General features: G+C 41.3%; 1 protein-coding gene, 2 long non-coding RNA genes and 1 pseudogene across 6 annotated transcripts; 2 read left to right on the top strand and 2 right to left on the bottom strand.

Moving 5' to 3' along the window:
- Positions 1 to 16,925: 16,925 nt before the first annotated feature.
- Positions 16,926 to 24,180, top strand: LOC309368258. Of its 2 annotated transcripts, none has more exons than XR_014167676.1 (4): positions 16,926 to 17,060; positions 19,138 to 19,208; positions 21,783 to 21,914; positions 24,106 to 24,180. It is a non-coding gene; the product is annotated as an uncharacterized lncRNA (long non-coding RNA). The 2 variants fall into 2 exon arrangements; XR_014167677.1 differs by having other exon boundaries at positions 21,779 to 21,914.
- A 27,238-nt stretch (positions 24,181 to 51,418) lies between these two features.
- Positions 51,419 to 84,709, top strand: CXADR (CXADR cell adhesion molecule). 2 transcript variants are annotated; one of them, XM_081908091.1, is made up of 8 exons: positions 51,420 to 51,731; positions 65,305 to 65,465; positions 66,516 to 66,714; positions 67,867 to 68,019; positions 70,254 to 70,376; positions 70,492 to 70,630; positions 72,629 to 72,815; positions 84,179 to 84,709. In XM_081908091.1, the coding sequence occupies exons 1-8, from the start codon at positions 51,677 to 51,679 to the stop codon at positions 84,218 to 84,220; spliced, it is 1,059 nt and encodes a 352-aa protein (XP_081764217.1). In that variant the 5' UTR covers positions 51,420 to 51,676; the 3' UTR covers positions 84,221 to 84,709. The 2 variants fall into 2 exon arrangements, with proteins under 2 accessions (XP_081764216.1, XP_081764217.1); XM_081908090.1 differs by lacking the exon at positions 84,179 to 84,709 and having other exon boundaries at positions 51,419 to 51,731; positions 72,629 to 76,789.
- On the bottom strand, positions 70,415 to 107,619 carry LOC309368256. Its single transcript, XR_014167674.1, has 2 exons — positions 107,511 to 107,619; positions 70,415 to 70,576 (listed from the first exon to the last, which is right to left on the bottom strand). It is a non-coding gene; the product is annotated as an uncharacterized lncRNA (long non-coding RNA).
- Positions 107,620 to 114,617: 6,998 nt separating this feature from the next.
- Positions 114,618 to 118,424, bottom strand: LOC309368527 (glutamate--cysteine ligase catalytic subunit pseudogene; annotated as a pseudogene). The gene has a single exon. The product of its transcript is annotated as a glutamate--cysteine ligase catalytic subunit pseudogene (transcript).
- Between the last annotated feature and the right edge of the window lie 25,755 nt (positions 118,425 to 144,179).

The raw sequence follows: 144,179 nt of genomic DNA, 5'->3' as shown, positions 1-144,179 counted from the left end.
TGGCGGTAGGTAGTAAGCCTGGCCAGGTGAATTGCATTGTTTGGATCCCAATTAGGATCTTCCAAGGGAAAGTTGTCCTGGAGATGATGGTCAATATTATAAATATTTCCCACTCTGGCCTGCTCACGCAAATATATCTGTGCCTTTTCAATTATGTCTCTCCTTTCCTCAGTGGTGAAAAGAGTATTCAGGAGCTGGCGACAATCTGTCCAAATAGGACTATTACTATTGAGGTCACCAAGTCCATCATAGCCTGAGGTTTTTCTGCGAAAGATGGGGTGTTTTCCAATTCATCAGATCTGTAGTTGTGAATGGAATACATTGCAGGGTCGAAGTTCGAGGTGGCCGTGGTCCAGGTTGCCCATTAACCAGCACAGGCTCCTCAAGTGCATCAAATACTCTTCTAAGAGGGGCTACTACGTGACCTTTTTCTTCACTTTGCTCTAGGGGCCTCAAATCATAGGGGATGGTATTTGTCCCAAGGCGTTCTTTTAGCAGCTTTATACGCCTGGCTGTATTGCTTGCTGACCGATTAAGGTCTCCCTGTAACTTCTGTAATAATTCTCTAGGACTTGGATGTACAGGGGTTTGGGGTAGGCAATCAGTTGTTCCACTAAAAGAGACTGTAGATGGAGTTCTACTGGGACTCACAGGTGGAATAACCACTTCTGCTTGGGCTTCATTATAGGACTCCAATGCCTCCTGAAGATATTTATCATAATCTATCAAGGAATCAAGCTCTGTGACTCCACCCCCATTATTCATTCCAGTTTCTTGCCTTGGGGTTACAACTGGTGGAGTGTTTGGATTAGGCTCCCTTCGATGTGGAGCATAGGGTGGAGGTGGAAGCACCTCTTCCTCTGGTCCCTCAAAAATGGGTTTGAGTTTATTTGGCAAGATTCCTTTCCTAGCTTCGGCTTTTACAGCCAATAATTTGCATCGTTGGACTTTGCATTCCCTTATCCATGGAGGATTTTTATATTTAATGTGCTCAGCCAGGAATCTATATATGAAAATTGTTCTGGGCACCCTCCAGTTTCTTTGGTGATGTTAGACCAAAGTTTGCTTACTAAATTTATATCAAAGGTTCCCTGGGATGGCCATCCAGTACTTTGTTTTGGCTACCCTAATTCACATAACGTTCTCAAGCGCTCTGGCGTCATTTTGACTCCATATGCCCCTGAGAAGGCTTTCTTAAAATTATTTAACATACATTCAAGAGGTGTATTTCCCCCTTTGAACCCCCAACTCCCATTGTATGGCCCTGTGAAGTATCCACTCAGTCACTCACACACACGCCTTACTGGGAAACGAAGTAGTACTCACTCCACACTTAGGTCAGCTACACATTGTACTTTCTCACACATGCAATGCACTAGATACTTCAACCACACTCTACCTCCCTATCTTCCCTTTGCCCTACACCAGATCACCATCTGATGTACCCAGCCACCTAGCGTACTCAGTTCCCCTTTACTGAGACGCAGAAGTTTGATCAGGACTTCTCTTCCTCCCAATTAATTGGAGGGCCAAAACCCCTTAGTGCACTTACCCTTAGCTGGTTGCCTGTTTATTTCTCTGGTCCCCCCCGGTCCGTCGCCGTCAGTGGGCAGGGTATCAGACAGACGAGACTTCTGCGTTCCCCCTGGAAAAATTTACCAGTGCGCGCTGGGAAGCAGTTTAGAGATCCTCTCTCTTGTACCCTGTCCAATAGGGCGAAGGGGCTGCGTTCCAGCAGACCACTTATCCGAGTCGCAGGCACCATAAAATGTAGCACCCTGCTTGTGGTTAACGCTTAGCTGGAATGAAATATTCAACGCAGCAACAGAGAAATTAAAATAATAATTTATTTGTCAGACAAATAAATGAGAGGCTCAGTGGTATATGGTTACCAAGCTCTGGCCTGCCTCCTGCCATTATGGCCAGCACTTATATTCCCTTAATCCAGCCCCCTTTGCTCCTCCTGGGGCTGCCTCTGTTCAATCAGCCTGGTTGGATTTCCTATTGGCTGATTGCTATAACTAATCACAAAAAGATACACCCATTTCCTTCTATCCTTATAAGGGAGACAAAGAGCTATATATATGACATATAAGTAATAATATATCTTACATGGAATCTTAATTACCAGCTCACCTCTTGCCCTATTGCCTTCTAAAACAAATGTTTAATCTTACATTTTTATGTTCAACAGATGTCAAGGATCTTGAGTTCACATCAACATTGAAAGATTTCCTTCATTTAAGGTTTCTAAACAAATGCCTGACAACTATATATCAAGAGTGCTTGGATGGCGTCTTCTGTCTGGCAGGGGGGCTAGGCTGGTGGCTGACTTAATTTCAGGATAAATACAACTCTTACAACCATATGAAATAAGAATCTAGCATTCCTTAAATCCTTTGCATAATTACATTTAAGCCAATATATTTAAGCTAATATATTTCATACATTATCATAGGTAGCCTTTTAAAAGAATAAAACCTTTGTAAAGTAAAAAGGAAGGAACTCAGTAAAAAACAGCTTTTAAAGATTTCCCAAAAATGCTCTCATTCTTCCTGTCAGCTAGATGTTTTTCCCCATTTTGTGACTTTGAGAATTGTTTTTCTACTATAAATCAATGGGGCCCTCTTGTCTTAGGAGAAAACCTCTTGCCAAGGTTTTTTCTGCCTGGCATGAAACCTTTGAAAATCTAAGCCCATTTAATTTAGGAACCTGATCAAGATATAAGCCAATATAAGTCTTGATTAAAAATGCAGTCTATATTCAGATGCCACACATGAAGTGTCTTCTCATGGCGTGCAGTGGCTGCAGGGGAGGAATCACTATGCAGATCAGCTCCCACTTCTCAGAAATGCCTCACAGACACTTCAGACAAGCAGCATTTTTTTCCTTCCTGGCCTCCCACTTCAGCTTGTCATTTGAGGTTTCATTCAGCCTGGTGTCAGGTGATTCATGTCCCTGAAACAGAGTGATGTATGTAGGTGGATGTCTGTGGAAAAAATAGAGGGAGAAAAGCACAGAGATAAAAATCCTGGAAAGCTACTGCACAGCCTGTGTTCTTCAAAGGGAAAGGGATACCTGACAGGCTCAGCTCTTAAGAATGGGGAACTCTAGCCCCAATGCTTGTCTTTTTAGCTCTCTTCCACTTGCATATTCTCATGGCCTATTCAACCTATGTGTAAATAGACTAGGAATATACTGAAGAACACAGCAGACCCTCCAAGTATCCCTTGGAACGTCCCTGATTTGGAGAAGCCGTCCCAGTTTCTGATTTGATCCTGGAATGTCCCACATTTCCTGGTGAAATGTTGGACGGTATGGAGTTATCTGACCCCCGAGCCATCTGAAAGCAATCCTGTAGAGGGAAGTCTTTTAAATGTTCGATTATGTTTATATATATGTTGGAAGCTGCCCAGAGTGGTTGGGGCAACCCAGTAAGATGTGTGGGGTGTAAATAGTAAAATTATCATTATGGAGTGGGATGTCCCTATTTTCATCGGAGAAATGTTGGAGAGTGTGCGATAGGCCAGGTTTGGAGATGGGAAAATGCAGATTAATACCCAGCATCTGTAATTCCCACTTTCTCTTTCTAGTTCATGAAATCAGTAGGGTCTACTTAGTACCCATTAGGATTTCATCCTAGAAGTCATTTCCCAGCCTGTGTAAAATATTTCATGTGCATCAGAAATGAAGAATGAACTAGGAGGTCTTCTGGCAGAAAAATGGTGTGCTGAGCATCTCTTTGGACCATCTGCCAATCTTAAATGCTTATCTTCATCAGTACCCATGGGCGTTATTGGATGAGCATTCAGGCAGATATAGTTGGCTGAATTCAGAACACGCCAGTAGATAACACTGCAGCTTCACTGGCTCGCTAAAGCTAACAACATTAGGCATGTTATTGCCACACCATTTGGCATTTTCTATTGCACATAAATGCTCTGACTGGTATGGAGACTGCAAGCAGCTATCTCCTACCATAATTCCTAAATGCTACAACTATTATTGTTGTTAGGATCAGAAAAGAAACCTATAAAAGAAAAAAAATAAACCTAAGCAATCTCCCCATCCCATCGCCTGACTTCCATTCCAGCAGATCCCCTGCCATGGCTTCCACTCATGGACATAGCTCTTGGACTCTTTGTGTGGTTATTCCTAAAGGTTTTATTCCAAAAATCAACACATGGCCTAAACCTAGATCAAGCTACAAGTTGCACAGTTCAAAAGTCTGATTGTTCCATGCCTTAGTCTGCCTTATTCTGCAGGCAGAACAAGTAGACCATTCACTTGTATTTTATCTTGGGTTTTGGTAAATCATCATGAAAACCACTAGGCAAGTGGGTCAATGATACGAGAGATGCACCATGTTTGGAAGATTCTGCCTCCTTGTTGTATAAAATTAACAGTGTAGTATAGCCTGGGGTAAGTCTTTATTTTATTTTATTTATTGCAGAATGAGCAACCAAACCCATCCAGGCCAGAAGCCCTGAAGTAATAGGCAAAGAAAGCTTTTGTAACCTGTTTTTGATCCTATGTTTATTGATATTGCTTTATTTTTTATTTTTAAAAAAATTCTCTAAATCCTGTATCTTTTTCAAAGCATTGGCCAGGAATTTTGAATTCTACTTACTCACCATAAAATCTTTGGTTAACGTATATTGAAGATTTAGCAACCTTAGGTGGATCTAGGGCCTGTTGGGTTCCTTCCCCCCCCCCCCAAAAAAGCTATATTGTTTCCATGGATGCTGCCGTATAATCTAATTATTCCTTGTCTATTGTAGCCTAGGATTCTTCAAAGGAAAGGGAAATAGCAAGGTAGATCATTTCAGCAAAATTCTTTTATTTGTTAGGGACAATGTGTCACAAAAGCTCTAGCTGGGAGGGGACAGAAATCTCTTCTGAGCCTTTTTTCTTTGAGAATCCAAGTTTCTATACTCATGCAAAGCAGCTCTGTGTACAGTATATTTTATTCCTTTCTTTTCCTGGTCGACAGAAGAGAGTCCTCTCTCACACCCTATGAAATATTTAGGCCCTTGTATTGTAAGATTTACTGTAGACCAGGAGGAGTTAACACAATCTCAGGCAATGCAGCCCAAGCCTTACACCTGCAGCTTGTGAAAGGGATAACGCCATTCATCTCAGTAGGGTATCTTTTCTTGAGAAAGACATGCAGTGGTTGCATGGGAAGGGATGTACACATCCACCTCATTAAAGTTAATCAGCTTTCTGTTATTAACACTGGGACCTCAAAGCCCTGATGGAAATCAGCGAGGAAATCTTCCTGATCTAAGAGTTACCCCACTGCTCTGTTGTTGACCTCGCCCATTGTCCTGGCCAGTCTTAATGCCAGCTGGATACATAAGGCAGTGTTCTTAAAAACACAAACTTATTCATTTAAAATATTTATTTGCCACCTTTTAAGGTAATCTCTCCCCCGTCCCCCAAAACCCCCAGCTTTTATATACAAGATAAAAATATGACATTATAATCTCCTACTTTATTAAAATAAAGTCACTGAAAGTAGCAGCAACAAATCATTTCATGATCCGGCCACAATTGAATAAAACTAGTTCAAACCATTTAAGACAAGTGGAAAGTATTAAAACCCAGAAATTCAGCTTGGCATCTTAACTAAAAGGAGCTAAGAATGTAAGTTTTTGACACCCAGTGAAAAGCTGATTCAGATGTAGCTACACATCTATTCCACAGATACAGAGCCACCATAAAAAAACGCATCTCTAATGGTTGTCCCTCTGATTCATTTTGAAGGTGGCCTATGAGAGGACTTCTGAAAATGATATCAAAGCCCAGGCTAGCAGTCACATAAGCACATTTTGAACTTTCGGTACCATGGCAGCATTAGTGAATATCTGTATTGTAGCTGAATAGCATATGTAAATGCTTTGTACTGTGGGTTTCATGTTGTTATTTATAATGTCGTCAGTGTAGTTGATATCATAAAGCTAATGAACATAGAAGAGACATTGAGGCTGCAATCCCGTACACATTTTCCTGAAAGAAGCCTCACGGGGACTTACTTCTAAGCCTGCCCTGTGTGGGATGTAAACAGATGTATTATACTGACAGAGTCTCTGATTTTAACAAAAGGACCAAATTGCCAAATAACCAAGTTGTTAATTGATTCCATTTGTTTGGCAGACTTTGAATCACAAACCCACAGAACAAAGAAAACTCTGAGAGAAACTATCTGATTAGCAGATTATATAGCTATATCTAAAATGATTACTTAATATGCATCCTAAGCTTTACATATATGAAGAACCATATCTGGAAACTTTCTAAACCATTCCTAGCAGTTATGGAAGTTTGTAATCATAAAGCTATACTTATTTTGATACTGTGCATCAAAATATTACATAATCCCCAGTATACACAAACCATTATCTAATAGGACACTTTTTTGTATAGATATCCATAGAGCCCTGTATTTTGTACACACATACATACTGTGCCCATCTTTCCATAGGCAGCACCTGTAAAAGAAGTTTCCATGAGTCACACTTTGCCAGGGCTGAAGGGCAGTGTCTTAAAATACTGTTTTATTCTCTTTTCTATAGGAATATGATAGCATTGAAATGCATGGGTGTAAGTTGTTCCTTGTGGGTTTGCAGTTATATTACATTCTTAATCCAAATTTCTCCTGTAACATTTGCATTGTAGTAGAAGTATCTGGTTGAAAATCCATAGATTCATAGCATTTGTGAAATGGACCAACATTTGGTGAACTTTTCTCTTGACATTTCATTTCCTGCCACTAGAGGGATCTTGCCTAGCTTATCAAACACAGAAGTTTCATTTTCTACTGAAAGAGAATGGTCATTTATTATTTTTTTTGTAAAAGTGTAAGATGCACAACAGAAATGAAACACAATATCAGATTGTTTTACATACAACAACACAGACACATGTTCAAATATTTTTAAAAATATTTTATACTCTGCTTTTCTAATGCACTTGGTGCTTCATGTCAATTAAAATCACAAAACAAAAATATAATCATTTTACATGATGTCATATAACTTTCCTGCAAGCAAATTCATGAAGAGGTTGTCTAGAAACAGCCTCTTTTTAAATAGTTCCTAGAAGTAGCTGGTGTACGGGCATCCCTGCACTTAGATGGGGATTGTGTTCTGGGGGCCTCACAGGCATAAGTGAAATTATGTAAAGTGGGGGGCACCCCACTTTAACAGGATGGGCGTGTGGGGAGGAGAGAGAGAGAGAGAAATTGTTAGGTTTCATTCCCCGTGCTGCACTCATGGGATTGTTTATATCACATGACGGTGTATGTTTTCATTCCACATTGTGGGAAGTGACAGAGACAGGATATTTGTATTACTGTGTTTCCGTGATGTGTGATTTTTGTCCTTTGTCCTTTCTCTTTCCTGTTTGATGCTGATGGAAGGAGCTGAGTTAGATTGCTCAGAGTGCATTATATGTAAATAAAGTAGTTTAGCCAAAATGCTGCACTAATAATAAATGATAATAAATTTTATTTATATCCCGCCCTCCCCAGCCAAAGCCGGGCTCAGGGCGGCTAACAAAAATAAAACAGTACAAAGTACAGTACATACAACACTCTAAAATCATTCATTGTAAAATTGATTCAAATCAAGCCACTGGCAACCATTGTGCCAGAGCTCCACGAAGATTGCCGAGGGAGGGAGTCAGGCTGTGCCCTGGCCAAAGGCCTGGTGGAACAGCTCTGTCTTGCAGGCCCTGCGGAAAGATGTCAAGTCCCGCAGGGCCCTAGTCTCTGGTGACAGAGTGTTCCACCAGATCGGAGCCACAGCCGAAAAAGCCCTGGCTCTAGTTGAGGCCAGCCTAACTTCTCTGTGGCCTGGGACCTTCAAGATGTTTTTATTTGAAGACCGTAAGTTTCTCTGTGGGGCATACCAGGAGAGGTGGTCCCGTAAGTACGAGGGTCCTAGGCCATATAGGGCTTTAAAGGTTAAAACCAGCACCTTAAACCTGATCCTGTACTCCACTGGGAGCCAGTGCAGCTGGTATAGCACCGGGTGAATGTGGTCTCGCAGCGAAGACCCCTTAAGGAGTCTCGCTGCAGCATTCTGCACCCGCTGGAGTTTCTGGGTCAGTCTCAAGGGCAGCCCCATGTAGAGCGAGTTACAATAATCCAGTCTGGAGGTGACCGTCGCATGGATCACAGTGGCTAGGTCAGGGCGAGAGAGGTAGGGAGCCAACTGCTTAGCTTGGCGGAGATGAAAAAATGCCGCCTTTGTTATAGCTGCAATCTGCGCCTCCATGGAAAGGGAGGTGTCGAAGATTACACCCAAACTCTTAACGGATGGTGCTGGCACTAATTGCACCCCCGCAAGAGATGGGAGTTGCCCCCCCGATCCCATATCGTCCCGTCCCAGCCACAGGACCTCTGTCTTCAAAGGATTTAGCTTCAACCGGCTCCCACGTAACCATCCAGCCACAGCTTCCAAACATCTGGTCAGTGTGTCTGGGGCCGAGTCAGGATGGCCATCCATCAACAGATAGAGTTGGGTGTCATCAGCATACTGATGGCAACCCAGCCTAAAACTACGGACAAGCTGGGCGAGGGGGCGCATAAAGATGTTGAAAAGCATCAGGGAGAGTATCGCACCCTGAGGTACTCCACACACCAAGGAGTGGCGCGATGACAATTCCCCCCCAAGCGCCACCCTCTGTCCCCGACCAGAGAGAAATGAGCGCAGCCATTGAAGGACTGTGCCCTGAATCCCCACGTCGGCAAGGCAGTGGTCCAGGAGTTCGTGATCAACCATGTCGAAAGCTGCTGACAGATCTAGAAGGATCAGCAGCCCCGACCCGCCTCGATCCAGCTGTCTACAAAGATCATCTGTTAGGGCAACCAGAGCCGTCTCGGTCCCATGACCCGCGCGGAAGCCGGACTGGAATGGATTCAGAGCCGATGTTTCATCCAGAAACCTACCAAGCTGTTCGGCAACCGCTCTCTCAATCACCTTACCCAGGAACGGAAGATTCGAAACTACTGAGACTATTACACTGACTGCCTCTACTCTGCTAATCCTGGTGTGCTGATGCCTCTTGGTATCAGTCGCTGTGATGTTTGGGCTGGAAAAAGCTTTTGAAGCTCCCGAACGACTGACTAGGAGGGAGAGAACACGCCAGTCGGGCATGTGTCTCTGCCGGACGCCACTCGTGTGTAGAACCTTCTGACAGTAATGGGCCTCCAAAAAGTGTTGGACACCAACTGTCATTGGACCCAACTAGTATGGCAAGTATTCAGGAATGATGAGAGCTGCAGTCCAACAATATTCAGAGGGTCATGGGTTCACCATTGTCAATATACATAGATGAAAAGGAAGGAGAGATATAAAAAGGTGTGTTTCAAATTGCTGTTATCTCATGCCTGTTATTAGGAATAGCATGCTTGTTTTTCTAGGATAGGAAAGGGTATGACTTAAAGTGTGGTTTATTTATTTTTATCTAAAATAGTATTCTTTACAGGTGCCAGAAACTGGCAATTGCTGTAAAGGCATACTCATTTTTCTAGGGTAGAAAAGGCTCTGAAATATTTATTTTTAGGCCTCTGAAAACCTTGTTCTTTACAGGTGCAAAAACTGACAGTTCTTGTAAAACAAATGGTACATTTTGTGCTGCTTACGAATATATTTTTGGTAGGCAGCTGATGCCAGGAGGCTGATAGAGATGTCCTGAGCTGCGTGAATGTAAGATACTTGAATACAGCATTCATGAAGCGCTTTATCAGTGACGCTACAGGCTTTGTGGCAGGGGCCCTTCTCTCTTCCTTTGTTCTGCTTGCTGAATAGAAGCCTCTGCTTAAATGTGACTGTCCATGAAGTGTCTTCCCATGGCGTGTAGTGGCTGTAGGGGAGGAATCACTATGCAGATCAGCTCCCACTTCTCAGAAATGCCTCCCAGACACTTCAGACAAGCAGCATTTTTTCCCTCCTGACCTCCCACTTCAGCTTGTCATTTGAGGTTTCATTCAGCCTGGTGTCAGGTGATTCATCTCCCTGAAACTATGGGTGTAAAGGTAGATGTCAGCGAAAAAGTGAACAGAGTGGGAAAAGCACAGAGATCAAAATCCTGGATAGTTACTACACAGCCTGTGTGCTTCCAAACCTGACTGGCTTGGCTTCTGAGAGTGGGGAGCTCTCGTCCCAATGCTTGCCTTCCTTCAATTTTTAGTTCCCTGTCAGTTGTGTTGCAGCAGATAGCTTGGCATGCAAAATGGATAAGATTTTAAGAATTAAAATGAAGCACCTCTCTACATCAGCTCTTCAAAAGCACTGGAAAAACAGATATCCCTTTTGAGATGTCTTCAGGTCCCTCATTCAGTCTTCACCTAGTAACCTACTCCAACCTGTACCTGCTGCAGTTTCTGAATAGTCTTCTAGGATCACCCAATATACAATGCAGAAAATACAGCAATTTGCCCCTCCTGAAGATGTTACCTATAAACACTATGTTTACTGACCTGGTTTTTTAATATCTTATTTTTCCACAGTAAAATTCACTGCTGCTTAAATAAATGTTTTGGGGGAGGGGGCGTTGCCCCTCATTCACTCCTGCCAGATTGCTGGGAAACAAAGCCATAGTCAAGTCATCTGAACTCCAAACAAACCATGAATACAAAGTGAACAACAAACCCTGGTTGCTTGTAGAGAAACATACTATGAAACTGGGTCTGTACAACATGACAAACCAGACCATAGTTTTTTTTCTTAGTAGCATGACGATAGAAGAGTTTATCTTATCTATGATTTAATAATGTGATGTGTGAACCAGGCCAGTTTGTGCATGCTTCATTTGCAGAGTACATGTCACGACTTTTTGCTTCTTTGGGGACCAAGCTTTGGAAAACCAATCTTTGGGATCAATCTCTGAAAAATGAGATATTTGGCATAAGTCACCCCAAGCACACTTAACCAATCTATTTGTCGTCCTTTGCCATCTGCAGTCATGCATCTTAGGTATGCTTTGAAATCCCTTGCACAATTTTCAGCCAAGAATTCTGAACAATTTGATCACAGGCAACATGCTATTGCTATCTTTGCCTTATAAAATACAGCCAGTAGGTGGCAATAGTATCCTAAACATTATTGTTAGAATGTGTTCACAAATGAAAATCGAAATAAATGCATGAGAATAAATACAATTGATGGTAATTTGCTACAGCAATCAGCATTAATACGTCCTTGTGCCTTTGTTTCACATTAAATGCCTCTAGCATTCAGCTTTTTATCTGGCTATTTCTATTTAAGGGTATGATAACAGCTGCATAACAACATACAAACATATAAAAATAGCTACATCAACAGTGCTGGTCTACAGATGTGTCCTCTTAAATGCACCAAAGGATGGGTGCAAGAGCCAATCACGGCACTGGTCATGTATCATTGTTAGCATTTCACTCAAGGGCAATGCTGCTCCATAATAACAATTTGTTCTCTGCGGTGTGAATGTACGTATATGTTTATTCACTCATAAACAAGTAGTGGCCATAATGTTGGACAAAAATCTCTTCTTTGTTGAGCATGGTGTCATGCACAATGGAGATAGTAGCTGGTCCCTTAACAATCAGCTGTAGAAAGAAACACTTTGCCTCTTTGTATGTGAAAGCTACCTGAAAGTCTAGTGTACTTTGTAAAGCGTATAAGCTGGCAAAGGTGTTTTGCAATAGAGTTGGAAGCCAACGACTCATCTTTGTTGTTTCTGAAAAGTAGTGTTATGAGTTTGGCAGGGAATAGGCTGTATGCTGAGGCCTAGGCCTCGCTTCTAATTCCAGGAATAGCCAAAATTGCTTCCTGGTAAGGTGATGGGTAATTCAGGGGACCAAAGAAGGAGCTCTGTGTGAGATGGCAAATGGGTGAGACCCCCTCCCCCAACTCATGGGAAGTTAGAAAGTCAAAACCAGAGTTGAGAGCAGAGAGGACAGTGATGTGAACTACAGTGGAACCTCAAGTTGCGGACGTAATCCATCCTGGAGGTACGTCTGCAACTCGAAGCATTCACATCCAGAAGCACTGCATCTGCGTACACATGTGGCGCAATTTAGCACTTCTGCACATGCACGAGTGGCGAAACCCAGAAGTAACTATTCTGGTACTTCTGGGTTGCCATGGGACGCAACTTGAAAAGATGTAACCTGAAGCGGACGCAACACGAGGTTGCAAAGCAGCAAGCTGGAGAGAAGGAGAGAGAACAATGCTTGATTTCTGTTTGAATCCAAGTCTGCAGCTATGGAAGAAGCAAGACCTTCTTGGGAGGTTAATGCTGTGACTCATCATAGGCACAGGTTGTATATATGTGTAAATAAACCATGTATCATAAAGACAGCATAGTCTCCACTATGCCTCATTCCAAAAGAAAACACAGAGCCTGGGTAAGTGCCTTGAACTCCTGGAATCTTGCACTGCTTGGAGATTGGGGTGGTGGGAAACAGGCTACAGACAGGGTGTACTGTATAACCAATACATTTGAAGTGCATGCACAGAGAGAAAAAGAAAGGGAGTGGGGAGAGAGGGTGGGGAGAGAGAGAATGCAAAGCATCCTGAGAACTGTAGCGTGTGAAGAGTGCTGAGAACTGCAGCTGCCAGGGAACCAGGCAGAAAGCCTTCTTGGTTGTCACACCCACCTTGTAGAACACACTTCCATCAGATGTCAAGGAAATAAACATCTATCTGACTTTTTAAAGACATCCAAAGGCAGCCCTGTACAGGAAGGTTTTTAATGTTTGAAGTTTGTTGTGTTTTCATATTTTGTTGGCAGCTACCCAGAGTCAGATGGCTGACATGTAAATGTTGTTGTTGTTATTGTTAACCACAGTTCCCAGGATCCTTACAGGCAGATGTGCTTTAAATGTGTAGTGGATACACCATGAAACACAACTTTAATGCTAAACCATTTATGAAGGGGAAAGCTATGCAGCAGGTTGCTGCTTGCAATGCAAAACTGAAACTAAAAACATGGTGTGTGACAGCTGACTAGGCCAGTTCCTGGTAAGGCAAGCCAAGAAGTCCAATACACTGTGGTTCCTAAGAGTGAAGAAGAATCTAACTTCAAAACATAATAAGGATACCTCTTTCTACCAATAAGTTCCTCTCTCTTCTCCCCCGCACTTGTTGCCTAGCCATTCCTCACCACCACCCCATTTCTCTTCAACTTGCGAAAATGGCCTGGTCTGGCAATCATATAGAATTCATGAAAGGAAAGAACTTGGATTTTACTAGGCACATAGTTAATAGGGAACTGATCTGCAAAAGGCAAATGAGCCGCAGATGCTTGAGAGCTAACTTTCCCCTGCCCCCACAAAGCATATAGCCACTGGGCTGGGATATTTGGGAACTGAAAATTGTCCAGCTGGGAGCCCCTTTCCTGCTGATACTGATCTGAGGAAAATGAAAAAGGCAAATGTCCGTTGCTGCATTTCAATCATTCAGTAAAAAAAGAAAGAAAAAATAAGTCAGAAGAAGCCATCATGGATATGCTGCATGAAGTTTAACCTCCTACACCAGAGCTTTCCAAACTGTGTGTTGTGACAAGTTAGTGTGTTGGTTGCAGTGTGTAGATGTGTTGTGTGAATGCTCCCCATGCTCCCACCCGGGCTGGAAAGAAGTTAGTTTAACCACTGGTTTACTTGTAAAACTGAATTACTGTATCACAAAATGATGCATGTCTAAAAAATGTGTCACCAGCATGAAAAGTTTGGAAAGCTCTGTCCTACACTAACAAATTTTGGTGTGGTTAAAGATGTTACCATACATATTTTGAATCTCTTGTTCTCGATATCAAGATAGCAATAGCTGCAGAAAATTACCTACATATTGATTTAAGAAGAACCTGCTTGATCAGGCCAGTGACTCATCTAGTCCAGCATGCTATTCTCTCAATGACCAACTGACAGCTTGTGGCAAACTGGCAAGCATGACGTGAGCACAGGATCCTCTATCCTCCAGTAGCTTCCAGCAACTGGTACTCAGAAGCATTACTGCCTCTGACCATAGAGGCAGAGCACAGTCATCATGGCTAGTAGCCTTTGACATCCTCCATGAATTTGTCCAATCCTCCAGTCATCCAAGTTGGTTGCCATCATTACAGAGGCAAGGGCCATATGTAGGTTATTATTCAGCACATGAAAATCCCAGGCTTTCTTTCTAGCTGATGGAATCAGCGGGGTCTACTCAATACACATTAGGATCTTGCCCTAGAAGTCATTTCCCAGTCCATCTTAAAAACATCTCATGAAAGATGAACCAGGATGTTTGCTGGCAGGAAAATGATGCACCGGATGACATCTCTTTGGACCATCTGTCAATCTTAATTGCTCATCTCCATCAGTACCCATGGGCATTATTGGAGAAGCATTCAGGCAGATAGAAATAGTTGGCTGCATTGAGAACACGCCAGCAGATAACACTGCAGCTTCACTGGCTCGCTAAAGCTAACGGCATTAGGCATGTTATTGCCACACCATTTGGCATTTTCTATTGCACATAAATGCTCTGACTGGTATGGAGACTGCAAGCAGCTACCTCCTACCGTAATTCCTAAATGCTGCTACTGTGTGCAGGGAGTGAATGAGACTAGACAATAATAGCTGATGTGACATATTATCTCATGTTTCCGTTGGGGGGGGACTCTGCTATTTAAAAGTCACACAATAAGGATGCCTTAAGCAAACGAGCTAATGTGCAAATTGTCGGAATTCAACATTTTGCACTTATTTATTTATTTATTTATTTCTAACATTTAAATCCTGCCCTTCAATGGTCGATCAGCATTCTTAGAGTGGCTTAAGAAAGATTAAAAAGAGGGAAATATTGCAAAACAAATGAAATAATAAAACAGGAGCACAACACAGGATGAAAATTCCAATCATTCCTATCACTGGCTGGCCTGAGATAAGGAGACCAATGATACTCGAACACATATCACTCTATTGCCATGAAATAAATGTTAATGATATTCAAATGTCCAAATGTAATAATATGTCACTGATTCATACCTTCATCACACTGAAACATGACTTTGAAAACTCCAGGTTGTGATGGTAACATACAGAAGCACAAAGTAGTCACATTGCATGCCAGCACTCCTGACAGAGATGCAACATACCAGTTAAGCTGCACAGTTACCTATGAATATGTTACTATTGTGATGTAGAGACATCACTATGGGTACATTTTTATTTGCAACCAATGGTATTGGGCTATGAGCAGGACTTGTTACCATGCTAAAGTCTCCATTACCAGAGAATCAAAAGATCCAAATTCTAAATCAGTAGCCAAATTAAAACACACAATTCTCTAACTCAGAATTACTGGATGACTATATGTCGTTTTCCAGATGTAGAATACTTTTCTAGCTGTTTCAGAGGAAGCCACTGTGTGCTCTATTATGGCTACAGTTAAAGATGTCCCCAAGGCAATATCTTCGTTACCATACTTTTAAAAAGTTCCCTTCATTCTGAGGCAGCCATATACTTAGTCAGAGCACTGGTCTATCCAGTCATTTACACTTAACTGGTGGGAGATATTCAGGGATTCAGACAGGAGTCAGTTGAACTTGGGATCTTCCACACGGAATGCGAGTACTCTTCCACTGAGCTATGGTGCTTCCAAGGTTTATTAATACAGATTATGTTGAGGAATGCAGTTACTTAAATAAAAGCAAATTCCACTGATTGGCTTATCATGAATGATAAATAACGAGGCATGCAAGGCCATTGTTCCTTTTCTGATTACTTCTCTAGATTTATTCTGTGTATTAGTTTCCAAGCAGGCTGGATTACTAGGATAATCCATGCAGGCCGTATGTTCTAAAATTTCAGCAGTTGTGCATTTTAATCCTCTACAAAGATCTAAGAGAAAGATAACATGCCTCCACTCTCCCTCTTTTATTGTATTGCTTCCTTTAAACCATGAAAATAAAGCCAAATATTTTCTGGCTGGTCCACATAGAATAATAGAGTACACATGTGTTATAATTAAGATAATATTTATTGGGTGTCAACAGTGTACTGTGCGTTATACCAAACATTAAAAACATTGTGATTTGTGCCACATTGGATTGTTGGCATCTGTCTCGAGAGACAATGGAGTGGAGGGTGAAGTCAAACTGCTGGGTAAGCAGCACTGAAGTGACCTCCCTGGGGAGCAAATCTAAGCAATGTGTATGGAGATCCTGGGCTGCCAGACAAGACCTCCCCCCCGTTTCACTGATGTGGTTGAAAGGAAAGCAGAACAATACATTTGGCACCAGCTTGACTGCAAAAATTGCTGGCAAATGAAGCACCATCCATCCGTTTTAGGGACTCCAGTCTGGATTATTGTTGGTTTTACTCCTTAGGCTTTTCTTCTCCCAAAGATGTCCCATAAGGGCTTAGGATCAGAGTTTTCCTTCCAGATGGGCTACCTTCCCAGGTTGACAAGCCCCACCTGCCCCTTACCTCCCTCTACAGCATGTGAAGGAACCACCTTCTTAACTGTTGGACCCACTATTGGTCTTGTCCGCTCAATCTGCCGGAGCCTATCTTCACATGCATGGGAAGTCCTTAACTCACTGAGGGTTTGAGACCCATGGGCTACCCTCACCTTGTTTAGCTGGCAGATGAAGCCATTCCTGAGGTGTGGTTCCTGTCACATGCTGATAGCTTCTAGGAGCCACAGATGGAAGCTGAAAAGTGCTGAAAGCCTACATCTCATCAAGAAGTGATCTGACCATAACAAGGGATTGATATCAACGTGCCCCGCTTCCAGATCCTCTTCCTGCCCAGTCAAGAAAACATGGTCCAGAATGTGGCCTGTCACATATGTTGGACTATTGGCATGTTGGGACAGCCCCATGTCATAATGACAGCCATGAAGTCCTGTGTCCACCTCAAAGCCAGTTGTTTCAGCATGGATGTTGATGTCTTGCAAAACCAGGAGTCTGGGAGTCCTCAACATAGCCTCCAAGACCAGCTCTGTCAGCTCACGTAGGTAGCAAGGAAAGTGGTGAACCAGCAGAATCCCTGACCTTCTGCCCTGATCTGCACCAAGTACCAGGTGGGCACAGCTAGGTCAGACCAATTCCACCCAGCTCATGCACCCAGGTTTCAGAGATGCAGACCAGATTGGCCTCCTCATACACAATCAGATGATCAATGTCTTATTCAGAGCTGACCTATCATTCAGCAGCAACAGCCACAGACCTGAGGGTGGCCTGATAGGACAACCACAATTCCTCAGGTTGGAGGAGGAGCTGGCACACAGCAGTCACTGCCTGCCTGTGCTGTATGCCTCTTACTTGGCCTGCCCCCCCGTCACACCATACCTCTCCTTACTTTGAACTATTGCAATTGCACGCCCTATTATCCCCAGCTTCTCTCCTCCCAGACAAATCTCTCTTTCCTCAGTAAAAACAACAACAATCCACACAAATGAAAAACAGTTAACCCACCAACAATACCTCAACCTAAGATTTTGAAGCTGGAGTCAGTCAGGACCCCATCCTTCAGCCAGATGGAAAAAGGCATGCAAGACAGGAAGGAGTTCCCTCAGGACTGATAGCCAAGATGATCTCCAACCTCTTTCCAGAAGGATAGTTTCCCAGCTTCCATTACAGTATCCTTTTTCAGCTCTCTGCTAATGAGCTGGTTTCATTATACAGTCATACCTCGGGATAAATATGCTTCAGGTTGAGCGCTTTCAGTTTGTGCTCCGTGGTGACCCGGAAGTAACGGAGCACATTACTGCTCGGTTTTGCCACTCGTGCATGCGCAGATGGTCAAAATGACGTCATGCGCATGCGTGGAAGCGGCAAAACGTGGCCCGTGCACGCACAGACGTGCTGTCGCATCTTACATTCTGTTCAGGATGCGAATGGGGCTCCAGAACGGATCCTGTTTGCATCCCGAGGTACCACTGTAGATGTCAAAACCACTGTTGTTAACAGTCAGAATCTTGATCTCTTCAAGTCAGACCTTTGCACAAACAAGTCCCATTAAATACAGTGGGGTTTACTTCCTGGCTGTCATATTTCACCAACAGTGCCCATGTAGAAAATGGGTTCATTTATTGTTAAATCAATATGCTTCCTAAGGGAATCTTTCAAATCATTTACAAATAATGGCGGCACACCTTCAATCAGAGATACTGCACACAAACTGAATTGACATTATTGATTTCAGAAGTCCTCCTCCAAATTTACTGAGAGACAGATTTGACCCTATTGCTCAGAAACTGCTTATGCTAGAGATTAATGCTTAGTACCTCTCGATAGGATGTTACTTTTTGCATATGCTTCAATGATCTGTTCCCTGGTTGTATTAGACTATAAAACCCACTGTATCTGAGCATTAAAAAGGAAATACCAAGGCAACTACGGTACATCTGAAAGATTTTATATGAAATAAAATACTGTCTCCAGGTTTTGCTAGTAGAAAACCTTGTTTGTGGTCACCAACCTGATACCCACTAACAGGAAGCACAAAGTAGGTTATTTGATACTGTTTAGAACCATCTGCCTAGTGTCAGTAGTTGATCCAATAGCAAAAATGATTTTGCTTATGTGTGTCTCTCCTGATGGCACTATATATCTCAAACTTCTGTTCCCATCTATTGCCTTGTGTCAGGGAACTGCCATCGCAACTAGCGGAGGAGGCGAGGCTCCACAGCGATGCTGGAGAGGGGCCAAGCAGGGAGAGAGGCAGGTCTCCGGCTGGGGAAGAAAATCAGCGCTACACCAGGGATAGAGGGGGGCCGATGGGGGAAGCAGAGAGGAGGCTCCAGGACTCTTCGCAGGAGACCAGCGAGGAGAGCACAGGTCCTCCGCTGCCCACACCCACCCTGCACAGAAGACTTCCGTGCAGGGAAAGTAGGCGGCGACTTGGCGTCAAAGAGCTTCTTTGCTGGAAGAGGTTCAAGAAATGCCCACTGATGGATTCTGCCAGCGACTGAACAGCCACGGAGTGGATGGCTGTCCAGCGAGAAACGGTTTAATCAGGCAACCTAGCCCAGAGAGGCCGTAACTTACGCACAAGCAACCCCTAAAGCCATTACACCTTGCTTTCCCATTCCCAAGATACAGCTACATATTTGTCTCATGGCCAGTTATATTCCAATCACTTCTCTTTTTCATTAGATTCTGGTGAACCCATGTAGGTCCAAAGAATGAGAGATAGACTGGATGGGAGCCAACAAACTACAGCTCAGGTGCGCAGAAATAATTGTAGAAGGCTTGCCTGTTCTGGGAGGTATCAACCAGAAATTCAGATCTGTAAAATCCTTTCCCCTATTTAGAGCCTAATGTAATACCATGTCGTAAAAGCTCGTTCCTGATTCTGCTAAATGTATACATTGATCCTGTCACTAAAGTTTCCTTTATATCCAGAAATTCACCACATGCTGTTTTGCACCGCTGTGTAAAATCCTGTTCTCGCTAACCATGTAGATTTAAATATCAACCAATGGAAAATTACACTTCATGTAGCTAATGGTGGACTGTAGTCCAAAAGGGGAAGGGCACAATAAATCTGTTAGTTTTCAAGGGAGCCCTTTATAATAACAGCCAACCCTTTGAAATAATAATGAAAAACACAAATCAGCTCTCAATGCCCCCCTTCACCATTATCCAACTGCAAGCAGTGATTTTCCACTGCTGTGGTGCATGATTAAATGTAAAGAATCCATTCAACACACTATACACCATTTCAGTCTCTCCAGAGAGAACGGAAAATCCCACCCCATTTGTTGTCTTGATACAGATATGAAATAGTAGGTTGACTGAAACTATAGAGCTTTCAAGTTACTGAATTCTACACTTATCTGAAACATTCTAGCTTTAATTACTTTGGACCTCACTGAAATTAGTTTGTGCAGATAAAAGAAACTGTAGAATTTTGCAGGGTGGTGAACTTGCTGCTTTTTTCATCTGTCTCACTGCTAACAGTACACTCAATAAACAGCTTGGTGACCCTTCAGCTCAATGCCCAAGGCTAGCACCCAGCTCTGCTACCACTGTTTCCTTCTCTCACTGTTCTGATGCAGAAGTACCGTGAATTATCCATCCTTCCTAACAGTACACATAACATGCAATATCAGTCTCCACCCCATTGTTCTGCCTGGACACTGAGGTCCAGCACCGAGAGCCTTCTGGCGGTTCCTTCACTGCGAGAAGCAAAGCTACAGGGAACCAGGCAGAGGGCCTTCTCGATAGTGGCGCCCACCCTGTGGAATGCCCTCCCATCAGATGTCAAAGAGATAAACAACTACCTGACATTTAGAAGACATCTGAAGGCAGCCCTGTTTAGGGAAGTTTTTAATGTATGACATTTTAATGTATTTTTAATCTTTGTTGGAAGCTGCTCAGAGTGGCTGGGGAAACCCAGCCAGATGGGTGGGCTACAAATAAAAAATTATTATTATTATAATTCGCATTTCAGAAAAAATCCAATTGCTTAGTAAGTGTGAACATTGTTGAATATGGCAACTGTCATTTCCTTAGCAGCACCAATTATTATACTTTAATTAGGCATTTAAATTGCATCACTTTAAATTAAGATGTGTCTTTCTGAGTTTAAGTCCCTATGAAAATTCTGTCATTTGCCTGATAATAAGTGTTGGAAATGCAAAGAAAATGAAGGTACATTTTTTTCACCTTTGGTGGACGTGCCCAAGGATTAAGGCTTTCTGGGAGATGATCTATAATGAAATGAAAAAGGTATTTAAATATACCTTCTTGAAGAAACTAGAGGCCTTTCTCCTGGGCATGGTCGGCCAATTGGTGCCAAAGAAGGATAGAACTTTCTTTATGTATGCAACAACAGCAGCAAGAATACTCATCGCAAAGTATTGGAAGACACAAGATCTACCCACCCGGGAAGAATGGCAGATGAAGGTGATGGACTACATGGAACTGGCGAAATGACTGGCAGAATCCGAGACCAGGGAGAAGAGTCAGTGGGAGAAGATTGGAAAAAATTTAAAGACTATTTACAGAAACACTGTAAAATTAATGAATGTTAGAGGATGCTGGAATGAATTTATGTGGTTTTAGCAATAATGTCATTGAGGGGTATGTAAAAATGGATTGTTAACAGGAGAAAATGCAAAATTATTATATATTAAGATAAAATATCAAGATAAAAGTAAAAAGGGTAAGGACTTGCTGAAACAACTTTTGAACTAGAATACAAAAAAGGGAGGTGTGAGGAGGTCAGGGAAACAAGCAAATGAAAGACTAGATATGGAAAGACTGATTTGTTTTTAACTGCTCTTTAATTTTCTGTGTTTTGTATTTTTTGTCTTTTTCTTCTTTTTTTCTTCTCTTTTCGTCATTTTATTTTTGTAATTCCTTTGAAACTTTAATAAATATTATTTTTAAAAAGAGAGAGAGACTGGAGCAGGGCAAATATACTGGTAAATCAATCCAGTCCTCCCAACTGCAAGTGCAATGGCACCATGCCAGACTTGTGCTACCTCACCCCTTCTTCTTCATCATCTGGTAAGCAGCAACAACACAATGACAGTCAAGTGAGCAGTGCTGCCTCATCACACCAACTGATTTCAAAACTGTCTGAGGAAAATCCTTGTTCCAAGAAAAGTATCTGGCATCATTCCCAGTACATGGATTTAGAAGAAGACAAAACTAACTTTTTCTTTTTTCAGCTCACACAAATTTGGTTTTCTTAGGACATTGAGTTGTTCATAAAAAATATCAGAGTATTGTTTGCAGTTCATGGGCTATTAACCTCACTGTTCACAATGTTTTCATTTGTACCCAGACAGCTGTGTTTGCAGATATGTGTATCTGCAAACTGAGGCTATCACCTCATGCATCTTGTCCATGAAAGCTTCTCTCACAATAAAGCTGTTTTTAAAGTTCCACAAGATGACTTCTTTGGAATTGTACAAAGAAAGGTACCTCTTTAGAACTAATCTAACATTATCTCAAATAACTCTCTGCTATTTTCTGCTAGCTTGATTCTTAATGCCATAATTATTATTTTTGAAGAGTTGTGGCTGATTCAAGAATACTGTGCATAATAATTTCTAATCTTATGGTTATGACTCATCAGAGCTGTACAGAAATACTCAGAATAACCCAAACGCTTTTTTTTCTCTGCAGTGGGAGCAGAAAACTATAATTATTATTTTCAGGAAAAACATGGTATAATTTTAAAGAAACCATCATACTATATTTTCCTTCCTGGTACACTTCTGTCATAGTCAGCACTTCTATGTGATAAGCCATGTGGTTCAATAGGGAGCCATTTGACATCTGATCTTGATCCATATGGAGAAGAAGTACTTGTAGCAATAGAATGGATTTCATGAAAAGCCACAATGACCCTGAACCAAAAACAAAACATTAATCATCACCCGTTTGTCTGTTCTACAGAAATGGATTAATATATATGATACTCACAAAGAACTTCACATTTTATTAGGCTTATGAAACAAAGACTAATTTGCCAGGGGCAAATTAGAAAGAAAATATAAGCTTCATTAAGGGAGATTAATTCAGAATAGACAAGCAGCAGCGCTGGAAACCTCTCAAAGTAGAGAATGAATTACTGTGTTGTCAGCAATAAGCCAGCTGTCAGATCTCCGTCATCCAGGTCAGTAAACAAATGAAAACATACATAAGGGCTTCCATCATCTAGCTGACACTGATGTCTGAGGCATGTCTCAACACACCTTAAATCCCTAAAGTTAGCATATGCAAATCCATAAAGAGTTGCTTAACATTCACATTCCTGAGCAAGGATATATTTAAAACCACCGCAAGGGAGGGGTAAAATGCCTTATTACCATAGAATCATCAGTGCACAGGGTTTATTACAGAGTAACATAAAGACCATGAAAGCTGATTCGTATAGTCAAATTTACAACCTAAGTGGGAGAAATATCAGAGGGAGAGACAAAGGATATAAGAGAAATGAATTGCCATGTCTAGAATTACACTCCCTTTGGTTTCATGTAAGGCTGCCTCATGGGATGAACATGGAACATTTTTCTGGAAGTGAAGCATTATTGGCCTCTGGACTGGCCCTGCCCATCCAGGCAGAGCACTGGCCCCTCAAGAACAGGAAGGGGATGGGTTGCAGCTCAATGGTACAGCACATGCTTTCAGGCAAGGTTGGGAAAGATCTGAAACCCTGGACACAGCCTACTTCCAATCAGTGCTGAACTAGATAGGCAAATTGTCTGACTTAGTATAAGGTTGCTTTCTACGTTTCTATGTAGGGGGAATAAATAGAAGAAGAAGAGTTTGGATTTGATATCCCGCTCTTCACTCCCTTTAAGGAGTCTCAAAGTGGCTAACATTCTCCTTTCCCTTCCTCCCCCACAACAAACACTCTGTGAGGTGAGTGGGGCTGAGAGACTTCAGAGAAGTGTGACTGGCCCAAGGTCACCCAGCAGCTGCATGTGGAGGAGCGGAGACGCGAACCCGGTTCCCCAGATTACGAGACTACCGCTCTTAACCACTACACCACACTGGCTCCCTTATGGACTGGGACAAGTTCTTTCCTAACAAGTTCTTACTTGGACTAACGCATTCCAGTGTGTTCCTCGGTGCTGAGCCTTGACGATGTGTAAAACAGGCTTTCTTTTTGTTTACAGTGATAATGCTTATAATCTTTTATTGTCATTTGTCCATGTCTTCCTAACTCTACAAATGACAATATCCTGGAGGAAATGTTGGAGAAAGATGCCTGCAACATCTATAACTGTGTTGCTTCTTGAAGCTGTAAAGTGTATAGAGATATACTTTAAAAAAACAGGTACCAACATGATCCTTTTGATCTTCATAAAATGAACCTGGCTTCCTTCCACTGTTGCTCTTTGAATGACACCTATAACTACCTTCAGGGGATGGCTTTCCTATTAGAATGAGGCATCTGCCTCAGTGGATGCTGAGGAGCAGCAGCAAAGTGTTGGAGGACAGAGCAGTGTGCTCTATGTGGACTGCCATTTGCCTCCTAAAGCTGTTGACCTTAGGTGCAATGAAGGATACTGTCCTGTCACCAATTTTGAAGTATGATTCAGCTGCCAGTCCAGTTAGTTTCTGAATATGAAAGGAGGACTATCTTCTCCTTCATTTCAGGCCACAAAATGCCTTGGGTTGGCCCCTGCCTACCTCTGCAGCACATGCTGATCATCTCATTGGTTTGGCCCTTCCGATGCTTCTGGTGAGTTGTGTGCCAATTGCTTGTCGGTTCGTTTATGTTCGTATGATTATACAAACATCTTCTGTATAATTAAGGGTTGTTTCTAATTCTGCCATTCTGCTTGTGGAATAGATTTGTGAGTGTGCAACAGAACTTCCCACTCCTTTCCTCCTTAACTCTGCTCCAGAGGGTTGGCGGACTCTCCAGAGCAGATTTGGGGGGCATCCAGGGAGAGGAGAGGAAGGGAAAGTTCTGTTACATGAATGGAACTTGGCGCATGCGCAGCATTGACTACAACTCTATGTATTTATATAAAAACATGGTGCCACGTGATCTCCTGACATTCAGTCTTTGTATGTGTGACAGTAACACAGTGAATGAGCTTTCCACAGATGACTGGCTCCTGTTTGTACATATGTTTACACCAGTGGTGCTGCTAGAACCATATGAATTTTATAATTCCCACATGCCCTGAATGTGATGTGCTGTCATATACAAATGATAGACTGGGAGATGTTATGGAAAACAGATCTGAAATTTACGACATGTTGTACACTGAAAGAAAATTATATGCAAATAATGTACCAGTGGTATTTGACTCCAGTTCAGTTAGCAAAAATGTACAAAATGAGTTTAAATACCTGCTGGAAATGTAAAGAAAAAGAAGGTACCTTTTATCATATGTGGTGAATGTGTAAAGTAATAAAAAAATTCTGGGAGATGATATATAATGAATTGGAAAAAATGTTTAAAGTAACTTTTGTTAAAAAATAGAAGCCTTTTTACTAGGAATTACAGAAAAGACTGTTTATGTACGCGGCAACAACCTCATAGATGCTATTAGCCCAGAGATGGAAGGAAGAAACAACCCCGACTAGAGAAGAATGGCAAACCAAGTTGATGGACTATGCCAAAATGGCAAAACTAACTGGGAAGCTCAGAAACCAAGAAGACAAGAACTTTTTAAAAGAATGGGGAAAGTTTATGATTAATTTAAGAGACCAGTGTAAGCAGAAAACATTGGCAGGATTTTAACCACACTTGTAAGGTAATGGAAAGTTTGGATAATTTGGAAGGACAAAAATTTGGACAAGTATTGATATACAGTTGCAAATATTATTATTTGGACCCATGGAAGGGATGGGGGGAAGTCAGGAGATTCAGAGTAGTATTTTTCGCTCCATAAGGCACACCAGACCATAAGGCGCACCTAGTTTTTAAAGGGGGAAATCAAGAAAAAAAATCTTATCCATCCCGCTCGCTGTCTTGGCTTCCACCATAGCCACGTGCAGCCTCTCCTGGCCAGAGGGGCTGTGCGCGGCTAAAGAAGCCAAGACAGCGAGCAGGATCCATCCCACTCGCTGTCTTGGCTTCCTCTTTAGCCCCACGCAACCTCTCCAGCCGGGAGAGGCTGCACGCGGCTAAAGAAGCCATAGCTGCGCGCAGCCTTTCCCGGCTGGAGGGGCTGCATGCGGCTATGGCAATACCCCTACCTCCCGCAAAAATCCACAGGAGCCGCGCACTCCTTAAAGGGCTTTTCTACGAGGAGGGAGAAGGGACTGACTGGCCGCATCAGTCCCTTCTCCCTCCTGGGGAAAAGCCCGCAAGAGCCGCGTGGAGCTTGTGTGCAACTCTTGGGGGCTTTTCCTGCCTGCCTCCCCCCTGCATTCGCTCCATAAGATGTACACACATTTCCTCTTACTTTTTAGGAGGGAACAAGAGCGAAAAATATGGTAATATCGAAATTTGGATTTTGAATTGTGGGTTTTTTTAATGTATGTTTATATTTTTAAAAAATCAAATGATAAAAATTATTTTTAAAAATGTGATGTTCTGTCTCTGTAATTTGTGTATGATAAAAAAAGTATACAAACCTATTTTTGCACCTGCATGGTTGGCATGACTAAGCATCCAATCCTGGGCAGTATCCACTATATTTCTGCATACTGAGAGGTTGCTAACTTTCATCATTTGGTTATCCCAGGCAGTGGCGTAGGGTGGGTTGTCAGCACCCGGGGCAAGGCAAGTAATTTGTGCCCCCTAACCCGTGGATTTGCGCACCCTAACCCTAACCCCCAGATGTTGCGCCCGGTGCGGCCGGCTCCCCCTGCACCCCCCACGCTATGCCACTGATCCCAGGCCTATCTAATCAGTTTGTAAGCAAAACAGATTAAAAAATGGTCAGTCAGAGAATGATGCATTGTGATAAATGATCCTGTGGGCACATGGACAGAAAAGGAATGTTGCACCAAAAAATAAATAAACGAAAGTTCCCCAGGTGCACTTCAGAAGCATGTACGTGCTAAAAAAAGGGACAATGATTTGAAAGCTTGGAATATAGGAGACCTATTTGGTCCCAAATTTTCATTCATAAATCTCACTCAGTTCCAAATTGCAGTGGGGCCGTGCCTCTCATCATTAATTTAGATTCTTCCGATGATAATTACCTCACATTAAATTATACTCACTATAATTGTCTGAGCAAAATTGGTAATTGGGAAACATGCTATACTGTAATTGTAATGCATCTCCCAAGGTATGTTAAAAGTATGCTTTAAGCTGTCACAAACAAGCAACACCTTTTCTTACCTTTCAATCTCTTTGATGTTTACATACCTGCTAGAACTTATGCAAATCTCTGTTTAAAGACACACATCCTGGCCACCCCCCCGAAAGCTGTTATTAGTTTTAAGCATCAATTTAGGAAATGACTTGAGACTTATTAATATGCTCAGTATTACACAGATAGTTCATGGCAGCAAAAGGAGTTCAGTTTAGTAATGTAATTTTGGGAAAAGAGATCTAGCTTTCGAGCTTTCACTTGTTTTGATCGTATCCATCTCTCTATTTAAGCCAATGTTTTTAGGCCAGCTAATCTAAAGTAGCAAATGTTTGAATGTGAAAAAAATGTCGAAAGGCCAATAAGTATTGTGGGGTGTAATGAATATACTCAATTATTTTAGATAGAGCTTTGACCAAAAATCCATATCAACTATTGGCTGTAAACAAAAAAGTTATCTGTTTTTCATCTTTTAACAATCCTGTTGTCTGCCAAAAAAGCTGAATGGTACAAGGACAGAAGTAGTCAGTGGGGGCTTCCTGTAATTGAATGGATAAGCAGAAATGGGATGCAGTCAGCATTTCCAAGCTATAAAACGTGTAATTCAGCAGGCAAAACTATGTAACTTCTGCAATGTGCTTCTAGCACTACTACTTGCCTGTATTTTGTTTCTTTTAATCATTTTAAAATATTTTTGTTTTGCAATTTTAGTATTTATAATTTGTTAGATGCTTTGAATATTTTACATGGAAAAGAGTGATGTAGTAGCAAATACCAAAAGCTATCCCAGAAACATTACACCAGCAGGTAGAAGAAAACACATAACTGGGAAACGTATCATCTGGCAGAACAGAAATATTTTTAATTTATGTCCAAAAGTGGCCAAAGAAAATGTCATTCATATTTTGCAGGGGCGGGGGCTAGTAACAAAATCATCCAAAGAAACTCGAATTATTCATAGGGGGTACTACTGGTGGACCTACATTTTGGGGGGCCTGAAAATTGAACTGCAACCAGCAATGAGTTCTGGGTAACCACTGTTATCTTCTTCAATGGAATTGTTCCATGACGGATCACCACACCTTTACAACATCTGTGCCACTGAATCTCAAGCTATGATATTGTTGAAATCTATACAACAAAAAATTGATCAATTTCAATCGTGCAACTCAAATTGGGTCTACTAGCCCCCATTTTGAATCTTAAGCTTCATTAGTTTCATAGTAGATATGCCCCCCCGGGGGGGGAGGGTACTTGACTACCAAAAAACTGATAAGTGAGAATAAATGAGATCACATAACTACCTACAAAACAAAACCTCTCTCCCTCTCCCCAGACAGCAGCCTCAAATTCTCCAGTATAGGTAAGGAAGGAGAGGAAGGATGAAATAAAATCACATTTGGCATTCCCACTCCAAAAACAGAATCTGTGAACAATACCCAGTATCAGAGACAGCAGTGATTCCTTTTTTTAGTACTTTTTTTTTAAAAAAAACCTCTGCCGATTACAGTTGTGTAATTACTCTCTGCAGCTCCCTGTTCCTGCAACTTGTAACAGAGTTCATGGTACAGTTCTGCTTCTGAACAGTGTGTGAATTGAGCATGTCAAAGTTCATTTTGATAAGGGTTTATCCTTTAACCACAAACCGCCCGTCAAGCAGCAGTTCTTTTAACAGTTTCGAGTTTCAGTGTTTTAGTTTCTTGGTGGCGTAAGAAGTACAGCTACAGTAGCAACACCCACAAATGTATTCATTTATCCTGTTCATTTGCATTCTTTATGGATTTTTATAATTTTGGAGTCCCTCCAATGATGTTCCCCTTTTCACATGTTCAAATTAGAGTCGACTGAATGCGCATAGACTGGGGTAGTGGTCTGCTGCTGTGATTCCACTCTTCCCTCACCTGCCTTTCCAAGAGTTCAAAATGGCTTGCATCCATTGGTAGAGGAAAGGGGGTGTGGTAGGTGCGGCTGGCCCAGGCGTCATCCCGGAGGGGGATGAGATCGCCGCCCCGCCCCCCTGGGATGTTCACCCTGCCCCTGCGGGTGGCTAGCCCCGCCTCCAGGTGCACAGCATGTGCGCCACTCCGGGTGCCGGAGCAGCTAGCTCCACCTCTGCTTATATCGCGCACACAAAATGTCAAAAAATAAATTAAAAATATGAGAAAATCATGGCATTTGTTCTCCTGGTAGCTGAATCCAGTACATACTCTTTCCACTTGATGGTTACGCCAGGTTGTCTGTGGATGTTGCATTAATGCTACTGGACTCAGTTAACTTTGAACTCCTTCCCACTCTATGATTAACATGAGCAACTTAAAATGCAGCTAGGTCATTCTTTTTCTCAGTTCACATCAAACCTGCTTTGGGGCAAAATGCGTCAAAATATAGTATTTCATAAAGAACCCCACAGAATAGATATTGATTGTGCGGCCGACTTCGTGTGTACACTACTTCCCAAACCAGTGTTGGGAACACTGTGGGTGCAGAGAAAAACAGGACTGTGTATACACCCCAGGCAAATGATTATCTTGATTAACCAGGTAAATGATTATGCTAATAGAATCAAGCAATTATAACTACCAGTGCTTCCAGAACACTTTAGTAACGATTGACGGAAATTTATAGTATAAATCAGAGTGCGTATGAAATCCTATTTTCACTGTCACTATAAGCATATTATGCAAACAAGTCTTTAGCATTCTGAATTTCAGTATGAGGCAGTAGTTTCGCTAGATAGTAGTATTTTGGAAGGCAATGACGTAGGTGTCTGTTCTTTTTTTGGCTTGATCAGCTTTATCACATGCCATTTATGGAGCTCTCCCGGAATTCCTCTGAAGGTTCTTTCTGAAGGCGTGTGGCGATACTCGTCAAGAACAGTTTGGGAAATGACTCAAAAGCGGCACACAACTTATGCCTTGTTTTAGCAACAGTGTTGGGACTCTCTTCGGAATCTCTCCAGAATTCTGCCTTGATTACTTGCTTAATTCCAGTTATTTAGTATGTGAGACGTGTATGACAAATACGTCACGGACAAAGTTCATTTTACTAATTGTTTGTCCTTTGACCAAACCACACACACAAGTGAAACTGCAAATCATTTGGCAGCGTCAGGTTTCTCTTTTATGGTATGTTTTCTTTGGATTTACGTTTCCTGGTGGAATAAGAAGTACAGCTACACAGAAGTAATCCTCCACCTTCCTTCTAGAGTCTGTAATAACTCCTTTGTCCCTTTGCTTTCATTCTTCCTGGGTTCTTTTTCAGCTATTGTTTGGCTAGCTAATTGACTAGACTAATTTCATTATTTTTTTTGCGGAAAATGGTAGTGGTGATGAGATCCATCAATGCCAATCTTTGATACGAATGATGTATTTTAAGAACGTATGTTGTGTGTGTGATCATAACACTAGATTTCCCTTCCTTTACCTAGCACCATCCAGATGTTTTGGGCTCCCATAAGATGTGTTGGCTGAGTGTGATGGAAGTTGGGAGTCCAAAACATCTGTATTGGACTGGGTTGGAGAAGGCTGCTGTAGATAGAACAAAACAGGGTCAGAGTTCCAGAATACAGGGGTGGGTTACAAACACCTCAGGTTACAAACACCTCAGGTTACAAACACCTCAGGTTACAAACACTTCAGGTTACAGACTCCGCTAACCTGGAAGTAGTACCTCGAGTTACCTCAGGATGAGAACAGAAATTGCGTGGTGGCGGCGTGGTGGCAGCGGGAGGCCCCATTAGCTAAAGTGGTGCTTCAGGTTAAGAACAGTTTCAGGTTAAGAATGGACCTCTGAAATGAATTAAGTTCGTAACCAGAGGTACCATTGTATCAGGTACTGTATTTTATTTTATTTTTTAATGTGTGCAAGGGCTCTAAGTAACCTTTATGCATACTCAAAAATACAATATTTACTGGTTGGTGGAATGACAGAATGGAAGGGGTGGGACTATAGGCACATAACTTTTCTCAATCTGAACACTTCATGTCATTGGCATGATGGGAAAAAGTGCAAACACTCTCTAAAAAACAGTAACATATGACTTGTTATGTGGACAGTCCTCTATAATTTCATTATAGCTTTTCATTTTACAAAAACATCATTGAAAATAGCACCTATAGCACTATAAATAGAAGGGTCCATGGTGACAGCACTAGAAGAATAGGGAAGAAAAGGGCAAAGTCAGTTCTGATGAGGTTTGATGCTGGACCTCACAGGGAGGTCTAGTGAGAGGCAAAGGGTAAACAATTGCTTGGCTCCATTCTGATTTGGATACTGTAGTTGATATAAATCTGGTGGATGCAACTTTGGCCTCTGCTTGTCCATGTTTAATGGATACTTTTCAATTTGTACAGTCTGAAGATGTGCATAAGATCCTTGGTAATGTGAGAGCTACCACGTGTGCTAGATCCTTGTCCTTCCTGGCTCATCGAAAGGGCCAGCGGAGGTGTGGCTGAGTGGGTGAAGGGGGTGGTCAATGACTCCTTACAACAAGGCAGGGCTGTGGTGAGCCTAAAGGTGGCAATTCTGTAATAGGGGCTGAGAACCCTTAACTGGGTGCTCTTAGTACTCATACCATTCTATATTTCCTAGGAGGCATTTAAGAAGCCCTTGCAGTTAAGCTGATAGAGTTCTTTATAGTAGACATACTCAATGTGGGAACCAGGACATCTTTGGAAGTAACTGCTAAGGGAAGTATATTCTTCTTCACCTATTTTACTTTGCAGAATAGTCTCTTCCATTGTTCCCAAAGCAAAATATTTGCATAAGCCAGAGTTCCCTAATGTGGTGCTCTTGCATACCCTCCAACATTTCTGCATTGCAGATAGGAAGTCCCATTCCATAATGATAATTTTACTATTTATACCTCACACATCTTATTGGGTTGCCCCAGCCACTCTTAGCAGCTTCAAACATATATAAAAACATAATAAAACATTAAACATTTTTTAAAAAAACTTCCGTATACAGGATTGCCTTCAGATGACTTGGAGGGGTTGAATAACTCCATACCCTCCAACATTTCTCCTTGAAAATAGGGACATCCTACCATACTCTCCAACATTTCTCCAATGCAAAAAGGGACATCCTTAGGAAAAGTGGGACATTCCAGGATCAAATCAGAAACCAGGATGGCTTCTCTAAATCAGGGACCTACCTGGAAAATAGGGACACTTGGAGAGTCTGCTCTTGAGGTTTTTGCCTGGTTCCTACAAAGCTCCCGAGCCCCCCACCCACTCACTGCCCCCTAAGCATAAGATGGTGAAGGTCATTATCTTCCTCTCCCTTGAGAAGCACATAGAGCTGAAGTAGGAAATGGGAAGACTGATACCTTTTCCCACTTCATTTTTCAACTCTGTTTGCTTTCTAAGGCTCAGATTACCGTAGTTCTTCTGGAGTGGACTTATATCAAGATTGCCTGGAAAAGCAAAGTACAGTATAATTGTGCATTTGCATAGGGGGCTGACCTAGTGATGGAGGACAGAAGTGACTAGAGAGGATGGTGCCCACAGCACTTGCTCAAAAATCCAAATCTGCCCATGGGCCTAAAAAAGGTTAGCCACCCCTGGTAAACTTTCAAATTGTATTGTACTCTTTAAAACCCCTGTTTTAGATTCAATGCAAGAAAACAGGGGACCTTCAAAGAAGGACATTCCTTAAATAAACCAATCTGAATATTTAAGAAGGAATCCTTATTGCTCAGCATCTCTGTGACTACTTAAAACAATTGAGCTGGCATCCATGTTGACTCGAATGCAAATAGTCCCTGCAGGCTATTTGAGTTAAAGAGCTGCTTGTTTTATTCAATTGCACTTTGGATTTTTATTTAGTTCCTCCCTAGGGGATACTGGGTTGATGTATGCTTGCTTTCTCAACTCATTATATTCAGCTATTATACATTCACTAATCCTTGTGTTTTAATTAGTAATTGCGGAACTCGGTGTAATTGGTTTTTATTGTATTTTTTAAATCATTGTAACTCTTCTATTTCACATTTTTATTTTGTGAAAATGGTTTTGAAACTAGGTGGGGCCTGACTTCTGACCCTAGAAACTCATCCACAGATAGCGTTCTTACACACAGGAATTAGCATGTTTGCTGGCTGTCATAATCCACCAGTGCTATGACAGTCCCAACACAGAAGAATCTGAAGAAGGGTATCTAAAGAAGGGTATCTGAAGAGGTGTGCATGCACACGGAAGCTTATACCAAGAACAAACTTAGTTGGTCCCTAAGGTGCTACGGAGAAATATATATATATATCAGCCCCAATGCAGTAAAACAGTATACTCTGATTGAGGCCTATTGCTCATGATGAACATTTTAAAACCAAGGATTCTGATTGAATTTCTTAAATATATGGTTATTTTAATAGACATTGCTTTTATTGTGCCTGGTAATGAATAAATATTCAAAATAATGTGCAAATTGAATTGGTTTGGAAGAGTCATTCATTTATTTCTTCACAAAGAGCTTTCTGACGATGAATGTCTTGAACACTCTTTCCAAATAAACTCTTCCACTAGTCATGAATTTTAGGGGCTGCTTATTTAGATTTGTAAGAGCTTTGATTTCAGCTTCAAGGCCCACGATCATGTGCATTCATATTCTTTCTGTGTTTTTCTTGGAATTGTGGGAATTGAGTATCCCTGAGCCACTTTTTTTCATTTTATCATTGAAGCATCACAGGGACAAAGCAAATGCGAAAGGCTTAGAGCAAATATCCTTCGACATATATTATCATTTTGTAGATTTTCCAAATAACCCTGTAGCATCTGATATGCCTTTGGTGTGGTAATGAGAATGGGTTTTTACATTAGATGTACAAAAAAAGTTGTGGGAATTTAGGACATACTATACAGTACAGCTTCTTGCTTAGGTTGGTAGAATTGGAGTAGTTTTACAAAAGCATTGTTGAATGTTTATTGCTTGCTTCCACACAAAAAAAGCACATGTGCAAAGCTAGCTTGCACAACTATTTTTATTGACTCAGTTCTTCATAATGCACTAGAAACAAACTGTCATTATCGACTGGAATTCTAAGATTAAGAAATCATATAAATCATAGAAGAATAGACTACTTACTGGAAGAGTACTGTAGTCTACTTCTCTAACATAAGCCATGGCACACAGCAATAAGGAACCATATTGTGCTGGATTCTTCAGAGGTGGTGCTAAAGAGCTTTTATCTTAACACATGCTTGTAGTTTCCCAGCTGTGCTGCTGTTATGAGGCAAGCCATTTTGAATCTGCATCCACTTCATTGTAAATGAACAACATGCTGCAGGAGATATGCTTGAGAAACCTTCTCACACAGTGCAAAACAATTCTGGAAAGTGTCCACAGTATTAACTGAACACCCAAAACATCACACATTTGATCTTCTTATGTGAACTACAAAGCTAAACATATATAAGGCTTGTCATTTTGAGGCATCTTGGAAAATAATTGATAACACTATTACTGATGAAGAAGAAGAAGAAGAGTTTGGATTTGATATCCCGCCTTTCACTCCCTTTAAGGAGTCTCAAAGCGGCTAACATTCTCCTTTCCCTTCCTCCCCCACAACAAACACTCTGTGAGGTGAGTGGGGCTGAGAGACCTCAAAGAAGTGTGACTGGCCCAAGGTCACCCAGCAGTTGCATGTGGAGGAGCGGAGACTCGAACCCAGTTCCCCAGATTATGAGACTACCACTCTTAACCACTACACCACACCGGCTCTGATTGTAAGGCTGTGAAAAATATGTGGGTAAATTTATTAATTTATTCATCATAATTTATAGGCTATTTAATAATATCTAAGAGCTTAACATAAAATAGCAAAAATACTATTTGTTAGAAAACAGAGAGGCATGCATGCCATTGTATTGGCTGGAGAAATCAGTATTCCCAACTCCAGTTTTCAGAGCAACTATGCTAAAGAGTGATTTTCCTTCATTTCTGATGCAATCAGGATTGTAGATGGAGCAGAGGATATGGGAGGAATCTGATAATTAGGTCTGACTTCCTGCCCTGAGGCATGATAACTTTGCCGAAAGAACTTGTTTTCCAAACTATTTTAGAATGTTTGTAGTTCTCTTCTGAATCTCTTCCACTATAGGCTCCATAGGTCAAAACCAGCACCTGAAATTGGGCCCAGAAAACAGCCAGCAGCCAGTGCAGTCAGGCCAGGATCAGGGCAACAATGCTCAAACTGCTTTGTCCTGGTTGCCAAATTCTGCACAAGCCAGTTTCTGAACTGTCTTTGGAGACAGCCCCCCACTCTTAATACTGTCATACTGTATCCTTTCATTTTAAAGCTAAGTGTCTGTAACCTGGCTAGACTGAAAATTTAGCATAATGAAACTTTGCAGCTCAATGTTGGAAATAGGATACATTTGGGTGTGTATGTTTGATTGGCTTTTGCTTACAGACACTGAGAGCACGGAAGTATAGAATCATGAGTACTGTAGAGTTGGAAGGGATCTTGAGGGTTATCTAGCCCTGCAATAAAGGAATCATGTCCTGGGTGGGCGTTTAAGCCAACCTTCTGGTTAACAGCCAGATGAACTGAGCCATTGTGCCACAGGAGTCTTAAGGTTGGTGGACATGAGCTTTGAAAATCAACCTGAGATTTTCTATATTAATATATGGAGACTCTGGGCCTACATATTGCATGTTCCCATGTTTGTGAAGTGGTCAATATTGAGACCTTTCCTGATAGCTAGAAAACAGATTTTGGCAATGCCATTCTCGATCCTGTTGGGTAGGATTTTGCATTCCAACCCATGTCCGTACAAAAGAAATTCTTTCTCTGTGCCAGTTCAGAGAAGTCTATGTGGTGAACTCCTAAAGAGGCAATGTGTCTGCAGTACTTCCTTTTCACACCTCACCCTTTTCCTATTTTTGCTTGCTACAAGGATTCCTGGCGAAGATAACTGGTGTGACCATCACTCCATCCTTGCTCTCTCTCTGTGTGGGGGTGGGGGGTGGGGTTAGGGTTCGTCTTCTTAGGTAGGATAAATCTTCTCTACAATTTCTATTCCCCTTTTCATAAATATAACTTTCTGTTAAAGAAAGGGCACCCTAGCTGTGTAAAACTTTGATTAGGAAATAAAACTTTTAAACTTTCATTTTTGGTCTGGTTGTTTGCCTATGTATTCCAGTGTGAAGAAGGACCTCAGGCTGTGGTTATTTGTAAATAAATCTACTGGGCTGTGTCTCAGGCCTGATCACTTTGGCACACACAGCAAGGCTATTGTTTAATAAATTAGCAATCCAATTCTGGCCCCAAACTGGATCCTAACAAGTAAACTGAAGGGTGGCATATATACTGTGATCTATTTTGGAACTCATTTGGGCCTTGAGAATTATGAAGGGAAGGAATGAAACATTTTTGCAGAATTGATGACACATTTATTTACCATTCGTTTTGAACTGTGGATTGGTTTCACTTCCTTATTACTAATCCACTAAAAATGATTCTTCCATGTGTCATTTCGGAAAATATAAAATTATTAGAACACACAAAGAAATCAGCAATGAGCTAAAGGTGGGATTCACAATTCAGTTTGTATAAAAAAAATTATCTCCCTTGCTTTCTCATTGCCTATCCTCAATAACTGCTTGAACAAAGGTTCACTGTAAAGGACTATGCAGCCCTTTAAAAGGAACCTTATCTGCCAAAATAAGGTATTGTTTAACCTTGCAGTAGGCTTTCCAGAGTTAGCATAATACAGCAGACTGTCGAAACCTGCCCAACCTGTTTTAAATGTTTTGAAAGCAGTTTGCATTGCTTGCTCTTTAAATACACATGTTGTAAAGGGTTTCAGAAGGTGTTATTTCAGAAGACAGGTGCAGCAGCTTAAAGAACAAGGTATCTTAGGCTATACAAACTTATCTGAAACTACCATTGAAGTTAATAGTATTTATTTCTGAGAAGATTTCTTAAGTAGACATGTATAAGATTGCACTTATAGTCTGTTTCAGATAAAGTAAAACAAGTGAAGTTACACTCTTGAAAGAAAATGGGTGATCACAAATTTTAAAAGTGTGTGTGACATTTAGATATAGCTAAACAGTTTTATTATTCACATACCCACTTATCTACAAATATGTACTATTGAACTCTGGTGCAAAAAACTACTCATTGTGGTTTATATGTTGTAACACAGGTTAACATTTAAATTATATAAAACAATTACAAAAAAGAGAAAGGGTCCACATTTTTTTAAAAAAGCATAAAACATTTGTCTGCCCCGTAAAATAAAAGCCTACTGTAATAAAAAGGGTTTTATGTAGCTAGCCAAAAATAGGGAAGGAGAGGGGAGCCAACCACACTTTATGGGGCAAGGTGTTTCGTAATCTTGATGCAGTCTTAGAAAGGGCACTGTATTGTCCCTCCCACCAGCTATACCTCCTCTCTAGCTCACAATCCAATTCTAGCTTGTTTCCTTGGCCTGAGACTTTAGTGAAACCTACTTCCTATTAAGTGCCCATAGGTTTTCTTCGCCTTGTGGTCTACAGTCTCACTTCTGAACCTATGATCCATGGACTATTGACTTGTTTATTTCTGCTTCTTTCAGCCACACTGTTTGACTGATACATGATCACTTCACTTTCTTATTACACCTTTGGCTTTTATTAAATTATGTAATTGGGGAGTCATTATCCCATTAATCTCACACTGAATTCTTGTAAAGTATTCATCAGATTCTAAAGATGTTTCATCATAATCAGACTTGAGCCAAGTATCATTTATTCTAACCACGTGACCCTTTCCTTGGAATAGATAAGTTGTGGTTTGCTTTCATGCCTATTCTTAGGTACGGAGTTTCGATAACTATAGTTCAACTGCAGAAACACTGTGGGGTTTATTTAATTAATGCTTGCTCCATGCTAATCACCAAGGTGCCTTACTGTGTATATCAGGCATAGGCAAACTCGGCCCTCCAGATGTTTTGAGACTGTAACTCCCATCATCCCTAGCTAACAGGACTAATGGTCAGAGATGATGGGAGTTGTAGTCCCAAAACATCTGGGGGACCGAGTTTGCCTATGCCTGGTGTGTAGTATTTCAGCCAATATTGTTGGAGCTGTGTTCTCCTGAGATATGATGCTGCTTGTTTCTCTCTTTTTCCCCCCCTTTCCCCTGGGAGAGTAAAGAAAGACTCTCCTCTTCAAAAGCCTGAAACTAAGTCATTCCATTTCTTCTTACCTCAGACTCTTACTTTCTTCTTTTGCTTTTTGGCAGTGCAGTGCTGGAGGGCACATCTCCCTCAATATGACAAGTACTTTTTCTCCACAGGACATTCCTACTTTCAGGGGATGGGGGCAGGATGGACACCTGTGTTTCCACTGCTGTTTCTCTCAACTGTATGACCAAGTATAAGCAACCTGTCTGTGAAGCAGAAGTTCATCAAATCCCCCAAATATGTACCATGCAGATGTGCCTTTATCCACTCATGGCTTCCCTTTAAAATTAGTCATTAAAAACCATTCAGACACCTTTCTCTTCTAGTAGTGTTCATCATTTAGCTAGTCAAAAAAGAGAGCAGGAGAGCCAATGCCTGTATCACACACAAGAGTAGACTGAATAGACATGAGAGTAGACTGAGTAGAATACAGGTGAGTAATCAGACCACAGGCTCCCAACTTCATTTTATGCAACCCACAAAGCTCCTATACCTTCATTTCCCCATTTTATTGACTTGTGTTTGTCCCTCGCTTTCTATGTAGAAGCTTGTTTTAACATGTTTCCCCTTGTTGTATGGCTTTAGGAATCAAAATTTTATTTTTATCCTTTTATTTTTCACACACACGCTGTGTGTGTGTGTGTGTGTGTGTGTGTGTGTGTGTGATATCGAAGTCAGAAAGGAATTACCTTCACTGACTTTCCAGAGCAATGGCTGTACTGGTTCGTCAGAGAACAGGGAAGCAATAGTATTTCCCCTTTTCTTGAACATGATGTATAAGTGACCATGATGGCTACAATAAGCAATTTAATGATGAACAATGATGTTGATGTTTAGGTTCACATAATTTTACAGATTTAAGCCCCCTAAAGATATCTTGTCTATACCGTTGTGTAAAGAAGAAAAGTCTGTACTAAATTCAATTAGCTTTCATCTTTTTTCCATAAAGCCTCTTAATTTTAGCGACTTGCTGAGATACAAAGATCTCATTTCAAGCCAACAGGAATATCATTTCCCATTCACTCATGGGAGCAGATCTGTGAAGTCTAAACACAAGAGTTTCAGTTTCCAAAATGCTGTATAGTATTACATAAAATTACTAGGTGTGTTATGTTGCATAAACATGAAGACCACCAATCTAACAAAGATAGCTTTTTATTTTTCTGTGCAGGGTATAATTACCTGATTAACTATTCCATCATGTACAATTTATGTCAACAGGCCACGCAACCAGGTTTTTCACTCATCTGGTCTATAAAAACAAATTTAGACTACTACTGTAGCACCCTGCTTGTGGTTAACGCTTAGCTGGAATGAAATATTCAACGCAGCAACAGAGAAATTAAAATAATAATTTATTTGTCAGACAAATAAATGAGAGGCTCAGTGGTATATGGTTACCAAGCTCTGGCCTGCCTCCTGCCATTATGGCCAGCACTTATATTCCCTTAATCCAGCCCCCTTTGCTCCTCCTTGGGCTGCCTCTGTTCAATCAGCCTGGTTGGATTTCCTATTGGCTGATTGCTATAACTAATCACAAAAAGATACACCCATTTCCTTCTATCCTTATAAGGGAGACAAAGAGCTATATATATGACATATAAGTAATAATATATCTTACATGGAATCTTAATTACCAGCTCACCTCTTGCCCTATTGCCTTCTAAAACAAATGGTTAATCTTACATTTTTATCTTCAAGGATCTTGAGTTAATCATCATTGAAAGATCTCCTTCATTTGAGGGTCTTTTAAACAAATGCCTGACAACTATATATCAGAAGTGTTCGATGGCGTCTCCTGTCTGGCAAGGGGGGGCTAGGCTCATTTGCCCCTCTGGTCTCCTATTGCAATATGACTCTATGAATCTAGCATTTCTTAAATCCTTTGCATAATTACATTTAAGCCAATATATTTAAGCTAATATATTTCATACATTATCATATATAGCTTTTTAGAAGGATAAATCTCCTCAAAGTAAAAGGAAGGAACAGTTTACAGCCTCAAAATAAAAAGTGAAGAAAAAGTCTCTTCCCCTGTTTACACTCCCCCCCTTCTCCAGCCAGTTGTTTTTCAAAACCATTTGCTCTTGGCCTTTCAACCTTAGGAAGAAGATATGGCTCATTTTACTGGGAGGCACATTGGTATTATTTTACTATTTACCCATTCTTAATTGTGTTTTTTCAGCCTTGGGGCAGCATATGTAATTTCCCATCAATGGGGCCCTCTTGTCTTAGGAGAAAACCTCTTGCCAAGGTTTTTTCTGCCTGGCATGAAACCTTTGAAAATCTAAGCCCATTTAATTTAGGAACCTGATCAAGATATAAGCCAATATAAGTCTTGATTAAAAATGCAGTCTATATTCAGATGCCACATTCCCCCCTTTCAAGCTCAAGGACCTTGCTTACCAAGCGTCCTTGATAGCTTGATCTTCATCATATTCCTGAGGTAAAGCTCTGTATAGGGCCATGATATGAGGTAGAGTTTCATTCGAAATCATCTTGCTAATTGTACTTCTAAAACATGAGATGATACATGGCACCATACATAAAACCATTATTACTACCGTCAAGAAAAACAAGCAAGACAATAATATCCCTTTGAGTCCCGCAACATTAGGTAACCAATTGGTGAGCCATCCCATATCCCATCCTTCCCATGTTTATACTTGGACATGTGCTATATTCTCCATCTTTGTAGCCAACACACGGATTGCCTCACCATTATCAGAAATGTTAAAGCAACAGGCATTCCCTGTCAAGTTCAAGACTCCACATAGGCCTCCCTGCCTGGCAAGTACATAATCCATTCCCATTTTCAGCTGCATAATGGCGGCTCTACTTTCATCCAACTGTTGTGCAATAAGTCTCAAACTCTGGGCCGTTGCATTGGTTACAAGTTCCACTACTGCTTGCAATCGAATTATTCTGTTTAGATTATAAATAGGATCCCGTGCCCCTTGTATGAGCTCACCAGGATTCCAGGAGGCAGGATCATAATAGGCTATAATGCGCTCTGGTGGCCAATCATCAGTACCGCTCCAACTTTGGGTACTTCCTCCTGCTATACGAGAAATATCAGCATTCCTTCGTGTTCGCTTAGCTGAACTAGTGGGCATAATCCACATTGGTGGTAATACCCATCCCAGGAAACAAGTCCCACTCCATTTGGAAGGGAGTTTCTTGTATGCCCATTCTCCACATATCCACCACAACCATCGGGTCTGAGGTTTTTGGTACGTGGAGTACAGAAGGCGAAAATATCAAAAGAGGTAGAGAGTTCACAGTGCAGTATGTTAGATTGCCTTTTTCTGTCACAGTTATGTTCCATACCACTTTCCATGCATAAATAAAAGGAGGTGCACAGGGCAAGGTATTCCGAGTTCGATACGTAGTACCGTTTGCCCAGGTTTGACTATTCTTAATATAATCCCAAGTATAGTGGCAATGAGAAGAGCCTATCATGGTAGGGTCAGCTGCATCTGATGATTTATGCACACAGATTTCCCCTTGCACAGGTATAACTCGTATTGGTTTAGTTGAGTTCCAACCGGGGAAATTCTGTACTTCTGTTTGGTGTGGCATTTCGCTTACCATACCAATGGCACTTAATGGTATTGGTAATAAGGGCATACCTCCCTCTGAATCATCTGGCCCAAGAGAGCAAACAAGGCAATTAGTCCTATTTGCAACATTGGCTATCATCTCAGCTAAGCCTACCCACATATTGTGGTCATGGCGGAATCCATATTTAGCAAATTTGGTCAGATTCATGGACCCTTCCCCTTCCCAAGGGATCAGGATTAATAATAAAATCATGTTGATGTCTAGCATATGCATTCCTTCCACAAAAGATTACCTTATTGTGATAGCAAATAATTATTAGTCCCAATATAATTCCCCCAGTGACAGAAATGGGGAACCACCAAGACCAAAACATATATCCCAAGGATCCCCAATGTGTAATATCACTTATAATTGTTCCACAAGGGGGCAGTCAATCAATTGTATAAGAGAATCTTCCCGTTCACAATTGCTGGTTTAGACGCTCCTCAAGCTTCAGGCGTGCGCAGGTCAGCCAGCTTCCAGGTTGTGGCTGCAGCAGGCCGGTCGTCAAATGTTGCCCGTGACCTAACCCGCTCCCGGTAGGGCTAGATACAGGGGTTTTTGGAGAGAGTCAGTTTTAAAGGATTAGAGGGGTCACCTTTGCATGTCCAACTGCCTTCAGACTTCTTTAAACGAGAGTGATGAATCCAGGGGGTCACCTCAGCTACCTTCACCGCTGTTAGAATAGAGAGCAGGACGGTGTAAGGTCCACGCCACTTAGGTGCAAGTGGATCACGTTTCCACTCTTTCACCCATATGCTATGCCAGTCTGGAGCTGATGAATCGGCTTGGCAATGCTGCACGGCGTGTGCTTGAGGGCCCACCTGTTAAGATAAAAAAAACAAACAAACACGGGAGAGAGACAAAAACACGGGAGAGATTGCACTTGTCCCTGTGTCACATGGTCTCCTATTTGTTTGAGGTCAGTTGGAATATCCTGAACAAAGGAGGGCGGCCTCCCATACAGGAGCTCAAAAGGTGACAACTTAAGTCTTTTGTGGGTGCGCACCGAACACGAAACAGTGTTATGGGTCAGCAAGCACATGGGGATATTAAAGCAGCCTGTGCTTTTCCTTTGCAGGCTTGGCACAGCCCGGCCTGGTCCCTGGGGTGCAGGGCCGTAAGAGATGGAGGCAGGCTGGGCCCTCTCCCTCCTGGGTGAAGCACCTGCCGGAAGCCTCGTGGCAATCATCCCCCCCCCCGGGGGCACACGCAACAGACACTGGGGCCAACGGAGCGTGGTGGGTTAGGGTGGCAAATGCCTCTCTGAGCTCCGCAGAAAAGCTGAACTTGCACCAGAGCCGCCTCTGACCCACATAATGGGCTATTGCCAGCTTGTATTTTAGGGAGCTGGTTTCTTGTTTTCAGCCTTGCAGCAGCAGTACCCGACTGCACACACTTAATGTGATCTCACAACAATCCTAGGAGGTAGGCCATGGTTATTCCCATTGTAGAAGAGAGGAGAAACGGAGTGATATAATGCCAGCAGTAGTATAAATATGTCCCCATACATGCACCATACAAATAAAGAGTGGACACATAGTCCTACAGATACAACCGGCCCTTTGAGGGTGACCAAACTGTTGATGCGGCCCCCGATGAATTTGAGTTTGACACCCCTGCTTTAGACATATTAGTGGGCTTCTGGCATGCCCTGCAGATGCCTTGCACAAGTGTCTGGCGGTAGGTAGTAAGCCTGGCCAGGTGAATTGCATTGTTTGGATCCCAATTAGGATCTTCCAAGGGAAAGTTGTCCTGGAGATGATGGTCAATATTATAAATATTTCCCACTCTGGCCTGCTCACGCAAATATATCTGTGCCTTTTCAATTATGTCTCTCCTTTCCTCAGTGGTGAAAAGAGTATTCAGGAGCTGGCGACAATCTGTCCAAATAGGACTATTACTATTGAGGTCACCAAGTCCATCATAGCCTGAGGTTTTTCTGCGAAAGATGGGGTGTTTTCCAATTCATCAGATCTGTAGTTGTGAATGGAATACATTGCAGGGTCGAAGTTCGAGGTGGCCGTGGTCCAGGTTGCCCATTAACCAGCACAGGCTCCTCAAGTGCATCAAATACTCTTCTAAGAGGGGCTACTACGTGACCTTTTTCTTCACTTTGCTCTAGGGGCCTCAAATCATAGGGGATGGTATTTGTCCCAAGGCGTTCTTTTAGCAGCTTTATACGCCTGGCTGTATTGCTTGCTGACCGATTAAGGTCTCCCTGTAACTTCTGTAATAATTCTCTAGGACTTGGATGTACAGGGGTTTGGGGTAGGCAATCAGTTGTTCCACTAAAAGAGACTGTAGATGGAGTTCTACTGGGACTCACAGGTGGAATAACCACTTCTGCTTGGGCTTCATTATAGGACTCCAATGCCTCCTGAAGATATTTATCATAATCTATCAAGGAATCAAGCTCTGTGACTCCACTCCCATTATTCATTCCAGTTTCTTGCCTTGGGGTTACAACTGGTGGAGTGTTTGGATTAGGCTCCCTTCGATGTGGAGCATAGGGGGGAGGTGGAAGCACCTCTTCCTCTGGTCCCTCAAAAATGGGTTTAAGTTTATTTGGCAAGATTCCTTTCCTAGCTTCGGCTTTTACAGCCAATAATTTGCATCGTTGGACTTTGCATTCCCTTATCCATGGAGGATTTTTTTTTTTATTTAATGTGCTCAGCCAGGAATCTATATATGAAAATTGTTCTGGGCACCCTCCAGTTTCTTTGGTGATGTTAGACCAAAGTTTGCTTACTAAATTTATATCAAAGGTTCCCTGGGATGGCCATCCAGTACTTTGTTTTGGCTACCCTAATTCACATAACGTTCTCAAGCGCTCTGGCGTCATTTTGACTCCATATGCCCCTGAGAAGGCTTTCTTAAAATTATTTAACATACATTCAAGAGGTGTATTTCCCCCTTTGAACCCCCAACTCCCATTGTATGGCCCTGTGAAGTATCCACTCAGTCACTCACACACACGCCTTACTGGGAAACGAAGTAGTACTCACTCCACACTTAGGTCAGCTACACATTGTACTTTCTCACACATGCAATGCGCTAGATACTTCAACCACACTCTACCTCCCAATCTTCCCTTTGCCCTACACCAGATCACCATCTGATGTACCCAGCCACCTAGCGTACTCAGTTCCCCTTTACTGAGACGCAGAAGTTTGATCAGGACTTCTCTTCCTCCCAATTAATTGGAGGGCCAAAACCCCTTAGTGCACTTACCCTTAGCTGGTTGCCTGTTTATTTCTCTGGTCCCCCCCGGTCCGTCGCCGTCAGTGGGCAGGGTATCAGACAGACGAGACTTCTGCGTTCCCCCTGGAAAAATTTACCAGTGCGCGCTGGGAAGCAGTTTAGAGATCCTCTCTCTTGTACCCTGTCCAATAGGGCGAAGGGGCTGCGTTCCAGCAGACCACTTATCCGAGTCGCAGGCACCATAAAATGTAGCACCCTGCTTGTGGTTAACGCTTAGCTGGAATGAAATATTCAACGCAGCAACAGAGAAATTAAAATAATAATTTATTTGTCAGACAAATAAATGAGAGGCTCAGTGGTATATGGTTACCAAGCTCTGGCCTGCCTCCTGCCATTATGGCCAGCACTTATATTCCCTTAATCCAGCCCCCTTTGCTCCTCCTTGGGCTGCCTCTGTTCAATCAGCCTGGTTGGATTTCCTATTGGCTGATTGCTATAACTAATCACAAAAAGATACACCCATTTCCTTCTATCCTTATAAGGGAGACAAAGAGCTATATATATGACATATAAGTAATAATATATCTTACATGGAATCTTAATTACCAGCTCACCTCTTGCCCTATTGCCTTCTAAAACAAATGGTTAATCTTACATTTTTATCTTCAAGGATCTTGAGTTAATCATCATTGAAAGATCTCCTTCATTTGAGGGTCTTTTAAACAAATGCCTGACAACTATATATCAGAAGTGTTCGATGGCGTCTCCTGTCTGGCAAGGGGGGGCTAGGCTCATTTGCCCCTCTGGTCTCCTATTGCAATATGACTCTATGAATCTAGCATTTCTTAAATCCTTTGCATAATTACATTTAAGCCAATATATTTAAGCTAATATATTTCATACATTATCATATATAGCTTTTTAGAAGGATAAATCTCCTCAAAGTAAAAGGAAGGAACAGTTTACAGCCTCAAAATAAAAAGTGAAGAAAAAGTCTCTTCCCCTGTTTACACTCCCCCCCTTCTCCAGCCAGTTGTTTTTCAAAACCATTTGCTCTTGGCCTTTCAACCTTAGGAAGAAGATATGGCTCATTTTACTGGGAGGCACATTGGTATTATTTTACTATTTACCCATTCTTAATTGTGTTTTTTCAGCCTTGGGGCAGCATATGTAATTTCCCATCAATGGGGCCCTCTTGTCTTAGGAGAAAACCTCTTGCCAAGGTTTTTTCTGCCTGGCATGAAACCTTTGAAAATCTAAGCCCATTTAATTTAGGAACCTGATCAAGATATAAGCCAATATAAGTCTTGATTAAAAATGCAGTCTATATTCAGATGCCACACTACTGGTCTTCAGAACATCAAGGAGAGTGATGTATAGTCAAATGTATATTTCCAATCATGTATGATCACTCATATTAAATAGAAAAATACCACTGCAAATCTGCCTAACGTAATTCACCCCCACTCTCTAAACACCCAGGTTCTCACCCTGAGTGGTGTCACAAGCATCCATAGCAAATGACTCTCATTTCTTATCCACATTCGGAACGGAGAACAATACATACACAAAGGAAAAGAGAATGGCAGTATGCCATAGATTGTGTTCCTCTCCCCTTCCCAGTCCCGGGGAAGCTCAGGAACCTCAACAAGAAACATGCAGATGGCTTTACTGGCTACCCACATCTCTCTTCTCCTTAGCAGCTGACACAAATAGTGTTCAAGGTCCTAGACTGTATGCATATAATCATTTGTACTGGAAAATCAATGTGTCTTGCCTCCTAGTGTTCCCACTGTCCAAGGACTGATCTGAACTCAGAGCACACCAATTATTAAGGTAAAGTAGTTATGGGGGCAGATATCTCTGTACAGAGATACTGATTTCTCCTCTCTCCTATTTTTCCCTTTTGCAATATGCAAAATAGTTCACATCAAGCAAATAAATTAAATCCCTTGCTTAAAGAAGAGATGCAGGTTGAAATTTCCAGATAGGTAGCCATATTAGGCTGCAATGCCAAAAACAGCAAGAAGTTTTATTGCAACACAACTATAAAAATTTTTTATTCTATGATAGAGACTAGCAAATGTCTCAAACCAGGGATAGCTGCCCAGATTTTGCTGGACCACAGCTCCCATCAGCCCTGATCATTGGCCATTCTGGCTGAAGCCAAAGGGAGTTGCAGACCAGGAACATCCACACCATGTTGGCTACACTGTTGTAAATTTAATCTGATGGTTGGCACTAATCAACTGAAATTTATGCTATAGTAAATGTGTTAGGGTTGTAGTCAGCATTAGTTCTGCTCAGAGTAGACACTGAAACTAATGGACCTATGTTAGTCATGGATACAACTTTTACTCTTCAAGGTGCCACAATAATATCTGTTGTTTATCCAAGTTAAAGAGATTCATGTTGTTTCTAAAATGGCTAAAAAGACATTGGCTTTAGGGCTTGCTTAGTAACAAAGACTCATGATCAGTCTAATTTGGCAAGCCACAAGTACTTATTGTAATCTACCAGACTTTTCTTTTGGGGGAAAAACATACCTTTTAAAAAGCAATGCTAAATATATAAATAACCCCTTACACAAACATTTGTTTTGCCTGATCTGGAGGAAAATCTGAAGAAGCTGTTAAGCACAGTGATTCCTTTGTAAAGGGTAAACAGTACTTTCAATTGTACTCTCAAGGAAAAAATGACATGCATCTACTGCGTCCCCTGTAATTTTACCAGGAAAACAGAGACTCAGATTTGGCAGGTAAAAGCTGTAGCTTTATCTACGGTAATATAACTAATGATTTCAAAAGATATAGGGGACATTTACATATTCATTATTTCAGTAGAAATGGAGGCATCCTGATTCTCATCAGTGGGAGCCATCTACCACAGCAATTGACTAATAACCACCTTTTTGTTAGCAAGAAGAAAATACACCCTCTTAGGTAACAACCCATTGGCTCTATTAATGTCCATAGAAGGCATTAATTAACTTGGGTTAATAGGGCTAGATTGATACTACGAAGGAATACTCTCAGACTCTGCCCTGTCATTAAAACACATTTTAGTAACCACAGTTGCATTGTTCTCTATACAATGCTGTTTCTTCCCACTGCAGTTTAACTAAAACCCCATTCCTGAGACACTTGCATGCTTTAGACAAAGTTCCATGCCCTCAGCAGAAATACAAAATGATCCTTGTGAAAGAAAATCCAAATATATGGAATTCATCAGTTGTGATACCACTTCAGTTTTTCAAAGTGTCTTGCTGTTCACTTGATTTTTTGCAGCTTCAGACTATATATTATTATTTTATTTACTTTCCCTGAACAATTGTGTCTCTTTTTTCACCATGCTGTCTGTAATTTACAATTCATGAACTCTGTGTATTGGGGAAAATCCTCCTTTAGTGTCTGTGTAATTTAATTCAGATCTTTCCTCTTCATGGGATTTCTTCCATGCAGGGACCTTATTGGGGATGGCCCCACAAGGTCTTTTGCACCGTAGCCCACATTTCCTGGTCCGCTCTGTGCCTTTTTAAAAACATATTTTTAAAATAGTTTATTTACAGAGCAGTTGAGCATCCTGTGAAGCACAGTACAGTTGAACCTTGGAAGTTGAACGGAATCCATTCTGGAAGTTCATTCGACTTCCAAAATGTACAAAAACCTAACTGTGGCTTCTGATTGGCTACAGGAAGCCAGTCAGAAGCCGTGGAAGCCCCGAAAGATGTTCAGCTTCCAAAAATAGTTCGCAAAAAAGAACAGTCACTTCTGGGTTTGCGACGTTTGGGAGCCAAAACCTTCAGGAACTAAGCTGTTCGAAAACCAAGATACTGTACAACTGTACTAGTGAGAATCCAGATACCTGTCTTTTTCATTTGCTCAGAGACATCTATCCATATAAATTAATATATGGGTATTTTATACCAATTTGTATCATGCCTAGCTATTCCCTTACTCCCATTTCCTCACAATAGCTTTTCTTTTTAAATTCTGTGAGGATTTTTTTTTAAAAAGACACTGTATATAGTTCAACATTTTGCCATAAAGTAGACCCAACCAGCCTCCAGAAATCAATCCACGTAGACAGTGGGCCACCCCAAGCAAAGAGCATTCTGTGAGGGTGTTTATAAAGGAGTAGTTGCAGGTGACTCTTGACAACGAGCCAAAGTACTTCCAATTAATCATGGCACACTGTTTCATAATAAATTATTACTGGTTGAGGTATTCAGTTTTGTGAGTGGATTTTGGCATAGTTAAATAATCAGTCACTTGAACTACAATATGAAATTGTTATAGGAGAGTTAGGGAGTTCGCAAACATGAATTTAAGGAGTTGCTGTAGCTGAGGGGCTTTTTTAGCTGAATGCTTTTAGCTGAATGCAAAACTTATCACAATTAGAATAGGTTTGACACCGTGTGACAGAATGAAGAAATCTCTTCAGTTAATGCACAATCCCATAGCTGTCAACTTTTCCCTTTTCTTGCGAGGAATCCTATTCGGAATAAGGGAATTTCCCTTTAAAAAAGGGAAAAGTTGACAGCTATGCAATCCTTCCTCCTAATAAACTATCCTTCTCAAGCAAACTCCTATTAAACTGTTTCTCATAACATTTTAAAACACAAATACACTTCAGATGTTCAAGGTTTAGGTAACAATGTACCATCAGCTATCTCTATCTACTTGTCAGCAAAATTATATTTGCCAAGCTCAGTGTCTATTCTGAGAATGGAGATAAATGGGCACATGCAAACACATTCCAGTCCTAATCCTTCTTTCCAATGCACATTATCATCCTTCTTTTAACTCAATGTTAATGTAGTGGCTAATGTTGGCCTTTAACCTTATACTTTTGCCTATTAGATTTCTTACCTGCCCTTTACTATCAGGTCCCAGGGAAGGTTATAATGCTGAACTATACAGACACACAAACAAACAAACAAGTTACAACCATAACAGCATAGCCTGACACAAGTCATTGCAGCGCAATCTGTCTACCTCATAGCACTGCTGTTCAGGTGAAAATGACATCCTGAGCTCTATGGAGAGAGCCAAGACTTTAAGTAAGTAAGTAAGTATTAATAAAGGCTTGTAAATACACACTCCAGCCTAAGGTATATATTTTAGACCACACTGCTGTATAAAATCCTGAAGTCCTGATCAGAGTTTAGAACTGTTTAGACAAATCAGCAGCTCTAGTTTTTAAACATTTGAGTTCTCACAACGAGTTTGATAACATTTCTAATGTTGGTGGAGCAATGCAGGTGTCATTCTGCCAGTGCAGAATGTGGGTACCCTATCTGTGGGTAGGAGTGCTGTTGGTAGTGTAGGCAGCAGAAACCCCCCCCCCCAAATGAGGTGTTCTGGAGGAAAGAAGGAGATGCTGAGCTGGCCTGGGATCCACTGGTTCTGTGGGCCCACTTGCTGTAGTAGTAGCATCTCTGCACTGATTATTCAGCCCCTTCTTTCCCTCCTGGCCAGTACGAGAGGTAGAGCTGTAGATGCAGCAGTAGCCATGTGGCTCTCTTAAAGCCCCAGCAGTAGGAGCAGAAGATCTGGATTGCTCCCTTAGACATGGAATCTTTTTTCACTAAACAGGTTCAGTGAGGAAATGCCTAACAGTTCCTTAGGGCAGGGATGGGCAGAAGGTATTTTGGCATCCGCTAGTAGATCCCTAATAATCTGCTATAGGTTGGGAAGGGTTTCTGACTCCCAATTGCTTTACAGTTGCAACAATGCAACTTTTTTCATCTAAGGTGCTGAAATGAAGAAAGTCAACAAGGCTGGCCTTACCATTAGGCAGAATGAGACAACTGCCTCAGGCAGCAGATTGAATGGGGCAGGTAGCATGGGCAAACTGTTGGAAGGTAGAGCTATACCCTACCCTAATCTGCTGTCTTCAGGTGCTGTGGAGAGGTTGACCATAGCCAGTGCTGGGGTAAGAGTCAACTATCAGTATGTCAGGGATCCATATGTGGAATATCTTTTTTTTCTTTGCCTAGGGGTACAACATATATTGGGAGTGGAATTTTGTGCAAAAAACCCCGTGATCTTCAGTCATCTCTGGAGCTGAATTCAAACACCAACATGTGCTCAGAAGCACCCTGTTCCTTAATTTATGGTCATATCCACACCATCCCTTTAAAGCACTATTATGACACTTCAATAATTATGGCTCCTCCCAAAAAATCATGGGAACTATAGCTTGTTAAGGGTGCTGAAAACCCCTATGCACCTCCCAGGGCTACAGTGCCTTATGTAAAGATAGTTAAAATGGTGTTGAGTGTGGGCCTTTGTGCTGTTTGGTTGGGAGTGTTGCTGTAGCAACTGCAGCTTAGTTAGAGCATACCTACCTGAGTGCCACATGGGCAAAAAACAAAACATGGAGATTCTGCGGAAAATAAATCGAACTCGCACTCCTTAATGGAAATTGGAATGGCCCCACTTCACTCACAAACAAGATATCAAAAAGGAGCAGGTGAACTGACACCGTTTATGTGCGAGGCTTTTCTTTTCTTTTTTAAGGTGCTAAGGAGCAAGCAACCTTGGCCGTGTCTACTCAGAAGTAGATCTCATTGAATTCAACGGGGCTTACTCCCAGGTGAAGAAGCAGCCGCGCAGCTTTTGCAGCTATTGTTGAGAGGAGCGCGCGCGCTGAAAGTGACCGCAGGGGTGTGCGCGGCGCTGCCTCGCCCGGCGGGCATTGCTTGCTCGGTGGGAGGCTGCAAGGTAGGTGGGTGTGAGCTCAGCCCAGTCAGACGCGCAGGCGGGGAAGCCCGTCCTCCGCGGCGAGTCCGGCGCCTGCCTCAGCCTCCCATTTGTGCCAGCGCAGCGGAGCGGCGGAGCCGTGGCCAGGCGGAAGTGACGGCCGCTTCACCTGCTGGGCTTGCGAGGGTCGGGCCGAAGAGTGTCCGCCGAGAATTTACTCGGGAGTCGCCTCTGCTGCTTCTCCGGCTGGCTTGTCTCCGCCATGGAGTCGCTGCTGCTGGCGCGCTTGCTGTGGAGTCTCCTGTTCCTGTGCGCAGGTGAGGAAAGGAAGCGACGGAGCCGGCGCCCTGAGGGGAAAGAGACCCCGCTTCCTCCCCCCCCACCCCGCTTCGCTTCCCCGGCACTGTTTTCCCTGCGCCCCGCTTCGTGGCGGCCCCCGCCCCACCTTCCGCGCGCGCTTCCCGGGCGCCTCTTCTGCCGCTCTCCGCGGGAGGAGGTGGGGGAACAAAGAGTCGGAGTCGCGGTGGGCAGCGCGCGCGCGGGGGCTGATTTTCGCGAAATATGGCTGGAGGTCCTCAATCCCTCAGCGCTTGGGCTGCTCCAAAGTATTGCCTACAGATACCCGCGCGCACTTTCTGAAATAAAAATGTTTTCGGAACTATGGGTGAAAAAGAGAGATACGAGCGCCTCTCCTTGGCGCGAAGTACTTCGCCTGTTGGCGGCTTCCCACGTAGCTTTAGTGTTTTAAAATGTGATGTGTGCAACTTCGCTCTCTTTTTAAACCTTTTTTTTTTGGTGGGCTTTGTTCCTTGGGGGGGGGGGGCGGCGAGGGCGCGCTCAAACCGGACTGGCCTCAACCTGGGCTGGCCGAGCTCCTCTCTCCCTCTCTCTGGTGATTCACCCGGGCTGAGGTCGAAGGCTTTGTTGTGTGTGCTGAACGTCCGTCCGCCGCCCTTCCCTTCCCCACGCCCCATAGCGAAGCCCTCCCTCCTCGGGACTCGGCTGCCAGCCGGAATTTGTGTGTGTTCTTTGCGTGGGATGACTTCTTCTCTTAACAAAACAAATAAAAGCAAGGCTTCTTCCAGATCCTAGCACCGCCATCTCAGTCCACACAATCCAAACGCGGCTGACTGGCTGTGCTTTGGAAGGTGCAAGCAAAAAAGAAAAGAAAAGAAGATTTTGCCAAACGTGGGCTCTTCGACAAGCAGCCAAGCCGGCAGCGCCAGGAGGGCTCAAGGGAGAGAGGGAGGAGGGGCAAAGCTCTCCTTGCAATCTCTGTGATCTGGGCAGCAGCGTGGTCCTTTCTTCTACTCTTCCCCTGTGTTTCTGGGAAAGAAAGAAAAAGACACCGAAGATCTTTTTAAAAAAGCAAAATATTGTGCTCTTCAGTTTAGGATTAATTTTAAGCCTCTCTTCAGAATTTGACTCTGTGACTGTAGATTGGGAAGCTAGTTGAATACTGGAAATAAATAAGATTAATAGCTGCATGTAGAGTAGGTCCTTTTTTCTTTCTTCCTTAAAGGCTGAGGCTATTTTGCGGCTTGAACATGTGAACTTAAAGGCTGCCTTCATCACAGTGATTTTTTTACCTTGGTATCTCTAGGAAAGCAAACCTGTATTACCGGCTGTACTGAAATAAATCCATAATGCATGGCGAATGCATGTCTTTTTACTTTGGCACAATTCACAAAATGGGCAGGACTGTTTCTTAGTGGTTTGATACGACTTATATTTAGAAGATTCAGTTCCTGAAATCTGCAGGAGGAACAAGACTGGCTGGAGTGTCTATGAAGAAGTCTGGCAGTCTTGAGGCAGTTGCACAATGCACAGATATTAGTGCACATATGGTTGGTTTGTTTTTAAATGAAAGTCATATCCATAAAAAAATAGAAGTGGCTTTCTTCTAGTGTGTCGTCTTTTATTGAACTTGAGATACTGATGGAGCATCTTTGGAAATGAATTGATGTAGATGTTCTGCTCCATGAAAAATGCTTTGCCCACCAAGTATTTAGGCTAGAGCATAGGATGGTGGGAGTTTTGTGTGTGTTCTCCAAGTTGTAAATATCTTTGGTATGCTAACTTTTCAATAACCACAAACTAAATTATAAATGTAAGTTTGCAATCTGGATACCTTTGAAAATATAAAAGCTTTGTTGAAGGTTTTCTTCATAGAACTGGTAATGTAATAGTGGACAATTCTCTTCATTTTGAGAAATTGCTTGTAATTATTTCCTCTTCTCAAAACCTAGCTATTAAATTGCATGCAACAATCAGAATTCAATGCATGCAACACCTGTGGGGTTAAAAGCTATGCAAAATAAAAGCTTTTCAACACTTTTCAGCCCTTTGTTTCCTGTTGAAATGTTTTATGCTATTGTTGATGTCATACATGCTTTGGAACATTACTCATGGGATAAAAATCCTGTCCAGTCATCAAATAATATTTTGTTCAAAGTACATAGAAGTAAAAAACTGATTCAAGTTTTAAATAGTAGCCTAGAATCAGACACCAGTTTTTACTGTGTGGTAATAAAAGTGGCGATTGATTAAATCTCATTCATAAGGCAATACTATTTTAACTTTGGTCCGATGTCAACAAATGCTTTCATTTTATCTGGAAAACCAGTACTTATAAAATAATGGTTCAGAAATGGATTTCTTTCCCAGTTGTCACAGAATTATACCATACACAGATAACTTAGGTTGCTCATCAAGTGCTGCACTGAATGTTAATCATCATAATTCCTCATGTAACAATGAAGGCATATAATAACACTGACCACTAGTTTATAGTTTGTTGGCTGGTAATTAAGAATTTTCAGAATTGAAAACAGGGTTGTACAGTTGAAGGTTTGCAAATTTTGACTTGGATTACTAGTTAAATTATTGTTTGTAATCTTCATAGAACTCTCCCTGTAACAGACCTTTGAATTTGCAGATACATTTAGGAAGAGCAAGTGGTTGCTTGCTCTTCTGCTAGACTTTTGCAAATGGAGAAATGGGTTCTGGCACTGCCAGCTTCTGCAAATTTCTAATGGGGAAAGGGAGTGAATCCATGTCTCCTTTTCTTCCTCCCAATTCTCTGTGGTGGAACAGGAAATGTTGGTAATCCTATAGTAAGAAAAGCTGCAAAATCCTATAGTAACTAAAGCTGGGGATATAAGGGAAGGGGAAAGGAGTGGTTTGTTTTCTGTTTTTTTACTTACTACAAAACCCAGAGGTGGTACAGAACTCACAGCTTTTGCTCATTAAACTTTTATGGGGAGAAAAGGGCAGGGTAGTTAATGTCTCATGAATGGAAAAGCAGGGATTGATTGATTGATTGATATTTATTAAATTTGTATACCGCCCTTCATCTGAAGATCACAGGGCAGATCACAACATTAAAATACATAATAAAAACAAAAGCAAATCAATAACCCCCCCTCACGCAACACATTTAAAAGGCTAAATTCTGAGCATTTGTAAGGTCTTACTTCAGTGTGCGTTCTTTTATGTTTAATAAGATCAAATGGAGAAGTAAATCCCTTGTCGCAGTCTGAGCATTCTTATGTCCTCTCCACTTCATGGGTTCTCTGGTGTGCAATAAGCTGTGTGCTGCTCTGGAAGCCCTGCTCACATTCCAAGCATTTATAAGGCCTCTCCTTGATGTGGATGAGTTGATGTCTAACAAGGTTTGATTGAGAACTATGCTCCCTACCTCAGTCTGAGCACTTGTGTGGATTTTCCCTTGTATGTCTTCTCTAATACACTTTAAGGCTGTTCTTCAATAGAAGCTCTGTCCACATTCTGAGCATTTAAAAGGCTTCTGTTTAGTGTTGGTTCTTTAATGCACACTAAGGTTGGAATGAAAAGTCCGAGCATTCGTATGGTCTCTCCCCTATGTGGGTTATCTAGTGTGCTTGAAGGCTGGTGCTGTAATTTAAGTTCTGCCCTCGTTCTGAGCATTTATAAGGCCTCACTCCAGTGTGGGTTCTTCCATGTTCAGCAAGCTTTTCCTTGTAACAGAAGCCTTTCTCCCCACATACTTGGTACACGTACGGCTTCTCCACAGTGTGGGTTACTTGGTGTAAAGTAGGGCTTTGCATGAAGCTTTTCCCCCACACAGTTCACATTTATAGAGATGCTCTTCAGATGTGGGTGGTTGCTAGTAGCAAGCAGGTGAGTTAATGTGCAGAACCTTATATATTAGAAAGAAATTAAATTGGGAACACCTAATAAACAGTTAAAGTAAGTCAGAGCAGGCTTTGTAATTTTCCTTGTTAAATCTGTTTAATGCAATGGCTCTCAGTATCTTAACCACATTTGATTTTTGATTTCCACAGTTGATGGCTCGACCACATGTTGCACGGATTCTTGTTCTGCATCCTTCTTACTAGTCGAGTCCCTGGAGCATTTCAGTGCGTGGAAATGAACAGGATAGTCCATTGGTGGTGAAAGGGTGTCTCCCAGGAAGTGCAAAGCATTCCACTTCTACTACAATGTGGCTCACTTGCGGCCAAAGCACCTGTCAGTTACAGGTGGTTGTGATTGGCAAGGAACCTTCTTTTTGTGGGAGGAAGGATATATGTGAAGACAGATTGTGCCTACTAAAAAGTTGTGAATTGCTGGATTGAATGATTGTTGGCTTCACTTTAATTATTTAAAGGATTTTTATCCTGCCCATAAGCTAAGACTTCCCGAGCAGCTTACAGATCATTTAGTTAAACCCAACAAGACAGTCCCTGTCCTCAGGCTTTCAGTCTTAACTTTGGGCCTGTACAGATAATGCAGTGCAAATCAGATCTGATCCCATGTGATTAATCCTAGACATTCAAACTAAAATGTGCACGCAGTTTTCAGATGGAAAAAAACACATTTCTCAGCAATAATAATTTTTAAAAAATTAAGATGTACACAAACTGTTCACCAATCTTTGTGTCTTAATTTTTAATTTCATTATTTGTTAATTAAGGAAGAATGCTAAAATTCCCATTTTTGCAGTTCTTGTCTGGCAGGCATAGCATTTCTTAAGTATCTGATAGCTAAATATTTTATTAGTTTTTGAATTTTGTTCTAGCCTTATATGTCTAAAATAACGAAAAGACTCTGCAAGGTTTTGTTTTAGAGTTTGTCTTCTCTCTCTAGCATTAGAAAACAAAAATTTAATTGAGTGTTCTATGTTTTAGAAACTTCCTTTCATTTCCCTCAGTAATAGTCTCTAGAGGTCTCTGGAAGTAATTATATATTACAAAGGGAAATGTGGTGGTCTTAATTCTGTGTTTTCTTGTAACATCAAAGCAGTGACAGGGTTGGCAGTGTGGAGATGGAAGGGGGTGCATAAGCTTTCTGCTTCCTACCATTCTCACTGCAAATGCCCAGCCCAGCAAATGTTTACTGGTTTTCCAAAGATGTGGGTAGGATGTTAACTAGCTACCGTGTAGTTCTGGTCTCTCCTAGAAAGTGGTTAACAATGAGAGACCAGAACTACACGGTAGCTAGTTAAGGTTTGTGGCAACACCTATATAGGAGCTGGCCGGTGTGACTACAACATAGTATTCTCTAGGACAGTCCAGCCTCTCAGGCCAAGTGGGTTGGGCTGCAAGAGTACTTTTACACAGAACCTGCAAGCCGCACACTGAGTTCAAATTGTAATACAATAAAATACAATATATACAAAATAAAAGGAGGAATTAGAATACAGTTGTACCTTGGTTCTTGAACGCCTTTGTACTTGTACGTTTTGGGTCCCAAACGCCAAAAACCCGGAAGTAGGTGTTCTGGTTTTCTAATGATTTTTGGAAGCCGAGTGTCCGACGCGGCTTCCACTTGAGTGCAAGAAGCTCCTGCAGCCAATCGGAAGCCACACCTTGGTTTTCAAATGGTTTCAGGAGTCAAATGGACTCATAGAACGGATTAAGTTCGAGAACCAAGGTTCCACTGTACATAACAGCTTCTAACACAGCACATTATTAATGTTTACAACAACCAGAACAATCATTAAGTGGTCCACCAAAGACCCTCAGCAATTTTCAAGTGGTGGTGGTGGGGAGAAAGTTGGGAAACTACTGGTATTGAAGATTTACTGAGGAGAAACTACTCAGGAAGAAGACCAGGAACTTTAGTTGACAGGAAGTTTTAGATCAGAAATAGCAGTAGTGGAGTTTGTTAGCACTGTCTCGCCAACAATTGACTAAAACATCCACGGATGTAGATCTATTTTCTCCTTATTTAACTGATACCGCAGCTCCCTTCTTTTCTGGGTGCAAGAAGCTTGTATGTATAGTAGTCACCTTCTCGGTAGTGGTGCCCACCTGTGCAACGCCGTCCCATCAGAAGTCAAAGAAATAAACAACTATCTGACGTTTAGAAGACATCTGAAAGCAGCTCTGTTTAGGGAAGTTTTTAATGATTGATGTTTTAATATATTTTTAATCTTTTGTTGGAAACCGCCCAGAGCTGCTGGGGAAACCCAGCCAGAAGGGTGGGGTATAAATAATTACTACTACTACTATCACCTATTGACCAATCCTATGATGATGATGATGATAATAATAATTATTTATATCCCGCCCTCCCCAGCCAAAGCTGGGCTCATTGCAATGTCCTTTATGCTTCCAAAAAGGTAGCAAATATCAAGTGATGCTCGGTTAGCTCCCTTAAGTGCAGACCATTTCCTATGTAGGATTCTTTTAAGGATTGTAGCATGGATTTCTCTAAAATATGATTGAGGCAGCCTAACATTTCTCTAATATTTTGTCCTATGCTCATGATTCCACTAATGATATGCTCAGTGCCAGAAAACTCTTGACAGTGTGGATGCCGTCAAAAGAGTTTCACATATGGTTAGAATTCACATTGAAGCAAAGACTTATGCTGGCCACCACTGATCTCCACATGCCCACACTTACTGCCTCCACCAATTCCATAAATGAATAAATGCATACTTCCTAAGGGCAGGGTCATGCAGCTAAAATACTTTTTTTAGGTCGTTATCATCATCATCCCTTTCCTTGTCCTAATTTTCCATGTGTAACATTCTCTACTTAATGATAATAGGGCTTTGTTAGGTATCTATTTTTTTTTAAGGTGTGGGAGGAGAGAAATGTCGCCCTGCATGACTCTCTAGTAAAGTGGCTATTACCGCCCAATTGGAACTGCTACAGCTTGCACTGCAAAATGGGGCAGTTGGCTTGCACGGTAGCGACATGCAGAGTCTTCAGCTACTGCGAGGAGTCAGCTTGTTCGTGCAGTACCACAGAAGCAAAGCCCCCCCCCCCCCCACGGCTGTCAGTGAATGGGGAGAAGGCAGGTCAGCTGATGAGGGAGGGGAGTGTGGACAGGAGGCAATGGCAGCACACAGTCTGGAACTGTTCCCTGGTGCGTTGCAGAAAGGATACTAGGAGGAGAACTTCCCAGCCTCTGCTGCAGGTTTGGCTTGGCTGTCCCCTCCCAGTCTTGCCCACTTAATTCTAGAGTGGGGGTGCCCCCCTTTCATGCGGACGCCACTCTGTATACTCCTTCCCATCTCTCTGAGTCCCTTCCTCCTTCCCTCTCACCTGGCTGCTCTTGGCTGGCCCCAAAACAAAGGTAAAAATAACAAAAACGCAATCTGAGACCAAAAGAAACTCAAACCAGCAACCACAAAAAGGGGCTACTTGGGAAAGCCGTCTCTTAGCATTAATAATAAGGACGATAAGGATTATTATTATCATCTTATTCCAAGTACTTCCACAATTGGGCCTTTGTTTTTTACTATTCTGCTGAAAAGTGTGAGTACCTAGGATTTCAAGAACTACGCTGTCAAGGCAAGATTTGCTCATCTCTAGAAGTTTACATTTGCAGCTAAACTAAAAAAAAATCTTCTCTTTACCTGTCAGGTTGCTTAACAAATACAGAAACTCTCTTTGGGAGCTGGAACTATATTTAACATAACTGCAATACAATCCTCCTCCTCATAGAGGTGTCATATGTCCTTGGGAACTGCTGTTAAGAGAGTTGCCTTAGAAACATCTTCAGTCTCTCCCAAGTGGCACAATAGTTGCCTGGATTCTGTTTGGCTACTATATTTACTTTTCCAGCCAAGAAGGGATGGAAATAAAAGCATGGTCACACAGAAGTATATTATATCTAATCATCCATCCCAGGTTACTTCATAATGTATGTAAAGTATCAATTTCATTTTTTTTTTTGGGGGGGGAACCCACTCCATTTATCCATTCTACAGTTCTGGCCAGTATCTTCAAAAATACCTTTAAAAGCTTAGTGAAAGGAGGTTTTCAGCTGGTGCCTACAGTCAGATGATATCAGTGGCAGTCAAAGCCCCAGAATGGAGGATGTTCTGTAATAAAGTTGTCATTTCTGAGAAAGCCCCTGTCAACTCCTAGACCTGCAGATTACAGAAAAAGGGGGTTCCTCCAATTGATACTCAAAGCACCAGCAGTACAGTATGGGAAACACATTCACTCAGGTAATTTGGTCCTAAGCTGTTCAGGGCTTTTTTATATGTCAAAACCATCACTTTTAATAGGGCTCCATAAGAAAAGGCAGACAGTGCAGGTCTCCCAGCACTGTCATTCCATGGTCCCAAGTTGTTAGGCCTAGCTGCAATCATTTCAAGGGCAGCTCCACATAGTACAACAAATGAAAATGGGTAAAAGCCCTGCTAGATCAGACCAAAGGTCCTTCTAGTTTAGCTGCCTGTTCTCATTGTGTCTGTTCACAAGCCAGAAAATGAGCACAATAGCACTCATGATTCCTAGCAACTGCTTATCCTTGAAGTCATGATTAGTAGCCACAGATCACCCAAACCTCCATGATTATGTCTAATTCTCTTTTAGTTGGTGGCCACCACCTCATCTTGTAGGAGTGAATTCCATAGCTGTACTGTGCACAGTGTAAAGTAGCACTTCTTTTGGTTAGTTATTCAAGAGTCTTTGGTGAGAAATTTTATTAAAAACTTTGACTTAGGTTGTGCTGCGAACTGCATGTCTTGCAGTAGGGTGCATGAAAGACATTACTTTTCCCACAATCCAGAGAAACCTTGTGAATATCAGAGTCCTCTATTCTTTCTGGACAACCCATAATTACTCCAATTTGTAAGTGTCCTAATGGGAGATAAGACAGACTTTTCCTTTCCAATAGAGGCACAGCAATGTACTATTTCAAATGCATCTCAAGAGTACCAGCAAAGTACCATTTCAAGCAATGAACTCCTCCACCTTGATGCAAGGCTTGTCAGCATCAAGACAGGGACTTCAAATCAGTTTTGGATGATATATTGCTATATTGCCGAGCCCTACACTCCAAAACTCAGGAAATGCCGTGACAGTCTAGGGGCAGGACAAAAAATGGCCGGGGCAGCAAAGCACCAGTCACACTGTTCTCAATTCAACATGTTGTGTTACAAATATGATGTTGAATTTCATGCACTGCAGCACAAACTAAATCTTAGAACCACAAGAGAATGTGAAGTCAGTGCACAGGGGCCAGAGTGTTGCATCAAACAGTCAAGTTGGCAAACATGCATTGCTGCACATGTCAGCAACTGGTGAGATAACAAATAACGCTGATGCCATAGGCTCCCTCATTCTGTTGATAATTCTTTTGACCACAGGACTGACTGGCTGGTGCTCTCTTTTACTGCAGCTGAAAGAAAACAAATGTTTTCTGAATTTGATAAATGTGTCTCAGTAGAGCAAGGCCATCAACTGTTTGTTGCTAGGAGAAATGTTCGGTTAACTTTTAATTAAATTAGATTCTGTATTTGTTCAGAAAATGCTGTGAACACACTAGTTTTTAATAATGGAGATATATTTTTATTTATATATTTATAGTTTAATTTTTTTATGAGAACCAGGAGTATATCTGTTCAACTACTGAAAACATTAAAGCTGTGCTGTGAAGTAACGTGTTAAAAAGTACTTTCTATGACATAATTTACTGTGAGGAGGACTGTACTGGTAAGGACTGTGTCAAACAATGTATAGTCCCTGGTAAGGATATACATCAAACAATGTATGTTTTCCAAGTAAAATAGACAACAGCTCATGTGGTAGGATTTGACTTTCCTTGCCTCTGCCCAGTAGCAGGTTTTCAGTGTCTGCATTGGAAGGTTGCTGGGGTAAGTGTAGGCTCTCTGAAGCAGATTTTGGAGATCCCCATTGGGTTGCAGAAGGTGAAGTCTTCTTGCATAAGTAATTCTTCTCTTCCAACGTTGGATTCCTCCCAAAACTTATACATGAAATTTCAGTTTTAATTATGTGTTTGATTTATTTATTGCTATCTTGACTATAAAGATCTATGAAGATGCTGAAAACAACACAGTTTGGTTCTGTCCATGCTAGCTTAAGAAAAGAAATAGACATTTGTAGTGTAGACTATGAGCTTGAGTTACTGTATTTTTCGCTCTATAACACGCACCCGACCATAACACGCACGTAGTTTTTAGAGGAGGAAAATCCGTAGGCATGCCACCCATAGGCATTCCCTCCATAACACGCACAGACATTTTCCTTTACTTTCTAGGAGGAAAAAAGTGAGTGTTATGGTGCAAAAAATACGGTAATTACAGGCAACAACTGTCTGATGCACGTCTGTGCATATGTACATCACGGCGAACTGGAAAAGGAGGTGGGGTGGTCTTATGTGTGCTCTGTTGTTGCACGCATTGGCCTGGAATGCAACCTCCACACAGATTGGCTGTTGCCTGTATTAGAATGTGGTTCTCTGAATATTTTACTTTTTAGTAATTAAGTAGTACCCTAATTTTACATGAAGGAAACTAGTGTGAAAGCTCTTGCGGTGGTATGCTTTTTCATGTCTACCTGGTCTGCTCGTATATCTAGCCCAGTGTGGTGCCCTCCAGTTGTTTTGGACTACAATCCCATCAGCCCTAGCCAACATAACTGCTCTGACTGGGGTAGTGAGAGTTGTAGCCCAAAACTTCTGGAGGGCACTAGGTTGGTAAAGGCTGTTTCCTATATAGCTATTAGAATTATAGAGTTAGAAGGGTCCCCGAGAGTCACATAGTCCAACCCCCTGCAGTGCAGGAATCTGAACATGTGGTTCTCCATCCAAGTTGAAAACATACAGGACCCTGCTTAGCTTTGGAATTGTGCCAGCAGTTCTGTTGCTGCAACACTAGGGAGATGAAGTCTATAGGGAAAGTCAATGCATCACTTACCTTGAAAATTGCCCTACACTGGTGTTCATATGACACTTTTGTAAATCATGTAGACTGAAAACAGAGCCTGGTGAATTCTTCATTGTGACCCTAGTGCTTCTGCAGCACCGGGCGTATTGATCGTTGCATTATAAGCACGAGTTGAACCACAGCTCTGGCACAAAACCAAGAAAATGGATTTGGTGTTTGGGCTTGCATCTTTCTAAGATGTGCATCCTGTTCAGCTCTAACATTGCAGGAGGGAGCTTTAGAACTGCAAGATTACATTTCATGTCCAAGTAACACATTCTGTCTACAGAAAACCCACACTTCCATACATGTGAAAGCTCATGTGAGCTGTCCAAGAGAATGAGAAGAGCACCACGGTACCACCAAAACATTATGGAAGAATTTCATGTTGGAATGTTGGATAAATTTGAGGGGAGGGGAGGGGAATAATATATATATATATCTATATATATATCTATATATATATCTATATATATCTATATATATATCTATATCTATATCTATATATCTAAAAGGGCTTTTATCCCAGATATTTCTGGCAATATATCTGTGTTTATGTTTTATTTCCTATCTTGTCATACCTTTGTAGAAAACAGTATTGGACAAACAAAAATTTGTTTTAAATATAAATCTATATGTTACAGTATATGTTATGGATCAGTGGCATTTAATAACTCTAGTACTGTATGGTGGTATAGCAATTCTTGCGTGACTTATCCTTTGTTACTTGGATGTTAATGTAAAAACAGTAGAAATCTGTCATAAAAATCTAATTGGTAGCAAAAAACAGTATAGGAACAAGTTTGTTTCTTTTTTAAGCATTGCAGAACACGCCTCACCATTTATATGGAATAATTTTGAAAAACTACTCCCCCCCCTTTTTTTAGAGTTGAGAACGTATATTCTTATTTAGAATCCCCAAATTTGTACAAACATTTCTCTTGGTCTTTACTTAACTATCTCTGAAAAAGTTCTTTGGCCATTATGCAGATGTTGTAATCATTTGCTTGCCTAAATGTGTGTGTCAGAAATTTATTGTCCTTCTGAGTATAGCATGCAACTAAGGATTATGCTGATGTTCCAGGAGGAGATGAAGCAGAAAAGGCTGCCAAAAGCATTAGATCTGAAAACTCATTTGGGATTTTATGAAAATGCTAAACTACACAGTTGTTTAAAATTAAACTGTCTTTGTCTGAAAATGGAACTTCATGATATGGCTGTAGATTTACTGTGTTCTCTTTTGAAGAACAATGTGAGAAATGTCATATGAATTCACCGAGAAATAGCAGTCATATGTTGATAGTCCTACACTTAAAATTATATAACTTTTTTGAAAAAGAGGAGGAATGAAGTAAACGTTTCCTGATTCTAGTGAATTGTTTATCAAACAGTGGCCTGTTTCTCGTGTTACATCAAGCCATAGTTAAAAGAAACAATGGTTTAATGTGAAGAAGCTGCATGTACCACTGTCCAAAAGTCCACACTTCACTCCTCCCCTGCTCCTGCTGTGCTGTAAAAGAAACAAGCCAGAATCTCGCCTTTTCATGAATGAAAACATGTGCTTGTGGTTTTTTTTCTAAGCTAGGTTTGTTTTGGGGGGAGAAACTAATGAAAACATGAGCTTGTGGTTTTTTTCTAAGCTAGGTTTGTTTTGGGGGGAGAAACTAATGGTAAGTCTGTGTTCGCACATGATGACAAGCCAGACTGTGGCTTGTTTCATTTCCAGCAGGGGAGGAATTGAAGTGCAAATAGCAGTGCATACAGCATGGCCACATAACTGGTTTACCATGTGAATTGGGCCAATATGTCAATACTAGATTATTGTCTGAATTTGGACACATGGGAGTCTCAACGTTTGACATTACCAACTTACGCCCCCCCCCCCACATTTTCATGGGAGAGGGGGTAGTTCAGTAATAACACACAGAGAGTGTTATGTACTGAAGTTCTCACCCTGGGCCAGCAGGGGGATACTGTAGATAGTTTTCACTCAGGTCCACATATGCAAATAAGAGATTGAAAGTGACATTCAGTGATTGGGTAGTTACAGAAAATGGTTACTGTTGCGTTCTAGTGGAGCTCTATATAAGCAGGCTGGCTGAACCCTTCAGTTCAGTTCTTTTCTGACCTGTGAATAAACAAGAGCTATTTGAAGAATCGCTGTGTCGTCTGATATGTTCACCCACAACTTAACAGAGAGAGATTTATGGCTGCTCAGAATGACTCCATGAAGTTATTGCAATGAAAGTGCTCAACTTTGCCTTCCTTGTCCCTTAATTTTATAGCGTGTCTCTTAGATTGTAAACCATTATTGTAAAATGGAAACTACTTTTGCTGTGATAAAAGGAGGTAGATAGTATACTGTTACATCATCGTTACGCAGGTACCGTGGTTGCAGAATTCAGTCCTACTTGCTTTAGCCTGCACAGCATTGCGCTGGCCTTTAAGTATAGCAGAGTAATGAAAAAGGCATGCAACATCTATTTAACATAAAAAATTCTTCAAAAGATGTGAGTAATGTTTTCGTCGCTAAGGGCAAACAGCTAATGTAATCAGTGTTTTCATGAAATGCAAGAGGTTTGCAATAGTTGGTTCCAAGTCACGTGGTTTATTTAGATGTCTAAAAGAGAAGCTATTCCTATTTTCAAAGTTGTGCATACAATATGTTTTCATACTTTTTTAACTTCTAAGGTGTTAAAATTTTGGTTTGCTTCTAGATCTCACTAAGGGCGTAACAATAACATCAACTGAACAGACGATGGTAACAAAGGCTCTAGGAGAGAAGGTTACTTTGCTCTGCCAGTATACTCTTGCAGCAGGAGATGAAGGACTACTTGACATTGAATGGGTTGTCTTGGAGCCAAAAAAGGAGCAACCAGTAAGTGAAAACCTTTATTAAACTCCTAGGTCTTCCATATGTTTCACTTCCATTTTGAACGTAGGTGAGCCCAAAGCTGAGACTAAGAATTCAAACGTTTAACCTAATGTCCTTCCAGAAAATAGTTCTAGGACATATTTATTTACTACTGGGAAAAATCAAAATCATATTGGATAGAATATACATAACTGTAGAGCATGAGACTCTTAATCTCAGGGTTACAGGTTTGAGCCCCATGTTAGGCGAAACACTCCTGCAATGTAGGGGGTTGGACTAGATCAGTGTTTCCCAAACGTTTTTGGGCAACGGCACACCTGTTTACTGAAAAAAAATCTCGCGGCACACCACCATTAAAGCCCCGCCCCGTGACGTCAGCGCGCAGCGTCACGCCGGGAGGGACGCACAAAAGTGAAAGTTTTTTCCCTCCCCCTTGCTGGGGAACCTCCAAGCTTTGGGGGTGGGAGGAGGCAGCAGAGCGAGGGACTGAGGGACGGCGGCAACTGAGGCGGCGGCGGCTGAGGCAGAGCTGGGAAGGGGGTTTCCAGGGGACACGGCAGCTCCTCGAAAGGCTTCTCTCAGCTGCGCTCAATCCGCCTCGGAGAGGATTTCCCCTCCGGTCCCATGCGTTCGTTTGGGGCATCGCTCCGGCTGCTCCCTCTCCCGCCGCGCAGGAGCGATGCCTCTCTCTGGCTCTCCCTCCGCGCAGGCTGAGGGAGGGAGGGAGGGGCGCGTGTGACCCGTCTCTGCTGGGAGACCAAACCCAGCGAGGCAGAGTCGCGCGGAGGCGCCCAGGCAGCGCTGCTGGCTGCGAGGAGGAGCGCCAGGCAGCAGCAGGAGGCGCGGCCTCTCCTCGCCGCCGCCGCCCCGCCTCTCGCCGCCCGACTCGCCCGCCTCCCTCCAGGCATCTCGCGGCACACGAGGCAACGTCTCACGGCACACTCGTGTGCCGCGGAACACCGGTTGGGAAACACTGGACTAGATGACCCTAGTGGTCCCTTCCAACTGTGATAACTCATATACAAGATAGTCATCTGTCTCTTTTCCTTTCAGGTAATTATGTACAGTCAGGACACGGTTTATGACAAGTATCATATGGCTGGGCGGGTACAGTTTGTTAATCAGAACCCAGCTGATGGAGATGCGAGTATTGATATCCTGAACTTACAGCCGGCTGATAGTGGCACGTACCAGTGTAAAGTGAAGAAGGCTCCTGATATGCAGACCCACAGAGTTCAGCTGTTTGTACTTGGTAAGATATTTCTAGTTTTGCAATTGCATAAACTGTACATAGTGCAGGCTCGTGACACTCTTTTCTGTTGAGAGCTGTATTTGCTTGGAGATACGTGTTTGCTGCATGTTGGCAGGGGGCAAGGCTGCAGCAGCAGCAGCATATGGAAATGGGGCCAAAAGTAGGTGTGTCCCCCCCACCCCGCTTTCATCCCTTTTCAGCAGTCTGCGGAATAGGGGGAATAGATAACTCTGTTTGCAGAGGGCTTCCAAAATTCTGAGCTGCAGGTTGCCCTGCTTTAGTGAATTATTAAAGGTAAAGGGACCCCTGACCATTAGGTCCAATCGTTGCCGACTCTGGGGTTGCGACGCTCATCTCGCTTTATTGGCCGAGGGAGCCGGTGTACAGCTTCTGGGTCATGTGGCCAGCATGACTAAGCTGCTTCTGGTGAACCAGAGCAGCACACGGAAACGCTGTTTACCTTCCCGCCGAAGCGGTACCTATTTATCTATTTGCACTTTGATGTGCTTTCGAACTCCTAGGTGGGCATGCATACAATTAATATTACTTTTTATCTGATTTTATACAGTGGCTGTAAGTATTGGATGAATAGTTGGAGATTTGCTAGTATTTATTTTAATTCATATAATTTATATATCATCCTTCATCCGAGGATCATAGGGCAGTTTATAGTATTAAAACACAAACAGAACAATACCACCACCCCTCCCACACAGTTTAAAAGGCCACAGTCTAAGCACGGTAAAGAGGAGTTGTTAGATGGACAGTATTTAAATCAGCCCCCTTATTATCTTGCATTAGCTGGGCCAGGAAATAAAGCATTTTGCATGCCATATTTCAGATTAAAGGGCACCATGACCATAAGTTTGTTACATTTTGAAGCAAGACATAGTACAAACTGGTGGGTGGGACAAATATGTGGTGTGATATGTTAAGAAATGGCTCTGTAGTTGGTCTCATGGAAGAAGTAGCTTAATCTTTTTGAAATTGTAGTAACAATTTGTTGGCAAGTTACTGATATTTGAAAGAAAATAAAATATGTGTATAAAACGTCTGTGATGTATGTATAGTTTATGTTGCGGCTACATATACCATTTAATGAGTACATAGTTCTAAGTTTGCATTCATAGTACAATAATATTCTTTTAATAGAAAAACCTCAAAAGACCAAATGCTATGTCGAAGGATCGCAGGAGATTGGCACTGATGTTACTCTGAAATGTAAATCCCAAGGAGGCACTCCCCTTATAAGCTACCACTGGGGGAAGATGGGTAAAGAAGGACTTCCGGACAGATCATCACTGAGTATGCTTCTATATTATTACTGTCTTTTTCATATTTGAACACGAGTGTCTGTTCCTGTCTAACTTCAAATGCTAAACTAATTACAAGCAGAGCTTTGAATTTTAAAGAGTTGATTTTTTAAAAATTGAGTCTGCTCTGCTGAGTTTCTTTAAAGAATTTTACAGAGATGTTTCCTTGGGCCATGAAGGTAGTAAAAAAAAAAGCCCCCTGGTGAGCTCTGGAACTTGCTGAAAAGAAGAGTTATACAGTGGTACTTTGGTTTAAGAACAGTCCTGTTTATGAATAATTCAGTTTACGAACTCTGCAAAACGTGGTGTCCCGGTTTGCGAACTTTACTTTACTCAGCCCAAGAACAGAATCTGAATGGTGGAAGGGCACAAAAATGATTTCTATCATGCATTTTACTGCAGTGATTTCCAACCTTTATGAGGATGCTTTTTTAACCTCAAAAAATTAATGGTCCCCCACATGCTAATTGTTGTAATTTTATGCAACTTTAAGTCGTATAATGAATAATGAGCAAAAAAAGTATGAACACAGTAGCATTTTTAAAAGAAAATGCAAATGTGCCAAAATCAAAGAAAGCAGCAAGGATTCTTTTATTCATTTCCTCAGTGTACCCACAAATCAAAACCTAAGCAATTAATTCCAAAAGGTATTGCATATCAATTTATCTATCAATTCATTTATTTCTCCAATATGCCCCTTGATGAACCTAATGAATACATTCAAAAAGGTATGAAAGACACAAGATAAAATTATTTCCCCAGTACACCCAGTGATCAACAACATAACTAATCAATCAAATTGAACCAAATATTTATTTCTGAGTAATGCCCAAAAGAATTATAAAGAAAATTTTAATTGCCAGCAATGATATATATGGCAATTTATAGAAGCATGACTCTCTTGTATTCTTCGGTAAGTTTCCTAATCACTGTAAGTAAATCTACTTATATATGCAGTTAATTTGATTCTATTTCATTTATAGGTTTTTTTTGTATTCTTTTTTTTTTAATAAGGTGGCAGGCATGAGCAGCAAATGCTGCTCAGAACAACAGGCAACCCTAAAAGGTCTGATGCCCAAATGATCTCTAAGACAGAAAACTCCCCTAAATCCACAAATTTTATTCTTTAATAAAGCACCAAAAGTAAACTCCACTGCTGCCGTAACTGAGGAACTCAAATGCAGCCAATAATTAGTAGGCAGAAAGTCCACAGCATGGAGATCACTAAAATTAAATTGAGGGTCTACAGCCCTCTACAACTGTGTATTTCACCTTCTACAATAAGCCCTAAGTGTTGTGCATCATAAAAGGCCCAAAAACGCCAAATGCAACATGTCTCTGCTACGTTCTTGCAACTTGCCACCAGGTTTTCCCAAGTACACCTCACAGCAACAAAGGAAAGTAGAGAAGGCATAGACTAATGCTGTTGAACCATGTTCCCACAATTTCCAGCGGTCATAGTCTCCTCAGGAATAACATGGCACTCCTGGGAATGCTGCTGCAAAGAGGTACAGCAGCATAGGAAATCATCCAACTGCAGACTTGGAGGAGCGTTACCCATGGATCCCTTGGGGGTTTCTGGCCCTAAGGTTGGGAAACAGTGTCCCAGTTCCTTAAATATTTTGTTAATTTTTCCTATTTATAAAACTATAAAAGCAGGCTGTTCTCAGCAGTCAGTTAATTAATTTTAATAGAAATTTTCATTGGATAATACTAATAATGTGAATTATAAAAAAGCTTGGAAGAAAATGGTATCCTCTTGTAATACTATGAAGCTTATCCAGGCAAGGTAGAAAAACCCAAATCTCTAGATCAACCTAGATTAAATGGGTGAGTAAATATGTGGAGGCAGGACTTATTCCAGACACCTTATGAAAAGTCAGTTTAAGTTATAGCTAGTAAACATCTAAATAGCAGTAGCAGATTTGGTTGCTAATCAGTTTGGTACCTCATAGCTACTTCTATCTTGATTTGGAGGGTGATTATAGCAGCAGCCCCAAGACTATTCCTAATAGGAATGGGGTGAGTGAGTTGGCAGAGTGAGTGTCTCTGAATATGTTTGGAAACCAAACTTCTTCTGCACCTTAGCTGTGTTGAATTATTTTGTGTAAGTAATATGCACAGTCAAAAGTTAAACACGTAAATCCATGCTTTATTGATTATTCCTACCAATGCTACTTTTGACAAATTCTAATGAAGTTTATATGTATATATATATATTTACAGATTCAGATACAGGTGATCTTTTGATTAAAAATGCTTCTCGGGCTTCCTCTGGCACATACAAATGTGTAGCTTCCAACAGAGTTGGTGCAGATGAGTGTTCTCTTGTGCTGAATGTCACCCCTCGTAAGTATTATGTTTTGAAAGCAAAAACATAGAAATAATAATTTGGTAAGGCTTTATCATTAAACTGAAGAATTAATTCCTGCCATCTCATACATCATTGTTCTATTTGTTTTAGCGGTGAATAGAGCTGGAACCATTGCTGGAGCTGTAATAGGGACTCTTTTAGGACTCTGTTTATTAGCTTTTATCATCTTCTGTTGCTGCAAGAAACAAAGAGAGAAGAAATACGAAAAAGAAGTGCATCATGATATAAGGTGTGTCACTCTGGCATGAGAACTAGGCATGAGCTCAGAAATTTAATTGTCAATTTTACAAAATGTTTTGACAAAGGCATATAGTTTAACCAACTTGCATGAAATACCAGAAACGTTGACATCTACTCATGTACTTTTTGACTTCATACTTTTTCCTTGTCCTGCCCTCAGTTTGAAAGCTCAAAGTTACTTATAACTTATCCAAACAATTTAAAGAATATTAAATATATACAATAGTGTGTATAGGGTTTATAAGAAAGTAGTACATAAGCTACCAGTTTGAACTATTTCACTAAAAAAATCACCACCTTGCTTAATCTATACGAACATCCTTTAAATGCAGGGGAGACTATGTAGTGTATGCCAAAGTTGGCCCCTAAGAGGCAGTTTCATAAATGTGTAGTCATTCCTTGGATCAAGCACCTGGTATAGTATTTCATGCTTCAGCTATTTAGTGGTAGCGACAAAGAAAGTTTCTTGGCCATCATTGAATTCACAAGTATCCATCCAACACATCATTGCAGAGTTACCTGGCCAAGAGAGCCTTGCTTTGACACCATTGAAGGCCTGCTGTAACAACTCTGCGAGGCACTTTAGGGACAAAATCACTTAGATTTCAGTGGCATTGGATGCCACAATAAGAGCAAATCCGATTGAGGGGTCTGCAGCTCCATCTATACTGGATCAGTTTAGGTAGTTGCAGCTTGAGGATGATGTGGACAAGCTGTAGGGGTTGACTGGGTGGGTCCAGAGGGTGATTAATCAGCAGTGGTGCTCCCTCTCCTTAAGAAGATATCCCTGGACAATTATCACCCAGTGGCAAATGCCCCCTTCCTGGGCAAGGTGCTCAAGAAGGTGGTGGTGGTCCAGATTCAGGCATGCTTGGAAGAAGTTGATTATTTAAATCCATTCCAGTCTTGAGTTCTGGCTTGGTCATGGCACTGAAACTGCCTTGGTCTCCCTGGTTGATTACATTTATTGGGAGAGAGCTGGGGAGAGTGGAACTCTGCTTGTTTTCTTCAATTTCCTGGTAGCTTTCAATGCTGTTGACCACAGTATCCTTCTGAAGTGTCTCAGAAAGTTGGCGCACTGTTTCAGTGGTTCCACTCTTATCTCCAGGGCCATTTTCAGAAAGTAATCATGAGAGGCTACTATTCAGTGCCATGAGAGCTGTCTTGTTGGATCCTGCAGGGTTCAATCTTGGCCCCCCACCCCATGCTATTTAGCATCTTTTGCAAAACCTCTGGGAGTTGTCATCAGGATATTTGAATTGTCATCAATATGCAGTTGACTCCCAGCTCTGTCTCTTTGGTCTAGTTGTGGTGTTAGATTGGTGCTTAGATGAGGGGATATGCTGGATGTGGGCCAATAAACTGAAGCTGAATCCTGAAAAGACGGGTGTTGTGTGTTCCAAGTTCTCATGTGCAGGAGGTGGGGAGATGGCCTGCCTGGACAGAGTTGCCCTCCCCTAGAAGGGGCAGGTTCACAGCTTGGAAGTGCTGTTGGATCATTGCAGGCTCAAGTGGATTTGGTGGCTAGGAGTTCCTTTTTTCACCTCTGGCTGGTTTGCCAACTCTGGTCCCTTCTGGACAGAGATAACTTTGCTCCTGTACTCCATGCTCTGGTAACTTCCAGATTGTATGGAACTGTGCTTGAAGGCAACTTGGAAACTGATTGGTCCAAAATGCAGCAGCCAGACTTTTGGCTAGGCTTCTGTTTATATCCCATATAACCCCTGTTTTGAAACAGCTGTACTAGTTGGCAGTTCATTGCTGGGTCCAATTCAGGTGCTCAGGATGGTGCTTAAAGCCCCAGATACCTTAAAGACCACTTTCCCTACAGACCTCAGGTGCCAGGATTGGCAGAGGGGGGCCTTGAGGCAATGTTTCATTGAAATAAATGGTACCAAGTCAATATGGATAGGGATGTTTCTAAGTGTTTGGGTTTTCCTTCCTACAAGACTCTTAAGTAATTTTAAAAATCTGCTTAATTTTTCAGAGAGGACGTTCCTCCTCCGAAGAGTCGTGGTTCAACAGCCCGAAGCTATATAGGGAGTAATCGCTCTTCTTTGGGTTCAATGTCTCCTTCCAATATGGATGGATATGCCAAGACTCAATACAACAAAGTACCAAGTGAAGACTTTGAGCGTACTTCTCCTCAGAATCCAAATTTTCAACCACCAAAGGTAGCTGCACCTAATCTAAGTAGAATGGGAGCAATTCCTGTGATGATTCCAGCACAAAGCAAAGATGGTTCCATAGTATAGTACAGCATTAATTTATACTTTCTGCAGTTCAGTGCATTAACTTGTTCTACACTTTTAAATATGCACAGAATTGATCTTGAGCATTGACAAGTGCGCTTTGTTTACCACCTTTGTACCAATTTTGACCATATACACTAAAAACTGAAACTTTTGAAGAAAGTTTTGTCATCTCTGAGTAAACATGAAACACTAGCAATATTTAAATTCTGTATGGGTTGTTAAATGAACCCTTTGCTCTGAATTTTTGATAATATTAGGAGATACTGAACTGTATGACATGAATTGTTTGTCCTTACATTTTTAGAGTGAATGAAATATATTCAGCATCTGTTACAGTGATGGAAATGTCTTGTGTAAAAAATGGACGTAAATTCTTGTAATATAGAACCCGGAATATTTTTATCAACAACTTTAAACTGAATGAATTGTCAGTTCCAGCTAGACACAACCAGCTTGGTTGATTTTTGATCTCAGTTGTTCAAAAGGCACTACCACTGGTCTCTTTCTCTTGTAGGAAGATAGTAATTTTCTATGACCATTCAGCCACTAAATATATCTTGTACTGCTTGCCCCATGAGCATAAACCTCTTTATTTTTGGATACATAACACTGTGTGTGTTTGCACAATAAGCACCTGATTTTTTAAAAAAGAAAATTTAAAACTGAAGTCTTATTTCTAAATTAACACTTGGCATTCTGTAACCAATACTTGCTGCATGTCAGACACTCTGAATTTCTGCGGATTTGTGTGTGCAGAAGTCTGAATTGCGGGTTGGTTGGTTTGTTTTTTAAAAAACCCACTATCACTTGTGTGTTCTTGGGATATTTAATATTGCTCTTTATGTTGTGTAACGATAGTGAAGGACTTAAGGATTTTGTCCCTTAGCTTTTCTGCAGTATTGATACCTTCAATGGCTCCTTCCAATACCTTCTGATAATATTTTTTGGTTGTTCCTTCCATCTGTGTTCCTATTCTATTTTAATTAGAAAACAGAAAAGAAAAACCTAGAAGGCCACAAAAGTGAAACCTCTACTTAATTTATAGTCTTTTGTCTGTTTATTTAAATAACCAGATGAATTACTAGGAAGCCATTGATACTGAATTTGTATAGAAATGTTCCCTGTCAGAATTACATGGATTTAAATATCAGCAGATATTTAAACTGCCATTGCAGTAAGCTATATTACTGTGTATTATTTGCTCTGATGTTAGTAAAATACAATGTCTGCATTATCTGCTCTTCCAACTTGAAGAAATTTGGATTACCTGTGTGTGTAGCTATGAAAACATCAGATAAAAAACAAATGTAAATATCTATGATTTTCTTAACTTGGGTAGATCTGATATTTTCATGTATTATAGTGAGTATTGCATAATTTCACATCAGGACTTTTATGTGAAGTACATACGCCCTGATGAATTTTGGTAGTGAATAGATTGTAAGTGTGTAAATAGTATTCATATACTGAGATGTTTTAGATTATCTGATGCCGTTGGATTGAATATCCTTTTTTTTTCATCTGTGCCTTTTCAATAAACTTTACATCTGATTGTAAGTTAAGTTTCAATTATGGAATATTCTGGTGCCTGACTACTTTTCTTAAAGGTGCTACAAGATGAAGGTATAGTTTTCAACACAACACTGTGACTTAATTCCTTCTTACTTGATGTTTAATTTTTTTCCCTTGCCAATGTTTTGGATGTTGCTCAATTGCCTGCATAATGTCATAATGTCCTGTATTTCAAAATGACTCCTTTTTGTTTGTTGCCGTGTCTATAATACCTTCATGGGGATTGTTACTATTTCCTGTAAAACCTGTTTATCTACTGTGTTGCACCAGACAGATGGATGATTAGGAATTTAACATGTGGCTTTTGAAAAGAGGAGGCAAATAATGATGATGATGATGATGATACCTAAACATGTAATATGAAAGCAAGCCTCCTTTAAATATGTAACATGGTAGATCCATTTTTTTTAGAGGGCGGGGAGCACACACTGCTACTTAAAGTCAGGCTTGACATTATACACAATAGATTGGTTGAACTCTGGACTCTTTTGCTTCAGACTGAAGGCAAGCTATTGTATTTTTGCGTGCTTTCCCACTCAAACAAGAAATACTAAGTCTGATAAACTGGCACATCAGGCAACAACTAATAAATCTCTGTCCATGATCTGCAAATTTAGTACATACAGAGGGAGCATTTGTAGGAATATTCGAAAAGGTTGCCCTACTGCACTGTTTCTGAAGTAATACAGTCCAGATTCTAGAATTCTGCCACACTGCTTAAGCAGATTAACTCTCACTGAATGCTGTGTTGCACAGTTGATGAACGTGGGGTATAGTCATATAGCATTGTCTCAGTACGCTCTACTTGTGGTATAAATGGGCAAAAGGCATAATTGTGTGGTAGCACACAAGTCAGAAGAATTTCTGCATATTTATTAACTTGTCATCTCACATGAAAGTAATAAATGGGTAGAATGAAGGATAGCACGATGAGCTTTCAAAACATAGCTCTTAGGCTTTGGGACCTTGACAGTGTCTGCTTGTTTATAAAATTGCATGGAGATTGTAGTAATAGGAACTGACATAGCAGATCTATATGTTTTAGGTAAGAAGTGACTTGGGACAGACTTTGCTCTAAGCACTTAACTTCTAGACCCTACTGAATAACCAAAACACCAGTCTGAAGGACACTGCTATTATAAACATGATAAGGTCCGAAAAAGTTTCCCGTGGTAAACTGTCAGATTTTCTTTAGGCTGTGTGTGTTGTTGCTTTGACAAAGCAGGAAAAGGGAGAGAGGTCATGGCCTGGGATGGCACTGTGCCCCTGCATACCAATAGTGTCAACACAGCCAGTTCATTATTGTACTGATTTACCATCTGGATGCTGATGATCTGTAGAGGAGCTGTGCAACAACAGCACAATCAGTGTTTGAGAGAGGGGAAGCTGGTATGTAGGGATTAAGGTTAATATGGTCTGCATTGATTTGACATTTAAAAAATAGATGTCAGATACTAATTTATGTAGAAGAAAAAATAATGTCATCCCAGTTGCTAGATGGGAGGAGGTAGCAGAATAACCTAAGTAAAAGTCTTCAGATGGTAATAGTACTACTGCTAAACCTCTCTCTGAAAGGCAGCAAGCAGTTAAATAAAAATATTAGCGCCATCTGTAAGGTAGTTCATTCACAGCAGTTTCATATGTTGTTGCTTTTAAAATGGCAAATCTTTTAGCTTAAATATAAAATCGCAGTCTTCATGAAATACATTTGTTTTCAATCAAAAGATGGTACCTAAAATGATTTAATAATTTTAATGTATTGCCATACATTTAAGCAAATAAATATTTAACAGTATCCCTGATTGGCACGCCCTCATAAGATTGAACTGATAATAGTTTTTAAAAAGGGATTATTTTAAAAAAGTCAGTAACAAAGTTTTGAATATCATCTCCTTGGGTTTGAACTTCCTCACTATTGATAGAGGCAATCTTGATATTGTACCTCTTACGAAATAATTCATTTTTCTTGGCATGTACAAGTTGTTGTCGCAGAAAGGGTAATTCATTTGTGGTAATTCATTTGTTTAAAGGCAATGGGATAAATGTACTTGTGGACCTTCCTAGTTTTTGCTCATTATTAAGAATGCTTAGGCCCATTTGGTGTTAGTGTATAACTCAGCAATTGGAGCAATAATACAGGACATTAATGAGGCACCGTGATAGGTTTTGGATTTGGCAATGAATGCAGTTTGTATGCAATTTGCTTTTTCAGACTTCTGAAGTACAAGCACTGAAATTTGTAGGACAAATCCCAAATTGTTGTAGTTTCATGACTTATGTATTACTTGAAATAAAGTTGTTAGTGAAAACCATTATTCTGATACAGTGTCTGAGTGTGTGTTCTCTCTGTACCTGCCCCCATCTTCTCCTGTAAGTAATTTTGAAAGGATAATTCGTTTTTGTGAAAGCTGATTGTGGTCATTCGTAATATTCTGCTTCTTCCTTTAAAAATTAAGATAAAAAGTAAAACCATGTGGAAAGCTGAGGCAGTTGTCCTGTTTATTAGCATCTAACTGTTGAGGAATAATTTGTGTCAGCATGAAAGATGTCAGCTTATCCACAAGCCTTTTTGCAAATGTATTCTAACACATCAGACAGCAAACTAGAAGGAATTGTGGGTTTAGGGTGGCTGTCAGCTATATTGATGCACACTTTCTACTGTGCTAATGCAGTTGCCTTTGCATCCAAGGGACAGTGAAACATGGAATTAAACCTTAACACTTCCCAAGTAGGTGCCTAAGCATAATTTGGACTCGACGCACCACGAAAGCAGCCAACATTAAGCTTCAATCATGCCTGGCTGTGTGTGGAACTTCAGCTTTCAATCTGCACGTAGTCCAAAAGCGAAAATCGTAATAACTGCACACCCAGTATGGCCAGCAACCTTTGGGTATTTTTATCTTAAGTATTTATACTCCTGCATATTTGTATTCCTGAATATGCTCAAGACTTACTTGATGTGTGCTTTCTATATATTTAGTAAGTTTTATGTTCTCCCTTTCATGAAAAGGAAAATCACATAAAATATTTTTAACGCAATGCAAATCACATGAACTTTGTATTTCCAGAGGATGGCGACATGTTTTATGAAAACATAAAGATGACTTGTAAAAAGTAATTGCTTTGTTATTGCATATCTGTTCAGCCTTGTGCTTATTATTGGATTTTAGATATTTTAACTACAGTATAATGTATGCTGTCAGACAGATGATTGAATGAGTAGGTGTGTGAACATTGAAACTATTGAGGTTTGGGTTTTTTTGGTATACTGTACCTTCATTATATAGAAAGAGCAGGACTATCAAGAATGGAGTCTGTAGTAAGTGTCTGGATGTTATTGTGTATATATTTTAATTATATTTTGGTTTTTTACATTTCTGTTGTGCAAAGCACTTGGAAGCACTTTCTTGGGAAGCTGTTTATAAATCCTTCATTAAATCTCTGTAGGATTTTCAAAAATTGGTAGCAGGCATGATAGTTTTTTTTTTCTTCCAGGTTTTCCACAAATAAGAGTCTGGATTCTTGAAAGTAGCTAGCCCTTTTCATTGTTGTAACAGGAAGAGAGCTCTTAGTACATTATTTTCTTTCAGGATTTATAAACTGTTTCCTAACAAGTGTGTCTGTAGGAAATATATAAAAACAAAAATCCATATGCAATAAAAATAAATTTATACATAACAATCTAAAACCACGTATTAAATCATACAGATTCCACTTGCTAGTAGTATAAAATGGCTGGGCCTCCCCTAAGGGAAAGTTTCAGTAACTATCTAAAAGCAAAATACAAATATTTGTTCACAACAGGGGTTCCTGTAATGTTTAAGATTGGGGTGAAACTAATGATAAGATACTTTCCCACCAGTATTACAGAGATTTGGAAAACTAGAGAACATGAGAATACCTTAAACTCATTCATATTTTTTTAACATAGTTTTTATTCATTTTCATCTGTTTAACATTGTTGCAATGAGATACATATTCACTGTACATTAGAGCAACAATTACCTAAAGTTAAAAATAAAACAATAAACACCCAGATAAACGTTTCTGAATATATTCACAAAGTTAACAATTATTACAAATACTACAGATATGAAATATTTATTAACGTTAAATTGGCAACCATAAGCAAAAGGTACTTCGTATCAACAACAATTAGAATTTATAGGGAGGAGAGAAGGGAAAAAAATAAAAATAGGCACTTTATTCATGCCAGATTGTGCTGTAAGCTATGGGTACTGTTCCCAGACTGCATACAAATTCTAAACTCATACTTTTAAAATTCTCTTTGTGTGTAGAAATTTGTGTAGTTTTCCCATTCGGGGTATGATTGCAAAAGTTCTACTTTTGATTTAAAGAAAAACATGTCATAACTTCTGGAGCCAATTTTAAGATTATGGGTTGAGATAAAAATTCACAAAGCCCAGAAAGGCTTGCTCTCAAAGCTTGCAAAGGATAGTTAATGATGCTCAGAAATCAAAACCTGAGAATACTATAATTGTTATACTACTGGTCCTGTAGTATAATGCAGCTCTAATAATAAATTACTGTATATCCCACTCTTACTCTGAAAATATGAAGAGTAGAATTCGTTTGTTGTCAAAGGTGTGACGCTTGATAAAATTATAAATCAATTTAGGACTTTCATTCCCTTTCTGCTTATACCTTTTTTTGTTACTTTTATCTAATTCGCTATACTGAATCATACGGGTGCCAAGTTAATAAAGCACAAAAGCTATGCAAGGCTTTGGACTAGTGAATGATTACTTTTGAGGCTGAAGCAAGCTGACATCTCTGGGCACAGCTGGTGAATTGAGGAACATAGTTGAGAGCCTGTGTTGTAGCTGCCAGCTTTCTCTGTGCTAGATGCTACTGCTTTCTGGTAGTAAATAGATTGCCCTTTCCCATCACCTCTAATTCTATAACCATCCATACTGTAGTATTTCCAGTAATACAATATGCTTAACAAAACAAACAAAAGAGGAAGTGCAATTTGTTAGTCATGGGCAACTTAAAACCCTCAGGAGCGACGCCTCATGCCTTTCATATGGACTGAAGATTTTGGGTGTCACGTGGCAGTACAGAGTTTCAAACAAATATGTGCTCTCCCACATTCCAAGCATGTTTGCACTCCTTTCTCAGTGACACCTATGCTGGCATGGTCATGTCCACAGAATGGAAGATGGCAGGATCCCCAAGGATGTGCTCTATGGGGCTTAGGGCACCAGATTCATTGGCAGACCTACTGCGTTACGAAGATGTCTGCAAATGTGACGTGAAGACTGGCAACATCAACCCTGCCGTGTGCAGACAACCACAGTGCCTGGAGACAGATAGTCAGGTTGCGTATCAATAGCAGTGACCAGAGAAGGAACGACTGCTGGGGGGAGCACAGAGAGAAGAAACACCATGATTCATCTGCAGCATCACAACCGGCGGGCGCCTTCATTTGCCCCAGCTGCAACAAAACAGGTCTCTCCCATATCTTTGTCTACAGCAACAGCAGGCGCTGCAACCTTCTAACAGTTCAAAGGAGCAGTCTTCCAGTGTCTCCTGGGACAGACAGATGCCAACAAATATCTGTGGGACTTAACATCTCTCTGGGAATAGGAGTAGAAGCTTCAGGGAATGGAGTGACAAATATTGGATCTCAGCCTATAGATTAATACTTTCCCCCATTGAACTGCAAGTTTTATTTAACCTTGGGCTACACTGGTTCTTAACATAGCCTAAGCACTGTGGCTCATGCACTGGTAACCCTAGGGCTGGATTTTGGCTGGGGCGGGGAACTTTGTTTTCGCACCAAAGGCCCCATTCCCATCTGGGCATCCTTCTGTGGCCTCCATGCCAGAAAGTCTAAAGTGGGCCAAGCAACTAATGCAAGTTTTTCCTTGGTACAGAGAGTTGGTTTTTACACCCACCAGCCCTCTTCTCCATCCAGACCACAGAGAGGCAGAAGTTAAAGGACACATTCCAGCCAAACAAAAACATTCCAGCCGGACAAAAATCCCATCCAAAGCAGGAAATTGGTCAATTATCTAGATCAATTATCCACACAGCACCTCTGCCTTTAGTATAAGCTTCAGTTTGGACAACACAGTAAGGCAAGCTTTGGCTTAACTCAGAACAGCAGACAAGCAAATATGTTGTGAGCCCACATTTTCCTCCAGGAGCCCACATGTTTTCACAATCTCACTAAACCAATGTTTGGCTTAAGTGTGTCATGCAAACCAGAACACTGATAAATACCTGGACTGATGTTAATAACCAGGATTAGAAAGGGGTGGAGAATGGAGGAGAATCCAAATGATTGAAAATGAATTTGCCAACATGAAGTAAATGTTCTTGTGATCTTGCTTGTTCCGTTTTGAGGTATAATATCACAAAGAGTAGGCTGAAAACTGGATCTTAGGTTGACAACCTAAATGCAAAATATTTTTTGCCTGGGGGTGGGGGGAATCAAGCCGTGCTGCTTAGTGTGTGTGTGTACACACACACACACACAAGTTGACAGGTACTTCCTTTTAGAATGGGGTGGCCTAAATAAAATATAAACCATAAATATTGACCTCTGTGGTAAAGTAAGCAGTTCCTCATTGTTGCGGTAAATGTTGCTTAATATTGGTTAGAAACAGTAGAAATACTTTTTAGTTTATGCTGCTTATCGTCTTAAAATGGTGAAAAGTTTAGATGTATGACATGACCCATTTGTAGACCCTAGTGTCTTGATTCCTTTTGACTTTAGTAAATGTGTAAAAAATTCCCTTGTGTGTGGGGGGGGTGGGGTGGGGTTGGTATAAGACTACTCAAAGACTACATAATCTCATAAAAGAGTTTGTCTATACAATATGCACCAACCATTTCCCAACTCAGCTGCTTATAGCATTATTCAGTATTTTGCAAAGCATTTTAAGTAAGTGGAAGAGGAGGGGTGCTTTGCAAATGCATATTGTCCTTTAAATAGGCTGACACTGCCATACCTGAATAATAAAACTGCATTGATAGAAAAATAATTCATTCACCCTTGTGGCATAAATTTCATTGTTTTACTCTTTTTGTAAACAATTTTTAGGTCTTTCTTACAATCAAGTGGTATATTAATTTTATGAGATTTTTTTTTCTTTTAGTGATTGCATATCACATTTTTGAAGCATCCTATACCACTGTTAAAAGTTTTGATTTAGGAAACATTTGGCTTGGATTTGTTAATGTGTAACAGACTATCTAAAATGTTTTATTCCCCTTCATGGTGATAAAGCTTTGCATTTTCTTCCTCTGAGTGATGATACTTTATAAACTTTCTTTTAAAAACTGCATTGGTTCTATAAAACCAATTTAAGTTTCATTTCCTGTTCATCCCTATGGAGTTTCTTTCAATTCCACATAGCGAATTTCTGTATCTTGAATATAGAACATCCTTGGTTAATAAAATATTATAAAACATAATTATTTCACTGCATTGAATTTTGAAAGAGTTTTGGCATGCAGCTGTTCCCATAGAGAGAGAGAGTATGTACACACACACACACACACACACACACTATAATGGAACTAAAGGGGCTGATATTTCACCCTGCCATTATTGAAAAGATGAGTAGTTCAGTTGCAAACATACTGTTCACCAAACACCTAAAATTCCACTGTGTGAAGTCAGGGACATTTGGTTTTTTTGCATGAACCGATCTGTTGTTCTCACTGTGTTAATATAAACTTTCCTGATACACCAATAGGTATAAAGCCCAAAGTTAAATTCCTTTTATAGCAAAGCTGTCAGAGGAAGAAGCCACTAACATGTCAGTTCATCAAAGACCAAACTTATCTAAGGCACTTGGAAAAAATCTTTTTTGGTTCACTGCCCTTCCAGGGAGATATAAATTCCTGGGACAGGTCTTAATGCATCAGATGAGAAGACTCTGGAAGCAGGAAATAGCACACCCTGATCATGCCAAATCATACAAAAAGTTGAGACATCAATTCTCCCTTGTTTCCAGCGATGATGTGCTTATAAGGGAAAGAGGTAGTTTTGTTGGCTGAGAAAATCCCTTGGTTTAAGATTCCTTGTGACAGGTAGTCTGTTAGTAGACCTAAATTGAGCTAACCAGGGCATTCTGCTTTATTTGCTTCCAGTACTTCTAATGAATACTTGCAACATTAATATCCTTTAAAAGTCTGTTACGTATCAGACAGAGGTTCTCTCTTATATTTTTTATTCCTGCTGAAGGCCTTCCTTTTCCAGCCAGTATTTTAAATGACTATCTGTATTGTACTTGAACTTTTTAAAATACATCTTTTTATTGTAGATGTTTTTCTTTTTAAAATTGCTTTTAAATGCTTTATGGCAAGCGATTCATAAATGGAATAAAGAAAGATTTGTGGCTATTTCGGCATATCCATTGTTTCTTATGCTATGTTGTTCCTGTACAAAGTAAAAAAAATCCTTTCCCCTTAACTGGCATCTATTTCTTAAATATTTATCATTCTATGTTTTCCCCATTACCACTGTTTTGCACCTGGCTCTGGTTGAGGGATTTGGGTATTTTAGAAGAAAAAAACCCCAGTAGATCCCGCAAGCCTAAATTCTGCTCACCCCTAGGTCAATGAGTTCCTGCCCATACTGAAACCTGGGACATTGTAGCATGCAAATTAGTTTTATGTTAGTGGACTCTCATTAACTACCATATTTATGTGATTCTAATGCACCAGTGAACGTAATGCGCACCTCAGTTTTCAAAAAATGCTTGAAACCAAAAAAGTATTAGCTGGCGCTATCAAATCTAATGCACACCCTAATTTTTGTGACATAATTTGGTCCAAAAAGGTGCACTTTACATTCAGGTCAATACAGTACATACCTATTTTTTAAATCCTAAATCAGGGACTAGGACTCACTTTGCATATATGCAAGGGATTTAAGCTGTAAACCACTCTTGAGAGCACTGCAGTGTTGAAGGTGTGAGATATAAATAAAATAAAATGTACAAATATTGAATTTAGGCATAAATAGGAAATGATTTTGTGCAAGTGCTTGCACAATCAGCAAAATATCTTCTGGATAGTCATTCTTCTGTTCTTTAGCTAAGCTGGATACATCCCTCCCACAGGTGGAATCTTAGATCCAGACCATTGTGCAAAATTCAGAAGGTTTTAAGGCTTAATAAAAGACTGTCTGAAGCTTATAACACTGAGTCCTCTGGGTTTCCCCCCTCTAAAAAAGTTTTTTAAAAAAAGAAAAAAGAAAGAATGATCATTAAAATGATAACAGACCTAGAGATGAAAGCAGAATGAATAAGAATTAAAAGAAGGCAACAGCCTTGGAGACAGTTATGCGAATAATGTCAATGGAACATCAGCTTGCAGAACTTGATAAGAATTTGGAGTGAAACACTTGTGTTTGTGAACTAGGTTTGAGATACTCTATATAAAACAAACATACAACAGAAAGAATCCTAAGCCACTTAGCTTGATGAATATTCTTTTTGAATACATAGAACTGGTTTTATTGGAGGGGAGAATTTGGATCCTGGAGCATTTATACAATTTTAATTTCATTGACTTTACAATTTGAATTATACTTGCTGTTATCCAGCCACAACAATTTTACAGCTCAGGGGTGTCTGGATTAATTCTTTTATATTCCAGTTCAAATTTATTATTTATACTTGAATATACTAGAGCTCTGTATTGATTGATAATATTTTCTCTATTTATAGTATGGCCACGCATGCAGGATGGGTGACATAACAGTGGTATAAACTTGAAGAAACAACTTGTTTGTCATGAATTTCAAGTTACGGAACAAATGAAGTACTCTGTATTTTGTCATAACTTTTAGAATCTACAGACAAGATGGTAATGTAGACTAAATTTATATTGCAGGTAGCATTTTGCCTGCTGAATGTTTACAACATGTTTTGCTTTAAAGATTTCTTCCATTGTAATAGTCCTAGACATGAATATGTGGGAAAATATGAAGGTTAACACTGGATCTGCGTGCAAATTCAAAAGATCAACCCAGATAACAATGTAGCTCATATTTTTTGTGGTTAATTAATTCAATCTATTTGCTTAGATTTGTATGAAATTACACTTAGCAATGAATTAGTATGTTTGAAGCAACATGTGCCTTCCATACTGTATATTTTGGTGCTGCCTTTTTTAATCGTCTGATTTTTTTAAACATAAACACACCTTTTTAAAATACTTGTGCTTTGTAACACTTAATAAAATTTTGTATGATGATACCTTACATGTACAGCACATGTTTATCAATTGAAGTTGGGAACTGTTGTAATCGCCATTGATTTCTATGATTTGCATGGTGGTTCGGTAATTTTAAGTGTTGTGCTCTTAAATTTTTTTGGCAGTGAACCTGCTCACTGCTTCTTAGATATTGTCATTACTAGCACTTCGATTTGGGTCTTGAAACAAATAAGAAGCCAGTGCAATTGAATAATATGTTCACCACCAATTTTCCTTCTCAGGAGGGTGAGCCCACAGAATTCTGTATTGGCTGATATTTATATGCAGGAAGAATAGGCTGGAGTGGAGAACATCTGACTTACAAGACATATAAAAGCCACCCATTTACTTCCACTGAGAAGCATTTTTTCCAAGCCTAATGATCTCCCAGAGGGCTATTTAGGAGGGTTACAGCTATAGAGGCAAGGCTTAGTCCAGGGGTCGGCAAGGTTTATCTCGCCTGGTCCGGTTCACTCCAGTGGAGATCCCTCCGTGGGCCAGATCGTGTGTGCGGCCGAAATTTGGGGCGTCTGCGTCTGCACAGATGCAATTTCTGGCACCGCGGAAGCAAGTCCCTGCGCTGTGCTGGTTTAGTGCAGCGTGTGGGGACTTGCCGAGCGGGCAACTCAGTTCGGGGGCCAGTTAAACGACCCCCATGGGCCACTTGTGGCCCATGGGCCTTAGGTTGCCTACCCATGGCTTAGTCCTCCCCTCTTTCCTCCACAAAGATCACACTGCCCTCTGGCAAGACTCCTAATACCGTTTTCTTTTTTTTTTTTTTTAAATACATATTTATTCATGTTATATAAAGACAGGTAAAAATAAACAAGTACAACAAAAAAAAATACAACAGTGTTCTCTTCCTTAAATTATACAACATAAAAAACCATAATAAAAAAATCATATTCTGTTGGGCTCTACTGGGCCCTGGACTCCCCTCCACCCTTTTGGTAAGTATCGAATATTTTCCTCCCTTACGTATTTGATTTTTGATCTTATAATCCGTTGCTGATAAAGTTGTTCTATCCCCGCCAGTTTACTTTATAAGTTTTGTCCAATATATTTCCAATATTTACTCCAATTTTGCTGAAATTTCTGTTCATCTAGATCTCGTATTCTAGCTGTTAATCTATCAAGCTCAGCGTAATTTACCATTTTAACCTGCCAATCATTTATGCTGGGCATGGTTTCCGATTTCCAATGTTGTGCCAGCATAATTCTTGCGGCCGTGGTGGCGTAGAGAAATATCGTCTTGTCTTCTTTTTTAATTTATTTACCTGTCATTCCCAGCAAGAAGGCTTCAGGTCTTTTGGGAAAGGTATATTTCAATATTTTTTTAAGCTCATTATATATTAGTTCCCAAAAGCCTTTCACCTTCTTACATAGCCACCACATATGGTAAAGATCTCCCTCCGCCTCTGCACATTTCCAGCATTTCTTATTCTTTGATCTATACATTTTGGCCAATTTCACCGGCGTATGGTACCATCTGTATAGCATCTTCCAAACATTCTCTCTCAGTGCCATACAAGCCGTAAACTTTATATTACTGTTCCACAGCTCCAACCACCTTTCGAAATCAATATTATAGCCAAAGTCATCCTAATACCGTTTTCAATACTTTGTGTGTATAAGAGAATATGAACGGAGGGGAATTGAGGCACATGATGTGTGGATGTGTGTGAATTGGTGTGTGTGTGGGGGGGGGGAAATAGAGGAGAGAGAGAGATGGTAGCCCTGCCCATTTTAGTACTGGTCCTGCCCACCATTGGCATGCAGTCCCAGAAGTTCATCCATGAGGGAACTTGTTCCTGAAAGATGTTTCCACCACACCTTGTACCTTGCACACTCATCTAGATGGGTAGATCTGTGGACACTCTATCCCTAGACTGACCCACTGCTATAGTTTCTGTCTTGCCTGGATTAAGCTTCTGCTTCTTAGCACTTAACAGCACTTAAATTAGCATTATGTGCTAGATCTTGGCCTCTGTTAGATTTTAGGGCCTAAAGCTCAGATTGAGATGGAAACAAGACCTCTGCGGTTCGGTCATCTAAATTGCCTTTAGATAGATAGATAGATAGATAGATAGATAGATAGATAGATAGATAGATTTATTTATTTATTTATTTATTTATTTATTTATTTATTTATTTATTGGTAAAAAGTGGCAGATACATTTAATTAATAAATAAAAAAAATGAAATCTAAAATTAATTTATTCCAAAAGGCCTTTTTGTGGGATGTTAATGACTTGGTCAGGGACGCGGGTGGCGCTGTGGGTAAAAGCCTCAGCGCCTAGGGCTTGCCGATCGAAAGGTCGGCGGTTCGAATCCCCGCGGCGGGGTGCGCTCCCGTTGCTCGGTCCCAGCGCCTGCCAACCTAGCAGTTCGAAAGCACCCTCGGGTGCAAGTAGATAAATAGGGACCGCTTTCTAGCGGGAAGGTAAACGGCGTTTCCGTGTGCAGCTCTGGCTCGCCAGAGCAGCGATGTCACACTGGCCACGTGACCCGGAAGTGTCTTCGGACAGCGCTGGCCCCTGGCCTCTTAAGTGAGATGGGCGCACAACCCCAGAGTCTGGCAAGACTGGCCCGTACGGGCAGGGGTACCTTTACCTTTACCTTTAATGACTTGGTCGGATTCTGATACTGGTTTACTGGTACTACTGACTTTGCCATAATTTTTATCTGTTTCTGTTTTATTGTTTGTTTGATGATTTGTAATTGATACTTTTTTCCCCGCTTTAATTTCTTGTACCTTTCCCTAGTTTCACTGTGTGAAGAAAGGCAGGCTAGAAACATTTTTTATTAAAAATTAAAATAAATAAAATAAGATTAAAATAAACAAATTCTATTCTTTTAAATAGCTTCTGTAAATAATAACAAACTGAAGGACCACATCTCAGTGGTAGAGTATCTCTGGCTTGTATGTAGAAGGTCTTGGGTTCATTCCTTGGTAGCCCCAGGTAGGGCTGCCTGAGATTCCTGTCTGAAACCCTGGAAAATGACTGCCAGTCATCATCTTGTATGGATCAGTGTCCAAATCAATATAAGGCAGCTTCATATGGAGTCTCAGATTACGCTATATACATTTTCTTTAGTTCACATAGCAATGTGATGTTACCTGCTACTAGACCTTGGAACTTGAAAGATGTGCTAGGAAACTGAAAATAAACTCCTTTTCAGTGCCTCTTCAACACTTGTATCTTCTCTCATACTGAGATTTGAAGCATTTTTTACTCATTTTATTTTACTGTAGTAGTAATATTCCAGACCCTGAGCCGATATAAACTAATTTTAGCATGACCTTTCCATCAAATGCTGGGGGGATGCTTCTATTTAAGTTCATAAGGTACCTCACCATTCTCTCCCATCCTTCACTACCAGTAGGGACATTGAGGTGTTGCCAGTTTGCAACATTGTTAGATGGATTCACGTTTAATTTAAATCCAGGTGATTAATGAAGGGAGGAGGAAGATTGGCAACCTGTGCAATACTTCCCTTGAAGCTCTGTGTTGGGAAGAGGTTAGAAATAAACAAGAAGTTCTTGCTATGTGAAGCCTGCTGTGTGGAACAAAAAGTGCCTTGCTGGCCATAATGTTCGTTCCGAATAACAAATAAAGAGGTAGTTTTGTATGACTTGATGAAGAAGCAGGAGATTTTGATCTAATGTTATATCATGTAAAGTATAATTGAATATATGATGCCATGTACAAAGTATTGAAAATGACATTTGTAGCTTAAAAATTATTTTGGTATAATTGCTTTTATTGCTCAATCTCAGATTTCCTGAAATAGATTGCTGCACAAGCAGGTCAGCTAAGACAACATTCTTTCATTCTGTTAAAAGCAACAACTGGTAGTTGCTCTTTCTTCCTGCAAACGGTGTGTGTTGCTCTTTCAGGCAGAAAGCAGTAGTTTATTACCAGGGATTATCTCTTTCTGTGGGCTGGCTGACTCACCCACAGAAAATGTGCTTATTCAGGAAGTCTGCAATCCTTAAACCTCTTGTTTGGAAACAGATCTCTTGAAGGTAATTGAACAGCTCTGACTCAAGAGAATTGTGGGTGGCTGTTGTAGTCTGGCGAGGATGGGGGAATGTGAAAACTAAAGAAGTCAAAATAAATGGTTAATGAGGAGAATTACAACAAAGATCACTCAGAGACCTAAAACATGGAGCAATTTGGATCACAGATATTGGTGCTGAAATTGCAATTAACTGTTCACACCCTGGGACCTTATGGTGAAGGGTGGCTAAGAGGTAAAAAAGATGGTTAGGTAAAGGGACCCCTGACCATTAGGTCCAGTCGCAGAGGACTCTGGGGTTGCGGTGCCCATCTCGCTTTACTGGCTGAGGGAGCCGGCGTACAGCTTCTGGGTCATGTGGCCAGCATGACAAAGCCGCTTCTGGCGAACCAGAGCAGTGCAAGGAAATGCCGTTTACCTTCTTGCTGGAGCGGTACCTATTTATCTACTTGCACTTTGACATGTTTTTTAAACTGCTAAGTTGGCAGGAGCTGGGACAGAGCAACAGGAGCTCACCCCGTCACAGAGATTTGAACCACTGACCACTGATTGGCAAGCCCAAGAGGCTCAGTGGTTTAGACCACAGCGCCACCCTAAACAACACCGCACTAAAAGCCTGCATACCAAGACACAGTGTGTTCATGACCCATCATACATGTATCATGAACTAACTCTTTTTACTTCACGTTGGCTGACTCCAGCTTCCTGCCCAAATGTGTTTTAAGTTTATAACTATTTCTAACAGTAGTATGAGGCTTGGAGGTGGAAGCTGATTGAAGGCTATCTGCTAAAGGAAATTGCTGCTTTTGCAAAGGAGCTATTTCCTCGTCTTCTTTTTCCCCCAGCAGCACCTCTATCTAAACCTTTTTAAACTTGGAGAAGCATATGCTTCTTTCTCCCAGGTTTTTGCTGCAAAAATACTCCCACAACTCACTTATGGATCCCAGGTTTGCAGTTTTAAAAATTTTGCGCCTATGGAGGCATTTCAAACAAAATTCTATCGGTGTCTATTGGGGATCCCCCCCTGTGTATCTAATATAGCTGTCCGCTTAGAAGTTGGACAACCACCCGTTAACGCGCGGTTGTGGATTTTAAAGATACACTATTGGTTAAAACTCATTTTTTCCCCGGCCGGTTTGGCTCCTTTAACACTCTTAGACACCTTTCATTCTACCTGGAAAGCTTCCCTGTTTGAAAAGATAAGAAGCTTGGGATTCTCCCCGCAGATCTTGATAGCGGCAGGATATGAGAGAGCCAAAAGTCAAGTGCTTCAACGCATTAGGGACATAGAGTTACAATGTCATATGGGCAAAATGGATAAACATGGGAGAGGGAGAGGGTTTTCACCCGCAAATTATCTGGCTGATTTACAAATACCTAAGTACAGACACTCCTTTACCCTGGCCAGATTCAACGTTCTGCCCTCTGCCCTGCTGCTAGGCAGATATGAGGGCAAACCATATGAGTCACGTGTTTGCCCATGTGGCTCATCGGAAGTGGAAGCAAGTCTGCATGTATTGCTGCACTGTAGTTACTACGAGGATCTACGCCTGACCTTTATTGCCCCAGTTCTACAAAAGCTTAAAAATGAACCAGAACTCCAACGTATGAGAGCCTTGGTAGAAGATAAGGTTCCTGAAATTACGATCAATGTTGCCAAATTCTGTGTAGCCGCTATTAGGCGTAGGAAACAAGAGCTTTCCAATGTTAATATGCAGGCGAAGGCAAATACTTAATTTTATTTATGCTGTCTAATTTTAAATTGCTGTTATGGCCTAATCTGTATTGAAATTGTCCTTTGTTTTTCCGGTGTTATGCTTTGCTGACTAGCTGTACGAGTTAATCTGGTCTGTGACCGTTTAATAAAATTTGATTTGATTTGAGGCATATGCTTCTTCCAAAACATGTGACTCTAGTAAATATAGGTCCACAGTAGAAAGGAGGGGACTGTACATGCTTGGCAAAAATGCATAAGCTGGATCAAAAGGTGTGGTTAAAGGCCCATCCAGCACAGTAATTAGATCTTTGGAAAAGAATCAGGGAAATCCAAGTTCCTATGCTCACATGGCCAAGAAGCTAGGTGACCTTGGTCTGGTTGCTGTCTTTCATCCTGGCTGCCTCGCAACAACCAGGGGTGCTGTGCTGAGCTCTTAGGATAAAAATGTAATAAACGTGACCCCTCCCTTGGATCCTTTGACCTGCTGTTTTGATTGTCAGATGCTGAGGAATAACCAAAGGAGAGATTTCTCCCACATTCTGCTTGCCACTCTGTGGCATTTGCTTACTGTCACATGGAATATTTAGCTAGCTAGATCATTGGTATACTTTTACATTCTTAAATGTTAGCAAATGGTGTTAACCCAAAGAAATCACTGTTTGCCTCTCATATCCAATTTGTTTTCAGCACAGCCTATGGCTAAGGTTTACATTTGTGTGCAAATGACTTTTCTCACTGTTTTCATAGGTCATGAAATGGGGATATTCAGAATATGGTTCATTTGTCTGAACTTTTGTAACGTCCTTTGCTTTTAGGCTGAGCTGACAAGTAAATATTTAAAGAGTTTGTCTCATGAAATGTAATCTGCATGCATGGAAAGTGTTGAGAACAACTCAAACAAGACATGGGGAGACACTGGGGATTTTGGATAATTGACTGGGGTGTGTCTAGGTTGTCATTTTGACTTGCTCTTCAGTTAGCTTAACATTATGTGAAGTGAATTTCTGAGTCCTAGTATCCTTTCCTAAGTGTCTATTCAGGGTAACTGAGACATGGAATTATTATAATAAGAAGAATAAAAAAAAACCCTAGCCCAAGTAGTTATAATGTTAGTGAATGGTCCACGACATGAACTAGTGTCTGAAGGGGGTGACAGGCTCAAAGAAGACTGACAGCTGATAACAAAGGTATAACAAGGTGGCAGAGCATACATAATTCATCTTATCAAATTCACTAAGAAGTATAAAGATAGAATTCCAAATATTGAGTTGGAACAACCTAATTAATCTCAAATGCATGTCATATGGCTAATACCCTGGGATCCGTGCTGATATACAGGATAATCACCTCATTAATAGTATTTAGCCAATAATGTAATGAGATAAAATGAGTGCTTAGAGCAACTAGATACCAATCAAAACCAAGAAGAACCTAATTCCCTGTATTTTTCTCATACCCTCCGTTTATTTCCTAGCTGCTACAATGGGTATTTAGAAGAAACCCTTTTATTAAATTAGGCCAAATGCTAAGTAATGCAGGCTTGTAATTTAGGATTACAATTAAATGTTCGTTAATGTTTCCGCAAGTCTGTTGATAAAGGGGGGGGGGCAAAGAGGTGAATAATAAAAATGTGCCTGTGTCTCTACTGAGGTGAACAGAATTATTTTTCCTGCTTGTCTGATCTAAGTGGAACTGAGCTGCAGCAACAACAACAAAGAGATCCATGCACAAAGGTACGCAGTGTCTCAGTTGTCATGATGTGGTGTAGAATGGAAATCAAAAGCACTCTCCCTATGGGAATCCAATGTTTTTCTTTTCCTTGAAACTGGCCTCTGAAGCCTTGTGGAAAACCTTTTCAATGCTGTGGTAACTTTCTGAATTCATCTATCATAGTCAGAATTCAGTAAAATGACACTGTGGCCATGCTTTATGATTATATGGTGAGTTACTGTGTTTGTGTCTTTGTGTACGCAGACAAACATGCCTAATCCAGTTCCATTCATTTCAATAAACTGAATCAGCATTTAGTTCAGCTGCCTGTAGCAGCAAATTGTAGATGGTTAGGCTGAATGTCTCTTGTGAGCCTCATTCTAATCATTGGGAGGCGGAGATACACATTGATCTATCCCCCTTATGTTGTTTTATTTATTTCAAAACAGCTATTGAATTAAAGAAATTATGCACGCCTTGTATATTTAAAAGGGAAGATTATTCATATTCTGCTTAAGGGGGAACTAAGTCACATTAAATGATGTAGCAAAACAACTGGGAAGGTAAGAAGCTGCTTTGCAAGCCTCTAATTGGATGCGGATGCAGGTAGCGCTGTGGTCTAAACCACTGAGCCTCTTGTGCTTGCTGTTCAGAAGGTCAGCAGTTCGAATCCCCGCAACTGGGTGAGCTCCCATTGCTTGGTCCCAGCTCCTGCCAACCTAGCAGTTCCAAAGCACACCAAAAATGCAAGTAGATAAATAGGTACTGCTCCAGCGGGAAGGTAAGCAGCGTTCCCATGCGCTGCTCTGATTTTGCCAGAAGTGGCTTAGTCACGCTGGCCACATGACCCGGAAAAACTGCAGCTCCCTCGGCCTGTAAAGCGAGATGAGCACTGCAACCCCAGAGTTGTCTGCGACTGGACTTAACTGTCAGGGGTCCTTTACCTTTTTAATCAGATGCTGAAGCAAACATGAACTTGTCATATCAGAAATGGTGCAGATATGCACTGTAGCCCCTGGAAAGACTGATTTAAACTTTATGATGAATTCCGTACTTGAAACAGGTGGAAAGGGAAGATTGTGAGTGGGAGGAGGTCAAAATGAAGTTTCTGAGCAGAGTGTGGCACTACTTTTGAACCACTTTGCTATGCAAATTAGATGGGAGGTGAGACGCTGATCTGAAAAGCGGATTGCTTTGGATTAGACACCCACCAAGACAGCAGTTTAATCTGGCAGCCAATTCACAACCAAACTAATTTTGCAAAGAACCTGCAAGTGAAGAACAGGCTGTCGCATTGTAATGAAAACTGGGGTGGCAGATTTCCTAGTAAGTGACAGACTGTGTGTTCGCTCATATGAAATTCTATGGCAGATTTAAGAATGGCAGAGAGCAAGGGGAATGAAGCATCACTAGTAAGCAAAGATCCCACCCCTGCTTTTCCCATCCTTAAACAGAGGACACATTGACTTATTCCCCCCACCCCACCACTCCCAACAAAGGTTACAGAAACAGAATTTTGCTCTCTCCTTATATTTATGGTGCTGAAAAAGGAGCTACTAAAGAGGATTCTTTAGTACTTGAACTTATTTAACAAGATTTATGTACCTCTTAACCAGCACAAACTGATAACAGAACAATCCTAACTACAGGCAGACAGTGCCATCTTAAATTACAGTTGTATCTTGGTTTTCAAACAGAATGCATTCGGGAAGTTCGTTCAACTTCCGAAACGTTCGGAAACCGAGGCGCGGCTTTCGGTTGGCTGCAGGAGTGTCCAGAAGCCGTGCCGGACGTTCGGCTTCTGAGGCAAAGTTTGCAAACCGGAAGACCTACTTCTGAGTTTGCGACATTCGAATTACAAGTTATTCATGAACTAAACTGTTCAAAAACCAAGGTACGACTGTACCCTTATTTCAAACCCAGTTCAGGAGGAATGTGTTTTATACTACTCGTTTTGCCATTTAAGTTCCACTAGGTTCCTAGGTCACATAACGTGAGTTGAAAGGGGTTTGGAAAAGGTGCAAGCCTCTCCTTGTTCTGTCACTTGGAGTGGAGGGACTTGCACTGGCATAAACCTTTCTGAGCCCCCAGTGAGCAGGGGTGTTTTATGCTGGCATATCTTTGGCTCAGCCAAGGTGAAGGACCTGATACCTGCTGAACCCAGTCTCAGCTGGGAAAGCCCAATATCCATCCAGTCCAAACTCTCACCCTGGTGTATCTTGAGTTTGGATTGTCCTATGAGTGGTTTACATAAAACCACACAAAATATTCATATACAAACAAACTTTAAAAGCAAGTAGACACAACACTGATCAAGATATAGATTAAAAACAAGCACTTTTACAGCATATACATCATAAACATTGCAGAGAGCTAGTACAAGGAAATAGATATGTTTAAGGTGTGTGTGTTTGTGTGTATGTTTGGTGTGAGGGTGTGTGTAGTAGCATTGTTTCTCCAAGGTGATGCAAACTTTGCAAAGAGTGGCTATAGGAATATGAAAAATGACAGGTGGAATTAAGACTCCAAGCTCCTCAGAAGGAATGAGGTCATGTTTGGCAAAATACATTAGTATCACCTACTGAGGCCACTAGAAATAATAAAATATGCTTGAAATCGTGTACACAATACATTACTACCTGTTATTTTTAAAAATCTTTGGTGATTTAAAAAAATACATTATATGAAAAACAATTCTGGTATCATGTGAAAACTGATGGGGAAATACAAAGTTTCTTCAGACACATGAAAGATAAGTAGTGGCTGGGATATAATAATAATAATAATAATAATAATAATAATAATAATAATAATAATAATAATAATAATTTATTTATACCCCACCCATCTGGGCAGCTTCCAACAAAACACTAAAATACAATAACCTATTAAACATTAAAAGCTTCCCTAAACCTGGCTGCCTTCAGATGTCTTCTAAAAGTTTGGTAGTTATTTTTCTCTTTGACATCTGGTGGGAGGGTGTTCCACAGGGCGGGTGCCACTACCGAGAAGGCCCTCTGCCTGGTTCCCTGTAACTTGGCTTCTTGCAGCAAGGGAACTGCCAGAAGGCCCTCGGCGCTGGACCTCAGTGTCCAGGCAGAACGATGGAGGTGGAGACGCTTCTTCAGGTATACTGGACCGAGGCCATTTAGGGCTTTAAAGGTCAGCACCAACACTTTGAATTGTGCTCAGAAACGTACTGGGAGCCAGTGTAGGTCTTTCAAGACCGGTGTTATATGGTCTCGGCGGCTGCTCCCAGTCACCAGTCTAGCTGCTGCATTCTGGATTAGTTTTAGTTTCCGGGTCACCTTCAAAGGTAGCCCCACGTAGAGCGCATTGCAGTAGTCCAAGCGAGAGATAACTAGAGCATGCACCACTCTGGTGAGACAGTCCATGGGCAGATAGGGTCTCAGCCTGCGTACCAGATGGAGCTGATAAACAGCTGCCCTGAACACAGAATTGACGTGTGCCTCCATGGACAGCTGTGAGTCCAGAATGACTCCCTAGCTGCGCACCTGGTTCTTCAGGGGCATAGCTACCCCATTCAGGACCAGGGAGTCCTCCACACCCGCGCCCCTCCTGTCCCCCCCCCCGCAAACAGTACTTCTGTCTTGTCAGGATTCAACCTCAATCTGTTAGCCGCCATCCATCCTCCAACTGCCTCCAGACACTCACACAGGACCTTCACCGCCTTCACTGGTTCTGATTTGAAAGAGAGGTAGAGCTGGGTATCATCTGCATACTGATGAACACCCAGCCCAAACCCCCTGAATATCTCTCCCAGCAGCTGCATGTAAATGTTGAAGAGTACGGGGGAGAGGATGGAACCCTGAGGCACCCCACAAGTGAGAGCCCAGGGGTCTGAACACTCATCCTCCACCACCACCTTCTGAACACGGCCCAGGAGGAAGGAGCGGAACCACTGTATAACAGTGCCCCCAGCTCCCAGCCCCTCTAGACGGTCCAGAAGGTTGTTATGGTCAATGGTGTCAAAAGCCGCTGAGAGATCCAGCAGAGCTTGGAAACAGCTCTCACCTTTGTCCCTAGCCTGCCAGAGATCATCAACCAGTGCAACCAAGTCAGTTTCAGTCCCATGATGAGGCCTGAATCCGGACTGGAAGGGATCCAAATGGTCCGCTTCTTCTAGGCGTGCCTGGAGTTGTTCAGCAACCACTCACTCAATCACCTTGCCCAAGAATGGAAGAATGGATATATATAATTATGATCTCCTGAAAGCTAGGTAATATCCTGATGTCCAGGTCATACAGATTATTGGTATGGGGGGCACTGTGACTCAGTGGGAGAAATCTGCTTTGCATGCAGAAGGTTGCAGATTTAATTAAGGTGAGTCAATGGTCTGACTCAATATAAAGCAAATTCCTATAATTCCCAATTGGTCTTGATCCAGCATGGTGGTTCTTGTTCTTCCTGTGACGTCTGTGTTGCAGGATGTTTCTAAATGTTGCCGAATAAGCACAATGTTAATTTAGGGAAAACATGCAATATACTTATCCTTCTGGGGGGGGGGGGGGGAAATCCTGGTCCACTATTCTTTTACCTTTTAAAATGCAAAAGCTAACCTCTACACTGACTTTTAACAACACTTCATTGCAGACAGGCAACAATGAAATCCATTTATGGCCAGCATAAAATGCAGATGAAGACATTAAGTTGTTTCTACATTAGTTTTTGAAATGTGATAAAAACTGATAAGGATTTCCTGCCGACTTTGTTTAAGAATGCAAAAACAGTAAGATTGGCACATTAGTTTTTGAAATGTGATAAAAACTGATAAGGATTTCCTGCTAACTTTGATTAAGAATGTAAAAAGAGTAATATTGGCGCATAAACTCTACCTTTCTATAATTTTATGTATCTATGATAATGGGAACTGGAGATGCAGTGGGTCTTTAGTAGATAGAACTGCAGATATATAATCTGCAGGACTGAGATATGCTTATAAGAGAGAGGCTGTTGGAATAACCAAGGTTAGGATGGGAGAAGAGAAGAAGCATTGCTCTTTATTAAAAAGAAATATTACAGCTCAGGTCTATACTTGGAGAAGCAGAATCTGTAACAAGATGTTGCAGGGCATCCTTATCTCCCAGCAGGAGTGCTCCTGTTAAGAGTGCCAGCAGGTGTTTCCATTTCCTGTCCATTTTACTTTCTTTACTGTCAATATTTCCTGACTACTGAGCATGCTCAGTGCTTACTGGGCTAAGAGCCAGTTAGAGTGCCAGACTAGGAACTGGGAAATCAGGGTTCTAATCCCCAGTAGACCATGAAACTCATGTGATCTTGGGCCAGTCAGAGTCCCTCAGCCTAATCTACCTCAGAGGGTTATTGTGAGGATAAAATGGAGTGAGGGGCTTCCCTGGATTAGTTGTAAAGGCATTTTGTGACCTTCAATCTGATGGTGAGGTGGAAGCCTAGGCAAAAAGATATGTCTTCAGGAAACATCCAAGGCAATGTAATATGGCCAGGCAATTGGAACTGATGCAATAAACTCCTTGCCCCATTGCCTTGTGGAGAGCAAATTTCTGATGCTGGGAGCCTTCTATACTCACAAGTTCTCTCTGCATGGTTTAAAGTTCCTTCAGGTGCTATGGCCTGAAGAGAAATACAGGTAGAACAGGCCTGTATGGTTTAGCTCTTATCACCCAGATCCAGGTGACTCCTCTGTTCCCTTCAGGAATTTTCAGCTGGTGTGAGGAACCTTGTGTATCTGTGGAGGCGTCCTGTATAAGAGGGATCAGGGTTCAGAGAGCCTCAGAACCCTGAATAAACGGGGGTCTTGAATCATGGGGAAAACCTTCATGAGTACAGGATGCTGCCCTGTTCAAGCCCTTCATGATTTGGGGCTGGGGACAAATAACTTAGCTCTCCCTTTTGATTTTACACATGAGCTTCTGCGTAGGGGTTGACTAGTTTATCCCAGTTAGTTGATCATGGGTTTCCATGATAACACTTTGTGTCATCAGCTATGCTTCATAGATTAAAAATGCAGGCAGCCATGTTGGTCTGTGAGGAAAGGAACGGAAACAGGAGAAAGTATAGTGATGCCTTATTGAGGAGGGCCAAGTGAATGTCACAAAACAACGGTGTAACTTTCATGTTTCACAGAACTAAAGAAAAAGATGGTGTGAGTCAGTGGAGCGGCAATTGGGAAAATATATATTAAAAGGTGCTATTTGTAAAGGGAATGGCAGAGACATGTCTGTAATGTGCCCAGTCTTAAGATGGTGATTCAGGAAGCTCTTTACAGAGCAATTATGTTCCTTTGTGCCAAGTGTAGAAGATCTCATGTGGCATCAAAGTGTACAGGAACAGCAAAGCAGTGATTGTTTTCCTTTTGAAAATAGAGAAGCACCCAGTTTCTCAGATCTACAGCTTTGCTAGCACAAGCGGCATTGATAGAGAGCACTCCATCTTTCAAGCAATTTCCTAAAATGTACTAGCCCTCTTACTGTCTTGCACACCTATCTGTGTAAATTATTTGTGGTCCAGATCCAACCAGTGTCGTTCTCCAATGATAATCTCCCATGTCCTCGGAAGCAAAAAGTTTGCATGGTGTATTTCCAACTGTTTCTTAACTAATGAATGAGAAATAGTAGTTGCTGAGGTCTTCCACTAGGGAGTACCATTGCACTTCTGAATGAGAAAGGCAAGTTGGCAAATGCTTCCAAGGAATCTATGTACCAGAGTGCTTTTGGATTTTTCTGTTCTGTAAAATATCACCATCACCAACATCTTTGATAGCTATAAATAAATTTGTTCTTTACTTTGTTTACTCTTCCTGCCAGTGCCTGGTGGTTCACCTTAAAGTAAAAATAAACCACTGGAATGCCAAATTTCAGAGGGCTTCTTTGTTTTAAAGCAACTAGCATAATCGTAACTGTACATAACTATGAGTTAATCTGAAAACTATTGTAATCACTGCAAAAAAAAAAAAAAAGGAATGTAGAGTCATCACTCCTCACTTTACCACAATATCAAATTACTGCTGGTATTTTTGTTTTAGGGTTGTTGTAAGGAAGAAAAGGGCTGCAGGAGAACCGTGTATATCATCCACCATAGGCTCCTTGGAAGAAAAAAGTAGCATATAAATATATATATATAAAATAAAATAAAATAATTATCTGGACTTAGGTTGTAGGGTATTTCCAGCCAAACCAGAATCATGGAGCAAAAAGGAAGGTTGGGGTTAAGATCATTGGTTCTGTAAGAATTCTGAGGATGCCACCTTTCTTTAAAAAAAAGTTTCTAGACCTATTGGTGATGGAAAATGTGCATGTTAAATATGACAGAAAGGGCCGCTGCTCAGTTGTAAAGCACAAACTTTACATGTAGAAGGGCCAGTGTGGTGTAGTGGTTAAGAGCGGTAGTCTCATAATCTGGGGAACCGGGTTCACGTCTCCACTCCTCCACATGCAGCTGCTGGGTGACCTTGGGCCAGTCACACTTCTTTGAAGTCTCTCAGCCCCACTCACCTCACAGAGTGTTTGTTGTGGGGGAGGAAGGGAAAGGAGAATGTTAGCCGCTTTGAGACTCCTTAAAAGGGAGTGAAAGGCGGGATATCAAATCCAAACTCTTCTTCTTCTTCTAAGTTCAGCTTCCAGTGTTTCCAGTTCCACATAGGGCAGGAAAGACTTCTATCTAAAACCCTGCTGAACTGCTGCCAGTCAGTGTAGACAATATTGTGCTAGATGGACCAATGGTCAGATTTGCTGTTATGCAGCTTCCTATGTCTATGACAATTATGCATACCAGAAATCAAATAAAAACAAAATCCCTATGAAGTTTAATGAATAATTGTTCAGATTTATTGAAATTTCAGATCTCCTAATTTCTCATCCTGACTTCAGCTAGTTTAACAGTACAAAGGGCAGAATCCTACTGCTTTTGCCAGTGAAACAAGACATTGCTACAGTTCACATGCCTTTGTGTAAAAATCTTGTTCGGTCCTCAACATAGCTCAGTTAAGTGCACAAGTCTTCTAAGAATGGAAATATTTCAGCACTTCTCTGGCGATCGGTTTCTTCCTGTCCTCTTTTTACTGATATGCACTTCATAAAAGTGACACCCTATCACAACCAGTCATTCTTTCTTAGGCAGCTATAAAAGTACATTGGAAGCTGCAGATAAAAACTGGCCCCAAGATCCACTCTGTTTAAGCGCTCGGCCTGGGAGCACAACCACCACAAGAATCCTGCAACGTGAATATGTCTGCCCTCGCTGCGTCAGTGTGCAGCCAGTCACACTGGCATTACAGGGTGGCACAGAGTCACTCTGTTGGAAATAGCCACCACCAGCAAACATCCTTTGAGGGCATTGGGCCAGGTAGTATGCCATTCCAGGTAGCACAATCACAGCATCACACATTTCTTTTTAACGAAGGTCCTGGGCTTTTGAAAGAGCTTATTTTGGCTCAGAAAAGGGTGACTGTTTCCACTTCTGCATACTTATCCACAGGATCAGGATAACAGGTTGATAAGGTTGTATTGACTGGCGATAGAGTTTTTTATTGTTTCATGCCACCCCAATCTCTGAGCACTATGAGATTTCAGGGGTTCCATGTGCTCATCCAACGTTCATATTTCTTTTGGGAACAAGGCACAGAGGAGAATGTGGTGTCTTCATGATACATGGTTTATTTACACACAAATATAACCTGAGCCTACGATGGATGTGCTTGTAGCATCAACACCCCAAAAAGGTATTGATCTCCCATAGCCACAGCCTTGGATTCAAATAGAAATCAAACTTTGCTCTCAAACATTGCTCTGAGTCTTTCTCTAGCCCATCTTGCCATCTCTCACATAGCCCCTTTGCTTCATTTATCTTAACTGCCCATCACCCAGGCTATCACCTCGACACAATAAGTAAGCCTGGCTTATATTTTAACACTTGCTGGAAAATAAAAGCAAAATAAAAGAAATTACTAAGATAACATAACACCCCCAGCATTAATGCTTTTTTGTTTTAAATGACTCACATTACCAAGAGCTTAGAGGCAGGCAGTTATGACAGAATGTTTCTTTCAGAAGAAAAACAAGACTGAAATTGTATTTCCTTGTCTTCAATTTAAACTTTAAACTATAAATTAATGCTGCAAAGGTAGATAGCATTATTATGTTATCCTTTAGTGTCTAGGGAATTGCCAAGTGCTTTAGTTCTTTGTCTCAGAAGAAATGAGACATGTTAAATTAACGAGACAATGACTTTCTTTCTATGAGGTATAAAAATCAAAGTCTATTTTGCTTCACAATGTAAATTAGTTTCACACAGATGTCATACCCCAGAAGAACAGCTTTATCAGAACTGCTTCAACTGTTGCTTTGCCCTACTCATGTTCTGAATATGTGTTGGGACATGGCCAGAAATGAGAAATGCAGTGCAACACAGACAACCACATCAATGGGTTATGGTAGCTTAATATAAAGTGCTTAAGGGCACTTGATAAGCTAGTGCTCCAAACTAAACCAGACCAAAAGAAGTCCCATACGAGTTATCTATTGCAGGACAATAGCATTTAAGTCCAGAGGAGGGCAACCAAAATGGTCAAAGGCCTGGAAACGATGCCTTATGAGGGCTAAGGGAGCTGGGCACGTTTAGCCTGGAGAAGAGGAGGTTAAGGGGTGATATGATAGCCATGTTCAAATATATAAAAGGATGTCACATAGAGGAGGGAGAAAGGTTGTTTTCTGCTGCTCCAGAGAAGCAGACACAGAGCAATGGTTCCAAACTACAAGAAAGAAGATTCCACCTAAACATTAGGAAGAACTTCCTGACAGTAAGAGCTGTTCGACAGTGGAATTTGCTGCCAAGGAGTGTGGTGGAGTCTCCTTCTTTGGAGGTCTTTAAGCAGAGGCTTGATAACCATATGTCAGGAGTGCTCTGATGGTGTTACCTGCTTGGCAGGCGGTTGGACTCGATAGCCCTTGTGGTCTCTTCCAATTCTATGATTCTATGACTTCAGGGTGCTGGTGCTGGTGTTTGGAATGTTACCCTGTTAAAATATTGTCGACACCAGGGGTAGCAAATGTAGTGTCCTTCAGATATTGTTGAACTCCAACTCCCATTAGCCTTAGTTATTCTGGACAATGATAAGGTACAATGGGAGTTGCAGTCCAATAACATTTGGATAGCAACACGTTAGCTACTTTCAGTCTACATTCTATGCAATTATGGACTATTTGTAAAGAACTGGAGCCATTTTTTAAATGAACACGCTATTAAGGTCCAGCAGAACATGTAATATATGGTCAAAATGCACCAGTACAGTGGTTTCCAATTAGCTAATTACTGAGGACTCCCTATTTTTCAAATCCAAGCCACAGACCCCCCTACTTTGATCTCTATGGTAGTTAAACCATAACTACTGTATAGCAAACTACAGTCTTCATAAAAGTTTTCAGTGGAGTGCATAGCACCTGCAATAAAAATAAGAAGCTACAGACAACAACTGATTGAACAGAATTTGATCTGAAGCACAGCTTCTTTTAAATTATTTCCCCCCTCAGTCAGTCACTATCATTCTGCCACTCAGGCTCATGGCTTCTTTATAAATATTTTGAATACACTGCTAATTACAAATATATATATATATATATATATATATATATATATATATATATATATATATATAAATAATTAAACCCTGCACAAATACCTTGTATAGATGCCCCACCAACATCTTGATCAAAGAGAACGGGGGACTTAGCCAAGAAAAGCCTAATGTATTGATTTCCGGCAGATTATTAGTATGCAAGCAAATCGGTCTGTGCTTCTAGAATAGGACTTGCACCAGACTTTCAGCCTAAATGTTGAATCTGAAGAATGACGACGATGACGACGGTGATAATTTATTATTTGTGCCCCGCTCATCTGACTGGGTTGCCCCAGCCACTCTGATCTCCCTGCAGAGTTGTAACCAAACTGACAAACAGCTCTCAGCCAGCAGCTACATATACTATGCCTGTGAGGGGACTCTATATTTGAGAAGCTTTAATTAAAATGCTGAAGTGGACTCTTGTTCCAACAAATTTCTATCTTCTTGGCTAAATATGAAACAAATATTTAGAATAGGAAGCATATACATAGGGGTGGGGGAGAGCCAGAAGTAAATTATCTACTTTAAAGAAGTATTTCAGAACAGGTGCTGATGTATTTTGAAGTAGGCACTAGCTCATTTCTACAGCCTTCTACAATGGAAGATCAGATTATATGGAACAGCCAGCATTGGCTTTTGTACTCAGCTCCTGTTGTTCTGTTGCACAATAGCTGCTGGGTTTGTTTTCTTGTTCTATGCATGTCTCTAATCCTCTGAGTTATGCTAGCAGCTGGGCAAGTTCAGAGAACAGCGAACAGGCACACACATGGCTTGGATGCCAGGACTCGCCAACTCATCCTTCATGTCTCTCTTCTCCTCCACCCCCATCCTTTCTCCAGGTTCTCCAGCCAAAGATTAGTGTAGAGAGTTAGAAGCAATGTGAGCTAGAAGCTTAGAGCAGAGTTAGGAGTGATGCCATGGAGAAGGCAGGCAGCAAGTTGCAAAGCCAGAGAAGCAGAACACAATGTTTGATGTCGGTTTGAATCCAAGGCTGCACATATGCGAGAAACCTTTTGGGTTGTTAATGCTGTGAGCCCCTCCATTGTAGGTTTCAGGTTGTGTATATATGTATGTATAAATAAACCATATATCATAAAGACACCACAGTCTCCACTGTGCTTCATTTCCAAAATAAAACACACACCCTGGGTGAGTGCCTGGAATCCCTGGAATCTGAGATTAGGGTGGCATGCAATAGCATTTTAGACCATTGCTAGGAATGCTCATGTTTAATTTATGCCTGTAGAATTAATGTTCTCCACATGGAGTGTGTATTACATGGCCTAAATATTTTAAAATTCACTAAGCAAGTACTTAAATTCTGTCCTCCTCTGAGGTTCTATCCTGATATGAAAACAAAACAAAGCTGTTTGACATGCTCCCTATGTTTTCCTGTGAACAATTAACTGTATTTAAGGATTTAAAAGCTTTGTGCCAGTTTTGTTTGGCAGTCACGACAAATGTCTTTTGCATTTTTAGCACTTATCTAAAAGCAGGAACACATCCTGCCTTGAAGCTTTTATTCATGACTCCAAAGTCATTTGGAGCCTGTAGATATTTTTCCTAACACATTTTCCTGATATGGTTGGCACTATGTGGGTGCTAATCTGGAGTAGTTAAGAGGCTCAGTTTCATCTCCCATACAATGCACTAGAGGTATACTTAAGGATGATAATGTCGTTTGGCTAAAGCATCCTGTTTAAACTACATTCAGGATATGGTTTGGATTACTCAGGGGCAACTATTCCAAATAATGTATGGTGATGATTTGCAGTTGATCCGGCTGCTAACATAAAGGGATAGTTAATTAATAAAACTCCACAGCCTTTGTAGGCAGATGGGGAAAAACATAAGCAGTAAACTATCTCTCTTTTAGTTGCTCATTAGATATTAAGAGTCCATTAACCATGTAATGCACTCATTTAAATTTTGGTTAAGGCCTTCAAGAGATTTGAATTACTCTGTTTAAAAGCCACAGAAACTAAAACCAACATACACAGAGAGAGTGATATGCCTAGAGAAGAATAAAAACTCTCAGCTTGCCAGTTACTCACCTGTCCCCCAATTACAGAGTAGGACGGTGTACACGCCATACATCTAAGTCACTACCTGAAGCAGAGTTTGCTCAGGGGGCTGGAAGTTGTAGCTCTGTGCAAAGCAAACTAGATTACTCTCCCCCTTTGTGGGGCAGGGAAGAAGAGATGCCCTTTAAATGTATGGTGTGTATGCAGAATATAGACACCTGGCCAATATGTGGCTGTCAGCTTATGTCTTTGAGGACCAAGTCTACTGTACTTCTATGTCCACTAAATCCACTAGATCACACTAGAGTTAGGTCAAAGTCACCTCTAAATACACAAATAATTTTGCTCACCTTGACAGGACCAAGAGACATACAAATGCTTGGCCTCTCAGGCATTTCACCTTGTTATCTTTTTTTTAATAGATTTTTTATTAATTTTTTCCATAATATCTCCAATCATACAATTTTCCACATCACATATTTTGACTTATTGAACCTCCCTCAACTCCTCTGACAATCATCCGTAGTTAAATTTCTATCTTCACATTCCTTAATTATAGTATCGCCTTTAAGTAAAGTTTTTCTGTCCTCATTTACATTCTTGCAATATTCCTTATTTTTTTCACAAAGCTTTTTTAAAACACACTAGCATTGTTTGTTCCTCACATACAGTCTTCAAATATTCTCTGAATTTTTCCCAGTCCTCTAGAAACTTATGGTCTCTTTGAAGTCTGATTTTTCCAGTTAATTTGTCCAGTTCTGCATAGTTTCACCTTGTTATCTTAGCATTAAAACAGAAAATAAGGCTAGCTGCAGTGAAGGAAATGTACTTAGCACATGTTCAGAGCCAATCTAGGATCCTCTGTGTAAATGCTTCAAGTATTTCTCATTTCAACATAGTATTTTATTTTACTGTAAAAATGGTTGTAAAATCAATCCAGAGGGAGTGTTTTCTGATGATACATAGCATATGAAATGTTGGAAATACGTATTACCAAGTGCATGGTCGATTTCAGTCATCAGATATATCAGTCCTGCGGCCTATAAAAAGCCATGGCAGTATATGCCACGTTTAGCTGAGAGAAACACATGTTTTCTGCAGTGAACTAAATGGAATGTAAAGGCTGTTTTTGATTGTGTTTACTTAATTAAGATTAAAAAGACGCACTGCTGTATGTTCAAGCTGAGTCTTAGTCTGTGGGAAATGTCAGGCAGCATTAGGCTCATTGTCGACACTGGCCTAATTTCTGTTGATGTTAATTAAAAAGTTTTAGTTCGCCAAGTCAAGGAGAAATAGTGGTTGATGGCCCTGAAGTTAGTTTAGAAAGTGGCAACTTGCTTTGTCAATCCGCCTCATGTACTTGAAAATAACTCAGCAGGTTGGAGGAAATAATCCTTCAGTTCAGATGCTTCCTGACTCCGTTTAACACAACACCATGCCTGGCCTTCTTCAAAACCCTGCCAGTGCAATTCTATACATGTCTGCTCAGAGGTAATCCCCACTGTGTTCAATGGACTTACTTCCAGACTAGGATGTAGATTTGTAGCCTGGCAGCATAATCCTCTGCATATTTTACCCAGAGGTAAGTGGTACTGTGGGCAAACAAAGCAGGATGAATTTTCACTAAACAAGTCCTCTGGAAGCAACATCAAACTATGAAACCAGGGAAATCCTGGCTGTGAGTCCTGGAGGACCTGCTTCTTGCCTGGCAGACCTTTCCCCCCTGGTCTAGGAGGGCTGAGCCCTGACTGACAAAAGCTGAAGCTGCTGAACAGAATCTTGGACTGGGGGGTTAACTTGTGTGGGTTATTTTTCTGAGGGAAGGGAGATGTGCCTGGGAAGAGAGGAGCTAGGGAGAGGAAGGGGACAGTTGCAGTGGTTCAGGGAAGGAGGAGGTATGGTGTGGAAGGTGAGACAGGCCGGGTAAGGGGTACACAGCACTGACAGTGACTCTGCCGTGTGCCCATTCCTCCTCCAGCCTGGGAAGTTGTTGTCTTATCAGGCAGCTGTTGGGTCTGCAGATGCTGCTGCTGCTGAACACCAGGTCACCTCTGAACAAGACCTCCCTCATACATGATCAGATTGTGGATGAGGAGGCTGATCTGACCTGCATCACTGAGACCTGGGTGGGTGAGCAAGGTGGAGTTTTTCTCACCCAATGGTGCTCACCTGAGTATTCCGTGCAGACTTGAGGGTCTGGGAGGGGGAGTTAGGTAAAGGTAAAGGGACCTCTGACCATTAGGTCCAGTCATGACCAACTCTGGGGTTACGGTGCTCATCTCACTTTATTGGCCAAGGGAGCCGGCCTACAGCTTCCGGGTCATGTGGCCAGCATGACTAAGCCGCTTCTGGTGAACCAGAGCAGCACACGGAAACGCTGTTTACCATCCCGCCAGAGTGGTACCTATTTATCTACCTGCACTTTGATGTGCTCAAACTGCTAGGTTGGCAGGAGCAGGGGCCAAGCAATAGGAGCTCACCCTGTTGCAGGGATTCGAACCGCTGACCTTCTGATTGGCAAATCCTAGGCTCTGTGGTTTAACCCACGGTGCCACCCGCGTCCTGGGAGGGGGAGTTACCGTGGTCTATATAAATGTGCGCTCTCTCTCTCCCCCTCTCTCTCCTCCCCCCAGTTGGGGTGTTTATGTGGGGGTCCTAGAGTGTGTGCTGGTCAATCAGGACAGATTAGGGATTCTGCTGTTTAGCAGTCTCCTTACCTGAGCTGACAGAGCTGGTTTCAGAGGCCGTGTTGAGGACTCACAGCCTGCTTATTTTGGGGAACTTCAACATCCCTGTCGAGGGGACTGGCTATGGGGTGGCTCAGCACTTCATGGTTGCCATGAAGACTGTGGGGCTGACCCAACATGTCACCATCCCAACACATGCAGCACACCACACTTTGGACCTTGTTTTTTCAACTTGGTAGGAAGAAGGTGATCTGAAAGCGGACTTGCAAACTCCACCCATTTGGATTTCTTTATAGAAAAAAAAAAATCACACCATGAAACTTTATGAAAGAGGCATTTCTATGAGATGCTGACTTTCATCAACGTTTCAGCTCATTTCTCCCTGTAATTCACTTCTGGGATATGTGAACAAATTATTTTTGTACTGAGTCCAGGATTTATTATCTCAGAATAGTTGATTATATAAGCCACCGCCCTTCTATTGCCTCACAGCACGCTCTGAGGCTCATGCCATAAGTTGCTTGTTAATCAAACAGAAGTATGTTATATTTCTGTAGCTTTGCAGTTGAGATTGCCAACCCAGCGCCAAGTTCAGCAAGTGCTAAGCCAGTCTCACTGTCACACTGAATGCTAATTAAACCGAGTTGTATCATGCTTTTCTCTTTTGCTTGCCATCTGTTTACTCTGATCATTTTTCCCTCAGAAAAATCAGCTTTCCTTCCCTACTTTCATTTGCTTGATCAAAATGCAGCATGCTTAATTATGAATTGTAACTGCACATTTGAAAACTAAATCAAGGGAAAGTAACTCCCAAAAGTGTTTCCTTTGAGGAGAACTGAACTGAAGATTTGGTGTTCATTTCCTTCAGATTTTGATTAGTTTAAGACGTGATGTAACATGCGTGTTCATCTCACCAAACGATGTTAATTTTTTATTGTCACACAGTAAGCAAAAGGTAGCTGTGCTGACCAGAAACAAAATGGATTAATGAGAAGAAGGCTGACTTGGGGTTAAAGTCACAAGGTCTGCAACTCATGGATTATGCAGTGGTTTTCAACCAGTGTGCCGTAGCACCCTGGGGTGCCTTGAATGATGGTCAGGGGTGCCACGGACAACACTGGTCTCTGTCCCTTTTTCCTTCCCACCCTTCTCTGATACCCTCTTGCGTCTCTGCCTCCCAAAGGCCTGCACAGCTGTTTGTTGCAGCAGCCCTGGCTACAAGCTCCGCAGGTGAATGATGCCTCTGGATCTGGCCAGGGGGTGCTTCCCAGGCCCCTGTGGGGCAGTGTGAGGAGACACTTCTCTTTGGGGCAGGGGGGCAGCTCAGAGGCCAGGGGCAGCAGCTGTGGCTGCCCAGAGGACTCCCAAGGAAAGGGGAGAGGAGATGAGGTTGAGGGAACACTCCACAAGGGAGGGTGTTTGAAAAATGGTGAGAGGCTGCCAGCTCTGCAGGCAAGGGGTGACCCAACTAGGCTCCTGAGCCCCACTGGGGTGCCACAGAACGAATGTAGTTGGTCAAGGGAGCCGTGGAGTCAAAAAGATTGAAAACCTCTGGATTATGGTACAAGCTAGCAGATTTAATAGGTTAGGCTCTTATAAGTCTCCAAGGCTTCAGTGTTTAGCTGAAATTTTTCTCCACCCAAAACCTGTCTGCCTTCTTTGCTTTACACCCAGCCCAACAAAGATCTCTGGAGAACTCTAAAGTTTGTTCACTATTTTTGATATTTTTGTGGGCCTAACAGACATCCTGTCACACTATAGATTATGGATATAGATTATACACATTTTTGTACACATTATTTGGCTGGAGACCTGTATGCCCAAATTAGATGAACTATGCATTTCGAAGGAGCATTGTGTTTCAAGTTTGCATATTGTTTCAATGAGAATTAAGTAGGTTCACATTAAAATGTAGACCAAGCCAAATTCTTCCCCACCCCTACAATGCGTAATGCCTGAGAGCAATGCTACTTTTTGAGATAAAGAGGTGCTGGAACTCACCATGAACACCTCCATCTTTCTCCATCTTTCTCATAGAATAAAAACGAAACTCTCCATGTGAGGAGAGCAAGCTTTTGTAGTCTTTTTCACAGCCAGTAGTATCTTTGTTCCATCAGTTGTTTGGTTGTTTAGAGGTTATATTTTTTAAAAATAAAAATTTTAAAAACGTGGGTGTTATTTAGAACTACTGCCCAGCAAAGTCACCTTTGAAATCTAAGTACCATTTTTCTTGTTGCTTTTGAAATTCAGGCAACCAAGGGTTGCCTCACAGCCAGCAGCATAGCCTATGCTGCATTTAGAAACAGGCAGATACATAACTTTTAAAAGTCATTTTTTTCTAGTAGATTCCTGGAATGTAAATTCTTGGCTTTGCAACTAAAATAACAGAAAACAAGTTGTGGCAATAAGTAAATATATATAAAAATCCTATCATCACCACAGCACACAGGAAGAACTTGAAGAATGTATGCACTGTGTTAGGCTGCTTTTCTTTTTTAAAAAGGTGAGAGTTTCAGAAATCCTTCTGTCAGGAGGTAATGAAGAGGACCCAGTGGGCTGGCTTTTAAAGAGGATTAGGCAAATTCATGGAATGCAGGCGGCGCTGTGGGTTAAACCACAGAGCCTAGGACTTGCTGATCAGAAGGTCGGCGGTTCGAATCCCTGCAACAGGGTGAGCTCCCGTTGCACGATCCCTGCTCCTGCCAACCTAGCAGTTCGGAAGCATGTCAAAGTGCAAGTAGATAAATAGGTACTGTTCCAGCGGGAAGGTAAATGGTGTTTCCGTGCGCTGCTCTGGTTCACCAGAAGTGGCTTAGTCATGCTGGCCACATGACCCGGAAGCTGTACGCTGGCTCCCTCGGCCAATAAAGCAAGATGAGCGCCGCAACCCCAGAGCCGGTCACGACTGGACCTAATGGTCAGGGGTCTCTTTACCTTTACCTATGCAAATTCATGGAATATTAAGCTATCAATGGCTATTAGCCATGATGGCTATGTTGTATCTTCACTGTTAGAGGCAGTATGTCTCTGAACAGCCATTGCTGAGAACTGCAGGTGGCCAAGTGCGGTTGCACACAGTTCCTGCTTCCCACAGGCATTTGGCTGGTAACTTGAGAACCAGATGCTGGACTAAATGGGCCACTGGCTTGATCCCACAGGCTTTTTTTTAGGTTCTTAGTATTTAACAATGACTCATGTATGTATTTGTATAGTGCACATACAAAACTGAAGGATGTATATAGCAATGAAAACTAGTCAATGTGTTCATGAAAGCCACCCCTTCCTCCAGTTTGGCATGGCTCTAGATATGTTATAAAATACTTTATCATGCACTTTACAATATTTCAATGAATAGCTAGCATTGAAATCCTCTTCAATTGTTACTTTTTATGCTGACCTCTAGTGGACAAAATGAGTATTAAATGGAATAGAAACAAAACCAGAAGATTACAGATTAGCTGTGTTCATATATGAATCGATACAGAGCACCATTTTTTAAGCAGAAGACTGCAAGTCCTTGCGGGGGACCTAGTCCAGTTTGAAATATGGCCATTTGTTATCTTATGAGAGAGGGCTACTTTTTAATCACATTGAACCTGTTTATAGTGAAGTGTATATAACTGATGTACACCAGCAGGTATTTAAAAAGCTACAAAACATTTGCAGCCAGCTGGTTTATTGTGTCATAACTGAGATGAATTACTGTCCCTTATGGAGGATAAACAGAGCTGACAACCTAACTAAAAAACACACCCTCATTTTTTGGAGCATTAAAAATATAGGATCATTCAAATGTAATACCAAAACATGACTTGTTGGTATGAAAATGAATCCTAAGAAGCCTTAGTGCTTTGTGTTCATGTCACAAATGATAGTCTGCCCTTTTTTGGTTATTCAGTATACTATGGTTTGCTACAAACTGTGTTTGAAATTTTCCAACTACCATAAAGTTTCTAATTACTATACATGATGGCCCAATGAAGGTGGAAGAAAACAGTACATTCATAAAACTAAAAAAAATCCTTCCAGTAGCACCTTAGAGACCAACTAAGTTTGTTATTGGTATGAGCTTTTGTGTGCATGCACACTTCTTCAGATACCTTCTTCTTAAAACTAGACTGTGTGTGGTATGCAAAAAAGAGTTCATTTATCACAAGGACTTCTGGCTGCACAACAGAACTCCTCCCTCTCTTTTTCTTCTTCCACACCCCCTAACACTGTTCTGTGTCTTTCCCCAGCCTTCTAGAGCAGATTTGGAGACAGCAAGGGGGCAGGTGCGGAGATGAGAGGAAGGGTAAATTCCGTTGCACAACAAAAATCCTTGCACTAGCAGAACTACTTTGTTAGATACCACCCTAGGGACGCGGGTGGCGCTGTGGGTAAAAGCCTCAGCGCCTAGGGCTTACCGATCGAAAGGTCGGCGGTTCGAATCCCCGCGGCGGGGTGCGCTCCCGTCTTTCGGTCCCAGCGCCTGCCAACCTAGCAGTTTGAAAGCACCCTCGGGTGCAAGTAGATAAATAGGGACCGCTTTCTAGCGGGAAGGTAAACGGCGTTTCCGTGTGCAGCTCTGGCTCGCCAGAGCAGCGATGTCACGCTGGCCACATGACCCGGAAGTGTCTTCGGACAGCGCTGGCCCCTGGCCTCTTGAGTGAGATGGGCGCACAACCCCAGAGTCTGGCAAGACTGGCCCGTACGGGCAGGGGTACCTTTACCTTTACCTTTTTACCCTAGGGTTTAGAGTCTTATAATAGCGAATGCAAGGAACAACCAAGTGAGAAATGGCTCATATATATATGAGGGAAACACTTTCAATTCTTTCTAAAAGCCCAAGAAACATAATCATTGTATAACATTTAGATCACTGGGCTTTGCATACACCCAAAAATCCTTAAAGAATTAAAATATTCGGATGACGATGACAATAACTACTCCTCACTTAAATCAAGCTCTTTTTTGGAAAATTAGAAGGCAGTTAACAAGCAATCATTTTTTGAAAAGGTATCCAAGATGGAGGAAAATATTACAGGCCAGCTAGCCTAATGCCTCTTCTGTCTAAACTGATAGACAGCATTGTTAAAGTATAATGATTAGAAGGAAGAGAAAGCCTTGCTAAGGAAGACACCACATGATTCATTTATACCCCGTCTCTTAGCCATGGGCCAAAGGTTCCCCACATCGGCATAGTGGGTGAGGTTCCCATGTTTCCTACTTGCATGTCATCTTGTTTTAAAGACATACAGACATAAAAGTGGTTCCAGCAGTTTGCATACTTGAAAAAAGTATCTGAATTGAGACCAGAAGGCCCAACTAACAAGGTCAACCGGACTACCAAATTTGGTAGCGACTTTAATATCTGTATATGTAGTGTGCTCCGAAACAAGTACAGTGGTACCTCGGGTTAAGTACTTAATTCGTTCCGGAGGTCCGTTCTTAACATGAAACTGTTCTTAACCTGAGGTACTACTTTAGCTAATGGGGCCTCTGGCCGCTGCACGATTTCTGTTCTCATCCTGAAGCAAAGTTCTTAACCTGAGGTACTATTTCTGGGTTAGCGGAATCTGTAACCTGAAGCGTATGTAACCCGAGGTACCACTGTATTAAATATCTTTTATGCTCAGTGGATAATTAAGTACCGTACTGTATTTTCTCAGTGGGATAGCAATCTGTACCTCAGAGCCACCCTGTGCACAGGAGTCATTGTGTGGATAAATCCTGAACTTGTGGATTAGCTGTCTTGAACCTGGCTTTAATTTCAAATCCTTTTTTTAAAAAAGGGATAGTCTACATGAAAGTGCTTGGGACTCTTGCTTTTTTGCATTTCAAATTGAAATGGTGCAAGAGTTCATGCTTGTCCACAAGAGGGTAGCAAGATTACATAGCTGCTAATTTATGAAGATTTCAAGAATATGCCTGTTAGTGGTGCTTTTTTTAGGGCCCGTTGTTTTCCAAATGGGAACTCTGATCTAAATATTGGTTTTCAGGTGCCATGAATCAGATTCTGTAGTGTAAAAGCCATTTAAAAAGGTGTAGGTCACTGATTTAATTGGAGACATCCTATTTTCGTTAGAAAAATATTGTGTTTTCGGCACCATGTGTCTTACAAACTGGGTTTAAATTTATGAAAACTTTTTACAGGAGGAAGAGATGTGTGATTTGGGTCTCCACAGAAACATGGAGTGTCAACACCATGTATTACAAATAGAGTGGAGGTGAGGAACAGGGTGAGGTACTTGCCTGCTCCTCCACCATGGCAGATGTTATGTCCAGGTAGAATATATGGCATGCTCTCCAGTATTCCCAGCCCACTGACCAGCAGAACCAAGAGATGTGATCTGATCCTTGATGATTCCTCTATCCCCGCCACAAGTGACCCATCTACTCTAATCTGCTTGAGGGTTGGAGGATCCCTCTGGAGCATATGGGGTGCATGTGAGCCATGGGTTAGAGAGAGCACCTAAAACTCCCTCTTTCCCCATTCTTCTGATTGATTTCCTCCACCAGGTAAGAGTCACCACTGGACACCACGCATGAACTGGGTCAGAAAACCATAATGAAGTATGAATATATTGGAGTTATGATAACTTTAAAACAGGATGAAAGTGGAGTAAAAACTAAGCACTTCTATAAACTTGGAGTTAAGAGGATGCTTTTTTGACAATTAATAATAAATGATTCCCAAATGTCAAGTTACTTGGATGTGACTCAGCAGAAACTGTAGCTATTGGGAAACTTAAAAATCTGTGGCATGAAGCCACTGAATGAAGCTGACAGACTTGTGGAAGAGACAAAAACACAATTAGTAGAGAAACATGTTGATTTTTACCCCAGCTTAGTAAAGAAAAATACTTTAGATTTATCATATCCCATTTACAGTTAGACAAACATCTATTTAAATCCACATTTGTGAACTGGGCTGCTTGACTGGAAACCTGATTTCACATGTCAGCTTCTGGTAGAATGAGGACCACATCACCTTCTCAAGGTAGAATGGGGAAAATATCTATGTGAATCAGGTTCTGGTTATTTCCTTAAAATATAGCAGATTGTTAAATGCCAATAACAAACGTTTGAGAACACTGACTCTCCCTGCATTGCCCCCAGATAAGCACATTAAAAAGTACCAGCTGGTTCACAATGTATTTCAATATAGCATTATTAAAATACATTGATGTTAAAAAATTTGGAAAAAAACATTTTACTATTTACATGTACTATACACAGCATAATACATAAATATAAGACTGTGCCTATTGTAGGGAGTTTTAAGAGAATATTCTGTCAGATAGGCCCATCTTAAATGGAAGTAGAATCTATTTTGGTCTTCGCATTACAAAACTGCAGATATTTACCAGCAATGTAGCTATTGCTCCAGCAGAGAATGTGATATCCTTTCCACAGTTGATTAAGGCATTTCATAAAAAAGCATCAGTTTTAGTTTCATTGCATTTTACTTTGTTAAATCATGCTCCAAGCAGTTCAGGGCATTCAGCTTGTTCTTCAGCAATTTGGTTGCATTTCCAAATCAGACTATAATTCACCTCTTCAGTAATCACACTGTCATTTTTGTATGCTGGGTGGCTAGCGACAAATTGTCGCATCCATCGAGCAGCTGTCATCAACTCTCCTGATGCCCTCTTTTTTATTAGTTTCAGGTATTTTAAAATGCTGCACCTTGTATCCACATCCACTTCCACATTTTCAAGGTAAGAGTTTAAAATTGGAAGTAATCCAGGAAACGTTCCCTTCTTCCCATTGATAATTGTATCTATGCTCATTAAGATATACTCTTCGGCGTCTGTTTCTGGAACATCCTGAGCTGAGCCACATCCACCCACTGCAACATTTCCACATTTATAAATATCTTTTCTGAAATAAAACATGCCCTGCTGGACAGCATCTCGTTTCTGAGCCACTTTAATGTTTTCATCCACCTTGGACAAAGGAATAAGAAAGTCTAGTTTGTATGAGAGAATGACTCGTGTCAGCAGCACCACAAATGCAACATATGCAGCATTTTCAAAGTCTGTTAACTGGACATCCATGGGTCTGAACTCAACCCTCCATCCGATATCTGAATTGGGAGGAGGAGGTTTAAATCTCATTGACTGCCAATTCGTGGACTGAATATTTTCAAAGTGGTCAGATTCATTTTCATCATCCAAGTGTAGTTTCTCTTCGAAGATAACCAATGGATCACGAATAAATAAGTGAGCAATGTGTTGGGCCAAAAGATGGTCAATGCCTTCTTTTACCAGCTGTTCATAGATTTCTTTATCTACTGCCAAATCAATGTCGTTGTATTTTTCACCACTTTCAGAGAGGTAAGCGTCTATGGAATCATATCTGGATTTGTTGATTCTGTAGCGGTTGTTCTTTAATGGCTCCAACCCCTTCTCCTCCCTGGTTCTATCGTCTACCGATGCAGATATTACTCCCCAACGGCAGTCAACATCCGTCACATAGCCCCGGTAGAATGGAGCTGCAGCACTTAATGCCATCAGAATGGGACACATTGTGGCTAGCTGGTCATAAAGGTATCTCGCTTCAGAAATGCTGCAAGCCTGAAATGTTACTTGAAGGCAGCAGTTGCCCATTCCAAACCCCATAGCATCCATATATACATGGTCAGGCAGGGCTGCTTTTGCTGCTTCACCATCATCATTAGGAAATGTTTCTATAAACGGCGATGGGGTATTCCTGTCCTTAAATATTGGTATGTTTATCACTACTTTTTCTCCTCTTCTGTGCCGAATGTTTCTCGTTAAAGTACCAAACCTGGGGTGTTTGCTGATAGCTTCATCTGGGAAGAAGAGGGACTTGGAGGCTCCTGTTTCAACAGGCGTTGGGACACAATCTGGTACCGTAAATCCCGGGCAACCTAATCTTGGAAATGATGTTATAGTGCAAAGAGCTTCATTTTGTTTCAGCACTGATGCCACTTCCTGCCGACGCTTTCTCATGTTCTCTTGCACAGTGTTAAATTCAGACATTGTTTCTCCATATGGCTGTCCAGGAATCCCTTCAACCATATAGCATCCATATTCTGGCTTCCACAGAGTTGGATGGTTTGAGTGTACCCTTTCAACCTTGTCTTGCAAAGTATGTGCAATTTCTTCTCCAGTTAAGGACAATCGTGCTCTCTTATTTTCATGGTCAAAAGCTACCACCATGTATTCTACCTCATCCCCCCACTGGAGCAAATCCTTGCGCCTTTCCCCGACAGCTTGGTAGATGTGCAAAAACTGGAGGATGCCGTGCTTGCGAACATGTTCTGCGTGCTGCTGCGTCTTCTCCCAGCTCATCGGGGAGCCCTGTGTCAGAAGCCCCATGGCCCTCAAGGGAAGTCGTGAGAAGAGCTGAGATACCACAGGAAGGAGACATAGGGAGTGGCTGAGGGGACAGAAAGCTGTGGCTGCCGAGAGGGTGTGGGAAAGAAGCAGATCAGCCGTGATGAAAATTATTTCAGATGGTGTAAAAGGCAGAAGAATTAGGAGGAGGGAGGGAAAGGAAGATATACTACTATTCTCTTAACTTCTCTTTCACTTCCATTAAGCTGCCTGGCCCCCAGGATGGAGTGGTCCCTGGTTCATGCTCTTATGGCTACACTGGAAGAAGAAAGTTTTGAGGAGGCTGTCAGCAACTGTGTATATATAGATGTACTGTGTATAGATGTATGTGGTAGCAATGACTGTGTCAGCAACAGGGCACACTTGGTTGGGGTAGAGGAGGGACGTTGGTCCTTTATGTTGAATTTCTGTAATGGGATAATTTGCTTTGTCCTAGGTTGAAGGAGAGAGTGTACACAATTTTTTATATATAAATGAGCTGAGTGGGTTGGGTTGTTGTCCTCAGCGCAAAGCCAACAATGGCAATCCACCTAACTCACATGCACAGTGGAAATCATGTGACATATCTGTGGTATTGTCAAGGAGCATGGCTAGTTGGAGGCCACAGAAGGGCAAAGAAGTTCTGGTCTGCAGGGCAGGAGTTTGGCCCTTTTCGAGCCGCAGTCTTTAGACCAAGGGGGTGGAGCTTGGGAAAGAAGGACATGAAGAAGAAGAGATGCATGTAATATATAGTAAAGAGAACACAGTGGTCAAGAAGATGGAATACTGGAGAAACAGAGTCATGGCAACAGGTGCTAGGCAATGGTTGTTAGCAGGGAGGTGCGGCAGTTGGAAAATGTGGTTGGAAAAATTGTTGTTTGTCTGTTTCAGTGTTTGCATCGGTGCCTTGAGCCACATCCCAGAAGGAGCTCCCTGAGCATTGATAGTAGGAGAGGTACCTCTAGTATACTGTTTTCGACACCTACCAGAAACATTGCATAAGCAAGTCTCTCCAGCCATGTAGATCTGACATGTATTTGAATATGTAAATTTTATTTTATAAAGTATGCATTTAAAACTGTTGATTTTATTTGGGGGGGGAAGGCTACTTTGTTGTTTTTTTTAAATCTCATTTTGTAGGTAATTTTAACGAATATTTTGTGTAAACTGTTTAAGGTCCTGACAGTTAAATAAAAAGCAATAAATCACAGATTCCTCTTCACTTGAACTCATGGCTTCATAACGGCTCAAATGCTGGGCTGTGTGTATGTGTGCTTATTGGATTGAGCAGAGCCATCCCTCTGTTAGTTTCTGCCATCTTGGATAGCCTCCTGCCTGCCACTGCTGACACTGCCCAAATATCCTCATTCCTAATGTGAGTGCAGGTGGAAGGCCTACTGGCAATATTTTCACCAGCAGAACTTTGCAGGTAGTCCTTTAATGGGCACCCTCAGATAAGGATAGGGCCAGCCAACCCAGGACCTACTGAGCTGCTGTCATAACTGGTGTTAGCTGGATCTAAGCCAATTCAAAGGCCTTATCAATGCAACAGCTGGAAGCTGGTGCAGCAGTTGGGCCCAATCTGCCTACTTCTTCACTTTCTGCTGCCACTGTTATGAGTGGGCAAGCTGGAGGTATGGCAATAGCTCTGCCACTCTGCAAACCACAGTGGTTGCCACAGCAGCGAATAGTTTGCACTGTAGTCCAATCCACAGTCCAAACTCTAGATGTCTCCCTTGAACTTGATCTCACTAGTACCCTTGCAGAAAAACCTGAAGACAATTGGTTTCTTCTGCTAGCACACACTGTACTGAAGTTCTGTGGTGATCTCAAAGTTCACCCTGGTCTTCAAGGTGCTGGTGGTGATCATGACACTGCTCTCAGTATTGTGTATGATAGCCTGTGTATGTTCCTACAAATTTTGCTCCAAGGGGAAGAAGTCCTGAAGGCTGGTGATGACAACAGGGACAACAATGAATCTAATGGTCAGCTGAATAAAATTATGAATGTTACTCAGGATTTGGTGTATTACATGAGCAGAGACAAGAAATTGACTCCTAAGCATATTCAACTTTCCTCCACAATTCACCAAGCAAAGAAGCAATAAGTTAGTGGAACTTTTTTTTATACAGCTGAAGAATGACATGAATTATGAACTATGAGCATAACTTCAGAGACAGCACATGTGTTAACAGATCAGTGGACTGAAATGGAATTTCTGAGGTGGTTGGTAGTCAAATATTTAGACGTGCCAAAAATGCCACAGACAACAATAAAGCTAATTTTAAATAGAATAGTATCAAACCTGGCAGCAAGTCAGGTGTCAAGTCCAAAGTCTGGGGGATCAATCGACACAAGCAAAGTCCAAAGGTCAGGAAATGCAGTTCAAGCTCAATGCGAGTAATCCACACTTGAAGTCCAGCAGTCAGGATACAGTCCAGAGTCAAACCCAAAGTACAGTCCTGTAGAAATCCAGGAGTATCCAAGCCACGGGCTGTTGAACAGACACAGTACCTGAGCTCTGCTTCCCCTTTGTACTTTGCATGCTGACTTCAGCTACTGGGCTTGATGAGGCATGTGACCCTCACCTGTTCCAAGCCACCTCCAGCTGAGGAATCACATCCCTCCTCTCAGAGCTAGTGAGCCCCACCTGGCTAGCTAGTCAGCTGGGCTGTGGGTCCTTGCCTGCCTCAGCCTCTTAGAGCACCCATCCTGCTTCTCCCTACACTTCAGAGCCCAGTGTGTTCGTGGAGAGAGCAGCCCTTCTGGCTCTGGTGATAGTTCCTGCTGCTCTGGTTCCTGTGCATTGTGTCCCTTCCTCTTGTCATCCTCCATCACCCTGTGAGTACCTCCTTCCCCCACCCCCTGCTTGCTATGGTGTGTCCCAGTCCTGGCTACACCCTTCACTAGGTTCCTCTTCCTCCCCCCATTGTCCTGCCAGTTCATGACACAGAATCATAGAACTGTAGAGTTGGAAGAGGTATCCCAAGGGCCATCTAGTCCAACCCCCTGAAATGCAGGAATCTCAACTAGATCATACATGACAGACAGCCATCCAACCTCTACTTAAAAACCTTCAAGAAGGAGAGTCCACCACTTCTCATGGGAGTCTGTTCCACTGTCAAACATGTAAAAATTAATAATTTCCCCATTGAAACTACATTTTATGTACTCTAATAATCCCACTGAAAAAAGTTGTACACCACAGAAAAAATTGCAGTGACAGTTTTATGAACTGATTCCTTTTTTAAAAAAAAGTTCACAGTAATCCTTGGGAAAGTGGCTACGAAATCTGACATGAAAAATGTGAAGGGTTTGCTAGATTGTACACAGTAACCAGAAATGTGAGAAATTGTTGCCATTTTCCAAGATGGCAGCCAAACTAATGAGAAAAAAATGCTTTGTTTCTAATATCCAGATTAAAATGTCAGAATTTGTACCCAATATTATTGATGAGCACATAAGCCTGCTTAGTTAATTTTGCACAGATATGTGAAGGGTTCTCATGTAGCCCTGAATATCTGTATTTGTGAGCAAATTGGAACATCACAACATTTAAAAATCTGTTCCTATTTACATATAGTTAAAATACAGCTCTGTAGTTTTAGTATAATGATTAACCATTACATATATTTGATTATATGTAACTGAAAACAGCAGGAGACTCCAAAATAGAGAAGCTGTGTATATTTCTGTTGTATGTTTAGTTTCCAGTGATTTATAATGCTTTGAAAACCTAATAAAATAAACACAGGAAAAAGGAAACTAGAAGCTTATTAATTTATTGGTAGGAAGCTATCAGTGGAATGCATTCAAAAGGAAATGTTACTAGTGACAATATGAAATAAAACAGAAGAAATTCTAAGCATTTTTAAAAGAAGAAGAAGAAAGCTTGGAATACTTTGACATGTTTTTTTTAAAGAAACATATCAGGTTCTTTTCTCCAAAGAGAGACTTTGGCAGGTACCTGCCTAAAATGTAAATAGAAATATTCTAGAATCAAGTCAAAGCTTTAGAAGTGTAAATAGAAAGAACCTGCTGAAAGAATTCCAGCAATGCATTTTTTAAAACAGTAGAAAATAAACATGTTAAAGGCATAACTTGGGATACGTTTACGCTGCTTATGCACCTCTTATCAGAATCCTATATGACATACTGGAATCAGATTTGCCACTAGGTGGAGACTTTTGTCTAACTTCTTTTATTTTAAACCTTGTTTTTCAATCTCTCAGAACCTGAAGATATATATTTTTAAAAAACTACTGTTGGCTGTCTTCTGACAATGCTATTCCTTTTGCTGTTACTGTCACTGCATGTGACAGGAATGGGTTGTGGCTATAATCCAATCTTTTTTTGGCAAAGAAGTTGCTAACTGCTAGTTGAATGGAAAAGGATCAGATGGAAAGGGGAATACATACTGCTTTTCTCCAATAACCATTCCTAATATCTTGTTTAGGCATTTCTTTTGAGCATATGGAGGAAGGTGAATCCCTTTGAATAAAACAGGAGATGAAATTAAGACTTGGCAGCAACACAGACCTCTGAACTGATGACATGCCAGATTTTCCAAAGCTGCATTTTCATTGAAATTCTTACACAATCTCCTTAAATGTGAGCAGAACTTCTAGACAAACAATAGTATATCAAAGTTGCAAAAGCAGAGTAAAGCTGAGACAGCTCTATAGATAGTTGAACCTGTGGGGCTGTGCAAAGGCAGAACAGCTGATAAGAACATAAGCCTACAGTTGTACCTTGGAAGTAAAACGGAATATGTTGTGGAAGTCCGTTAGACTTCCAAAATGTATGAAATCCAAATCACAGCTTCTGATTGGCTGCAGGAAGCTCCTGCAGCCAATCAGAAGCCACAGAAGCCCCACTCAACTGAATTCAGGTTCTTCTGGGTTTGTGGCATTTGGGAACAGAAATGTCCAAATTCCAGTGCGTTTGACAACCAAGGTACAACTGTATAAGAAGAGTTTACTGAATGAGGCCAATGGCCCATTTATCCAGCATCCTGGACAGAAATAATAAGAAAGGGATATGTATGGCCACCCTAGAAAACAAGAAAAAAAAGAAACTGAGAGGAACAGGGGCTAAGGGTTGGTTGGGGCATTGTTCCACCTTACACAACACAACCCCACTGGCTTTGATAAGTATTGGCAGACTCTAGCATTAAGTTCCAAAGATGGTTAATGTTGGAGTGGTTCAGGGGAAAATTCAGTTGTTGCACCAGAATGTCAGGGCTGGGCTATGGGCAGTAAGTCACAAGCTGGGAACTGGGAGTCTGGATTGAAGAGTGATCAGGTGAACAAGGGCTCAGGTGAACTTTGTTGCTCAAGCAAAACACCACCGGGACAGGAAACCCTCTTATTCTCTTTCCTGCCCAAGAGGAGCCATTGTCCAGTCTGGCAGGCACAGCCAGGCCAGGGCAGACAAAGGTTTTAATTGAGAGGTTGCAGCTATGCACTTTACCACATGGGGCAGTAGTCAGCAGTTGCTGATACAGAAGCTGTACACTCCACACACTTGAAGCACCTTTAAAACCTTTCTCCCATCAAAATCCTTTGAACTGTAGTTTACCCCTCAAAGAGGATTCTTTGGGAACCAGGAGCAGATGAGGGTATCAGGACGATTGCCCCTGAATAACATGTTACCTGGTGACCAGATTTTTTTGCTTGTCTGCTAAATTGTCACTCCTGCTCATCACTCAATCTCTGCTTTAGCTGGCATTTCAGTTTATTGCCTCTTTTTATATTTAACCATTTTTGTCAGTAAATCATGATGTTACTGATAGAGCCTCTCAGAACCTATTGTTGATCTAATGGGGTTATTTTGTTTCTTGAAAGTATGTTTTTAACCAGCTTTCCACTTTGATATGTATATCCATAATTTTGTTAAATGGACAGGCTCTTCACCCACAAATTCCCAACTCAGTTTTCATTGTAGCTCATATTCTCCATTTATATTTCACCCTTGGTATGCATTCTTTATCATTAACATATGTATTGAAAAAGATTTGGCTGAATACAAAAAGCACAAACCAGAAGGAAAGCCCAACAGGGAGACTAGAAAAGACATGCTTGGGGAAAACACATCTTTATAATGAGCTGTGATCAGGAAACTTTGTAGTGTGAAGCATCATTTGGGAGAGATCAGAGTGGAAGGATTAATTCAATTCTGGCCAAGTGCTTTATTCTTCTTGCTCCCACTTCTTCTATTTCCTCTGCACATTTTATGGGAAATTAATTTTGCACATGTTTTCAGCCTCTTATTCACAGACGAGTGTGACATAGTTCAGAAAACTGAGCTAAGAAACATCTTTAGGCTGTGAGATATATATGCCAAGTATAGTTGAATACTGAAAAACAAAGGTTCTTTCTTGAATTTCTCCCCCCACCCGAATAAATTGGACAACCCCCACACAATCTGACTTTGTACTCAGGTCTAGAATGTAAGCATATTCATTTTGTAAGCATCTCATTTTGAAGAAATCTCTACAGAGTGGAGTGGATGTCTTGTCTTATCTGAAAGGTAGTGAGAAATGGTCTTTATTGCCATAAGTAGCATGAGTTTGACCAAACTGCGGGAGGCAGTGGAAGACAGGAGTGCCTGGCGTGCTCTGGTCCATGGGGTCATGAAGAGTCGGACATGACTAAATGACTAAACAGCAAAAAGGGGCATGGGTGGCACTGTGGTCTAAATCACTGAGCCTCTTGGGCTTGCTGATCAGAAGGTTGGCAGTTTGAATCAGTGCAATGGGGTGCACTCCTGTTGCTCTGTCCCAGCTTCTTCTGCCAACCTAGCAATTCAAAAGCACATCAGTGCAACTAGATAAACAGATACTGCTGTGACGGGAAGGCAAATGGTGTTTCTGTGTGCTCTGGTTTCCATGACGGTATCCCGTTGCGCCAGAAGTGGTTTAGTCATGCTGGCCACATGACCTGGAAAGCTGTCTGTGGACAAATGCCGGCTCCCTTGGCCTGAAGCGAGATAAGTGCCACACCCCATAGTCACCTTTGGCTGGACTTAACCGTCCAGGGGTCCTTTACCTTTTATTGCCCCTATTGTTACATAAACCCCTGTAACAATTACACGAACAATATAAAGATTCTTTTGTTTTGTTTTGCCTTTAGAAATTGTTCATGAGTAATTTTACTGGTTCTACTTCATTGGTTTTGGTGAGTGTGTGTGTGTGTGTATGTATGTATATGTATGTTTGTGTGTGTGTGTATATATATATATGGCATTGTTCTTCAATGTTATTAACCCTTTCCCCTATACATCCTGCATGAGGGAGTCATAACATTTTATTCTGGTTCATTCCTATCACTGAAATTATTGATTTCAGCAGTCCTGTTTCATTCCTAATATATCTATATCTATGAGTCCTAGAAGATGGGGAAACCAGCTATCTCTGTCCTAGTCTTATGGGTTTCTGAGAGGCATCAAATGGTCTCCAAAAGTGCCCAAAGGGCTGGTGTAGATCAGCTCCTCATCTGCTCTGGTGCAAGCTATTTCAATGTTCTTAACAAATTACCTACTGCCTCTGAATCTCAGGGCCATGGAGGAAATAACTCTGGCTTGGAAATGGTGTCCAGAGCAGCCAGATGTTGGTCTCCTGTAGGGTGGGGCATCCTTATTCAGGTTGCTGTTGCCTCTCTTGCAGTTTTGGCTCCTAGTGGCAGACTCAAGGGGCAGTAGCGGAAAAAGGTGTTTAAAGGCTTCCTCCAGTCCACAGATGTAGTAGCTGCTGCCAATCTCCTGGCTAGTTTTGGCAAATAGCTAAAAAGGAACACGAAAGATCTAGAAACGAGCATTGTTCTTGCTTCTATTTGCAGCTTTGTTGGAGTGTCTCTTTCTCAGGCTTGTCAAATTCCCCAAGGATGCATTTCTCCCCTATAGCCTACAGATATTTAATCAGAGAAAATACAAGTAATGGATAAGACTTTTCAGCAGGGTAGAAGAATGATGTAATTGTTTCATTTGAGCCTCTGAGTCTGGAGAGATCCATACTCGCTTTGATTGTGTTGAGCTGCTTGAATCATATGCAGGTGGGAAAGACTCTCTAATTTCCATCTGGGAAGCCCTAGATAATGCGATTTAACCTAAGAAACAAAATAGAATCAACTCCCCCCTTCCTTCCCCCCACCTGTCATGCTGTTTTGGATGGCTAGACTCCTACTCTTCTACAATACAGCTATGCTAAAAGTTAGAATTTATATAATGCATTTCACATACACTGGGTTATATTCAGCTAAATCCTACTTAGAGTAGAAGCACTGAAATTAAGGAGTCAAATTAGTCACATCCATTAACTTCAATAGGCCTACTCTGAGTAGGCCTAGCATTGGCTATCATCCATCCAGGATGGTCTGCTTTGTCTGGCAGACTGACTGATAGTATTCTAGGAAGAGAGGTGTTAGAAATGTGCTTTTCCTAGGAATGCTCTTGGCATAGGCTAGTTGTAGAAACTGAAGACAGAGATCTCTCTGTTCCCCAGCACCCAAATATTCCTTTGCTAATTCTAAAACAGAGAGATATTGCCACATGCCCTATCACTTGTATTATGGTCTCCCCATATGAGATTTATACACTGGTGGTAGGATGCTGTGGTTGGGTGTTGAGTGGCAGCATCTCCTGTGCTCTGTTGTGGTGACAATATAATCTGGGAGCTGTGCTATTTTTCTAAAAAAAGAGGTGCTAGAACTCACCATGAACACCTCCGTTGTTCTCTTAGAATGTCAACGGCACCCACCTGAGAGGTGCTGGGACTGAGTTCCAGTGAGTTCCAGCTGGAAAAAAAGCCCTGACTTGGAGTAATTCACCCAGTCACTTCCCCCTAAATGAGATTTTATCCTTGAATGGTCTCATATTGGTCTCATAAAGGTAAAGGTAAAGGGCCCCCTGACCGTTAAGTCCAGTTGCAGACGACTCTGGGGTTGCGGCGCTCATCCCGCTTTACTGGCCGAGGGAGCAGGTGTTTGTCCGTAGACAGCTTCTGGGTCATGTGGCCAGCATGACTAAGCCATAGCTGTCAAGTGTCCCTTATTTGAAGGGACAGTCCCTTATTCCAGCGCCATGTCCCTTAAATGTCCCTTAAATGATGTACCTTAAATTTCAAAGGAAGCAGCTCCTCTCCCTCCCTCCCTGCCGACCAGGGAGGAGGCAGGCTTCAACTGTGTTGCTTGGCTGTGTTGCTCACCCAATAAGAAGTCTAAGAACGACTGGGGGTGGAGCTTACATGCCTTGTGTGTGGCTAGTTAATGCAAGCTGATGGGTTTTTTGAATGCTGGGCGCCATTTTGTTGCACGTGCTGCTGCAAACTTTGCAGTGCAAAGCCAGGCCGGGGAGCTATCTTAAGTTAAGGCTGCATAGGCCTTGTGGTGCATGTGATTCAGATTCTATTCAGTTGAACCTCTGGTTACAAAGTTGGTTGGACAGTGTTCTCGAAGCTACCAGCATGAGTTTGACCAGACTGCAGGAGGACAGGAAGACTGGAGTGCCTGGAACAGGTGAGGCTGCAGGTCCCTTATTTCGGCTGCTGGTCCCTTATTTTCAAATCTGTAAGTTGACAGCTATGGACTAAGCACCTCAAAATGGGTCTTTTAATGATTCATGGTGATTTTGTGCTTGACAGTAACAGGGGCATCTTGGAGTGGAATGACATTGTAAGGGCAGTGAAGTCCTTTTATACACCCTGGCCCTGACTTCTTTTCAGGCTCCACTCCCTGGTTGTGTATTCTAGGGCCTTAAAAGAGGCAGCTGTGGCCTGGAGCTTAACGCTCAGTCGACTCTCATGTCAGGTATGTCGCCTTCACTGGCACATTCACACTGAAGAGTGCAAGACCCAATTAATATTTTTTTTAAAAAGAGTACAAGGCTGTTGGAGGTGAGTATGCTGGCCTGTGACTTGGAGGCCGCAGTGTCTGAACTGGACCCAGGCCTAGGGGTCTCTGGCATCTTGGTCTAGGACTCTTTAGAGTTTTTGGGTCAGGGGTCTCAAGTTCTGTGATGCTTCTTGGGCCCAGTTCCTCCTAATCAGCACCACTTGCCTCTTGGCCTCTATGTCTGGGTCACTGATGGATTCTGAGATCGTGACCACACAGCCATTGCTGTCTGAGCCACTGGGACTGATGGAGCAGGGGTGCTCTACCATCATTGTGTGTGATGTGTGTGTGCATGTGTTAGGGATATCTCTTCATCGTGATGAATTAATTGGCTTCATCCAAGCTTGGATGGCACGAGGATGTAGCTGCCTGAGCAGGCCAGGATTAGTGGTGTTTCTAAGGACATTGGGGGTGTGCCTGCCATTCTTACAAGGATTTTTTCTTTCTTTCTGGTTTTGTGTATCCCCGTTGTCTCGTGGTGAGATGAATCTCCACATTCTCCTGGCATATAGGCTTGCTTTGTCCTGTTCTTGTGCCTTTTCTATGTTATTTTTGGTCACCAGGCTTCCTAATACAGTGGTACCTTGGGTTACATACGCTTTAGGTTACATACGCTTCAGGTTACAGACTCCGCTAACCCAGAAATAGTGCTTCAGGTTAAGAGCTTTGCTCCAGGATGAGAACAGAAATTGTGCTCCGGCGGCGCGGCGGCAGCAGGAGGCCCCATTAGCTAAAGTGGTGCTTCAGGTTAAGAACAGTTTCAGGTTAAGAACGGACCTCCGGAACGAATTAAGTACTTAACCCGAGGTACCACTGTACAACTTTTAGTTGTTAAAAGAAGTACAATAGGCCTAATACAGAGACAACAAATATCTCTCTCTCTATATATATGTATATCTATCTATTATCTATCTATCGGTTTAACTATAGATACTAATAATGTAGCTCTAGCTAGCATTTTAACTTTTGCTTTTTGACAAATATATGTGTATAACAGTGAGTTTTGGTGCATGTAAAAAAAAAATAGCAGGGGAAAATACAAGGAAATGGACATGGAAGCATAATTTCAGGCACTGCAAACCTGTGAATTTATTTGCATATATGCCCCATTAAAATCATTCAATTGTATTCACCACATGGGGATTTTAGCTTATTATGAGTAAATTGTTTCTGTTAAAGGTATATCAGGACATAGCAGACTAATTATAAAGGGATACCTAAATTCCCAGACTCAATTACATTCATGTGCACCAGTTATGCTTATTGATTTACAACTCAATTCTATGGATTGTCTTAATTTTATTTCTTTAAGTTGCTTACTAAAGCTGCTGTAATGAACCTTTCAAGCATTTGGCCTAAACTTCATCTTATGCTTACAAAACACAACAGAATAAACCTTCTTTGCCCTATTCACCAGGCACCCTTCTCTGTTCCAGAAGCAGCTCAACATATATCCCATCTACGTTTATACACCAACATTTTATTATATGTGTTATATGACACAGAATGATAAACTCCAGCTGTGAGGGCCCACTCAGAATATAGTAGTTCCTCTAGGAATAACTAAAATAGTGAAGCAGGGATATCATGAGCCCCTAAAAATCATAACCAAAATGGGCTATTTAACCTGGCATTTCACAGGGACAAAGGCTCTCATGGGGGGGGGGCAGATCATCATTAGCTGAATCAACTTCTCTTACTGTGTAGATTTGTGGAGACTGTTTAACTAATTATGGAGTCAATGGCTGTCAGTCTTTTCGTGCAAGTGTGCATTTACGTGATTTTGAAACCTGTGGTGTCATTATATCAAATTGCCTGGGATGCTTTTTTAATAGACTGATTATGCCAGTGACTCACTTCTGAGGAGTCACGATCTAATTATTGAAAATACATTTTGGATGACTGCAACAAAAAATATAGGGCAGTGTTTATAAACAGGGAAAACTTAGGTGCTAAACATTTACAGTTGTGTATGGCTTCTGCAATGTGTAAAGCTATAAAATTTGTTACATTGGGCTACTGTGCTACTCACAAACAAGCCCACTCTATATCATGTCTGTGGTACATGTGGCTACTTCAAGTTATCAGTTTCCGCCCCGTGGAACGCCCTCCCATCAGATGTCAAAGCGATAAACAACTACCTGACATTCAGAAGACATCTTAAGGCAGCCCTGTTCAGGGAAGTTTTTAATGTGTAATATTTTAGTGTATTTTTGGTTTCTATGGAAGCTGCTCAGAGTTGCTGGGGAAACCCAGCCAGATGGGCGGGGTACAAATAATAAATTATTATTATTATAAGTTTACTTTGTTTTGTAAAGGGATCAAAGTCTATAGCTGACACACCAGTCCAATTCAGGGTGGATGTTGGGCTTCTGGTTTGCTACTCCAGTCTTATTAAAGTGCTCCTTCTCCCCCAAAACTAGTTGCTAACTATGACAATGTGTCCTCAGTTTTTAATATTTTATTCCAGCTTGAATTGTCCCCTAAGCAGGTACCTGTTATGAGCCAAGAATAATTGTCAGGAGATTGGCATAAGGGAGCCAGACAACTTTTGGTTGTGTTCAACCAGTGCTTTTTTTCCTTTAAAAAAAATGTTTAGGGGTACTCTCATTTTCCCACTCATAGTGAAATGCTGCCCCTCAATGAGGCCAAACTTAGATTCACAAAATGTTTAGGGGTGTGTGTACCCTTGCGGCCCCCCCCAGAAAAAAGCACTGTGTTCAACTAACTTTTACTCAGAGTAGTCCCATTGAAATTGATGGGCCTAGCCCCACTGTATATTTAAAGCAGTATCATACTATTTCAAATAAATAAAAATAAATAAATATCTGAAGAAGTGTGCATGCACATGAAAGCTTATACCCAGAACAAGCTTAGTTGGTCTCTAAGGTGCTACTAGGCATTTTTTAAAAATTTTTATTTATTTATTTCGACTGTATCACACCAACACGGCTACCTACCTGAATCTAGAACTATTTTAAATAGTTAGTCTTCCTACACAGAATCATGGGAACTGTAGTTTATTTAGGGTGATGGGATTTAGGAGACCCCTGTTTCCCTCACATGGCTATCATTTAGAGAGTTCCCTGAAAAGAGGACTTGAATGTTCAGCACTTTGCAAATTGTAGCACTCATAATGTACCTGCAGCTCACTGGTAGGGCATCTGTTTTGCAGGCAGAAAATCCCAAGTACAATTCTTGGCATCTCCAAGTCAGACTGGGAATGTCCCCTATCTGACACCTGAAGAGCTGCTGCCAGTCTGTGTAGTCAGTATTGAGCTAGATGGACCAAGGGTCTGACTCAGTATAAGGCAGTTTCTTATCTTCCTACTATCCTGCCCATAATTTTAAGATTTGCTTTACAGTCTCTCTTAGTGTGCTGGCCCTTTAGTGAGGGAAATGTTCTTCTCTATGGTGACCCCATAAGCTATGGAATTCTTTTCCACCAGACCTGCATCAAAATTCAGGTTTCACAGAAGGCCCGGAATACCTGCCTTTTTCCAATTGGCTTTCCAGGTGAGCTGGCTGCTGGTCTAGTTGGAAAAGTGAGAGAGTAGAAACTTCAGGGCCTTGAAGCAGATTGAGTGCTGCAAAAGAGGTTCGTAAGAGTTAACAGGAGGTGTGCAAAGACACTACCACATCTCATTCATTTGAATGGGACTTGTGCAGCAGAAATTCCTGCTGCATTTGCCTCCCCCACTTCCCCTATACAAAAAACCCTACAGCTCTATTGATGAGCTCTTAACTTTTATAACCAAACTGAACAGAAGGTGGCAATAGAAAATTCCTTTTAAAATGTGCTCAAACAGCACTGCAGTCTGTCATTTCTTTTCTTTTTTTTAAAGCCTGCATAAAGAGCTGGCATGAAACTCACATATTGCTTCTGTTGCACTGTAATTGCTTATATGCAGGTGGCTATATATTATTTTTTTAATCATTGCTCCCTTCCCACCAAATGTTTCGCCATTAGCCTAGCAGTGCAGATGTGTTACTGCCAGCAATAGCAGAAATTTAATAACTATGCCCAGCATAGGCAATAATATCTTCAGATACCTTTCTATCGGAGCCTAAAGTTCTCCAGTGAGTATTTTTGGCATGAAAGTAAAGGCAGACAGTTGCTCAAAAGACTCCTTCTTCAGAATTTTATTTTGGGAGGGGATGTTTGCAGACCTGTTCAGTTCTGCTTTCTGTGCCAAAGTTTTGTGTTGTTTTAAAATCACATATTTTTCAGAGTAGTAGTTACATTGTCAAGGAGCTAATCTGAAGTGGCTAGGCTACATGATAATATTCCTGAGGGGAAATGGAGCTAATTCAGTGTGGGGACAATGCCTATTCAGGAAGTATTGCCTTCAACTCTACTTAGCTATATGACAATGCCATTGTTACTGGTGAGAAGAAGAAGAAAAAGGCTGTTTGAAAAGGAAAACGTGGTTGTTAACGGGATGGCAGATATGAGAAGCATAAGTTGTCTGCATATATTTTGGGGTGGAGGTGGACAGCCTGAAAATGCCCATGCCTTTGCTCAGCAGCACCCCACTGCAAACACACACAAATCCCTCCACTAATCAGCCGCCTGAGACTCACCAGAAGTGGATGCTTTTTCGCAAGAGTAGAAAACCTGTACAAAAAGCAGCCACCCCCTGTTTCACTTTATCCCCATGCAGCAGTGCAAGTGTAGGATGTTGTTGTGCCTTCCAGATGTTAGACTCCAACTCCCATCAGCTCCCAATGAGCATAGGAATGTTCAGGAATGATGGGGCTTGTAGTCCAACAACGTCTGGGAAATGCTCCATTGGCTTTCCCTGCTGTAGTGTATGGTCCAGTGCCCCAAAACAGGTTTGCATGCTAAGTTTTGTCAAGGGTGAACGGGTGTGAATCAGTTTAAAAATATTTGAGAGTCAATTACCGGTACTTTCTGGCAAGGGGACTACTGATTGAAGAACCCAAGGTCCAGAAATGGGGAGCAGGTGGATCTCCAGATGTTCTTGGACTCCAATTCTCATCAGACACAGACAGAATAGCCAATGGTCAGGGATGATGGGAGCTGGAGCCTGACAGCATCCAGCAGTCACAAGATTCCCATCCCTACACAAGGTCAAGTCTCTGTGGGCATATGGAGTTAGCTTTGTGGCTCTTTGGATCCTAGCCAGCTTGTGAGGCCACCAGCCCCATTGATAAACTACTAAAACTAGAGGACCTAGGCTAATTTATGGCATATGCCAAATTAAAGATGCATGTTGACTCATTCTGAATGTCAGTTTCAGACAAAAACACTTGTTTGGTATGTTTATAGAAAAACCTGACCTGGTAGTTTCAAAGTAGCTGGCAAGTGTTTTGCTTAGAGACAGCCAGCCAGCTTCAAATCCCTGTTGCCTATAAAGCCACTTGGGTGGTCTTGGGGCAGGTCACTCTTTGTCCGTTTCATTTACCCAAGGAGTTTTATGACGCTCCTTGGAGCTCCTTGGCAGAATATTTTACAATAAATCATATCATGAAAACAACAGAATTTCAAAAAAACATGTTAGGGCTTTCCTTTCAGAAGCTCAAAGGTTGAGGGGTGAGCCAATTTTCTGATTAATGTCAGAGGTTGCAAAGGAACTGTTTTTGCCAAAATGTTAAGAGAGGGGAGAAAAACAAAACAGGTAGAGACTGAAACTTATAGTGGGTCTGATTTGCAGCTTCCCAGCCCTGCAATGCAGCAGTGACAGAACTTCTGCATAGTCGGGGAGAAAATGCTGTTTAATGAAACCACACATCTCTCTATCTCAAGGAAGCTTCCTACCCGGGGTGAATAACATCTTCATGGGAAGAGGGAATCCTCATAGGATTGTGGCATTGGGCTAGGGTCAAACCCTGTGCACTGTAATCTCAATCCTGATTCCCACCACCCCCATTGCAATATTTTTAGATTTGCAATTTACATCACAATTTACATCAGGGCATTCCTCAAAGTTACAACTATATTTGTAGTTTGTTCTCACCAACAAAGCCAACATTCAAGGCTCCTCATTCTGAGGACTCCACAAAAGAACTGTCCAATACCTGCACCACATTTATTTGATTTTCCTGACTTTCATACCAACTTTGGGTTGCCATTCATCTGAATTCTGCATTTATAAAGACTATCATTTAAGTCATTTCTATCTCATCTCTCAGCCCAATTTAGATTTAATATTGGTTTCCTTGATCAACGGCATAGGAGCATACTTTTGTATTTTGCCCCCACACCCTGTGGATGCATATGTATCCCTGAATATCAGCTAAAATTAGTCTCCTAATAAACCCACAACATCAATGAAATGGCGTAGAGGATGGCATGACAGAGAAAACAACCCTTCAAATTGAAACGTTATTCACCTAGCAAGGCAAAAGAATATTTTGGTCTTAGAAAGGTCTTCATGAGCTGGTGGAAGACAGTAATTAGTGGGTGCTGGGAGCATCTGAACCTCCTGGAACAAAGGGTTCCCCAAACTTGTGCAGCCAAAGTGAAGGCTTTCTCTCCAGTCATCAAGGATCATGTTTCCACCATAAGAGGTATACAGACAAGTGCCTCTCCATCACAGTTTAGGCAGTTTAAAGACAGCTTAGACGTTTCAGCCTCTCCAGAGACATGTAGCCAATACTGTGTTGTTGTTGTTGTTTAGTCGTTTAGTCGTGTCCGACTCTTCGTGACCCCATGGACCAGAGCACGCCAGGCACTTCTGTCTTCCACTGCCTCCCGCAGGTTGATCAGACTCACGTTTGTAGCTTCGAGAACACTGTCCAACCATCTCGTCCTCTGTCGTCCCCTTCTCCTTGTGCCCTCCATCATTCCCAACATCAGGGTCTTTTCCAGGGAGTCTTCTCTTCTCATGAGGTGGCCAAAGTATTGGAGCCTCAGCTTCAGGATCTGTCCTTCCAGTGAGCACTCAGGGCTGATTTCCTTAAGAATGGATACGTTTGATCTTCTTGCAGTCCATGGGACTCTCAAGAGTCTCCTCCAGCACCATAATTCAAAAGCATCAATTTTAGGCAATTTTCAATGCTTCCAAATGGGTGTGGAGTTGTGTGTGTGCACGTGCATTTTGCAGTATGTGCACAGAATTGTTGGCCCACAGTTTCCCTGTATTTAATCCAGATTTACTCTCTCTGGGAAACCAACCACCTGTAACCAATGACCCATTTGTGATATCTCAGTGAGCCATTTTCAGTATTAAGGCCCCATCTGGAAGTACCCTTTTATGATAAAGCAGGTTATTTTTCTTTTCCTTGCAGCTTTTATAAGCTTTGGTTCCTCTGCAATGTTATTACACTTAAGAGGAAATCTTCCAAGTGCAAGTTAGAAACCACTGCAGTATATTTGAACTGTAAAAGAAAAAAATTGGCTTAACTTACAAAGCTATTAAGTTAATTGACATACTGGGCCAAACATAGATGAATTTAGCCCAATCCTTGGGGAGGTGTCACTTTTTGCAAAATAATGGGTGCCTTCAAACCTGATAGGGAGTTAATAGCAGGTACTTAAGGTTTTGGCAGGGCCATTTTTGCTTAGCAAGAGATTTTTCTGACACTGTGGCACCAGCCCAGGAACCGTGCTTCCCAGATTTGAGTGGCATAGGTTTTCAGGCAACTAAAGCACAAAAAACAAATTAATATAAATGTGACTTGGGTACGTTTGACTGCAGAATTGCTTGGCATACATTTTAAAATGAAAGGTGTAGACATCCGAGGATAGATGGAGCTGCTTTTATAATTATAATTTGGTGCATGCATTGTAGCTTGTTAGATTTTATTTTTTGCGTTGCTCTTGTTTAAATAAATGATGGAAATAAAAGAATAATTGCTAAGGTTTAAAAGCGAAATGGGATTTATTTATTCCTAAACAGTGCAATTACATTGATGATGGAGATGTTCGCAATTGTTCTAGAAATGCCTGTCACATCAGTGGAATTTGCAGTAACAAAATGTCTTGGCAATATAACAGGGATGACTTTTGCTGCATTCACACACCATAGGTTGCTTCTAATGAAGCTGTCCTAGCAACACAAGGACTTCAGACTACACACAATGAAACTTCCTCTTCCTCTCTTCTCCCTGCCTCACCCATCTATTTGGGGTATCTCTCCCAGTCCCTGCATCCGAATTGGAGTAATTGCAGGGAGAAAAGAGGAAGAGGATGGCTCATGCACAGGTGGAAAACCTTGTTCAAATGGGATTACCTAAGTGAATACACAAGCCCATCATGTAACTTTTGCTGGTTAAATTCAAAGTGAAATTTGAAGTCAGAGGGCACCACCCTTATATGTGATCTGTAGAATCAACAAATGTTGAATCATCTGCCCACCACCTAGGCAGCATCTAGGCTCCATTTGGGAGCTGTAGCCCTGAGCTACAGTATTTCCCTCACTTAATACTTCAGTATAGTATCTTACTCCATGAAAGCTATCCCATTTGAGCTTAGATCAGGGGTAGGCAACCTATGGCCCATGCGCCACAAGCGGCCTACAGAGGTCGTTTAACTGGCCCACGAGCTGCCCCCGAACCAAGCGACCCACTCGATGAGTCCCCACGCGCTGCACTAAACCGGCGCAGCACAGCATGGGGACTTGCTTCCACGGCGTCAGAAATCTTATCTGTGTATGTGTGGAGGCCTGAAATTCCACGTGTGTGTGCACAAACCCATGGAGGGATCTCCGCTGTAGTGAACCGGCCCAGGTGAAGTAAACCCTGCCGACTCCTGGCTTAGATCCTCTCTGCTGTGTTGGAGAGGCTGTCAGGTTATTGGAATGTATCTTCATATATTGTGGGGATGCCATGCAGTTCTGGAGAAATTTTTAATTAAATTAGTGTTATTTCAAGACAGGCTATACAACCCTCGCCACAATGAGCTTTACAAAAATTATTTCTAGGGCACGCTGGAGATCCGAAAAGTAGGGAACTGATAAGCCCATTGTTATCAGCAGCCAGAGTGTTGGTGGCACACACCTGGCATCATTTCTGTGGAGTCACTTTCCAAAAGTTTTGAGAGATTATCTTTACTTAAGAAATTAGTAAAGTTTTGAGAGATTATCTTTACTTAAGAAATTAGGACATCAGTTTAAGGTGATTTACATTTTGCAGTGTGCAGAGGCAGATTTCAGGAAGTGCAACAGGTTCTCCCACACACGATGCCAAGCTGAGTGGGCGCCTTCCTGCCTCCTTCCCAAAGCCTACTAAGTGCTTGCTTTCAGTAGGAGGCGTGAGGGCTCTGACAGGGTCCTAGAGCCCTCCCATCTCCTTCCCAAAGACTAGTTAGTGCTTACCCAGCTTGATGTTATGGCTGGCAGGTGTGTGTGTCAAACTTTGGCCTTGCACAGGAGGTCATATTACCAAGGTTCACCCCTGCAGTGTGGCATGATTTTTTTTGTTTTTACAAACATGGCGCGGCTTCCCCTGATATGTTTATTCACTGTGGGTGAGAGAAGGGAAAGGGTAGGAAAAGCATCAGTTTACTATAACAGTTCACAACCATTTCTCTGTAATTGCTCTAATATTTTTTTTCCTGGGATTATTTATTCTTTGTGATTCATATTGGCTCAGATGGTGATGATGATTTAGTGATTTTATATTTCAGATTTTTTTTGTTCTGACTGTAAAATTATTATTATTATTTTAAAAAGTATATGGGAACACCTGTATTACTTTTGGATTGCAACACACAGTTTGGAAAATGATAAGATTCCAGGGGCTGCTGTACAGCTGTACCTTGGTTGTCTTGCAACTCGAACGTTTTGGCTCCTGAACACCACAAACCCAGAAGTGCGTGTTCCTGTTTGTGAACGTTCTTTGGAATTTGAACATCCAGCATGGCTTCTGCGGCTTCCAGTTGAGTGCTGGAAGCTCCTGCAGCCAACTGGAAGCCACAACATGTTTTTTTAATGTTTTCAGAAGTTGAACGGACTTCTGGAACAGATTCTGTTTGAGAGCCAAGGTATGCCTGTAATTGGAATTGCTTTGGGTGTCAGTGTTGGATGTTGTGAATGTGATCTAGAAACCTATGTACACAAAATGTTACCCTTTCCTCTATGAGCATTTTCTCAAGAACAAAATGAGGCCTTGAAATTAGATGACATTAAGCCATCTAAATCACATCATGAAACTTTAGTGACAGCTTCCTAACTACAAGATAGTCCTGCAACAAACAGAAGTCCTCTGGGATAGTTTTGGAAGCTCCTTCCTTTGATGTTTCACAAAAAGCTTAGACAAGCATCTGGTGGCGATGTTCCTAGAACAGATTATTGCTACACATCCTCTCCATATTCACCAATGAATTGTGCTTCCTGAATGGACATTTCATTATTTAAGATATTTATATATCACCTTTCTGTCTTGCTTCCAAGATGAACTAGGCACATAACATCATGAACATGTTAAAACAATCACATATCGTTCATAGTTATGGGGAAGATTTGCTCCTAAAGTGGATGTAGCAGACATCTGTTCCTGAGGAGGAAATTCACTCACTTTGGATTTTAATGGTACCCTTACATTTCCATGATGACAGAGCTCACAATTCCTGTGTTTTCACACTTCATTAACATTTGAAGCCACACTCAGGCCTCACCTACTCAGAAGAAAGGAAAGCTGTGTGAACCATTGTGTTGCAGTTGGGTATAATGTTTTTGCTGCAATTATTTAGATACTGTAACATTGAGTCCTTATTCCCTACACTCCTTCATACACATCATTTCCTGTTTCCAGGATGTTCAGTTACTTGACGTAATGCTGGGAATTTTGCTAGCCACCCAGTTAGACTAGGCGTTCAATGAATTCTGAGAAACCCAGAAGCCATCATGTATGCCCTTTGTTACATAAACAAGACATCATTTGAAGACATACCTAACAAAGGTATCTCTAGTATTTCTATACAACCTGGTATTTTGTCTTCTCATGAAAATAATGGTTGATGATTAGCGCAGAGTTTTTTCTTCTTTGACTTTCAGACACCCAACAGGCAGCTGTTCCAGCAAAATCTTGAAAGCAGCTGTCTCCAGATTTAACAAGCTGAGTAGGAAGCACACTTGTTTCACTGGAACGCTGCCATTTCATTCTTTTGCATCTGCAATCATGCCATCCTCACTATAAAAACAAACAAACAAAAAACCCTCCCAAATAAATCTGCATTGTTTGCTAATTCAGATTTACAGCCTCTCCATAGCTTAATGGGAGTAACCACATTCCTTAACTTGGTTATCTTTGCAATATCTAGGAGTGCAAAATTGAGGTGCTGTCAATTTCTAGAGGAATGCATGTTGTCTGTTTTGTTGAATCCAGTGAATGGATTGTTCCTTGACGAGCCTACATGTTACTAAGTGCAAAAGTGTTGCTTAGTTGGTTTTTTAGTTTTATTTACAAAATTTATATACCACACCATCAACTGTCCTCTGGGCAGTTAACCTCAGGCTAGATTGGCAGGGTTGTGGGGAGGAGGGCGCTCAGGTCAAATGCCCTCTAGGCCTACTTGAACTCTCCATAGGATACAACCTACACTATCGCTGCTTTGCGCTCCAAGTGCGGTCTGTAATTTGTCCTTGAACTCTGATAATGCACCTTACCTGTCTGGGTGAGGGACAGAGACTGGTGCATGAATATGTTTAGAAACTAGCCTACTGTACAAAAAGTTAAAATTTACCTTTTATTCTGGCCCCACCCACCCCTAGCATGTGGCCCTCAGAAGATTCTGCAGAAGTGAATGTGCGTCCACCCTACATGTTGCTTGAATGCCGAGATAGAACTAGTGAGTGGAGTTCATGGCTCAGGGTGGATGTGAACTGAGGTCTCCTCAATCCTAATCTAACAAGCGCATCACTGCAGCACACTGACCCTGTTATGCCTAAAGCCAAAATCTGAGACACAGATTAAACACATCTCCTAGTTGGTTGGTTCTGCTGTGAGGCAAGGGGAGAGTATGTCACTATTTTAAAAATAGGTGTAACATTTTGGCACATTATGCTAAAATGAGTTCAGTTGGACGAGATAGGTCTCACTGTGGAAAATATTTGGCTAGGTACAGAAACAAACAAAGCCTAGGCAGGTTTTTTTTACTTAAAACCTGGCAGGTTTTTTTTTACTTAAAATCTCTAAACAGCTTGAATTGTTTCATCAACAAAATCCTTTGTAGCTTGTAGTTTGTTGTGTATTACTAGCCAGCTGACTCTATAAAGACACTGCTGGGCATCTTGGCTATAGCACACAAATTATTGTGGTTTTATTAAGCCTGTATTTCCTTACTCATTTGCTCCTGCCCTTTCAGGGAGTCTGCCTGCCAGTCTTCTCCCTCCAGTGTCCCTTTTCCCTTTCATGCATTGTTATCTTTATAGAGAGGATGAGACTCTGTACAAAATCCACTTTAAAGGTCTGCCTTATTCTGGCTTACCTCTGAGGGGATCTTAGAACTGGCAGCAATTTACCAAAGCATTGCGGGGGGAGGGAAGAGAATCAATTTTAATTAGTATTTTTGGCTTTAATGAAAAGTGATTACAGAATTGGCATTTTAGCTAATACTGTGGAGATTTATGGCAGGGTGATGCTAATTAATTTTCTGTTGAATTGCTGTCGGCCATGAATAACTGCCATAAAATGGCAGTTTTGCTGATATCAGGACTATATCAGCACTTCAGAGCTTCTGGAGCTAAATAGGTTGCAGGTATACTTTGCATTACTTCTCATAAATGGCACGTTTCTTTATATAAATGTTCTGGAGAACCCAGACCTTTTGCATTTTTTATAATTAGGGAAATACCTTTCCATATAATTTGCTGCCAGAATATATACAGTATGTTCCTATCTTTACAACAAAGAGCATTCTCTCAGCAGTATCAGGGCAGGTTCTATAGATTTATAGAATCATTGTTCCCTGTTGCTTTTGTGCTTCCTGACTGAATTTATGCAGCATTTATTTATAGTTGGGTTTGTTTGTTTTTTACAAGATGCATACAATGAGATATGTCACTTGGATTTACGTTGTTCTAAATTAAGAAACTTTTCAGGAAACGAACCTTTCTTTATGCCTGTTGCTTCAGGGATTTGTAGAACAACGTTTTGGCAGGAGATGCAAGGTGCAGATTGCAAGGCAAACAAACAGCCCCATAGAATCATAGAGCTGGAAAAAACAAGGGTCATCTAGTCCAACCCTCTGCAATGCAGGAATCTTTTGCCCAATGTGGGGCTCAGACCCATGAGTCAAGAGTCTCATGATCTACTGACTGAGCTATACCAGCAGAAATCAGTCAAGGTCTGCTTTTTAAAAGGGTGTGTGTGTGTTGTGTTGGTTTCAGAGCAGCCAAATAAAAGGGAGATCAACAGTCTGGCATCTGTACTCAATCCTGGAATCCATGCAGTCTAGCTAGATGAAAGTACCCCTGGTCAGGTGCCAAGTATATTTTCCCACCACTGAATAACTACAAGGAGTTCCCACATATCAGAAATCAGGGAGAAGGAGTTCCTGATCAGATGGCAACATTATCAGACAGACATGGATCCCAGCACCTCATTTCTCCCTTAGAAATTAAGCATGGGGCAGTGGTGGTAAGAAGAAACGTCCTTATGGAACAAGGGAAGCCTGTCAGACTAGCTCATTTGGAAGTTTTCAGGTGCTGACAAGAGATAAACCATTTTTATTTAACCAGGGTTTGGGACCTGAGGTGATCTGCTGTGTGGTTTTGGTTTCTCTCCACCTGTTGTATGATTTTTGTTTCTTGTTTTGAACTGCCAAGTGTGTTTATCTTGTATAATCTGTGTAATCTGGAAAGGTGCCTTTTTTGAGGGTATAGAAAGGAGTATACAATGGAATGAATGAAGGACTGAAGGAACTGTTATTTAAACAGGAGTTCAAACCACATCTACCCAAACTAGTCTGCTGAAATCTTGAGACTGGGCAGCTTTTTAAAATTCAAAGGTCATGGATGAATGACAACTCCTTAGCTCCTACTCAAGGTACATGACTTGCATGGGAAAGTGAAACCAAGAAAAGCAGGGTTATTTTGGCACTTGCCACCCACTTCTCACATCTTATGTGTACTTTGCTAACATGGATGTTAGTATGATAGTAGGGAATTGTTAAGTGGTTTCACTCATGCGGATGAGAATTAGATGCAATTTTGAGGGTTTTCTGGGAATTAATGACACACCTACTTTTACTTTGGTTAAGCACCAACAGCCTAGACTGTCGTTTGTTTTGACTGAATTTTCTCCTTCAATGATGCACAACTTCAATTTTTCCCACTGCACGGAAATTGGATATACAACAGCCGCAACTAACACACTCGTGGGAAATTGAGGAGGAGTTTATGAGGCTATGAACTTTGGATGACACTATGCTCTAGCCAGAAGTTGGCACAACTGGCTTACGGCAATTTTATCCTTTGTACAAATGTTAGCCAAATAACGTACTTGAGGTCAGTGACACATGTGGGTAAAGTATTTTTCTGAAACTTCATGGGCTGAATCCAGTTGTGATCTTGCAGATGCCTCCACTAATGGGAGGGTGGGAATCCATTTCTCTTTTCCCCTCCAGCCCTTGAAAGTCTGCTTCAGATGATTGGGGGATCCTATAGACTATCACAGAAGCCTGGAAGATGGTGTGGGTGGTTTTAAGGGAGAATCCATGAAAATCATTTCACTTCTCCCGCCCATTGACATCCAAAACACAATTGTATTCAAACCCTGCTCGTCTTTATTATTCTCTTCCTGCACATTCCTCCTGACAGCTTGCACCACTACTAGACAGTCAGTTTAATATTTGAAAAGAAATATCATACACTTCTCAGGTGCTATAAAGTGCAGCAATAATAGCTTCCAGAATTTTCATATATCAAAGGGGCCACAAGCTCATTCACCCAAGCACCAATCACCAGACAAGATGAGGAAGAAGTCAGGAATTGACAATGAAAAGTGATAGTAAACTAGGGGAGGGTCTTGTGGCAGCAGAGGAAGAACACAACCAGTGTTACTTGTGTTATACAGAGTAACAGAAAGTGAGACTAGGACTGTTTGTGAAAAGCTTTCTGATCAAGATGGGCCTTGAGGGACTTCAAGGGCAAAAGGGAAATGTCTTGAGTTCCAGATATATGGAGAATCACAGCAGAAAACACCCAGCTGGGGAATGGAGGTTGGGGGCAAAGCAGACTGATGGGCAGTAGATAGTTTTCTGTGGTGTAGAAGGAAGGAGAAGGAGTGACAACGGTGGAGAAATAGTCAACTCAGCCACAAAAAGAGTCAAATTTCATTTCTCTTTGTGGCTTGGGTGAATGGTTCAAAAGATCATAGGTCTGTGCACGCATAGCATTTCATCAGACTGAATAGCAGAGGAAATTTACTAGGATGATGTGCCTTGTCAGCATATCCAAGAAACTGTTTAGTGGACATTAAATAATCCTTTATGTGTGTAGTCCTGCTGGATGAAACTAAAGGGCCATCTTTTTCAGCATTCTGTCCACACAGTCACCAGCCAGGTGCCTGTGGGAAGCTCACAAACAGAATTTTACTTACTGCTCATATTGTCTAGAAGATATGCCTCCTCTGAGAGTGGAAGTAATATATAGCCATCTTGATGATTTATTTTATTTAGGAATGTTTTAAACTGAATCTATATCTATATCGATCTCTATATCTATCTATATTATCTATTTCCAAAACAGTACACAACCATAAAATACGCAATAAAACAATATAAAACCATTATATAAAAATTCACAGCAATGCAATACCCATTGGGGGTAGTAGGATTTGTAGTCAGTAATAACAGTCAGGAAATAACCATGCACCATTCCATTTCTCTTTATACCGTATGAAGTGTCCTTCAGGATTAATCAAACACTCATTTCCTTTTATGGCATAATTTCGATTGTAAGCAAGCATCTTCCTCTGGAGGAAGCATTTATTACAATAGTACGCTGAGTGGTTCTTTGGCAGCCCAGTTCTCCGAGGTTTCCTATTGGGCTCTTCCTGTTTCCCACAGCAGCCATTACATGTCTGTCCAGCTCTTGCTTCTCCAGTGAGAATCTCAAATGCAAGGCCCTCAAAGATGCCTACTGGCACATAAAATCAGGGATGCAATCCAGTGGACAGTTGATAAGCACATTAAATTTCCTTTAAACCTTGAGCACAAGAATTAAAATGTTTACCTTAAAATATTTATTTTGCTTTCTGGTTTATTTTGAGCCAGTACAGAATGTAAAGTTAATCAATCATAATGGAGTCAGCTTCTTGCTCCATGGCACCATTGTGCTCAGCAAACAACCCTTAGGAATAAGTGAATTGTTCCAAACCTTTCATAGCAATTGCTATGTGTGTTCCAAGATGACTCTTGGACTCTCGGATGTGTGTTCCAAGATCCTCACTACATCATCTGGCATATCTTTCACTCAGGAATAACTACCATTGCTGCTCATGTCTGTGGAAATTTGGAAGAAACTTTTAGAACTATCTTCCACATAGTATAAGTCTGTCAAGACCATATAATAATTCTATTGTTCTCATACATTTATGAACATACCGAATTTGCCAGAAATCTTCATTCACCAAGAGCTGTGAATCCTCTAGATTTCCTCTTTGTTCAAGCAGCACAGTGTAGCCTACAGACAAACTAAATGGATGTCAGGTTTTCAGGAAATATTGCAGATGTATGTTAGCATAAAAGCTTGAAATATTTCAGCAGGAAGAGATTTTCCAAATATTGCAATTCAGATCTTTAAAATCCTATTAAGGAGGCATGTGAGAAATATAAGATAAGGCAAATATAAGTCTTTAGTTACTCAATCAATTTTGAAATGACGACGGTGGGGATTTTCTCCCTCCAGAAATCAGATTAGGAAGGCCATAAAATGAAGAATTAGGAAGGGAGAAGATAACGTATGAAAAGGTTATTAAAAGATTATAAAGACTGATAATAATAACACCAGGGCTACTCTAGGTAGATCACTAAGTTCAAAGGAAAACTGAAAGCAGCAATAAATTAACTTGCAAAACAGATTTCCCAGGAGCCAAAATGTGTCTTGGGGGGAAAAAGTAATAACATACAAAGTATCACCAAACAGTTATGCATCAAATATGCTTTGCACTAATGTCTTAGAGCTTTCAAAATGTTTGGCAGTCTTCAAAAGTAAAATGCCCACCTCAGTATAACTGTAAAGCTAGCTGGTAAGAACGTGTAATGTTATTAACCATATGTTTTTCTTGCAGTTTTGAAAGTAACTTCCACAGCTACTGACAAGTAAAGATCTATAATTGCAGAGGTGTGTAAAAAAATAAAATAACAGTTCAAGGATATAGATGTTAAATTAAAGAAGGCAAGTCACAAAAGAAGAAGGCAAACCCAAGGAACGTTAGAAATCATTCTTAGAAGTAAAGCTGTTATGTAATTCGTTCCCACAACGAAGAGTGATGGCCACCAATTCAGATGGCTTTAGAAGAGGATTAGACAAATTCCTGGAGGATAAGGCTACCTATGGCTACTAGGCATCCAACCT

This window comes from Podarcis melisellensis (assembly GCF_964234715.1).
Source record: "Podarcis melisellensis genome assembly, chromosome: 4".
Taxonomy (NCBI): domain Eukaryota; kingdom Metazoa; phylum Chordata; class Lepidosauria; order Squamata; family Lacertidae; genus Podarcis; species Podarcis melisellensis.
Note: the sequence above shows the minus strand (reverse complement) of the source record. Positions and strands in the feature narration are given on the sequence as shown.

Coding starts and splice junctions, on each gene's coding strand:
- CXADR (XM_081908090.1), top strand. CDS start 51,677: ATGGAGTCGCTGCTGCTGGCGCGCTTGCTGTGGAGTCTCCTGTTCCTG. Junction 66,715..67,866: donor AGTTCAGCTGTTTGTACTTG/GTAAGATATTTC, acceptor TTCTTTTAATAG/AAAAACCTCAAAAGACCAAA. Junction 70,631..72,628: donor GAAGTGCATCATGATATAAG/GTGTGTCACTCT, acceptor TTAATTTTTCAG/AGAGGACGTTCCTCCTCCGA.